Below are 121,123 nucleotides of genomic sequence, written 5' to 3' on the forward strand. Positions count from 1 at the left end.
TAACGTGCTTATTTGTTTAATATTTCAAAAATTTCCTCTCCCTCGTGCAATACGAGTGGAGTATGGACATCCCTCTTCTGTAAGGGATTATTTGTCTGGGCATGTACTTCACAGAATTCAATGTAATAATATAAGTCTCAATCATGTATTTCTAATTGTAAATATCAGTGTAATATATCTGCTATAATAGCAGTTGTAAATATCTGTATAATGCAGTAATATGATGATTAATCAGTATTCAAAAAAAAAAAAAAAATCGGTCCCAAATGGAGGATGGCGTTGCAGGGAAATGGGTCCGATAAAAATGTAAAGATACCGTTTTCAGAAGATCTTCTGGGTACGTCATTACACACTGCAAATTTTTTTAAAGAAAATGATAAATGAATGATAAGAGACAAATTGAGCGTAAGATAATCCAATCACAATCCAGGCCACAATAAATTTTGGAGGGTAAGTGGGTCCACTGCAGCCCTTGTGGTGGATCAACGGTCCACATCGTTAGTAAGGACCCCCATGTATGTACACTCCGCACATGCAATGCTATGTCCCGAATCATGATCAGCTTGTGGTTCCCATACTCTTGAAGGGTGTAGATGGACCCAAACTTTAAATACGAATCGGACGGTGAGTATGAATCAAGTGGTGAGTAGTGATTGGCTGATAGTATACTACCAAGAGTAGTCGTTACGGAGGAGTTAGTTATAATCGCGCCAATTTGTACGCGCTAGAACCTCCGGTTTAAGTGATCAAGGGCCAGTATGGAATTTTAACTCATTCAAAGAGTCGGTGGTAGTGGTACGTGACAATCATTGCGAATCCAAGGTTACGGAAAGTGCAACGAAAGGACGAAATTATCCTTGCGGAGGAAAACAATTCGAGACTGCTTGTCAATTAAATTCATTATTCTAATCTAAAAAAATGTTTCAAAAGAAAATCTAAAGTAGAACGGACAAAATTTATATTAAATTACATTCGAACAGGAGAGCTTTTCTTTCTTTCTTTGATGTTTCATTGTTCCTTTTTTTCTTTTGATGAGGAGAGCTTGTTTGTTTATTGTCTAAAGTTTAGATTTAATTTTCCAAAAAAAAGATTTTGAGAATTTACTTTATCTATTATTTGTAATTTATGTTTAGTTATTAAATATTTACCAACAAATAGAGAAAATAAACTTTTAAACTTCTATTTAAATATGAAATTGTTTGAATGAAAACTTAATATTGTCTTTCAAAAATATCCCTATTAAACATGCTTATTTTTCATATAATATAATCTTAACCATTTTTTGGTCAAAGTAGCATTTTTTTATTATTATTATTATTATTATTTAAGGACATATGACTGATCTTAAACATTCTTATGGAACATTTTACGGTGCTCAACATTGGTCAATGGGTCATAATTAAAAAGTTAGGTCATAAGTTTCGATTATGGACCACAGATACTAAAAGGGTTATTTTGTCATGCAATGATTAGCTGGGAAACACTAAAGAATTGCATGGAATGCTAACCAAGATCTCATTTAGGAAACACTTCCCGACTCGATTAATTTATTGCTATAGTCAATGAGATTGATGGAGTATTTAGAGACCCCATTTGAAATTTGTTTTCTGAAAATAATATGTCGTTGCCATCACTCTCAGATGTTGTCGTACGAGTAGGTGATGTTTTGTTTTCTCTTAAGTTTTTCACATAAGAACAAAAAACTTATGGCAAATCTTGTAGGGGATTGTTACTTTTCCCCCTACAAAAATCAACATATACTATTTATCTTTCTGTTTTTGTTATAATGGTCAAAAATCCCTTGATAGTATAAGTTTATAATATTATCCTTATTTTTAACTACTGTTTGATTTACATTTATTATAAATTAAATAAATTACATGAATAAAAACTAAATAAAAAATTAAGCATTAAAAATAAGAAATATATGTTTTGATATGAGAAAAAAATTAATAATAAATTTTTTTTCTTGTAATTATTTATTTTGTGAACATTTTCTAATAATAAATATTTTGTAATATTTTGAAATTAAATGTAAAAAGATAGGCAAAATATTTTATTATCGATCTTATAATAAATTTTTATTTGTCATTCAAGTTTTCTTATAATAATTTTTTTATCATTTTATAATAATTTTCTTATATATTTATTAAAAGAAAATTTTCACAAATTAAATAAGTACAAGAAAAAAATTTATTATTAATTTTTTTGCTCATATCAAAACATATATTTCTTGTTTTTAATGCTTAATTTTTTATTTAGTTTCTATTCATGTGATTTATTTAATTTATAATAAATATAAATAAAAGAGTAGTTGAAAATAAAGGTAATATTGTAAACTTATGCTATCATGAGAGTTTTTAGCCATTATAAAAACAGCAGGAAAAAAAATAATATATGTTGATTATTGTAAGGGGGAAATTGGCAATCTCCCAATCTTGTATTAGTGCGTAAACAATTCTTATACCCTTCTCATTAAGGCACATGCAAAACGACTTGTTGAGTTGTCGTCTTGCTTTCTCTCTTCGTCACCATTGAAACTCGGAAATGTGTTGGCCGAAAGCAACAAAATGGCTCAAACTTTATCACGTCACTAAAGACATAAGAAATGGGCCCAGTGGCTTTTGTAGAATCGAGACTGCCTAAAGTTAAGCCCAAGTTAAAGTTCGAGCCAGTTCCATTTCATCTGAAGGCCCAAAAAGTAGTCGAAGGCAACAGCCCTTAAAGAAATGGAACTAGCTCCCGTTTTAAATTTCCCAGAAAAGAAAGAACGGGTACCCTTAAGAGAATTTTGAAACTTGAATGGGAGTCGACCATTATTATGGTTATAAGATAAAATAAAGCTACTTCGTTCGAGTCTCTTTCCTTGCATACGTAGGAGGAAAAAAAAAATTCAAATATTTAAATGGCTTGAAATGAGCTCTCTCATTTGAGGTCAATCCCGAAAAATGGGGACAATAAAATTAAAATGGTAGTAATTTGACTTCATTGGTGCAAGTTTTTGGGTAGTTGAAAGGCAAAAAGCAAACCACATCTTCTCTCAATCCTTCTCTTTGCACTTCCACTTGCACGTTGACATTCACTATATTAAATGGAGAAAAACAGACCCTTCAACTCCTTGACAGTAGTATTTATGTCTATATATCAAGTCATGTGTTGCTGGAAAGGATAAGCTCCGCCATCCTGCAACCAAATGCATGGACTTAATTAGGGTCCCAAATAATTTAGCCTAACTTTCAAGGACGACAATGCATCAAATTTTCATTTGTTTTTAGAAAATTTTCTTCTTTAATCCATGCTTATTAGTCAAGACTGGACTGCAGAGTACTTGCCTTTTAATTTTAGCACATTAATTACGAGAAAGAGCACATAGGCCCCATTTGTTTTTTTAGGTTCAATAATTGTATTTTTTAAGTTACAACACCAAAAATTATTATTTAAAAATCATATTTACTATCCACTATTTTAATTTTTTAAATTATATTACCTCAATAGTTAATACCAACCATGAGTGACCTTAGCTTCCAAGGCAATAATCATGATGGGAAGTATGAAATTTAAAATAAAAAAAAAAAACAAAAAAAAACGATACTCTTTGATCGTAGAATTGACAGGCGAATATAACATTATTCTATCTTTCAACGATTCCTCTACTCACAATGTATACCGTTTTCCAACAATTGCATGTTCCTGATTAGTTCGGAATAAAGTGATATATAGAGATAGCTTGAGCACGCATCCAGGGGTTAGAATTAGTTATGCTCACTTGCCTTTTTCTTAAAACTTATAATATAATTTGATTTGATTGTTTGAAAACTTTCAAGTGCAGATGTAAAAGTTTCGGATATGAGTTGCACAAGTGAGGGCGTCGTCTAAAAATAGAAAAAAAATTTTGTTAAACATTATATGGATATATATACACACATTAATAAGTGATTATTTGCCACTTGCTTGAGTCTTGAAGGTCCACTTGAAGATTTTGAGATTGATGAACTACAGCTAGCTGGTTTCTCAGTAAATCACATGCAGCTATAATAAAACCCACTTGTGCCCCGATGCCTGAAATATCTTCTCATCGAACAGCACAACTTAAAAAAGACTTTGATGATAGTAAATCTATTGTTAATCGTAACCTTTTGATGATTAGATAATGACTGCACAATATATGAACGGACAGAGACTGCAATTTTGCAAGCAAAAAGCTTTAGAAACTAGGACATCGATTGCTTGCAAGCAAAGAATCTTGACTGTTAAAATTAGATCCAATTCAACATTTTTACCGACAGTATGAATTAGAATTGTAAAGAAAATCCGTATGTTTAATCCGTAAAAGATTGATACGTCATATTTATGGTCAATAAGTTGCCACTTTTCTATGCAAGATTTGCCCACGTGTGTATGCCACTTGTATAACTTTAATTTATGACCATTTTTAAGTGATGATTTTCAGAAGCATTACAGTTAAAGAAGGGCATAAATCCTGTTAAAAGTTTCAAAGTAATGCAAAGTTTAGCTTACGATAAGAAATGAAATGAAACCATTGTCACTGTGGCCACTAATTAAGCATTAATGATGCAAAAAAAAAAGAAACAAGAGAGTCTGAGAAAAAAGCTCCCTCTAAAAAGAAAGTCTTTGATTTTTAATTGAACCGAGAAATCACGAGACACCCCTGAAATGTCTGCTTTGAATTCATCTTTCTACTGCCAAACGACCTAATCTCTTCTTGATCCGATTAGGAAAAAGCCGTGAAAATATTACAACTCTTTTCTTTTCTGTGCTTTTTTTTCCCCCTCCTTTTGGAAGTGTTTTCATTTCAATCTAAATCTTGTAACCATGAATCTGAATAATCTTTATTTCGTATCTTGCATCCTTTTGTTTTAACGAAAAATCCTCTGTTTTGAGTTAAATAGGCTTTTGGAATATGGAAAGCTTGCAAAAGCTATCTGGGGTTGCTTGGATTCTGTCATTGTTTTAAAACATTCATGAAAACTTATTTGTTTTCTCCATATTTTTATAGGCCTAATGTTTTTGAATCAGTTCATGCACTTTCTAAAATCAATTCACACATTCAGAAGGAAAACTCCTTGTGACTGTTTGTTTTGATAGTTATAAATAAACATTTAACATAAGGGCTAATTAATACAATGGCTACCTCATGTTTCAATGCATTTCGGCTTCGAAAATCGAAGAGCAAAAGGGTATCAGTGCCTTCGTCATCAAAATCCCAGTTAAATTCTGATATGGAGAACTTGGAGAAGAAAAGATTTGATAGCCTGGAGTCTTGGTCAATGATTTTGGACTCAGAAAATGTGGAGACTTGGGAAGTATCAAAGGAAGATCAAGAGGAATGGACGGCTGATCTTTCTCAGTTGTTTATCGGTAACAAGTTTGCTTCTGGGGCTCATAGTAGAATTTATCGAGGGATTTATAAGCAAAGAGCTGTTGCTGTGAAAATGGTGAGGATCCCAAATCAAATAGAGGAGACTAGAGCCAAGCTAGAGCAGCAGTTTAAGTCTGAAGTTGCCTTGCTTTCACGACTTTTTCATCCCAATATAGTTCAGGTAAGATTTTGTAATTTTGTAAATTGTACTGCTACTTAATTAGCACAAAATTTTAGAAAAAGACAAAAGCTTTTTTTTTTTTTTTAATTCATACTTGCTTCTGCTATAACATTTATTTTCTCTATTTTTATTAACAATTGTGACAGTTGTTAAATATATAGTGGGCTTTTTCATTTTGTCATATTTGGTTCGATTTGATATGCCAGAGAGAGAGTAACCTTGTGACGCTAAATCCTAGTAAAATTTCAGGAATTTTCCTATATCTCATGTATCTTTGAGCAATCTAGTGATTGTCTTTGTCCGGTTTTATGTTCCGCCTGTTGAATGCCATGTAGACAAGAAATTGAACCAAAATTTAACCCTATTTTAGGGAATATAACTTAGCTAATGAGAGATATTTCTTGGCCAAGATTAGTGAACCGTCTTCATTACAGTTTATTGCAGCTTGTAAAAAGCCCCCAGTGTATTGTATCATCACTGAATACATGTCGCAAGGGACTCTGAGGATGTATCTCAACAAAAAAGAGCCATACTCGCTTTCGACGGAAACGGTTTTGAGGTTAGCTCTAGACATTTCCCGAGGAATGGAGTATCTTCATTCACAAGGAGTGATCCACAGAGACCTCAAGTCAAATAATTTGCTTCTAAACGATGATATGCGAGTTAAGGTGGCAGATTTTGGCACATCTTGCCTTGAAACACAGTGCCGCGAGACCAAAGGCAACATGGGAACTTATCGCTGGATGGCACCCGAAATGATTAAAGAGAAACCCTACACCCGAAAAGTTGATGTTTATAGCTTCGGAATTGTCCTGTGGGAGCTCACTACAGCTTTGCTTCCTTTCCAAGGCATGACCCCAGTGCAGGCTGCATTTGCCGTAGCTGAGAAGGTATCGTATTAGCGTTGGCATATTTTACCCAAAAGCTCGGACATTAATTTGGCTTTTCTAATACATGCAATTTTTTGTGGAACAGAATGAGCGGCCTCCGCTGCCGGCTAGCTGTCAGCCAGCTCTAGCACATCTAATAAGGCGTTGCTGGGCGGCAAATCCATCAAAGCGTCCAGATTTCAGTGACATTGTTTCAGCACTAGAGAAATACGACGAGTGTGCGAAAGAAGGGCTTCCTCTTACTTCACATTCAGGACTTGTGAGCCGCAATCTGATTCTTGAACGCTTGAAAGGCTGTGTCTCTATGGGCTCCTCTGTACCTGTACATGCCTGACTACACTGTTACAAAAGGTATTGCCATTGTGGCCGCACTAGTAAATATTATATCAGTTCATAATAATCCGTACATATTTTTTAGTTAAAATATTTATCTAATGTAATTGTATTTGTGTGGAAATATCTAAGGTCAGTTGCTGGCATATCAATGTGATGACATTGGATTATTGATTTGGATTTGGGCACTGAAGCCACCATTACCATTCGATGTATTCCTATTGCAAAAGTAACCAATTTTTATTGTTTGATTTTCAGTAAAGCAACAATGAAACACAAATGGTTCAGTTAAATTATATGTGTACGTTATTTGCATAGTTTCTTAGATCATCTATGCAGGAGATGTCGAATTGTGGATCCAATACCCTCTGGTTCTGAGCCGGTACGCTTTCTGACCGTCTTCAATGTACACAAGAGTTGTATCTTCAATCCCTTGCTTAATGATCATCTCTAACACTTTTGTATGCATTTAATTTACTGTTTTTTTTTTTTTTTTTTTGTCCAAATTTTTTTATACCATTCCATTGAGATCTTTGGAGATTAGCTGACTTTAATTGCATCATATGGAGTCGTTTTTCATAGACGATTTCAAATTTTCAACCCTATAGGTGAAAGGAAAAAAAGAGGAATCTTCACCTAATACAACCATTAGTCAACTTTAATTATTGGTCATTATATATGCTTGTCACCGAAAATTTATGTCAAGCTCAAATAATGCCGTGCCTATTAAAGTTACGATCACATCAAATGAGTTTATTCAATGAGTTTTCTATCTGCAACTTCACAATTAGTGATTCTATTACACAAAAAACATTATAGTAAAAGTTGCAGGACGCTTGAGTCGTTGATGTGATCTGGTAAATATATTGGTTTATAGAGTTGCCCTTTCCAGAATTTAGTTTTATATAATGAGGAGGAGTTCAAAGATTCAGAAACTTAGGTTGAATTTGAGAAAGGTCAAAGTAGGGTTGGTAAAAAAATTCAAGTCCGATCTGAATACGCACATTAAAAAATGTTGAGTCGGATGCTAAAAAATCAGATTTGTGCGGATCCGAATCCAGATGTAATTACATACGAAAAATTGAACATCTAGATCCGCGTTATTTTTTAATTAAATTATTTCTTAGATTAAAATTAAATTAAAAAATAAGTTAAATGAAAAGAAAAATCAAACATATGTGAATTTGTGGTGGTGTTTTTTATTTGTGGTTGTTTTAAATGGAATTTATGTGGATTTGTATTGTTTTTATTTGTGTATTTGTGGTGGTGTTAGACTTGAATTTATGTTATTCTTGATGTTTGATTTATGTTGTGGTATTTTTATTTGTGAATTTATAGTATTGTTGTAAGTTATCTAGATATTGATTTGTTGATTGATGAATTATGATTGGTGTTTACTTGATTTTATTAGGTAAATTTATTGAATTTTAAATTATATTTGAATTTAATATTATTCAGATTCAGGTATTCAAAAAAATTTACTCATAATCTGTACAGTGCATCTAAATTCGTATATTTTTTTACAAATTCAAGCAGATCGGAATCTCAAAACATCTCTAAGCTGAATAGAATAACAAAGTTTTCGCGTAGCGCTTTTGTCTTTATGTTGAGGAACTTATCAAAATTGAAATATATTGATTCCCACCGCACAAAATAGTCAAACGTATTTCATTTTTGGTGTCTATTATTTGCGAATTCAAATTTCAAAGTTTTAATGCTTCGTAGGCGTAGCCCAAAATTCCCAGGCCCACATTGCGCGTTTTAGAATATGAATTAGCAAAACCAATTTCAGTTTAGATTTACAAAAAAAAAAAAAAAAAAAAAATTATATTGATGAATTATGACTGGTGTCCTCTCAATTTTATTATTTCATAATTAATGTGATAGGTTCATAAAACATTTTTAACGAGTGATACGTTACAATCTAATTTCGGACGCTAGATCAGAATATATATATATATTATAGAAGTCTTTTTTCTCAACGTAGATGTTGGGGTAAAGGCAAAATGCAAAATGAATCGGATTGGGTTTAGAAAAGAGCGAACTCATCTTGACTCCAGCTGATGATCTAAGATCAAATCGGGAAACGCGTTTAATCTTTACAGAAAATGAGATAATGATAATGAACTCTCAATTGAAATGCTTAGCAAGTACAAGAAGGGGGCAATTGTGGCAGCAGCCAGCAGAGTCACCGAGACCTGAGCCAATTGTCTGATTTGTCTCCTTTTTCTGTATTCATTGTCCACCAAAAAGTAGGGGAGAATTCGCTTTTCTTTTCTTTTTTTTTAATAATAATAATAATAATAATAATAATAATAATAATAATATAATGTATTTGGGGTGTGGGAGTAACTTACATTTAATTTAGAAGTTATATAACAAAAAAATTTAAGACGTACATTTAATAAAACAACGCATAAATTATTAAATATAATTCATGAATTAATGTAGGCTACGTAACTTAGCATCACCCAAATATTATGTTAAAAAAAAGGGGGTGAGAATAGATAAAGACATGATGGCATGGGGGAGATGGGGGGGTTGCAAAATTTCATAAAAGAAATATAAAATTAAAAGATATCCTGCTCCTTTTTGGACTCAAATCACTTAAACACCCTTTCTTCCACTTTGATCAACTAATTTTTATTATTAAAATCGACTGTTCCCATCAACTTTCCTTGCATGACAAAACCCAACGCCACCTGACTTACCACTCTGCCATTATTATTAATATAAAATGCAACAAATCCTAGATTAAAGAAGACAAAAGACTACACTAACTCTCGTTAAAATAAATAAATAAATAAATAAATGATACAAGCAACTAAGCAAGCATGCATGGAAAGAATTCTTTGGATTTATTGATAAAATTTCGGAGGGGGTAGTATAGTCAAATCGGATGAACTTATGGAGAAATTATGGAGAGCATAAATGCCTTGCTTGGGGAATAACGAAAAGAAGTTTGGATGGGAGTGGCGAGTGGGGACATCTTTATGGACCCTTTGCTCTAATCGAAGGCCCTTGCTTTTGCCGACCTCGTTTTTTGCGACACCTATTATTCCTCCGACCATGACCAAAATACCCTCCGAGTCCAGCCTCAGAATTAGTTCTAGCCCACTGACAAACGACGTCGTAATAAAACCACACAAGTCTTTTCCTTTCTTAGAGGAATGCGTTTTTTTATTGGTTATAAATATATTGAATCACGAATCTCAACCACACATTTTTTTTTTAACTTTTTAACTGATTAAGCATTATAATATTATATTATATAAAGATATATAAAATTATTATAACAACAGATCATTACACTAATATTTACATAATCAGATATATATATATATAAAACTTATATTATTATATTTTTTAATCTATGAAGTACGTACCCAATTAAATACCCAATTAAATACCCTTTACGAAAGAAAAATATCTCTACTCCACTCGCATTTTATAAGAAAAAAAACATTATAAATAATATCTATTTAATTATATTTAATTAAGAGAGATTGAGTCCGTAAAAACTCAAACCATTACTATTATAATCATAGTTAACTTTGAAAATAATAGTTCATCGCTGGACTACAAGCCCAAATGGCCTCAACCACACACTTAAAATCACATACATCAAATAACAAATAACAAATAATAAAAAAAATTATTATAATTTTAATCATATATTTATAAAAAATGTTATTTCTTAAAGCGATTTCAAAATAAATGATTTTTTTTTTAACACATGCCTTCCCTGCCCCATTAAGAAGATAGATATAATTATAATTATAGTTGCATGAGATAGAAAAATAACGGAAAAACAGTTTTCAGTTTCTTTCTTTCTTTCTTTCTTTCGTTCTTTCTTTATCTGGGTTAGTGGGGTTTCCATTTTATATTGTTTCCAAAAATCATACCATTGCCTAAAAAAGCACCAATTTTTAAGTTTTAACATTTTTGAACTCATCTGGTAAACTAGCCCTAATCACAGTGGGGGGGCTATTCAGAAAAGATTCTACTTTGAAAAGCCAAAACGCAAAATCATAGAGAGAAACTAGCATCAATAATTGAGTTGATTTTACATAAAAAAAAAAAAACAAAAATATCTTGTATGAATAATAAGTATGAAGGCTAATATAAAATTTGGATTAAAAAAAAAAACCATATGAAGGTAGCTAGAAAGAAATATTGACGGATGTTTTTGTTGATCCAGAACCAGTAAATTATACTATAACTGATGCTTCAAAATTAAACTACCCATGTTTACATAGTAAAAGGGTAATACTAATATACAAAAAGCAAAGACGAAGAAGAAGAAGAAGAAAAACAAAATTAAAACTAAGTCCACCTGTTTAATTAATCAATTATTCTTAAAATGAAGAAGATTATATCATGAACTCCAAACACCCCAAAATCTTTCTCCGATGAAACTAACAAAGCTCCTCACTGAACCTTTCTCTTCTTCTTCTTCTCCTTTATTATTACAATCCTCATGATCATTACCATCTCTGTTTTCTCCAAAAGACTCTGACTCAGCTGCCAACAACTGCTGATCCTGCAACTGGTGATCATTTTTCTTATGATCAGTTCCAGAACCTCTCTTTTTCTTATCTTTCTTGCTGTTCTTGACTTTCCTGTTATTGTGCGACATCTCATGATCTTCAAAAGCATCGATGATTTCATGTATCAGTTGCCTGTTTGGTGAAGCATCCCACTTGACCCAGTAACTCATATAACACCTAAAACAATCACAAGTAAACAGAGGAGGATGATCATTGTTATTGTTACCAGCAGTACTGCTTCTGCTTTTAGCAAGTGAAACGCCGCCGCTCTTTTGCTGGTTGCTTTTGCGTTGACCCTGGAAGCTGCTGCTGCCGCCGCCGCTGCTGTTGTTGTTAGAGCAGGAGATGAGATAAGCTAAGACTTCTCTGTCTTCCGATGACAGAGCTGCTGTGAGGGTGAGGATGGCGGCTGGAAGAAAGGACAGGTGGTCTGATATGATTGGTGGCGATGGATGAACCGTGCCTTTGCGGTACAGCTTCTTCATAGTTGATGCTTGGAATTCAGATGCTTATTCCTTTCTCTTTTGAGACTTGGGACAGACAAGCTTATCTTATCAAACTCTGAGAGAGAGAGAAACAAGAGACTGGGCGGCTTGGAGTTTGGACTTTTGAAAGGGTGATGAGCTTTTATTAATTTTATTCTTCTGATTACTAATTATCACACAACTCCCTGTGATTTCTAAAATCGAAAATATTCACTCGGTCCATGTTCTGTGTCTGTGCGTGCGCATATGTATCTTGTTTCAAAGTTGTTCTAACCCACAAATTTATATATACACTTGTATCATCATTATACTCAAGCCTTCTCATTTATTAAATATAATACTTCTCTTAAACCATTTATCTTTTCTCTAATATAGTTTAGTGAAAAAGATATTTTTTTTCTTTTAATATTACATTACAAATCTATTCTATTTGTAATTTATAAAACTACTAACATATTTAAATGTAGAACGGACTGAATCCATTTTTAAATATTAAGAATAAAATTAACTCTACATTAATAGGCCAATAATTTAATCATCAAAATTTTATTTATTTAATTACTAGAATAAAATAAATAGGATATCTAGATTTTTCAATGGTTTCTGATATACATGAGCTTAAGAAAAGTGGTAAACATGTGGAGCTATTTGTTTTTTTTTTTTCATATAAATTATAGGGATGAGCATGAGAATTTTTGTATTGTTGGGGTCAGTGACATAGATTCAGGGAACGATGAGGGTGCTAAAGTGAGTCCTTACAGATGATACACAGACACTCAATAATAGTAGTGAGTGAATTGTATTCGCGGGTTTGTTGTTTATGCAGTTTGCAGGGTTGGTGGGAGTGCAGTGATGTGATTGGACCTACTACCATGATTTGTCTCTGTCTCTCTCTCTTAAAAGGAGTCCCGTCCTTTATACGTCAAAGTTTCAATTAGGGTTTGGTGAGACTGGTCATTGGTCAGCCTCTGGCAGCTGAGCTTGGGCTTATCTTTGACTCATTAAGGAGTTTTCACTCTGTTTGTAGTTTGTATCGTTTAGGATTAAGCCATCTGGCCACTATAAATAAGAATCAACAACCTGAGACTTACTAATGTACACAGTGCATGATATTGATGAATTGTGTCACTTTCTTTGATTTAGTCCCTGCTTGCTGATTCCTGCTTCCGACGTAAATGTACCAAGTGAAATTAACTAATGGCAAGGTGGTTGCAAAGCAAAGAAAACTGGGCTGAATTTCATATTAGTCTGAAATAATCCCTCAAATAAGGAAGGACAAAACTCAGTTGATTCAACAACAGAAAATAGAGCAATTGAAGTTCATATTATAACACCAGAATATGGATAATATCTGAGCACGTTTTGTTTATCCCATTCAGTATCACCAATCAATGATCAACTGATCACCTCCAAGTAGCTGAAAGAATGATCAGGCATAATTTCAACAATACTCAAAACAGCTAGGAAGAACTACAGCTCATACGAGTCTTGATCCATGATTCAAGGTTCCGGAGCTCCTCATTACTTATAGAGTGGCCAAGACCAGGATAAGCCTGCCAAATTGTAGATATAACTGTTCACAGAAGTCTAGCATTAAATCAAGAGAGAATTTGAGATTATGCTGTATCTATTACCTTAAACTCACAGCTTATGCCAGCTTGCTCAAGGAAAGGTGGACCTGCTTGTCCAGCTTCAAACAATACTGTTCTGTCAGCCATTCCATGAGACCACAAAATCGGTGTCTGCAATAGATTTCAGATCTTAACCCATTAAACCATGAAAAAGCATGGCATCACATAAGTACAACTGAGGATACCGAGTAAAGTCCAGTGAAAAACACATGTCTGCTACTTCAAAATGATAACAAAACTGTTACTGGATAGCATTGGTGTCATTAAAAGAAGCACCTTTTTTGCATCTGATGTAAATTGATCAATCAGAGAAGCATTAAAAGGAACCCATCCACTAAAAATTGCGCCTCCTCCAAGTTTTCTTGGGTATAACAGAACACTGGCCAAAGTTAAGGCACCTACAGAAGATATTCTTCATATAAGAGGCAATCAAAATAGCAAACCAGCAATTCCTTTTTTCTGCATGTGTGAAAGAAAGACCTCCTTGACTAAATCCACAGACGAAAACATTATTAGGATCTATCCCAGCAGCTACTTCCTTGTCTATCATTGCATGCACATTTCGAACTGCTTTCAGCAAACTAGATTCATCTTTCGGAGAACTCTGATACAAATAAGCAACACAAAACTCAAACAAATTTAATAATGATTCATCTTGTCACCATCAATACTTTTCAACAAAAATCTAGGAAAAGCACAACGGAAACATTTCAATATTAGAAGACATGGATTATCGAATAAAATAGAGGCTCTTCATATAACTTCCAACAGAAAGAGCTGAAACGACTTACAGCAGTCACAGGAATCTCATGAATGTCAAACCATGAAGGCATCACAGCACCATCTACAAAAGAGAAGTAAATTAGTAGTTCAAGGCATTGCATGGAGAGAAAAGGCTAAACATCTTTGTCAGGATAACAATATGACTAAACATTAACTTAACATAGTTGAAGTGAAAGGTCTTGAACTTTACACAATGAAGGTCAGTGTAATGCAAATTAGTAATATAAGTACAAAGTATTATTTGTCTTAGGTGTAAGGAGCAACAAATGATACTGCAAAGGATACAATAAACAACAACAACAACGTCAAAGGTGATAAAGACACCAGGATAGGCAAAGTAATAGAGTTACAGCTTAACGCTTACTATGAAAAGTTGTTGAGTTTGCCAATTGCCACCAACAAATGTAAAAATTTATAGATTAAAAAAAGTATGTGACCTTGGCATAAAAATCACGTGATTGGAATTCTATCATGATTAAGACTGAGTAAGATGCTAACCATCAACAGACACAAAATTTGAGAGGTCCATATAGCTCAAATTGTCTACATTAACAACAAAAACTGCATCATAAAGAAAAGATTGCACACCTCCAAAAACCAAACCTAAAAAACTAGGATAATTGTGCCATTAAGTAATCTGATCTACAAATTCAACATACTAAGTAATTTTCGGATCAAAAAGCCATAGGTGTTAAACATATTATTTTGCATCAAGGAACGAAAACAACACTTTTACTGCTCTTTCCACTTCACTTATGACTTGACCACTTGCAATTTCTCAAATCACCAAAAGAAAAATAACTAAAACAAACCAAAACCCATGTGAAAAAAATCCACAATGGTAGAAATTGAAATATATAAATAAGTACTTACAGTTACAAGTAACAGGGTTGTTAGGAGCAGAAGGGAAGGACCATTTGGTGAGTTTAAACTCAGGAGAAGTGAAGAGAGTTTTGATGGGTTCATTGGCTGGACCGGAGTCACCCAAGCCATGGAGCCACAATATAAAGTTTCGAGCCATGGGATTTTGTTCGTGTGAATACGATGAACTCGGCCAGAAAAATAGAATGAATATAATGGTGCCGCTCAAAATCACCGTAAATAGAACGATCGGTTTCGTCAATAACATCGATTCATCCCTGCATTTCTGGTCTTGTTTCTTTTATTCTTACAAGACTCGAGATACGCCCTCTTTATATGAATTCTTGGTCAGATGTTTTCTTGTTCGGTTGTTCCTGCAGGCCCACAGCGGCCCAATTAGTTCTTCTACAAATTGGACACGATTGGGGCTTCAGTTTCGTCAATAACATTCCCCATTTATTTATTACATTTTCTATTGTTATTATTTTACCTTCATATCAGATTTTCAGGGGCGTAACTAGGGATGGTAATTGTACCCGTAAACCCACAAATTCGTCCAAACCCACCCGCCAAAATCCACCCGTTGCGGGTAATTTTACCCGTTACGGGCGGGTTTAGTATTATAAATTAAAACCCGCACATGGATGCGGGTGGGTTTAGTATTAACCTTATATCCGGTGGATACCCGCATGGATATCCACCAAACCCGTAATATTTTTTTTCAAATATTTTTAATTTAATTTAAATATAAAAATGTATAAAGAAAATAATGTCATTAATCAAATTACCGAATAGACAAAGGCTCAAAGTTGTGTATGTGTGTATGTGGCTCATCTCTTATTCTAAAGTCATAACCTAAAGAAAACTAAAGGCATTTCCCTTCGAATTAGTATTTAAAAATATTAATCTTAATTATTATTATAGGCATTGTGTTGGATGTGTGCTTATGGTGGTGAATGAAATGAATATCTTCTCTTGGATCTTGTTTTAAATGATAATATGAAATGTAATTATTATTTGTAGATACTAATTTGTGTTTTTTAAATAGATTTGTGTAATTTATACTTAAATTTGAGAATTTGTATTGAATTGATGTGGAAATTTTAATTTTTTATTGACATTATTTAAATATAAAATTGAGTATGTTATATGGAATTTGAGGTTATTATTATACATTTATATATTAATATATTGGTGATTTTAAATACGGAAAGCCGTAAAAAATCCGTCGGATACCATTGCAGGTTTGGTAATTATTAAAACCCGCTGCGGGTGGGTTTTTAAAAAAAAATTAAAACCCGCTGCAGGTTGCGGGTGGGTTTGGTAATTTAAATTTTGTGCGGATTTGGGTTTGGTAATGGCAAACCCGCTGCGGGTGGTGCCCATTGCCATCCCTAGGTGTAACTGCTACCTAGGGACATATGCTACACCGGCCTAAATTAAAAATTAAAAATTAAAAATCTAAACATGAAAATTTCTGCTAGACAGTAAGGTTGGGATTATTTGTACTCTAAATTTATTCTTAACATTCCATTATTCTACACGTTCATTTAATAAATTTTAAAGAATAATTGTTACTCTTTACGCTCTTTCGAATGTCAAAATTATCCATAATTAAGATCATTCCATTAACTTAAATTATTTGCTTTCTATTTTTTCCTCAAAATTCTAATTTTTCTATTTTACAATTAATTATAGGGTAAAAACTTATTTAGTCCCTATATTATGATGTTAGTGCCCATTTAGTCCTTATATTTTTTAAAACACCTCAAAACATCCCTAACTTATAGTTCCTATAAAGAAAATTAATGTGATGATGTTAGCTACGGTCTTTTGCAAGGATGCAAATATCTCATTCTATTTGTATGTTAATGTCCTTATTAGTAAATTTAACTAGGGTTATTTTACTAATATAAATTTAGGTGAGGCTATTTAAAGTTTTAAACCCATCAATTTCCTTACTACACTCTTTTTTATTAAGAATTTTAGTATCTAAATAATTTTTGAAAAATTACTTAATTAACATTTTCTTCCCTTTCTATTCTCAATTTCACAAATTAAATTCTTATCAATTCATTAGAATATATTATTTTAGTTACAAACAATTAGTATCACTAACTAAGATTAACAAAACCTATCTAAAAATGAGTATCAATAAATTTTTATCAACCATGAAAGTTAATGAATATCAAGAAATTAATTTTTACCAAACACATAAGTTAATGAATATCAAGAAAAAAAATTTATAAATAAAAAGAATGAAATATAGATTATGGTAAAATAAGAAAGACAAAAAAAAAAAGAATTAAAAAGAAAGTGAAATTGAGTGTTTAATTTATAGAACGTGAGAGTTGAGAGAATACGTAATGGTAAATTAGAAACAAAAAGAGATTAGTGAATAGTAATTTTAAAAATTTTAATTTTTAATAATGAAATTATTTTTTAAAATGGGTGTAAAAAAAAATTTGATGAGTTCAAATAATCCCACACTAAATTTTTTTATGAAAATTAGGGTGTCCAAAGTATAAATTCGAGTGCAAATAACCCACCCAAATAATAATAATAATAATAATAATAATAATAATAATAATAACAATAAAGGAAAATCTCGAATGTCAAATGGTCCAAAGTTATTTTTTTAATTGAATTTTTTAAAATACCTTGAATAGTACGATAAAACTACAAATTCAGCCCATCATGGATGCAAAAAAGCATTATCATCAAATGTACGGCTTCAAACAAACAATTCAGCAAATGAAAATGACCATCACTTAGCCAAATTCCTACACGGGTTCATCTTTATTGCAGTCGCAGACTTACACAGGTTCATCTTCATTGCAGTTGCAGCCTCTTGGCTGTGATTATTATCTTTCAGAAACTAACAATGGAAAATCCATTGATTATGGCTCCACAGCTGGAGGGCTATCCTTGGCCATTCAAAGGTTCAACTTGTCAGGCTATGCGAAAGAACCCTACCAGAGAAGCTGCCAGATTTTGCAGGAATACATGAACTACACTGAGAGTAGCGACAACCCATACAGAATCATCTCAAACTGGCTATCAACAATCAACTATATTTTTACTTTCTCTGTTTATCCTCTAAATGAAATATTTCGGGACCGACTTCAACACCAAAATTGAATTTAGCAGAATAGAGGAAACTTCATTCATCTGTAATGCAAAGTTGCAAACTACCCAAAAAAGAAGACTGCAATTTCCCAAAGCATCAATGGCCTAGTAGCAAGAATCTCTACACTAGCAAATAAGTCGTCTCGGGAATGAAAGAAAACATAAGCTTCACACTGCATTTCTTGAGCAACTTACAAATAAAAACAACATGATTCAGTAATAATGAACAGAAAAATTCTGTGCCATCTGCCAACTCAATTATATAGTAAATTTCATGCAAAGGAAAAGAGAACAGTCTTCATATCCTCCTTGATAAAAAAACTTAAAAGCTGAAGTCCATATTGTTCTCTCACACTCCTACAGAAAGGATGATTAACATTATACTCCATAGCATGTGACAATAACCCTGGTAGCAACTAGGACTGATATACACACAATCCACCTGCGAAAGTTATCACATGCAGCTGATAGCAGCTTCAACAGGTATCATTGCATTCATCAATGGTCTGCTTCATCGCATCCAACTGTGAAAGAACATATTCCAGTTTCTTGCAACAGATCTCATTCAATATTCTCGTACTATAATCACACTTCTCAAATGGGCGGTACTCACATGCACTCTTAATCTCATCCCGCAATGTCACTTGGATATCCTAAAGAAAACACCAGAACCCCAAATTCTTACTTGAAAATTCAATTTCCACAAGCCAAACATAACCCAACAATCTTCATATTTCTTATTCATTAAATTTTATGGAAAACATGAAAATTTCTCCAGTTTTGAAGCAAAAGTCATTGTCTACTATTTGACAAAACTGACATCAAGCATCTCAAGAATATTAATTTAATTCTGAATTTGTTCAAAAAAGTAATCCAAATTTGAAACCAATCTAAATTTAGGGCAGAAAAGGAACGGACCTTAATCAATTGCATGAACTCGCGGCAATGGTTGTTAATGATTTCTTTTCTGGGACCCATTGGGTTCGCCAGCTCATCCATCACTCCTCCTGCTAGCTCTAAAACCCTAACCACTCTCTGCACCAAATCGAAGACATTTTTCCATTTAAAAAAAAAAAGACTAATTTTTAGTTCATATTTTTGTTCCATATTAACACCGTTACCTTTTCGACATTTTGAAGCCGTTGAAGTGAAGTGGTTTGGCTCTGCGAATCCATGAAACTGCAGTTTGCTTCGAAGATTCACTGTTTAATTTTTCAGCATAACAAACAAAACAATATTGTACAAACTCTACAAAGTAACAAAGAGGTCGTTGCCTCTTTAAACGACAACGCTTCAGTAACAAACAAAGAAGGAATACTGTTGTAATCATTTTGCTGCCACGGTGCGTACAGGACTCCAATTAAATCCCAGGTGGCATGAGGTGTTTCGTTGCTGGCTTTTGCGTGGACCAGAGACAGGGCAGCCGATTTTTGATTTTATATTTTACGGAAATTGTTAATCGTGTGACTTAGAATTATCCTTTAAAAAAAAAATTCTTTAAATATCCTGTTATTAAAAATATTATAATATTTTAAAATTATATTATTCATACATCTTAAATTTATAATTTACATTAACTTTCATTAGGAGGTGATGATATTATTAGGATAATTTAGATATTTAACATACTAGATAAAAAATAAAAGAAAAATTATTAATCGTCTATTTTAAGTTTACTATGTTTTCAAAAATATTAAAAAAATTTAAATGTTTTTAATTTTTACCTCTAAATTTGTAATTTGTATCAACTATCTATCAAAACATTAACTATAGTTTATAATTATTGACGTCACAAGGTAATTTAGATATTAATGTTCTAAATACAAAATGAAATAATAGTTTAATTAAAAATAATTTAAAATAACCTAAATCCTAATTCATAAACATTATCAATCCAATCTTTAAATTTGATTATGAAATTGAAAAAGCTAAATTTTATTTTGTTAGTTATGGTGCAAAGTCGAAAATGTCATTGAATTTAATGGTAAAATAGCCATTTTAATTAAATTTTGTTAAATATTCTCACAGTGTTAATATTTTGATGTCCGGTTGATACAAATTATAAACTTAGGATAGAAATCAAATAAATTTAAACTTTTATAGTATTTTTATTAACAAGATAAACTTATGCTATATGCTAATATGACTGATAATTTCTTTATTAGTGGGGCTATTTACACTTTAAAAATTATTATGAATACTCTATTACTTTGTAGACTTTTCTATTAGTTTTAAAAAATTAATTTCTACTTTACGCACTCTTTAAAATGTCAAAAAAAATTCTCACTTAAACATTTTAAGTTAATTATTTTTGTTTACTCTACACACTCAAAAAATACTCCAAACATTTTTTTTTTAAGGAAAGTTTAATTATTTAGTTAGATAATCAATTATTACGTTACTATTATATAAAAAAAAATCAATTTACTTGCTTTAACCACTGTATATGAATTAATCAATTTAAACAAAAAATGGCTCGCTCTGGTGATTTCAAATCTACCAAAGTTAATCACCATATATATCTACTTGTTGGCTATGGCCTGAGCATCAAGTTCAGTTTCAATTAGTTTCACCAGAAAAGTTATTATCAACTATCAATACCAGTAGTTGGAAACACCGAACAAAATTTAAAGGAATTGATCAAATAATGATCTGGAGATACGTCAAGTTTCGATCTTCATGAGGGTACGTGAACTTTGTCTCTAACCTCTATCATTTTTTCCTTCAATTATTGCCATTTTGTAAATATTTGTTGGAGGTGTTGGGAAGAAGAAGTATAATGTTTAAAGTTAAAAGAATTTAATATTGATTGAGCGTGTTAAATAGGTGTTCAAAATTATATTTATTCATAATCAATTGTCTTTGATAATAATTTATATAATAAGTATTTTTATAATTTTTAATAAAAATATAAATGTTTAAAATAACTTATAGAGAATAAATAGTCTCATCCCTTTTTATGTCCTTTTAAGACTAAATTGAATTTCAATAAAAAAAGGTCATTTTATTATAATTTTATTAATTTTTAATAAATTAACTAATTGAATTTCAAGCGACAATTTAGGGGATAAACGGTTCATATTATAAATTTAGGGTAAATAAATAAAATAACTTAAAAATATTCTATCATTTTTTATAATAGAATAATTTTTTTTTTTTGGTTTAAACCACCCGATTTCCGACGACCGCATTGAACCCAACTAATTTAGATTTAGGTGTAATAAGGCTCTTTACCCTTACAAATGGTGTGTTTATAACAGAACAATTTAAGTACACGTGACCGATAATTTCCCTATTTTTCACTTTTAGGCCAAAAACTTACACAAACAAACACGTGAAGAGTCGCATTCGCACGCATTGAGAGAGACAGAGACAGCTGAATCTATGGCAGCGTCAAAGCTTCAAGCTCTGTGGAACCACCCTGCCGGTCCCAAAACCAGTGAGTTGACTCCCCCCCATCTTTTTTGCTACTCTAACCAAACCGTTGATTTTTTTTTATAATTTTTTTATTTATGTAGTCGTAAAAATATGCTCTTATTATCTCTTTATTTAGTTGTTCAAAGATTGAATATTCGCATCCATGTTTTGATGCCTACACATTTTATTTTTTTAACAGTTCAAAGTTGTTTCCTTTGAACTTAGTTTAGTGGAAATATTTGAAAAGCAGTTATGGCTGATTTTGAATTCACAACCTTTTTAAAGATAAATTTTTGAGTGGGTTTTTGTAATAGCCAATCAAATGTTCAAAACCTTTTGATGATACATTGAGATAATTGTGAATTGGATCTACATTGTGTGTGCTATGATAGATATACAGAAGGGAAGGGTTAGTTGATATGGACTGATCAGTACAGAAATGGTTTATCATTTTTTTTGCAAACTATGATCTGTCAGACACTGTCGTAATTAAGGTTATGTTCATGTTATCATTTGTCAATTCTTTGTGTATTGACTGCTTTCATAAGTTAACAACAGCTGCATCGTTGCAGTTCACTTTTGGGCTCCTACTTTTAAATGGGGCATCAGCATAGCAAATATTGCTGACTTCTCTAAACCACCAGAAAATCTTTCCTATCCCCAGCAAGTAGGTATGTTTATCTTGGACTGCTGTGCCTTTTTCTTGTTCCTTTATGTTTTATATATGGGGACAAGTCGTCTTTGTAACTTCTTTTTTAGCATTTTCCTGTTCTGCACTGATGACCGATTTGTAGTGTTCTTATACCTCTTGTCACCCTTTGCATTTGTTTCCAGCGGTTACATGCACTGGACTGATCTGGTCACGCTACAGCACTGTAATCACTCCGGTATGTTTGATTTGTATGTAAGATCACAATTCACAAGCTCTTGAAGGATGAAAATAACACAGAAACAGAAACTAAGATTTCACTAATTTCACATTTTAGTTCCCATTTTCCTTTTGCTAGAATCTAGATCCCCTTTGGTAAGAATTTCTTTGTTTCACGATTCTGCTCACATGACAATTCTGGGACAGAAGTTTGGGTTCATTTAATCCTTGGTTATCTTTCATTACTAATTGCAGAAAAACTGGAACCTTTTTGCCGTAAACCTTGCAATGGCAGGAACAGGGCTCTACCAGCTTTCACGCAAGCTACAGTATGTAAAATTAAGTTTATGCTACCAATGATAGATATTAGGACATTATACTTCCCGTCTCTTGTTATCAGAAAGAACAAGGCTCTACCAGGGTATTCTTGTTCCGACTGTTTCCCTAATAAGTGCTTGATTTCAGATTAGCTGGCAAACCCAGCCTCCTTTTCTTTTCTTCCTTTTTTGTAACTTTGAGTGGGCACTAAACATATTATAAAACGGTGGAAGACAATGAGAATCAAATGAAATGAGCTATATATTGACTTTTGAGTACTAAAAAATTCCCTAGATTTTCTTGCTGTATTCTTTATGCAATGTTCTTTGTTTTGCATGATTGTCCTTGCCACATCATCGTGACCTTGGAAAAAATAATTTCTTTCTCATTTTCAGGCATGATTATTTTTCTGAGGCACAAGCAGTTGTTGCACAAGAATGATGACGAAAACTTTCTTAATTCCTTGTACTCTATGGTGATTGAACCACCGGTGACTTTACCCTACTCTCCATTGCATTGCCGCTTCCCTTGCAATTGATTCAATTTCAAAGCACAACATTGTTGCTTGCCTTCCTTAAGGCTTCAAGTTGCGTTGTTAAGGTTTTTTAACCCTCAACCCAATGCTGATTGTTGTTGTGACTTGTAAAGCTATGTGAAAATATTAGGCAACAATTCTGGTCCAACAAAATGGCGATACCTTGCAACTTCATTTTCTTTTTTATCCATTAATAATGCTCAACCATTGCACTTGGTGGGTGTTCCAGCATGTTCGTGCTAACTACCGTTTAATTCATAAAAATACGCAGGATTTGTGTCTTAAGTGTTTGTTCAGAAAGGTTGATTTAATCAGTCAAGTAAAGCTGTTTGTATAGAAAGAAATAAGAATATCGTCCAATGATTCTGCAATAACAAACTACATTTGGTTTAAGGAATGTATCAAATTGTATGTTCCGCAATAAGTCAAATGATGTCCCAAGATTACATAGAAAAGAGGAAAAAAAGAGAAAGAGGAGGGGGGAAGGGAAACCAATGGTGCAATAAAAAATAGATTGTTACTACACACAATCAATAAAATTTGCAATCAGCTCCACATGGGAGCATCAAATAAATGACAGGGAATACAAACACAACTCATTCCAACTACCTTCTCCTAAGATACCCGCAGTAAAATTTGATCTCTTTATCAGACAAACCAGAGGGGCCTTCTCTTCTTCCTTTCTCTGCAATTTAATTCTTTCTGGCCAACTTCCCATCTCAGGTCTGATCAGTTCTAGAGTCAGAGTCGCCATCATGTGCCTTCAAACCTAAACGCAAATCCAAAGTGCTCTCATTTAAATCCTGCCGTACTATCTGTTCATCATCCTGAGACAGAATTGATGTCCAAGGCATATTAGATGCAAGCTTTACAGTTTCTAGAATGCTTTACAGTAGCTATCAGAAGGCACATCAAGTAATATGAGACTGATGGTGGCCAGAAGTAGACAACAAAGAACTCCAGGTGAACAATACACAGTTGTTGTTCTGTACTACAAATTGCAGACTTTACTGTTTTTAAAATCAGTATAAACACAGGGAACACCATCTAAGGGGGGAAGAAAAAAAAAAGGGAAAGTCAGTCTGCTGACAACGCATAGCTCACTCCAATTTTTAAAATGAAATCAAAGCAAATGCCCTTAAGCATCATTCCATACAAGCCTTCAGTATAAATCAGTCCGCATGAATGGCATTTTATCACAAAAACTATTCAGGCACTCCAACAAGCACCGAACAAGAGTAATCATGAAAATGATAGGCAGCATTCACCTGATTTTCTTCCATAGGTACATCATTAATGTCAGGCTTTCCATCAAAACCATCATTCCTGGGAACTGGCTCAGCTGCACTTGGATCAGTATTAGTAGGTTTAGCATCATTTTCAGCATTTTCTGCTGCCTCATTTTCCGCAGCTCTTTTTTGTTCCTCTAGCACGGCAATCTTCATTATCAAATAGCCAAGATTATCATCATTGACAAAGCAACAAAGCAAGGCAACAACCACAAAAAATAAATAGAAAATAACAGATGCCTTCATAGCACCTTTTTTGCAGGAGAAATTAGCTTATACAAAACCAACTTCTTTCGCCAGACAATATTTCCATGTTCAAATGTCACAATCATATAATCCAACCAGGATATAGAAATAACAAAAACAAGACAAAAGTGTCCATTTCTAACAGCTTATAACATACTCTGGGTGCCCTCAACATGAGCATTATATTCCCACAATATCCTGGTTTTAAAATTACATCGTATCAGCTGAGACAGACATCAATGTGGGTGGACTGGTTGACAATCATATGAGATGAAAATATCCTACAGTAAGAACAAAAATGGCAGTCCTTAGCTGGAGAATGATTTTCCCCAAACAAAGCAGAACTGCCAGATAAGATAATGAAAGAAAGGTATCATGTATCCAGTATAATTGATGTAACACATGATTTTGATTCATCAATGTTAGATTCCTAATGTACAAACAATTGCACTATTGACTTCAACACGTAAGCCAACCACTATCGCAGAAAATCAAACAGAAGTAACTGATGTACAAAGGTATTAAGAAGCAGCCGAGTGATAATAAAGCTCAATAAATCAAAAGAAAATGACATGGATCTAAAAATGTCTAGGTCATATATCAACTCCCAGTCCATTAATTCAACCAAAAAGCATAGAGTTCAAGTTGATACCTTATGTGTCAGACCAAAAACATCTTATTATCAAACACGACATAACATAGTCAGAAAGTGACTGCCTATAGTCAACCAAAAGCAAGAAAAGCAATAAATTGTTATTAGCAATTCAACACTGGTCTAACTTGAAAGCTAAATAACTTAATATTGAAGCCAATGTAGTCTCAAACAAAGAACCTATCCTGTTCACAACATGAATCCAATGTAATCTCTAAACCAATAACACAAAAGCCAATTACTCAGATTGAAAGTTCTCCGCATTTCGTTTGAAAACCACATAAACCATTTCCTTCTCTTCTTTTTTCTCCTCAAACCCACAATAAACTCCCTCTTCTCTCAATCTAAACTATCTAATAAACACTAAATCATAGTTAAAAATTAATAATCAAAAGCCAATATCACAAATCAAGCAATTAAGAACATCACCAACAACAAACCCATCAACCAATTTAACCTCCCAAAACCTAACGAACAAATTCACATAATCAAAAAACATCCCACACAAAAAAAAGAACAAAAATTTAGCATTTTGAAATACCGGAATGTATTTGAATTTCCGCCGAGGGGGCTCATCCGGCGCCGTATCATCCTTAACAGAATCCTTCCCGCCACCGTTAATGATGTTACCGTTGTTGTTACCGCCGTTATCTCGCTGAGAAAGTGGGGCCCACTTGTACAACAACAAATGCGAGCCATTATTTCCATTAGTACTAGAAGCGTTACCGTTGCTGCTGCTATTGAGATTTTGATGAGCGTGATTGTTGTTACCGCTGCTGTTGTTAGACGGAGAAACGTGGATCCATCGTTTCTTCCACTTTCTGACCGGTCCGCTGAACACCGTGGCTGGACCGTACCGGGTCGATGACCGGCCGAGTCGGGCCCCGACTCCCTCCATTATTTGATTCTTTTAATTTTGATGGCGTATCGGGCTGAGTTGAGAGTCGTGTGACTCGGTTGACAATTAGGAACTTTAGAGAGAGTGAGAGACAGGTGTGCCTATTATCTTCTGCGGTTTCTTAGTTTGGGTAGATTTGAATAGTGGGCCAATCAGGACCGTTCAAATTGTGGTCCGGTTTCTAAAGCGCAATGATTGGAACTTTTGGGATTGGGATGGTTGACAATTTAGTTTTGAGTTGCTAAAATTCACCGCCATACCTACGCGATGTTTTATATCATCAATTCTTTGGTTCAGTAATAAAAATTACAAATGAGCAAGATTTGATAATTTTGACGACGCATTTTATCGAATCCTTTTTTTTTTTTTTTTCAATATTACATTATAAGTTTGAAAATCTTTTGTAAGGGAGTACAGAGACCTACACTGCGAGTCGAAGAATGCTTAAATTACTAGAATTATGTACAAATTCATACGCCAGATTTAAATATTGGATTTTTGCTCTATACATCGATAAAAATATCCAATGCTCTTAACAAAAATAATATTTTTTTTTAAAGAGTACCTTACAATTTAGGCACTGTCAAATAAGGATATTTATTTAGTTTTTATATTTTAATTTAAATATTTGTTTAGTAATTATATTTTAAAAGTATTTTAAAACACTCTTATTGTTAAATATATTATATTCTTACCCTTACTTCTTTTATTTTTATAATAATAATTTTGCAACAATACTTCTTGGGGATGTTAATGAAAAGAAAAAAATTAATTTATTAAATCAGCCTTCAAAGTAAAATAAAAATTAGTGTAAATCTTTTGTGTTATTATTTTACCTCTACGATTAATTTTATAAATTTATTTGTTTATAAATAATTATTACTAAAATTATTATAAGGGTATTAAACATTATCTGAAGCTGGCTGGTACTAATTAATTTATAAAATAATAAATAGCAAGGTTGTTGTAAGGGAACAGAAAATACTAATTCTTTTATAATGATATTTGTTAGTTAATTTACTAATAAATAATTATTGGTTAGTTTGCTAATTAACTTTTTCAATAGATAAATAAATTAATATCATGAGTATTGTAGCAAGAGTTTTTTTTTTTTTTTTAAATCAAAGAAAAAAATAAGGGTAAGAAGAGTGTAACATATTTAAGGGTATTGATATTTTGAGGTATTTTTTAAACGTAAGGAGTAAACAGACACTTAAATTAAAATATAGAATTAAACGAGTATTTACCCATTAAATTGTGGATCGATCTCGAGGGAATGGATTATTTCTAGCCTTTGTAATATTACCAAGACCTGTGGCATCTAAGTGGATCTCAAATAGCGAGAACCCAAGATAAGTAGTTTTTGTCAAAAACTTTTAAGGCATTAAATTCAAATTTTATGAGGTGGGACATTATCACAAAAAATAAACAGGGAAAAATTATATTAGTATAAGAAATATAAATATAATAAGGGAATATAATATTTCTTGTAACAAAGCGATCGTGTGCTGATAACATGTTGTAAGTAGAGTGATTTTAGGAAGTATTAGAGGATAAGTAATTAACTAAATGGAAGGGGGAGTACGTAAGGCATGAAAGCTATGCCTTCGTCTCGATTTTATTCGATTGTAAATTTTTGATAAATAATAGCATACAAAGTGTATAAGCAGTCTGGCGTGTTTATGATATCATGCTGTCTCCACTTTTGATGTGAGAAGCACATGAGCGGTGTGTGCACGGCTACAAGGCTTATGCGCGTTTTTTCAAGATTTTCCAAAATCAGCTTTGATCAGCATATGCTTCTCATTTGTGTGATTTGAGTGTTTTGTCTTGTGGTGGAAATCCACCAAGTTCGCAACATTTATCTGTTTATTAAATTCTCTTCGTCCTTACATGTAATTTTGTTTAAAGATAAATTAGTAATAAAAAAGGTTATTGAATGAAAATAATTTATTTTAATGAATTTTTTGGAAATAATAATCTAAATTGAACTGAACCGATTTCTTTATATATATATATATATATATTAATTTTTAGTTCTTTCTCATATAAACCCATGGATTTTCTTAATTTTAAAAAACGAACCAAAGACGGTTCGGTTTTTTCCGGTACAACAGTTTTTACTTTTTACCCACTCCTAACCATAGCAAACGCCGCTGTTTGTCACTAATTTTCCCATCGCCACTCCTTTCAATGGAGGCTAACAGCTTCCTCTCTGGCTCCACAATTCCATTAATACAAACTCCCAGAAAGTTACCATCTTTATCTTTCGCTCAATCTCATTCTCACCTGTCGGCCTCTTTCCGAGCCCATAAGTTGTTGGTTCCACAAAGCTTACGGTCTTCTAGAAGACTAGAGTGTGTAAATTTCGCGGAAAAAGTAAAAAATAATGGTGACAAATATGAGAAAGATTTTGATTCCGGGATTAAGAAGAAAAATCTGGCGGTATTCGTGTCCGGCGGTGGCTCAAATTTCCGGTCCATTCACGCCGCCTGCCTTGCTGGTTCTGTTTATGGAGACGTCGTCGTTTTGGTCACTAATAAACCCGGTAAATTACGTTTAAATTGTCCTCACACGTTTTCGTTTTAGGTGCTTAGCCTCTCCTTTGTATTTTGAATTTGTAATTATGGACTTCATTATGAGATAATTCTGCTTTGTTTATTTAATACGAGTTCCCACGTTTACAGATTGTGTTTGTCTTCTGACTCTGATAAAAAGAGTGGCTTCCATCCATTCAATGTGTGTGTGCTTGCTGAGCAGCAATGCTATAAATATTTAAACTTGCTTGAGAAGCATAATAGATTGTTAAAATTAACTCATCGGTGCCCTTTCTATCTTTTTCTTCTAAGTTAAAATTAGCTCCTCTTTCCCAAAAAGGAAAAGAAAAAAAAGGTTGAAATTTGCATTATTATTAATTTATACTATGTTCCTCTGTGTAACAGATTGTGGAGGTGCAGAGTATGCGAGAGATAACAGCATCCCGGTTATTTTGTTCCCCAAAACTAAAGATGAGCCTAATGGTTTATCTCCAAATGATTTTGTAGCTGCTCTTAGGTTAGACTCTTTTCATTTAGCCACTGTATATTTTCATATTTATTGTGAATCTCCTAGAACGACTGTTGCTATAAAATCTATTGCTTACATGGTAGTCATAAACTAAAAAGTCATAATGCATTGCAGAAAAAATTGGATATGATGGATTAATTTTCAGCTTCCTAATCATTGAGTTTCTGTAGCAGTAGAGTGTTACTCACAATAAAGTTCTTGTGTATTTTCTGATAATCTTCAGGTACCTGAGAATAGATAACACTTATTTGCATTTGCTGTTTTATGTTAATCAGCGAAGTCAATGTTGACTTCATTCTTCTAGCTGGATACCTGAAACTAATACCTATGGAATTGATTAGAGCTTATCCAAGATCCATTGTAAATATCCATCCATCACTGCTTCCAGCCTTTGGAGGCAAAGGCTATTATGGTATGAAGGTGCATAAAGCAGTGATTGCTTCTGGAGCTAGGTACTTTGCAGCGTTTGCTGTCACTTTATTTCCCTTATTTGTCTTCTTAAACTATGTGCTATGGCTCTCATCCTCTTCATATTTGTTTACTATATTAAATACGGAGAAAGTTTCTCATCTTTTTTTTTTTTCTTTTCTCTTTGTGTTTGGTCAGATACTCTGGTCCAACTATTCATTTTGTTGATGAACATTATGACACGGGACGAATTCTTGCCCAAAGAGTTGTCCCTGTGCTCTGGAATGACACAGCAGAGGATCTGGCTGCAAGAGTTCTTCTGGAGGTAGTGTGATTTATCATTTACTTTTGAAAAGATGCTTGTTTGGGAATCACTGAATGATCAACCTCTATTTGCAATGAAATTGAGTATTTGCCATCATTATAAATGCCCTTAATAGTAAATTTGATATTTAGGAGGCATCTGCTATCATTCCAATGATGAAACCAAGTTCCTGTTGTTAAGGGAACAACTTATGTATGATGAAAATATGGACTTGTTACTTACTGTTGCATCTTGCAATTCAAAATTGGCTTTGGCTTTTCTCCTCTTGAGTGTAGGAACATCGATTATATGTGGATGTTGCATCAGCTTTATGTGAGGAGCGAGTGGTTTGGAGGGAAGATGGCGTCCCTGTCATTCGGAGCAAAGAGAATCCAGATGAGTTCAGCTAGTAGCAGAAAGTACCAGCTTCTTTTTGCCCTCTTCTGTAGGTTTTGAGGCCACTGACTGATAATCTTTTACCAAATTTTAATAGTCTACTCTCATGCTTTACATTTTCAAAGTTACGAGCTTCACCATATAACACTTTGTTACCTCATACTAGATTTTCCAGTTCTTTTGCAGGTCTTAATTTATAGAGAAGTCTGGCGTGCATGCCAATAGTTTTTTTTTCCCCCCTTCTTTTTGGTGGTGTGTGTGATATACTTGGAGGCTTGTTTTCAATTTGTTTCTCAGCTGAGAATATGATGATAGATTTCTGGGCATTTTGCTCATTCATATTCTTGGAGTTTGTATTTATTTATTTATTTATTATTTACTTTTTCCACATATTTGCCTGCTGACTTAAAAAGTGGTGGGCGTTGATAAATAATCTGATTATGTATGGACAATTTTTCTGTACCATTAATCTTTGAATGAGTTGAACAAATTTTTAAAGCTATAGCAACTCATAGGTGCCTGTATCAATGTTAATTTATGGACTCAAGGGAAGCTGATTTGTGTTCATGTTACGCCATGTGTGGATTTGCTACGGGTACTGCTAAATCTTGAATAATTGGGAACAAATGATTTCGCATTGTTGCGGCGATTATCAAATGCTACTAATTACTAGATTTGTCGCATCGTCTAAATAAATTATCATAAAAGTTGAAGCAAGAAAGAGTTGGTATCGGAAACAACTGAACTGTATGAAACAGTCTGTCACGAGATGAGTTTTATTACGAGCAATCGGCATTAATCTCCGGTTACGGGAGATTTGAGCGGCCCGCGACAAGTGGCTTACTTAGCATAGACAAATTTAAAACAAAATGCTGCTGCGGGTGCATGTGCTTTACAGAACACTGCATCACACTGGATCGCATTTAGTTTTTTGTGCGATGTGCGGCTGAGATCTTTCCTCCTGACCCAAACTTGGTCTAGGTCATTATATATTTCGTTATATAAACACCACTTCAGCCGCTGGGTAGGGCTTCGAAATGTTTTTAACTTTGCAAACCTTTTCTTTCTGGTTTCTCGCACAATTAGTGTTAGTGATTGAGCTGGGTTATTGGATATTGAGTCTTGGTATTGTTTTGTTATGCTCATGGATGAGGCTACATGTACCAAGATTAGGGTGTAAATGATAAGATACCCTTGATCTTGAACTGCCAGAGCGGCTGTAGCTAAATTAAATCAAATGGCTGAGAGGTTTACTGGCCGGTGGTTGTGTTTCCAGTCGACTAATCTGCTTACCGAACCTCTTACACTTACTTGATTTATTTTAGAAAATATTGTTATTTTTTCAACAAGGAAATTGTTCAACGAGAAGGGGAGAGAAGAAGGAAATGGCATAGGATTTAGCCTTTTTAAGAGACCCTTCTCTTACATAAAAATATGTCACCTTCCAGGCAATCTGCCTTGATTTCCCAGCAGTGTTGCGTCAAACGGTGTCTATATATATTTTTTTCTGTATTTTCTTCTTACTTTTCCAGTTTTGGTCTTCATTTTTCATTCTTTTCTTTTTTTCATTATTTTTGGCAAATGAAGAATCTGTAACCTTTTTTTTTTTTTTGGGAGGAGACCTTGAAAGAAACTATCTTTATTGTTCTTTTGTGCGTTTTAAAGAAGTGATGGGTTGTTAATAGTTCTTTTGGATGCCATGAAATTCATTACATAGATGTCATTTTTATAATGCATTAATACTGAGTTGAAAAGAGTGAATGAACCTTCTGTTTTTGGACCCTCATTTGCAGAAACTTAATCTAGAGAAGAACTCTATTTATAATCAATAATTGCAGGACCTATTCCATAAGCCTCATTCCTAATTTGAGGCCAGAAAGTTGCATACACAATAGCATTTCATTGAACTATCTAAACAAAACAAGGCTCTTGCGTCCAATTTTGCTTACGCGGATGCCCAATTCTTTGGCTCCAACCCCAACTCCATTCCAGAAACACCTTAACTTACAAGTACAATAACTCGACGAGACAAATATTCGTACAAAAAGAAGCCCACGAATAAACGTTAACGCAGGCATGGATGCATACTAGCCATAGGCCTGGTTGGGGTAATCCAATTCTTGAAGGAGCATTGGCGTCCAGCTAATTCCAAAATCAGAGATTCAATCACTTACCCAATGCTCCTAACGAAATAATTTAAAAACAAAAAACAAAAAATAATTACTTCTAAAACAACCTATGCAATAATTTGATCTATACAAAATTTCCTCCTTGAGCTAATTGCCCATGTCATCGCCACCGTGACTGAATGCAGCAGTTAGCTGCCCAAATTTCAAGCCAGCCTTACTGGCAAAGTTATCTCTGCAGTTATAAGGACTCACTTGCAAGGTTACAAAACCAATTGACCGATTTGATGCAAACCCCCCTTCAAATTTCAATGTACTCGCAACTGCATTGGTCGTACGCTTATAGGGACTAAACCATTTAGCCTGCATGTATCCATTCCTCCTCCATGGCGGCACAGACAGTTCGGCTGACTTAATTGATTCTCTAGCAGCACCACACATTAGCCTCAGAATCTGCTTAAGCGTCCCCGGTTTGCCAACAAATATTGGTGGGAAAAGATTCACTAGAGACATGTAACCATCCGCGGCACGAGCAATTTCAAATTGTGCAGCTAAGTTTACTTCAATAATGTATCGATTTGCACCAAGATTCACGTCTACAAATTCATAATTCCCACATGGGAACTTGGCAGTTTTCTCCCACCGTGACTTGCAGAGACCTGATTTACATACATAATTCATGGAATCAGATAAGAGATATATAAACTAAGCAATTAACGTGCCAGAAGCTGCAAGGAATTTTGATTGATTTTAGGGTGTGTTTGTAACTACTATCCATATATGAATCTGTTTTTATTTTTGAATCTATTGTGTGTTAGCGCTGATATCTAATGAAAAAGCACAGTAAGTAGCTAAAGTACCTACCTACCTAGCTACTTTTAATTGACAGCTTGACATCAATTCATTCATACTCCTATTCTACTCCAAATTCCAGTTACGAATTTTTGTCTTTGTAATCTCCTAATTCTTTCAAAAGCTTCTTCAAAAAAGTATAAATTTAAATAACGAACGGAGAACAACAACGATTAAATTGGTAAATAATCATACATATTGTTATCAAACTAAGTCAAAATCCCAAACTGTTTGTTGTAATTTGGTAAAATTAGACATAAAAAAGGAGCATGAGCAAATTTGCATAATTAAATTTCTTTATTGATCAAAAATTCTTTTTTTTTAATATATATATATATATATATTAATTAAAGTTGAATATTTGAAACTAACCAGCATCAAATCCTTTATCACGCAAATGACTCATCAGCCGTCGTTTAAAAGCCGGCGACGATGCATCTCCTAAAACGGTGCATGCAAACTCTGTCTCTTCACGAATCCTTCGCTTATCATCATGATCTTGATCATCACACTGACGTCCGAAAAACAAACCCTGTAACATCTCTTTCTTCTCAGAATCACGCCAATAACTTCCCATTTCCGAGTCATTCCCTTCGTCTTCATCTTCGTCGTCTTTATTATTTTTCTCATCAACAACCACACCATCTTTCTCAATGAAACAATTTACAAGATGGGACAAATCAGTAAAACTCTCCGGCAGCGGCGAGTGTTCGCTGCCGCTGCTCTCGCAAATCCTCGCCTTTGCCACCTCATCAAACGCCGCCGCTACCCTCTTAAACCTCACTGGTATTTTCGCCATTTATTACTGAAAACTAATTAACAATAGCTGGCTGGCTAGAAGAAAGAGATTGGCTCCTGGGGTTTAAATAAAAAGCGACACTCCTCTTGGAAAAGGAAATTCTTGTGTGTCGTTACTATGGTGCCACCGTGTTGATATATATATATAACGTGAGCAACAATTCCAGAAGATGACAACATTCGGTGAAATTGTGGGAAAACACGAACAGTGTTACTGTTTTAATTATGTGTTGCATGTACATAGGTTTGTTACGGTGTGTACCAATGAATCTGCCCCTTTGAATGCATGTATAATGACCGTTTTGACGGCCACATTCAGTGTTCGTTTCGGTTTTTGGCAAGACAAGTAATTAAGTTTTAGTTGGTTTAATCACACGCTTAAAATGTTGGCCGAAAATAAATTATAATGATCTACCAATTAATTGAGTGAATCAAATTACACTGGGGTGAGTCAGCATTGAGTCAATCAAAGCGGGAAGAAAAAAAAAAAAACTATATTAACAGATGAGGTAAGGATTTTATGATCATGCGTAACTTGCCCCAGTTGAGGGTTTCAAAATGGAAAAAATAAGTAATTCCACCTTATTGATTGGAAATAAAAATGAGAGGATTCTGTTGATGCAGCTCGGGGCACAAAATCTTGGGGAAAAAAAAAAACAAGCCTTGGGCACAAACATAAAAGTAGAGAATAATAAAGATAGAATTATCTTTTAAAAATTGAAAAAAAAAAGTTATTTAACTAATACAATTTAGATTCTCACTTGTAAATATTTAGAATAAAATCAAAATTGTTAATATTCGTCCCAAAAAAAAAGAAAGAAGAATCAATTGTTAATGAAATATTTTGATTTCAAATATGGTCCGACAGCATGGATGTGGACATGGTTGATCAGCAAATGATGTGCATGGTCGATGGAGACGGGCTCAATTGTTTTACTGTGTACCTTCGCGTACAATAGATTCTCTCACCGGAGAAATTTTGACCAAGTCTTAAGTTTTACTATGACCTGCTGACTCCATGCACCAAGGCTTTAACGCCATACGCATGATCGAGTGTTCATGTGCAGTCCATGCAGGAAACCACCATTTTCCACGTGGCAGCCACTTCCATGTCAGCTATCCGATTAGGACGTGGAAAATATACGCCGAGATTTGGAATTTGGATTTGTAGAGTTTTTATTATTCGTTTATTGAACCAAATTATTGGTGTTTCAGGACGACCAGGTTCAATGAACTGGTTATTTGTCCAGATACATTGAACCATAACTTCGTCTTGTATAAGCATTGTTTGTGAAAATACTTTAACCCCGGGCTTGGCTTCTTAAACTTTAATTTTCTCACTTAGAAGTCTTTAGTTAGTTTTTCATTCAGTCAGTCTTAATGTCATTATTCATTAACATTCGATTAAATGAATTGAATAAATGAATAATCAATTCTTCGATGTGCTTTTTTAATAGCAAATTCTACGATGGAGCTCCTTCTAATTCCTTAGCATGCATACGCTGGATGTGGCCCTTTTTTAAGCTAATATTCATTCAGAAAAAGCTACCGTCTCAATCATTTTTTCCATGATTAGCAACAAAGAATGTATGTATGTATGTATAAACGACAGCAGCAGCAAATAATGAGAGCACGTTTGAGAGCCCACTTTGTAACTAGTGTGTATTTTTTTTTTTTTTCTCTCTCTTCCGCTTTTTGTGAATTATATTCATCTACTGACGTTGTCTAACTAACATCTTTCAACTTTCATTTTCAAGGTATAAAAGTAAATAATTAAGAAGTTACAAAATAGTCATACGGCTATAATTTTTAAATAATAATTTTAATAAAATTAATAAAAATATAATAAAATTTTCATCATACAAATAGAAAATCAAATCAATTTATTTTTTAAAATACAGCAACTAGTGTTTATTATACACTCTACCACTGTTATTTTTAAATTATAACTATTCAACTTCAATATCAAACATGGTTATAACTACTTGATACTAATTGATGATTAAAAGTGTAATCTCCTCGATTACAAAATAAGAGTGGCGATTTTCAGATTCAATTTGACATCAGAAAGGAATATGTTCAGTTCCGGCAAAGTGGCCGCTGGCCGCTCCTACTAATACAAACAACAGGTCGTTAAAATTGAGATCCCAAAAGGCCGAAACTAAATTTTATTCCACAGAGAGAGAGAGAGAGAGAGAGTGGGTGTTCGTAGAAATGGAGGGCCGTGAAGTGCATTCAGATAACTGTTGTGAGTTGTGAGGAGTTGCCCCCTGGGTTAGCCCATATTCAACTTGTTATAAATAAAATCAAGACCCAATAAGATCTGAAATGGGCCGTCCAAGCCCAGTTGTGACATTTTGTCACCTTAAGCGGGACAACTTTTTGTTACTTTTGTTCGTTCACATGAGTTGGAGTTAATCGTGGGTTATGACCAACAAAATGTCAAAACTGCCCTTCATTGATGCGGTGTTGCGGTTGCGCCCCAAAGAGGAAGACAGAAGGTCAAAATAAACAAAAGCCAAGTGGTGTTTGTCTTTCTCGTTGCTCGATTGCCCAAAAGAGACTTCGTTTCTTTTAAAGATTAGAGAGACACCGTAAGAGAGATTAAATTCAAGCCAAAGCAAGTAACAATGATATCTCTTCCATCGTACAAGGTTCGGTTTTGGAATTTTATTAGTTACCAACTTATTATTATCTACGTTTATGTTTCGTAGGACTCTAGTTTTTTTTTTCTTTTTTTAATTTGTTATTATTGTAATGTTTTGCTTGTCCCATCATTAAATTTACAATTTTGTACGCAGGTTTTGTAAATCAAGGGCAATGGTTCAATTCAGAGTCGATCTTTCAGTTATTTAACGGATTTTATACTCTAGATGGGATTTTATTATTGTCTGTTGTGATGGGCATCCTCGTTTTGTTTTTATCTTTGATTTGCTGAGTTTTGCTGTTTTTGATTAATTTCTTTGTAGCTATTTGGTAATCTGTGGGAATCGATTTTTGATTTCTGAAAGTACCATACAAAGTTATTGAATGTCTTACATTCCTTGTGTAATTTTTATGTCAAGTAAAAATTGATAATGCCTTACATCTAGATGCTAGCAAATTTATAAATGTAAAGCGATGGGTCACTTATGAGGTTATTTGATGGTTTGATAAATGAACTTAAAGTTTATAGTTGGTCTTCAGTAATTTTATTTACCTTGTTTTGTGTTGAGAACTTTTGTGATTGGCGCCCAATGGATTAGTGGCTTTTTTGCAAATGTAGTTGTTAATTATAACTTTCGGGGATTATATTGCTTGCAACTGTAAAGTACTGCCTGAATTTGTTTTTGCTTTAATAAGGTTATTGACCATACATATATTATAATTAAAGATATTTTTTGGCTGATATTTTTGTGTGTTCTTGCAGGCACATTGTTTTCTTTAACCTCTAAGACATCCTAGCTTGAGAGATTCGGTTTGATATACTTACGTTTTTTTTCATACATATTGGAGAATGGCTGATGGAATATCAAGTTTTTGGGGTCCTGTCACATCTACCATTGAGTGCTGTGAGAAGAATTATGCCTACTCCTCATACATTGCAGAATTTTATAACACCTTATCGAATATCCCAACCATTCTTTTGGCACTCATTGGTCTTATAAATGCCTTGAGACAACGTTTTGAGAAGAGATTTAGTGTTCTTCATATATCTAATATGATACTTGCCATGGGAAGCATGTTGTACCACGCCACATTGCAGCGTGTGTAAGTATCACTAATCTTTCATTCTTCATTTCTGAATGGTTGTGCGTGTTGTTTCTTTCATGTAGTAGCTGTCTTGCGTAACAAAAACAATGCCATGTTGATAGAAGTACCTTAATGAGTTTGCGATTAAAGAATTTGAAATCTGAGACATTTGCTAACCTCAGGATATGTACTGTTTTAAGTTTCAACGGTACAGAACCGTGCATTAGGCATGCAAGCCTGTGTAGAGTAGTTATACTGTAAGTCCCTATAGCACACACAGATACATGCATATGGCACAAAACACTTTACTGATCTTTCCTGCCTCTTGATAGTATCTGGCAGAATGTCCATAAAATCGAAGTCAATTTTGTCTCGTGTCTTTGATTTAGATGATTATCCATCATTGAGATCTACACCTAAATGCTGTTTTTGGACTGCGTTTCCAGGCAACAACAGAGTGATGAAACCCCTATGGTATGGGAGATGCTTTTATATATGTATATCCTGTACTCGCCAGATTGGCACTACCGCAGTACGATGCCCACTTTCCTCTTTCTCTATGGTGCTGTGTTTGCAGTTGTCCATTCAGTGGTACATTTTGGCATTGGCTTTAAGTTGCATTATGTGATCCTTTGCCTCCTCTGCATTCCTCGTATGTACAAGTATTACATTCACACCCAAGATGCTGCTGCTAAACTGCTCGCAAAAATGTATGTAGCCTCCATTTTCCTTGGTAGTTTGTGCTGGTTGGGGGATCGCCTCTTCTGTGAAGAGGTATCTGGTTGGCCTGTAAACCCTCAGGGTCACGCCTTATGGCATGTTTTCATGGGATTCAATTCTTATTTTGCAAACACATTCTTGATGTTTTGCCGTGCCCAGCAACGAGGATGGGCTCCAAGAGTGGTCTATCTAATGGGGATTTTGCCGTATGTGAAGATTGAGAAACCGAAATCCCAGTGATAGAAGTGAGAATGAATCGTTGAGAGTATACTTTTTGTTGTTATTGAAGGTACCCGAAACTTTTTGGCCGGCAAGAAAATTGAGGATATGAATTTATTTCATTCTGAAAGTAGGACTTGTACCATATTGGTTAATTTTTTAGTTGGACTACCAGATTAGATTCAATATATCTGGACAGTAGGTTGTTTTTTCGGTTATAGAAGAGTACAATGCTCGATGGATTTGCTTATTAAACTCACGGGAATTGTAAGTGTTGATTTCGCTAGATTTATGTTATTATTGTTTGGATGACCTGAAACCTTCATCGCACGTGTGCGTATTCCAATGTCGATTTGAAATCTGTGAAATTTGTGGTAGCCGCTTCGTTAACATGTCCGTGAAATTTATACACTGGTTTGGTAATTTCAATGTCTAATGAAGCAACTGATTAACTAAACTTTCCACTCCTTTTTTCAACCCTTGGAATCATTTACCCCAAAAGACCTAGAAACGTTAGATTACAATGGTAACACGAGGCTTGCCTCAAGACAGCTTGACATCATGATGTCACTCCCTTTCATATTATTTGATCATTAATTAACCCATACGATTCCTAAATATACCCAGAAATTTCGGGAATCAAATTAAAAGCAACGAAAGCTTAGCGCTCTTGTTATAAATCATGTAATTCTGCCCAACAAAACGGGCAAATAATAGACGCACGAAAGGTGACAAGCGGTACAACAATTTTCTGGCAGTTTATGCGTATTAATTGACTAAAATACACTATACAGTGTGCAAACTAAAACTTCCTCCACCTAAATATTTTCTAATAAAAAAAATGGGAAAACACAACATATACAGGATCTTCTTTTAGCATTGATCTATGATTGTCCAAATAGCCTTTCCTGCAAGATTTCACCAAGCTTCATGTATAGAGCTTTCTGCTCCTCGTATGTAAGAGCCGTCAGTATCTACATCGAGAAACAATCGAATATATTCTTTACTTCTGAACTGAAATTCAAATACACAACAATAGGCACAATCACAAATGCGAAATATGAAAATTTACCTGCTCCAATATCATTTCAACCCTGAAGCTTTGAGGAACAATAAAGGACTGATGATAGATGTATGCAAATACGGCCATCACCATCTACATTAAAAGAGCGTGTTAAAAGGAGCAGTAGACATATAAAGCTGCAATTCTCCACAGAATTAGATACCAGGACCAAAGAACATGAAAATCTTGAGGTGGTTCACTAAACTGTACATGAACATGCATTCCAGTTTTGTATAATAAATGTTTTTAAAAAGATGCTTTATGTAATAAATTAAACATGGTAAAGCAGTATACGTCAATAACAGTTGATCAAGTGTTCATGAAAGCAGCAGCTGGAAGACACAATTCCAAAACCACAATGATATCAACATCAAAAAGACTACATGAGTGCAAAATGACAGTTTTGCCTTTCAATGGTTCCATGAGTGCTCAGTTACACTTTTTACACAGGAAAATAAGAACTAAATCTGCTGATTTCCACACTATGCACAACTGATTCCACAAGAGAATAGGACATAACCATGCTGAATCACCAAACAATGACAGTATCAGTTAACGCCTACATTGTTGACATAAAAACCAAAATATGTGTTTCACATAATACTATGATATACAATTGGGACCATGTGACAGCATGCAATCCAATAATCAGAAAAAAAAAAAGAAATCTGAAAAAATACTTCCACTTCTAATTTTGCATATTCTTTTTCCCCAATAGATATCAAAAAGTCAGAAAGCTGATATCTCAAACCTAAATGTAAAAACTCTTCAAAAGGCAAATGAACTATCATCTCAAACACTTCAAATTCACACATTTTACCTGGCAATCCATTCTATCAGTGATCCCACCATGTCCAGGAATACTATCACCAAAATCCTGAAAGAAAAAGACATTAAAACAGAAAAGATAGTAAAATATACCATTATCTACAAAGAAGGTATATAATATAAATATCTCGATTACTTCAGAATATTATTGAGACTGCACCTTGATTTTGAAAGCTCGTTTAAAACCACTAGCAAAAAAGCCTCCAAAAGGTGCTATTATTGATGCAAATAAACCAAGGCAAAGGGCATGCCACTGAACAGGAAGAATAGTGATTTCTTTCCAAGGAAGCTGCACAAGGAAACAATTAATGACGCATTATTATTCTAACACATAATAATCTAATGTAGATTCAAGAGTGAGAACTCAATTTGATGCAGGCATGAACTTTATTTGCTGAACAGCTGATCAAGTATAAGGTATGTAACCCACATGGGATATAAGTTCAGATCTAACTAGTATCAGCTTACTCACCCATCCAGGTAAAGGAAAAGACTCCGGCTTAAACAACGGACCTGGATCACAGTGAAGCCAACCAGTTGCTAAATCCTGCGTGTGAAAAGCCTCATCAAATGTAGCCATAAATTTCTTCAAAAAGTTAACTGATGTGCCTCTTCAAACATCAGTTGACAATTCAACCAAATGTCTTACCTTTCGTGGACATGTTAGCCACTGAAAACGACCCATGATATTTGCAAGCTGCAAAGGAAGTTCACGTAGAATAGAGATATATGAACTATATGTCAAACAGGTGAACAGTACAAAACTTTTATAAATTTTCTTAAAAGGCAAAATAGGTTTTTTCTAAAACAGAAAGCAGTTATGCATCAAAGTATGCAACATAAAGTTTTAAGTGTGAATCAGTACATTACATGGTGATGAGATGAATTAAGGTAGTAAGTCAAATGCTCGGGCATATAAAAAATTACCTAGGATGCACCCTACACTTGAAGAATAAGGAAGTTTTCCCAGCGTAGAAGATGGTAGAAAGATCCTCTTGACATTACTTAATAAGTTTCAATCCATTTTAAGTTAACTGACATTAGGAAGTGGCATGCAACTGACAATATGACAACACATTCCAGAAATTAAATTCCTGTACGCTGCTGCAGACTTGGACAAAAGTTAAAGTGGGAAAATGCAAACCGGTGGCACATAAGATTATCAGAAAAAGTCGCAGAAATATTACAATTGACTGTTACCAGAGATGGTGCCACAATCAAAATTCTCACAGCCAACTTAATCACTTGGTGATATCTCGCAGAAAAAAAGACTTCCTCTAATATACTCTGGTTCAAATAAATATAAAAGAATGAAATATCATATCGTCAGTACAAGTAGGGAAACACCATGCTCACCACAAATGCAGATGTGATAGTAGCAACAGATGCGCCGATGAAACCCTCCCATGTTTTCTTTGGAGACAACTTGATCAACGGGGTTCTTCCAAAGAAGAAACCAAATATATAAGCAGCAATGTCATTGATAACAATCAGCGAAGCTGGAAGAAGAAACCTGCAATGATATTTCTCCATTGGTCAACAAAAAGAAACAGCATAGAACTCAGAAGCTAGAAAATCAAGTCACACTAAGAATCTAATATAGAGAGAAGTCTACAGTGCATGACACCAATCAGAGAACAAACACTAGTATGAAGCAGCAAATACATAGCTAATGTTCCTTAGATGCATCTTGCAGAACTATTCATGTATTTGAACATTAATCCCCTAACATCAGTCAAGTATATTTCATCCCAAAAATCATGATTAAACCACAATTGAATATCAAACATCAGGATGCACAAGTCCCCCTATATGTAGATTCAATTTTTCCGGAAGAGAAAGAGAAGCTTTCCAGTAAAAGGGTCATAAAATAAGAAAATAAGGGAGGCTGCACTTATTAAACCAATGATGCAGTTGAGTTACCAGAAAATTCCTTCAAAAATGCTGGCAACAGTGAAGGAAGACTGTGCAAACACCACAATCAGAATCATGTGCGTCCAAGCATACTGGCTAAATTGATACTTGTACATCTTCTTCTTTAATGTTAGAATGAACCAAACAAAACCTAAATAAGAGAAAGCATTCATATCAGAAACCATGCATCATAAGAAAAAAAAAAATTTCAAGTAAATACACTATGTATAGGAATAAGACAACCCTTCTGCTTATTGATCATAATTTTTGAGGTGAACATAAAAGCATGCACCATACGAATAAAAACTATTTTTCAATGAAATTTGGAGGGGGAAAGGTGCTCATCATTTAAATTACTCAAACCATGTGCTAAAGGATAAAAGTACTGCTGTTACCAACCTGAAATATATAAGAAATAACAAATAACCATATGATACTTGATAAGGCTGCTCACAAACTGATATAAAAATTTGTCTGAAGTTACGGTATTGACAAGCCGTTGACTGAGAATGCGGCCATATACAAATAGCATTGCAGTGAAGAAGAAATGCCTAAGCACAGAAATTAAAAATGAGTATATCAAAATGGAACATGTTAATATCTTGTAGCTATTCTTTCCCAGGAAAAACAAATTAAAATTGGTAAATGAGCATTAATCCAGAATTCTTACCAATTTAACATCCTGAATCCAGGGAGATCCCTTTCCTCATGCGCTTTCCTCAATAGGTTGAACAACTCTCTTGCCATAAAGATTTGGATTACAACCACCATTGCAGTAATATAGAGATGACCCATGTAGACAATTAATACGAAACCCGCAATCATCCAAACAGTTGAGTAAGCACGTACCAGAAAGGACTTATACTTGTTCCGGTCGTGAACAAGCAAATGGCTTCCATTTGCTTTGGTAGCATCTGGAATAGCCTGACAACCCAGTTGGAAAATATTTATATATATGTAGTTAACAAAATCAAACTAAAAATCAAAAAATTGGTCGGCCTTTTCATATGGAATAAATTTTGAGGCAAATTTCATAGTGATTGACAATAGATTAAAATTACTCAAAAAAAAATTATACCAAAACAATAAACAAACCTCATTTGAACGCCTTCGATGCCGAAGTCGAGGTGTTGTTGGGGCACTAGTATTATTCTCACTTTGCATGTCTCTTCAATTAACTTTTACTTAATTGGTAAAAGAGACCACATCTAGGTGGAGCAGAAAAATCAGTACCTAGCACATCATACCACAGGGCATTAATGTTCTATGTGGCATCTCATAAAATATTTGAGAACAATAAACAAAATATAACCAAAACAAATGGATAACTAAATATTCATAATCATTCTCGACATTATTCCCAAAAAAAAAAAAAAAAAATTCTGAGGGCGAGGAAAGCCAAGTCGCCATGATGATTACTTGTCAAAGCTAAGAACGAAATCCAGCATTAGGGTGGGAATTTCCCTCCTCGATATACTTAAAATTTGAAAATGTGAGGGGAAATTAAAAGGCAAGGTCCTCGTCCAGCCACATATCCTCTTGAACCACCAAAGTTCAAGCTTACCAACTATTCAGTATTCACCCAAAAACTGAACCCCATTTTTCAGCAAAAGAAACACTAATGACTAAACAGGTTACTACTGATTAGACCACACAAAATCTCATAAGCTACTCTGCTTGTAATCAGATTCAAAGCTCTAATGACACTGAAGTCCTGACAAATTTTTCATAAGTAATTGCCAGCTTAAGTTTAGCAGCTTTAGATACACTTTACAGACATCAAAACGAGCAAAACTAAATCGAAATACAACGAAAAAAAAAACACATAAAAATAAAAATAAGAAGAAAAAGAAAAGAACTTTCTACATCATAATTAAAAAGTAAATCATAAAACACTCCAAAATTCAAACCCAAACAGAATCCAAACAACGCTCACACTCGAATCTCAATCAGAGCAGACCTTATCGAAAGATCGATAATGTAAATGAAAATGATAAATAAACAGTTAATACATAAAATGAATGAAAACGGAAGAAAGAAAGTAGTCGAAGAGGAAGATTGAAACCTGTGTGCTTTTAGTTTCGGTGGTAGTGAGAGAGAAACCCAAGGCCCGAATAAATAAAGCAGGCGCCGATAGTTGAGAGTCGAGAGAGAATAATAACAATAATAATAAAGAGAGGATGATGAGGAAGCCGAGCAAAGCGAGTGTTTCGTTTCGTTACTGATTTTGTGGACTACAAGAAGTTAAAAGATTTGGGTAATCATCAAATTGATCCCTTATTTTGTCAATGTGACAAACAGGTCCACATTTTTCTTGCCAAATTTCTATTTTTATCAGTCGCTCACTTAAAAAAAAAAAAAAAAAGTAACTCTCTATCTACTTTCAAGAAATTTCTATCAACATAACTATAAAATAAGCATATATTAAAATCTATCAAATAATATATTTTTTGTATTTCAACCTTAATCTCAAATGGATTTTAGTATTTATCTCATTATTATGTAAGAATAATGATATGTTTATAAAGTGGAGATACAAAGTTTGTATCTCAAAATAATGTGGCACATGACGTGTAATTTATTTATTGATAGTATAAAATTATCTTATTAATTAATGATGATCTAAAAAATAAAATATTACCAAACAAATGCCAATCATTGATTGGTGCGATGTCATTTGAGAAACAAATTTTACATTCCAAATATTTTATTATTTTTTGAGAAAAAAATAATCTCCATATAATTTCAACCTCTCATTTTAATTTTTCAAATGAAAATTTGTTTTATTGTGGACGAAGTTAGAATGAAAATGTCGAATTTCATATAAGTGGCCGAAAATTTTAGACAACATTTATTTATATTTTTAAAGAATAATATATTGACTGAAAAGTGACTGAAAAATTTAGACAACAATTTATTTATTTACTTTTAAGTATGTGGACTGATTTGTTAATTTTGTTGAGAAAACAATAGGTTTGAGGAAAAGTTATTCTGTTTTGTTGCCTAGCGAGAGAAGTACTACTCGTCAATTTCACGCTTCATTTCTTCTCTTTTAGATTATTATTATTATTATTATTTAAGCCGTGGAGTAGTACCACGTGGAGCAAACATAAAGTCTTTCCCGTTTTAAAGAATTGTGCGTATTAACTTTTTGGCCCCTGGCTTTTCTGTAAATATCACTGAAATCCCATTGCCAGTTTTTGCATTTTTCACATATTTTGTCTCTTCCCTTCGTCTCGTTTCGTTCCCCAGACCTGGAGATAAGAGTTTTGTATTTTCCACTCTTACGATTTCTATTTTTAATTAAACTCAATCGCGTTATTAATATAAGAAATATACTATAAAAATTGGAAGTGTCAAATTTATGACATAAATACGGATTGATTATTATTAATGAAATTTCTAAAACTTTTCGAAAGGGTGATTCTTTGAAAGAAGCCAGAAGGGAGGTTTCGTGCTTGAATCTCTTCAGATGATATTTTTCCTTCCACAAATATTGTTTTGAGTTTTGGTGCTACTGCTGGCAAACTCGTGTTAAATAATTGGCACACAATTAGAGAAGAATTATTGATCAAATCTTATCAGAATCCAAATTCCAAATATTGATTTAGCGTGAAAATGACGCACACGAAAGGTGTCGTGTATTATAATAATAAATATTCTTTGCTGGGTATTGGGGATTAGATGCTTCACTTTCTTTTTGGGCGGCTAAAATATTATCTAGCATCTTTTAAGGGCCAGTTTAGAATTATGGAGGTTAATGAATTAAATTATTTCTACAAATAAAATAAGTTGTTGATAAAAATAATAATAGTAGGGAACGCAGATTTAATAAATTCTATTACAAAAGTGTTGTTTATTATATAATATGGTTTATGAAAAATAAGATACAATTGTCTTTTTATTAAAATATTAAGATAATAATAAAAACTTTTAAAAAGTATGATGGAATATTTAATAAACTAATGATAAAAAAACAAATTCTTTCTTACTTTTTAAAATTACTGATAAAATAAAGAAACTTATGAAATAAGTAACTTTTAAAAACTTATCAAACATTATTCTAGGCAAAACTTTTAAAATTAGCTGTTTATAACGTTTGAACCTTAGTTTTCAATCGGAATCTAACTTTTGATTATATTTGGTCTGGTTGAATTTGAACATCGTACCAATTTGGCAATTTATCTTAAATTTTGAAATCTAATTGCAGATTTGATGTTAATATTAATAAATTAAGCCAAAAAAGGCTAATATTTCTTTTTGAATTTTGTGCTTTAATATTTTATTTAATGGCATTGTTAAAGTGGTAGGAGCAGACAGAAAAGGAATTTATTTTACAAACCAGTAATTGATAGATTGGTTAATTTATTATTATGAATTATGATTGAGGAGGTAGTGGGTAATCGCGGGATCTAAAGAAGATGTCAGAAAAATTTGTGCGCACATCACCTGCATGGGAGACCTGAAGTTTCCAATCAATAAATATGTGTGAATTCTGATCTATCTGTATTTTGGGAGTTAAAAGTGAAAGAATTTGACGTTATTCTAATAAATAATTATATACGTGAAAATAAAAGATAATGATGAATAATTAAAAGTAATAATAAAAATTTTTAATTATAATTTCAAATTTTACATATATTATTCATTCATTAAAGGATTGATAATACTCTGTTAGATTTAAGTAAATTAATTATATTATTTTATCAGTTAATTGAATATGAAACTATTTGAGATAACAAATTTGAGATGTCACAAGAATAATTGAAAATGCATTCGAAGAATTATTAGAGCTAAATTCAACACTCAACGAACATTGAGTGATATTTTTCGGTTTCTTTTTCTGGCAATAAAAGATAGCTCGATTTGCAAGAGGGTTTCTTTAATTGCTTGAATATAACTAGCATTAAACGCAATAATGCATGGTTCGCTCGATTCATGCGATCGACCAAACTAATCAATATACAAGTTTTTGCTGAAATAAAATGAAAGCTCAAAGCAAAGTAAATAAATGAATTTGCAAAATGATCATATATATATATATATATATATATATATATATATATATATATATATATATATATATATATATATATCTGGGAATAATTTAATTGAAAAGGAGTTGCAGAGAAGAAATAGAGCTGTTTTGTGTTTTTTTACCGTTATCAAAAAGATTGTGCTACTTTCAGCACACTTAATTTGAAGATACCAAACCCCACTTTCTCTTCTTCCTCTTCGTTTTCAAGGATTTTGCTACACCCTGAGAACAATAGTCAAAGCATGTCTAATTATCTAAATATTGTCATTCATACTTCGAATTCGATTCTAAATTCAATGAATGAATGAAGGATAAAAATATTCTTAAACCACTATGACGTGATTAGAGTTCCTAAAACGTTGTTCTATTGTGTAATCAAATCGCAATTAATTTGTATTTTTTCTTATCGATAAGTTAATTGGAGATGGTTTTAGATTTATATTGAATTCCCAACTATTGCACTTTGCATGACTTTCTCATTCCCAATTTTTTTTTTTTTTTTGTAGTCAGTCTATTGACCAAATGAACATAGTGAGCAAATATTGTGGGTTTAAATATCCACACTCTTTATAAATCATTTTGACTTGTCAAAATACTTTCTATAATTCTAAAATTTGTCCCAGCATTACTTTTGAGACTTATGAGTTTCTTCCTTCACAAATTTACTACCACTATTTATAATGATATATTCTAAATAGCCTGAAATATTATTACAATACATACAAAAACGCCGCCGTTGTGCATGTTATAGTGTGATGAGATACATGTCAAAATTTCATTGACCGGACATCTTTATAGGCCCCCATAGCCCTAATAATAATTTCCTATGGTCACATATAATAATTGAATGGTCCTTAAATTGTCTCGATAATTCCCCAATAATCACTTTTATATTAATATGCTTTTGTCCTTTTAGGAAATTATTGAAAAGGATAAATAACTTTTAAGTTTCTGGCTGCATAATTTCTATTCTCTTAGATTTAAAACAAATCAATGGTTGAGAAATGGCTTATGTTATAAATAGTAAAAAGTCAATTAAACAAATGCATGGATGCCACTTCGGCCTTGGCCGAAGTGGTGGGCTGCTGCCCTCACAATGCTTGTGAGGGCAGCGGTTTTAACTCCCACAAAAGTATTGTGGGGGTTAAATGTTCTTTATACTTTCAAAAAAATCATTCTCTCTTGCGAAATACGAGTGGAGTATGGACACCCCTCTCCTGTGAGGGGTTATTTGTTTGGGCATGTACTTCATAGAATTCAATGTCATAATATAAGTCCTAATTATGTATATCTGATTGTAAATATCAGTATAATATCTCTGCTACAATAGCAGTTGTTGTAAATATCTGTGTAATGCAGTAATCTGATGATTAATCAGTATTCAAAACAAATGCATGGATGATATGGCGAAACAAATAGATGAATTTTCATTAATATTTGAGGGTAACTTTTTTTTTCCTCCTCTATTTTGGCTTGTAGCAGCAGTCAAAGCAAATGGGTATGATCTATTTATCAACTGACTAGTTAAATGAACAAGCTTTTCGGTAACAATTTAATTCTCTCTAGTGGTTGGTTTGTATTTTGCTCATGGCAATAACACTTGCTGAAATTTTGATTTGCTATTTATTTTCTTTGATCCAGTCAATTATAGAAGTTTATACGCTAAATTTTATAGTTATTCTCTTAGATGGTCACAAACATAAACTTTAAAGTTATTCTTTAAACTTTAATGTCTATAGTAAATTATTGAAATAAAATTAAAATAAAAAACCGTTAAAAAGAAAGAAGAGAAAGAATAATATCGAGGTTAATATGTAAAATTTTAAAGTTCTTTATGCAGTGGAGTGATGAAAAACGATTAAAATTATAATAGGTGTAAAGTAGGGATTAGAGATGATGGCACATTCACATAATGTACACAAATGGTGGGCCCCGCTCCAATTTTGGCATACTCAATAGAAAAGATTTCGAAGGAGTTAGAGCTTTTGAACATCATTCTAATTTCTGAAGTCTTTACAACACCATTTTCGAGTTTTTATTTTCTGAAATCCATGCAGTTTAACGTATAAAATATAGATTAAAATTAACCCAACTTCTCATCAAATTTCATCCTTAACGAATATATATTTTTAATTTTTAATTCCAAAATTCTTCCAAATCCTGAAATCTTATATTATTTAATTCCCATTACATAGTTTAAATCCTTATAATTCTAAATTTTTAAACTCTTTTCAAAAACTAAATTATATTTCAATTAAGTCTAAAATGTAGATATAAATTATGAAATGGAATTGGTCTAAAAATTTTGTCAAAAGAATATAACATATATAAGTGTTTAATTGAATTCTCATTCAAAATAAGAAATGAATTAATTTATTTTTTATTATTTACATAATTTCAATTTAAAAAAAAAAAAAAGATGTTATGAGAAATTTTGAAGCCTTGCTCTTTTCGAAGAACCAACATCTCTGTCCCTTCAAATGTATTTTTTTTCTTTTCGTTCTGGTTATATAATAGGATTTGAATCTAACTTTAAGTTGATATGTGTTTAATTCTTTGTAGTCTCTTATTACACATTCATGTATAATAATAAATGGTTAAAATTTTAATTAATTTTATATTATTATTCAATAAATACTAATTGTATCTTTCAAGAATTAATAAAAAAGTTACCCCACTAAATCTAAATCCTACATAATAATGCGATGCCGGACACAGTGACCGTATTTCATTGATTTAACAAGGAATTATTAAAAAAAAAAAAAAAGAGTGGGTGTAGCCAAACCCCACTCACCTAACATTCTTCTATCTTTGAGTAAGTTTGGAAAAGGAAATTGCTTGGAAATTTAAAAGACTTGGTCACTTTAGTATAGTTCGCACTAAAGCAAATGACTGTAAAAAAAAAAAAAAAAAGCTGGCCTATTTCTTTCATTCAATCTTCAGGCCTCCCTTTTTATTGTTGTAACAGAATATAATGGTTGGAGTGAGAATGGTGAAGGCTTTGGTTATGATTATGGCAGTGGCACTGAGCCTTGGCCTTGGTGGGCAATGGGCTGCAGCCCAAGTGCATCACGTTGTCGGAGGAGACCGTGGATGGGACTCGTCTTCCGACGTGGCTTCTTGGTCCGCCGGCAGAGTCTTCAGGGCTGGTGACAAAATCTGTTAAGTTCTCTCTTTGCTATGCTTGGAAGTTTCTACTTCTTTTATCAGAAACTAATTTAACAGGTAGAATTTGTAAGCGGTATTTATTATTTTCTTTCATTTCCTTTTTTTGCAACCGAATGGAGAATAAATTTGAAATACAAAACAATATTTTTATTATAATTTATTTTTCTTTGATATTGGAGGATCCTATTCCTAGCTTTCTTAGTGAGCATACGACTGTCAATTTTTCTTCAAGCAACTACGACAATGACTTGTGATTAGTGGGTTTTAACATAAAAATTCTAATTCCCTTCTGTTTATGACTTTATTCTGATTTTCTTGGTTCCCCTCCAATTAAATAAACGTGACGTGACTCATGGAGTCATGGTTTCAACTTTCAATGGTATTTTTGTTTTTAATTTTTTTTTTAATAGAAAATAAATGGGATTTTTTTTTAATTTCACTTTCGCATGATATTCGTGGGATGCTGTGTTGTGGGTGTCTGGGGCCAGTGCTCGCCTACTCCCCGGCGCAGGAAAGCATTGCTGAGCTCCAAAGCAAAGAAGAATATGAATCGTGCAACGTAAGCAATCCCATTAGAATGTATACGGATGGCTTAGATGTCATCCCACTTGACGGGGAAGGGATTCACTATTTCGTTAGCAGCAAATATGACAACTGCAAGAACGGGTTGAAGCTGCACGTGAACGTCTTGCCTCAGCCTCATCAAAGTTCCGAGGTCGCAAAAGTCACCACAGCCAAGAGATCTGCAATGCCCTTTGCTGTTCCGCCCACAACTCCCTCTGATTCAACCCGCTTTCGGTCTAGTTTTATTTTATTTTTCGTTCGGCTTGGGCTTTTCTATATGGATTTATAGCGGGGAATAATGTTATTGTATTAGTATATAACAAGTAACCATGGATTAAATGCAAAACTATGAAACCGTCGACTTTGATTGTTATTGGAATATCTATCATATTTCTAATGTTCTCTTAAGTCTCTTCTATCTGACTCGAGTGACAAGAAAGGAATTACAGAAATTACATTGTGTTCATTGTCCAATTGAGAGGGCCATATAAACGACTAGGCGAAAAATATAGAACAGATCAAAGGTTTCAAACACACTTTATTGTGCATAGATCAAATGACAGTTCACACAAAGCACAGTTTCAAGTTGTTCATCAATCATCATTATCCCGTCAGCAGTGGTGTCTTACAGACTTACACTACCTCACTTCTCTGCCTTTTCTAGACAAGAAGACAGGAATCACCCACCATCAGTCATTTTAGCACCTAATATTTCGTCTAATCATCATTTCTCTCTCAACACAACATAATTGCTTGGTCCATTGGTCTTCTGTATCTTTGAAATTCTCTTCAGAATATCAGCGAAAGCCGTCCGATCCTGCATCAATAAAAGTTTTAGTGATAAAAAAGCAACGTCTAGTATTCCCATCCATGCTGGCATTTCATAACTCTTCCCAAACATCGACAAGGTAGAGCATGAGAGTGAACCAAAGCCCTTAATAAATATGAAAAATATCAATACAGTTAAACAATGATGAAAATCAATACAGTTAAACAAGGACATACCTCGGTCGATCTAAGTCTCGGTTTAAACTTAGCAACAAGATCCTGTGTGGTGACAGGTGCCTGCTGCAATAATACAGCCCTAATTTCTTCTGCGGTGACAGGACCAGAAGCTGATGTTGACCCTGTTCTTGATGATGATGCACCTTTTGCAGGTGCACTGCTTTTCGAAGCTGACACATTTTCATCCCTGGCAGAAGATTTTGTTTCCTGATCCCCAAACAATTACAAAATTGCAATTGAAAAAAAAAAATTAATTAAGTGTCATCCTAAGTGAAACAAATGAAGCAAGAAGACTGAAAGTAGCAACGTACATTTTCTGTTTTGACCTTCTTCAAAGGCGCACCACTAGGTGCTCTTGCATCATCTCCATTAGATTTTCTCTTCCCCTTTGCTGATTTAGAAGTAGATGGAGTTGCGCGGCCAGATCCAGAAGGTGCTGGTTTGGCAGGACTGTTGTCAGCAGGTTCCTCCTTCTTAGGCGTATCCTTATGCTTTGGAGCCAATATGGGAGAAAAACCTACTTCATCCTCCATCTGAACAATCCAAACAAAAGTTCCATCATACAAACGAAAGTTCGGCATATCTTTACCATAAAAACCTCATTAAAATATTAACAGTGCACAGCAAAATGAACTACAAACATTTATGCAGTTGATACAACATCCTTCATAGCTGTTCTAAAATGTTCAATGCATCTACTAAGACCTGGCATCCTTATCAAAAAAGCTTACATCATCGTCTTCGTCGTCATCGTCCTCTGCATCCGATTCATTCAGCCCATTAGCTCGCCCAAGCAGCTTTTTCAATTCTTTTCCAGATTTGCTCAGTCCTCCCTCCTCCTCTTCATCCTCATCCTCTTCATCCTGGAAGAAGGATAATTAGTGATGCTTTCGGTGATATACACCCATTGTGAAGTTATATACGACAAATTACTCAAGTTAGGGCCCTGAGAATTCTACTAACTTAAGCACAAAAGCAGATTAACAGTTAATCCACATCTAATTCCATAAGCTTTGAATCTAGTTACCACAAGTGGACTTAAATCCAGACAGAGCATTGTGAATTGACAATCGCAAATAGACCATTGATGACCAAAAATTTGTATGCTGCAACAGTAAGTACATGCTCACACCTGCTTAATTTCTGGAGGAGCAGGAACTTCAGGAGCTAAATCTTCCCGTTCCTCAGGATCATTACCAACAGCCTCATCATCATCAGTGAAAATCTCCTCATGCTCCCAATCATCACCTAAACCAATAAACATCTTGTACTGAATCAAGGATGAAAAAATCCCAGCAATTCTTCCAGAACAGAAAATATAACTTGTTTCAGACGATACACATGTATGAATGTTGGACTATAGGGAGGCGGTACAGTTTATTCGCTGTAGGTTTTGCAAAAGGAAAATGGCAACATTACTCATCTCACTAAGTAAATACAACGAAGAAACACAATCCTCAAGTTTGGAGTCTTATTCGTTGTATTAATTAGGTTAATACAAAAACACAGAACAAACGCTCACCTTTCTCAACATCATCCTCGTCCAAATCAAGATCACCACCCCTGGGGCCTTCTTCATCATCATCCTCACCTCTTTTGTTGAGTCCAAGTCTATTCTTCCTTTTTGCTTCCTCATCCTCATCTTCCTCTCCCCTATCAGACACATTACCTTCATCCTCATCACCACTTTTTTTACTACGTCCCCTCCCACCAGTCCCAGCACTTTCCTTGTCATCTGGCTTTTCCACTTCACCAAATGCAGCAGCTCCATTGTTTGCAGCTTTCATCATCCATCTTTCATATCCATCTGCAGTCTTCCTCCGGTTCTTCATCTTCTCTTCTGCTTCCTCCAACGTGAGTTGCTTATATTGCGCAACTTTGTTAAAGTTATACCTGTAACATGTCACACTCATTATAACCACAAATGAGATTACATCAAAAGACACCAAGTATCTCCCAGAAGTAGGATAGGACTTGCATACCAAGAACCAGCTGGAATAGCAACAAATTCCTTAGAATGCATCACTAACAGGTAATAAGTCGCTGATTGAGAGCCTTCAAGATGACCCTGGTACTGAGCCTGGCCTGTTTCATCCTCCAACATCCAAGGCTTATTCTTGTACTTCTCCTGCATAATGCATAAAAACGCTGATAAGACTACACTTGCCGACAGCCAAATTATGTTTTACGCAGTTGAAGCAAAAAGTTCAGAGGGGAGGTGAAAAAATTGTTTTAGACATGACAGAAGCAGTATCAGTTCTCATTCACCATATAAGAAACCTCTTTAGTGCACAAAAAAAGGGTTGCCAACCAATGATATATATTTATAAAGTTTACAAAAAGTATTTCATATTTAAATTTCAGAATAATATGAGCTCCAGACAACTGGATAAGCAACAATCACATGTATTTGAAAGAAAATAACGGCAGTAAAAGATACATCAACATCTTCAACTTCTTCTAATGTATGAGTGGACATTAATTATAAGTTCATTTTCAACCTTCTAGCCATAATTCTATAACAATTATCAGAAAAGTGGTAATACCCGCAAAGTATCAGTAACTTGCCGTCCTTGTAATCCATCTTTATGAAGAGTCCATTTGTTCTCGGCATTTTTCTTCTTTGAGAAACTTGGTAATCCACTCACAAATCTCCCAATGAAGTAGTTCTTGTCGCTGCTATTACTTGGCCGTACATTGTATTCCTAACAATCAAAACAACCCAGAATTTAAAAATATAGTAACAATAAAGGTACAAATAAATCAACTTCCAAATAATTTGGAAAAAGAAAAACTATGCTTAAAAATCAAAACATAATATAACAAAATCCATAAACCTATTATTTCCACAGAATAACAAAAAATCTAGATTAATGATCATGAATATGTTCATAATTAGAACCTACTATAATATAAACCAAAAGGATTCGATAGAACAAAACGAACTCGAATCAAGCGAGTGACGATTGCTCCACAATCGAAGCATTTGGCTTTGTTCTCGGCCATGGTTTTGCCACATGTCAAGCACAGAGTCATGTGCTTGCAGTTGCTTCCGTACAAATCCGCCTGCGATCCACATCCGCTACACTGCGGCTTCAACAGCAGATCAAAAGACATCTCTTTCCCTTGAAAACGACACACAATTTTAGGGTTTCAATCAGACATGGTAAGATAATTAGTTTATTTGCAGTTTTTATTAATAATTTGAACGGATTTTTGTTTACGTTTGATTAAGCTTCCTTGACTGACCACTTGATAATTGACGACGATTCAAGGATTACGAATCGCTTCGTTTCGGTTCCCAAAGTAACATGTTCTTCTGTTTTTTGGATGTCATTATTGTTTTAATTTTTAAATAATATTGGGCACCGACCTTTTCCTTTTTTTTTTTTATGTTCTCTCTCTAAATGGTAAGCCTTTTACACTTGTCAATATTTCTCATAAAATTCTTTTTCATAAAATTCTTTTTAATTAAAATAATTTATTTTAAATAAAAACAAAATATATATATTAACTTTTTTGAAAGCTCGTGTATGTCTACAAAAATTAATATATTAATTCCTCAGAAGTAATGATAAATGTGTCAATAGTTTAATAACAAAATAGTTTGAGGTATTTTTAAAAAATAAGAATTTAATGGGTACTGATCTCAAAATTAGAGGTGTTCAGAATCCAATCTGATCCGCTCAATCCGTCTAATCCATAGAAATTTGATTCGTGAATTGGTGGATTAGATTGTATTGGATTGAAAATTTGATAATTCACAATCGGTAGATTTTGGATCTACTTCTGTAAATCCGTAAAAATTAAAAAATAAAACTTGTAAATACAACATTAATACTTACTAGTAAATAATAAGTTAAAATATAATTATATTAATATTATATTATATCTTATCCGATAATAATATAAAATATAAAATAATTAAATAAACAAATATAACTTTTTAAATAGTTAATTTTCATATTTTGAAACTTTAAATGTATTTTCTAACTTTATTTAAACAATTAATTTATTTAAATCTTATTTAATTTTAAATTTGATTGGCAATAAAATTATTTTTATATTAAATTTTTTATTTAGTTAGTTCGTGGATTTGACAGAATTAAAAATTTTCAGTTCGCAAACCAATCCGCAAAATGGTGGATTGTATATGGATTGGGTCAAATCCGCATCTGATCCACAGATGTACGGATTGGATTTGGATTGAATTTCACCAATCCATGGATTGAATTAGATTGAAAATTTATAAATTACAAAATCATAGATCAGATATGTATTAAGATCCAATTCATAAAATCCGATCCGTGAACACCCTTACTCAAAATATAGGTACGAAATTAGCTTTAACTCAATTTTGATAATAAAAGATACGTTTGCAATAATGAAGATTATTAAAAGATAAGGTGTGTCACACCATATCAGGCAATTTAGGTGTGTTTGATATTGTTTTTACATCTCGTTTTTAAATATCATTCTTTTAGCTTGTTTTTATTGTCCTCTTACAATAATATTTATTTTTTAGAACTTAATAAAAAGAAAAAAAAAACTAAATTACCAAATTAATCCCAAAAAAAAAATTAAAACAAAAAGTATAATATTAATTTTTGTAAAAGTTCATATTTGTCCAAAAAAATTAGTATTGTAAAAAAAATTAAATTATCAATTTAACTCCAAAAAAATAAAATAAAAACACACACACACACACACGCATATATATATATATATATATATATATATATATATATATATATATATATATATATATATATATATATATTTCTTGTATAATTGTTTTTATACAAATTGATGTGGCATGATTGAATTGGTTGGATTAAATATCTCTTGGTCCACAAGATTTTTTTATTTTATATTTGTATTCAACCAATGAGTTAGTATCAAATTGGCAAATCAATTTGTATAAAATAAGCTTATACAAGAGTTTATGGTTGTACAATGTAGCACAATATTGTACAATATTATTATAATAAAATGCTAATGTAATGTAGTATAATATAATACATATGAATTCAATAATGTAATTTAGTGAGTATTGATATTTGAATTGAATAATCTGACACAATAATTACAAAATAATTGTAAAATGATATACTATTATTAATTATTTTTCAATATAACAGTATAGCACCACATGATCTTATAATTATTCTTATCACTGTTATGTAATCTTGTCAGGACTCTTCATCATTTTCCAAAAGAGATTTCTTCCATTCAATTCATCGTCATCCTTATCATGTATAAATTCACTAAATTGTTATTGTTGTTTGATTCAAGTTCATGCTAATATCGTTCTAATGGTTTGATCGATTAGTTTTCAATCATTTTTTATTAGACCCTTGAGAGTTGAGTTTGATTGAATCCTATATAAATAAGTGCTAAAGAATAAAATTCGGTTTTATCCACCTACTTGAATATTAAAAAAAAAAAATTAAAACCTTAATGATAGTACAGTTTTTTTTAAAAAAAGAAAAATAAAAATAAGTTCTCACGCCAAACGTGCATACAAAATATACCGCTATACTTCAGATTTCGAAAAAATTGTGATTTGCACTCCTGCTGCCTTGATTCAAGGTCACACACCCAATGCATTACAAAATTTACAAAATTCACGGCTGAAAAAAATATTATTAGTTACAGGATTAGGTTATGGTGCAACTGTGACATCGTGTCACAGTTGCATCTAACCGTTAAATACAGTTAGAGTGGTGAAATTTATTGACATCCAACGATTAGATGCAACTGTAACACTGTGTTACAGTTGCACCTAAAGTTCTCCCTTAGTTACATTATATTTTTGTCACCGTGTCCGTGCTGTCAAGCTCGTCCCCCCCCCCCCCCCCCCTTTTTTTTTTCTGTCCTGTTTCCGTTGTTACATCAAAATTAATTACAATTTTTTTTTTCAATTACTAATTGCAACTTACAAGCATTTTTTTTTCTTATCAAGCTGTCACGCTCTTATTATCCTGAATCATATTATGTTACATGACATATAATAAACGATAAATTTTAAATTATCATTTAAAATAAAAAAAATTAACATGTAAAATAATTAAATTATTTAAATGACAATCCATAAATTTACTGTATATTACATATCAAAATTATAATAAAATGAAAAAAAATATTTGTTTAATTTTTATATTTTGAGTTAAGTGTTTGTTTAGTTCTTATATTTTAAAAAATATCTCAAGACACTTCTATTGGTAAATATGTTATATTCTTATCTTATATTTTATTTCCATTTACAATAATATTCTTACAATGAAATTGTTGGGGATATTAATAGAAAAATAATTTATCAAATTTATCTTAAAAAATATAATAAAAAAATTCACACAAACTCTTACATTATTATTTTACTCTTAGATTAATTCGATAAATTAATTTTTATAAATAATTATTTTGTGAGATTGTTCTAAAAATATTATTTATAAATAATTATTAGTAAGATTATTATACAACCACAAGAAAATTACTAGTAATTTGACTGATGTTAATTTATTTATAAATAATTATTAATAAGATTATTATACAAGCACAAAAAATAATATTTATTTCACACAAATATCTATTAATTAATTTACTAGTAAATAATTATTGATTAATTTATTGATCAACTTTTTATAAATAAATAAATTAATGTCAAATATATTGTATGAAAAAAAAATAAGGATAAACATATAACATATATATATATATATATAAGAAAATATAGTGAATAAACATACTCTTAATTAAAAAAAAAAAGAGTAATTAAACGAATATTTGCCCTACCTTTCCCCCTCAGATTTTACGAAGAAAGTAAAGCGAACAGATTTCGTTTGACTGATTGCTGGCCATCGACTTCTTGTTGAACCAAACTTAGGCCCCGTTTGTTACAATTTATTAAATAAAATTTATAACAATAAAATTTCTCAATAGAGTTTTTAAATAAAAAGTTATTGAGTATTTAATTATTAATAAAAAAAATATTTTTAAATTATTAAATTATATGATATTTTTTTATTATATATTTTAAAAAAAATTCTCTAACCTTTATTATCAAAAATTTAAATTTTAAATTTTTATTAATAGAGATAAATTAACTTATTTAAACTAAAAAAATTTCATTAAAAAAATAACTAAATAACATAAAACTTTTTAAAAAATATTTATACAATTAAATAAACACTTATGACTCTTAAATAAATCGTACCAAACATGCACTTAATCAAAATCTCTTCTAATATTTTTAGCAGAGTCCGAACTCCGAAGCTCACGCTCCACACTCGCTAACATTTACCGGAGCTCTGAACGGCATCATTTTGTGACAGCCATGGCTTTGCAGTCTTTCATCGAAGTTGAACCTGACTCTCATTTTCCTATCCAGAACCTCCCTTACGGAGTGTTCAAACCTGAACCGGCCTCAGTGGCTCGACCCGGAGTCGCAATCGGGGAATACGTTTTGGACCTCTCTGAAATTTCCAAAGCCGGTCTCTTCAACGGCCCGATCCTCAAGGACTCTGATTGCTTTCTCCAGGTTCTTCTTAACACATTTTTGCTGATTACCAAAAAGTGAAAATAAGGCAAAGAACGTTGTCGTTCGTAGTACTTGAGTTTGAATTTTCCGTTTAAAGTAAGTTTAGTGTTTTTATAGATGATCGGCTGCCAGGATTTTTTGAGAATCAACCACTTATCCTCTTTTTTGCTACTGAGAAACCGCCAGTTAAATAAAGTAAATGGATGATTAACTTATGGATTGATTATTGTTTAAATGTTTAGTTTATATCAATTTTTTTCCGGATTATTAGTTGATGATTGATACTTATGCTGTTGAAGTATGAAAATGTATTTTATATTCTCATTTATTGCATGGATTTTTTTTCTTTTTTTGTTTTCACTCTTTTCAATCATATATGATGACTAGTCAGTTTGAATGGATAGTTTGTATGTGAAGTATTACTTATTTGTTAATTGTTATGGGTATTAGTTTGTATAAGATCGATCCTTGCTCATAAAAGCAGAAGATAAGTGCAGTTTGTGTCTGTGTTTCTCAGTTAAGTAATTGCTTGTTATGTGATGCAATGATTTCGTGGCAGCCTAATCTGAACAAGTTCTTGTCTTTGGGGAGGCCTGCGTGGAAGGAAGCTCGTGATATGCTTCAAAAGCTATTGTCATGTATGTTCTCTTTTCAATATACAGCGATACATTAAGTAATAAATGGAGGATTTAAACTGATATGCATTTCTAATGGCTGGAAAATCATATTCCTTTGGAAATGAGTGAAAATTTTGATATTGAGATGAATAATAAAAGTGATGGCAATTTTGTTTTTCTTATGATGCAGCTAATGAAGCAACTTTACGTGACAATGCAAATTTAAGGCAGAAATCACTTGTCCCAATGGTTATAAATTCTTCTGGTTGTTCCTGGATATGTAATTTTTATGAGGATGGTTGTTTCTTTTTGATGTTGAATATATGTTTGAATCATTAGGGTAAAGTAGAAATGCTTCTTCCTATGGAAATTGGGGACTATACAGACTTCTTTTCATCCATGCATCATGCGAAGAACTGTGGGACCATATTTCGTGGACCAGCGAACGCAGTTCCAGCAAATTGGTATGTCATTTTAAAATCTACGAGCAAACAAGGTATTGTTTCAGTGCTGACTTTGGTTTATTACAGCATATTTCATTTGCAAGTTTACAGAGTTGTACCTTATTTCAGGTTTCATCTTCCCATTGCATATCATGGACGAGCATCATCTGTTGTCATATCTGGAACAGACATTGTCCGGCCAAGGTTGGAGAAATAATTTTCATTAATTTCTTTATGTCTATTCTGTTTATATATTTTCTTTGTTGCAAACAACAGCTGGTCTTATTAAAAATAAATAAAAACATAAATAAAATAAGAAGCAAACAACGGCTGGTATAATATCATGGATGGCTTCAATTTGAAGCACTATAAGCACTCACGAACTACCTAATTATTTGTGATAGTAACAGCAGCTCCCTTGACTGTGCACATAGTGACATATCTTGGTATTGTCGTTTAGATGAATGTATCAAGTGTCTATCTTTGGGCCCGCAAGCCCATGGAACTTTTCTATCACTTCCATTAGCTGAACCACTTGCTGCTTAGAGATCAGCGCAATAGTTAAAAATAATGAGATATCACTTTGAAATAATATTTAGATATTTATCTATATATGGACAACTGTACGTGTTTGGTTTTGTAGAGTTCAAAGCTTTCTGTTGCATTGGTGTTTGTGTCTCTCCAAGCCAGTTGACATGCTACTTAGGTTCCCTGCTGGATCTGGTGCTTCATGGCATGTTATTCATCTAATTTTGTTGCTTTGGATCTTAATTTCATCTTTTCACGACTGATTCTGCTGCTGAGCCAGTATCAAAGCTATAATAACTTTGGACTTCACAAACTTACATTTTTTCTTTTGCTCTTCTAGAGGTCAATTTGCTCCATCTGGAAACTCTCCACCACCTTTTGGGCCTTCACAGAAGCTAGACTTTGAGCTAGAAATGGTTAGTCTTTTCTGTCGTACAAGTTGATGATTGATTGTCTTTTGCTATTCACTGCTAATGCAATTTTGATATGGACTTCTAGAACTCATGATTAAAATCTGTATCCCGTTTGTGTTCTTGATTCTGGTTATGCTAGTGATTTCATCAGATCGTGACTAAACACATGATTAATTGTTATTTTATACGAGTTCTGGCAGGCAGCTGTTGTTGGTCCTGGAAATGAATTGGGGAAGCCTATTGATGTTAATGAAGCAGCAGATCATATATTTGGAGTTATGTTGATGAATGACTGGAGTGGTATTATAACTCTTTCTTGCTTCACTTTTATGTTCCTGGCTTAATTGAACTTTAGTACTCTTATTGATAAGAAGTTGATTTTACAGCTAGAGACATACAGGCATGGGAATATGTCCCTCTTGGGCCTTTTCTTGGAAAGAGTTTTGGTAAGAATAAGATTCTATTGCCACATTTCTTGGTTCCATTGGAAATAGTCAGGATTATTTGATAATAAATCCATTCACTGATATTGCACTATCACTCTGCTTTTATTAGAATCTTCTAGCCTGCAGCTTACAAAGAGTTTTTTTTAACTAATCTTTAGGCACTACATTATCCCCTTGGATTGTGACACTTGATGCTCTTGAACCATTTGCCTGTGATTCTCCCAAACAGGTAGCTTACTGACACATTTGTTTGAAAACATTAATGATGATTTTTGGCATGTTAACATGTGATAAGATGCACATTGCAAATTGCAGGATCCCCAGCCATTGCCTTATCTTGCTGAAAAGATATCCAAAAACTATGATATTTCATTAGAGGTAGTATCTCACACCTTCCTTAAATAGTTTTCTCTCTCTCTTTTCTTTTTTTTCCTTGGCAATCTTTTTTTCTGATGAAAATACCTCCTTGCTGGAAGGTTCAAATCAAACCTGCTGGAAAAGAAGATTCATGTGTGGTCACAAGGAGCAATTTTAAGTACTTGTAAGCTTTAATTTGACATGCTTGCAACATTTCAAAGAAACTTTAAACACGATTTCTCTTGCCTTTATGACATCAATAAGCCTGTTGGCCCAATAAATTCGGTCTTCCTTTGCCTAAAGCTGATATATTATATTCCATCTATCCTAGAGTAATGTGACATCTCCTTTTTATAGAAATTTACTTTCCTTGGATGCATCTTTCGTTCCTCTGATAGTGAATTCATCATGTACTGATTGGGGTCAGCTAAAGGAAACTTCTAAAGTTGCGTAGGTCCTTTTTTTGTGTGCAATATGCATTAGTTTTTTTCCTAACCCCAATGACAGGTATTGGACATTGACTCAGCAGCTTGCACACCATACAATCAATGGTTGCAACCTAAGGTCTGGAGATCTGCTTGGAACTGGCACCATCAGTGGACCTGTATGGTTTCATTTACTGCATGAATTAGGATCATTCATTAGAGTTTGAAAGTACCTATACCGCTTCCTTGAACTTTGGCTAACTCTTATATTTCACAACAGGAGCCAGAATCTCTTGGATGCTTGCTGGAGTTAACATGGAATGGACAAAAGCCGCTTTCACTAGATGGGTTTACTCGTAAATTCCTGGAAGATGGAGATGAAGTGACATTTACTGGTTTTTGCAAGGTATTACAATCATACAATTGCACTCATCCATCCAATTTCCAAAAGTAAATTGAAGTTATCTTCTACCATCATACTCTACAAAATCCTGTTTTGTCTGTTAAGCATGTTTTTTATAATCTTGTTTCAACGTGTTTTATATGCATAATGTCAAAGTTGAGCTTCATTTTGTTTTAGTAATGTATCCCATAGCCAATAAAATAATTGAGAAAGATGAGAATCTAAAAGATAATCTTGTAGTTTGTACTGCTTGCATATGGTTTTGGTATTTGATTTCATCTGGTTGGGCATGTGTTATCCTAGATAGCCAGAGTGCTAGGCTTAATTATCTCGGATCATAATCTCAGGGTGGCAATTGCATGTCAATCGTTTTTTGGCATTATATCTAATTTACATGCCTATTGTGAAACGGCTATCCATCTAGTTAGGTTACGTAATCCAATTCTAAGCGATCTAATGATCGTCAGTAATGAGGTATGGGCGCTGTCACTTCCCATTGTCGTGCTCTTCTATGGGAAAAATAACAAAGTTGTATTTGAAATAGCTTGCATATGTTATCCAACCATGCAATTTATAAATTTAGATTTCAGGTATTAATATGTTCAAATTTTATAGCAGTTGATTCCTTCTCAATCATCACAAAACGATCACTTAATTTAACTCTTTTTGTTTTCTCTTTGGGTAGGGAAACGGTTACACTGTTGGATTTGGAACGTGTTCAGGAAAAATAGTCCCATCAACCCCTTAGTGAAGCAACCACCCTTGGTGATCAAAGCGAGTGTCTGCCCATCTGATGAAATCAATTAGAGTGGTTGTGTTTACATTGAATCCGCATCTGGTCAGGTCCATGTGTAATAGATCTAATTGAATTTGTAGCTAACAAGACCGCGAAATGAAGACCTGAAGATGGGACGATTGAAAAAAGTGCATGTGATGAGAGTATTGAACTAAATGAAGTGAAAATCTTCTTTTCTTTTCAGTTTATAATTTTTTATTTGGATCTCAATTCTTGGACGCCATATATTTCATTTGAATGTTTGAATCAATTGAAGATTAGTAGCAACCAGTAATTTAATAACAATACCAGCAAACTTCTTTTATTGTAATTTATATAGATAAGATAGTATTTGGCATGTGCATAAAGTGGATGTTGTTCGGTTCACTCGTCAAAAGGCAACGGACATGGGTCCCACGGTGTTCCGGGACGGTGCTCGTCGAACGCGCCACCAAATCAAGTGCATTATGGGTTATTTTTACATACCTTCCTTGAGGTTTTACCTAATATCAGTTTAATAGAAAGTATCTCTGTATTTTTACAATCCTCCCCTGCAGTTAGTATAAAGTTATGTATATCATCAGTATGAAAATATGTTTGATTGAGTGGAATCATTTGAACCCACATATAATTCTCGCACAGAAAAAATCATACTTTTTTGTTCTTCAATGAACCAGCTCATAACTTTCCCAGACGATAACTCATACTTGCTACTGCTTGAAGCCACAACAGAGTTCTATGTTTCTCCTCCAATTTGATTTACCCGCTCTCCATCATCAACCTCATAACTCTTCCCCTTTTTGGCCAAATTCTTCGATAGTTTGCCCTTTTTGTAACAATTTGTACCAAATTGATCATTGAAATTATGGATTCCTTCCTTAAAACTGCCAAAAAAGAAAAAAAATTAGTCCAAAACCACCCAAAAGAAACAAAAAAGAAGAAGCAAATTCAATAACAAAGAAGGAACTAAATTGAACTGATCATATATACCTGATAAATATATGAGCTAATTCCAAGAACAAGAACCCAGCACTGGGAAACAAAAACCCTGAAAGAATCCGCAAAACGAAACATATTTTCATACAGAAATTTGTTGGTACCCATCAACTCAATCAAACCTATTTATGATTAACAGATGCAGATCTTTGTGAAAACTTTGACCGGCAAGACCATCACTCTCGAGGTGGAGAGCTTCGACACGATCGACAATGTCGAGGCTAAGATTCAGGACAAGGAAGGGATTCCACCAGACCAGCAGCGGCTGATCTTCGCCGGAAAGCAGCTTGAGGACGGGCGCACCTTGGTGGATTACAACATCCAGAAGGAGTCGACTCTCCACCTCGTCCTCCGTCTCCGCGGCGGCACGCAGATTTACGGGGGTGGATGGATGACTTTTGACAGGTAGGATGTGGTTTTGTTGGTGAGGTAGTACAGGGGATTTGAGTTTTTGTTGGATGAAAGAAGACTGTCAGCCTTGAAAGGGTATTTTCGTCCTCTTGTTAGTCCATTAACGGTCAACTGACGAAAATACTAACTACAGGGGAGGAATGTAAAAATATGAAGATATTTTCTATTAAACTGATATTAGGTGAAACCTCAGGGGAGGTATGTAAAAATAACACAGTGCATTATGCGTATTAAGCGCCAAAGATGATTCAAGAAACGTAACAGGATCACTCAGTCCCCACACACTAAACAGAAAGGGTAGAAAGCCCAGCCCCAGCTTGAAAAGAAAGTTAAGGAGGAAACCAACTTTCATTTTCATCAGCCATAAGTAACGATGCAATTCACACACCGAACCGTCGCGATGACATCATCTCGCAGCAAATTCGGCATGTTCTCTGCATCATCAACCACCACAGTCACCTACACTTATCATAATGACCACTCTGCCCCTCAACGCACCACTGAAATACCAACCCCCATCACCGACCATCACCCTCAGCAGCTCCAAATCCAATCACAAGCCGCCACCAAAATCCAATCCGCCTACAAATCCCACCGGATCCGCACTCTCTACAGAAAAATCTCATCCGTCAACTCTGAAGCCAATCACTTGCAACGTGTAATCCAAAGGCAGGAAACAGTGGATTGTATCAGGAGTGATGAGCGTGAGAAGCTGAGAATGAACGAGGCCTTGATGGGTTTGCTTCTAAGGCTAGACTCAGTGCCGGGTATTGATCCGTCGATTAGAGAGGCCAGGAGAATGGTGAGCCGTAGGATCGTGAGTTTGCAGGAGATTCTTGATGGGATTTGTGGATCAAACTTTGATGATGATTTTGGGGAGTGGGGTCGATATGGTTATTGGAAAGATTTGGATAAGGTGGTGGAACAAATGGAGGAAGAAGTGTGTAGAGAGAGAGGCGGTGATGAGATGGAGAGATTTTGTGCTCAGCACCTGGGGTTTCGTTGCTTGCAGAGGTTTCTTCGTGACTAAAAATGTAAAAACAGAAATTTTGTGTTAGTGAATTACTGATGCGTACACCCACCGGCACCTACCTACGGCTTAATTAATGCTGGGGAAAAGCAGGTTTGTTTTTCTTCTACCATCCATGACAGACATAGGGGCCAAATTTGGCAAAATAATTAGTAAGTGTTTGCTGGAATAGGTGCTTTTAAAAGCCTGCCTAATGTACTATAGTGAGTGAGATTATCGATTTCGAGAAGTTGCAATCCGAGCCTCAATTCAGATGAGATCAAATAAATAGATTCTTGTAAAATAGTGATTAAAAACGGTGCAGCTTGCCAATGGCCTTATCGAGAGCTGTAAAATTACTTTTTTAAGTCCTTAAATAGATAGCGTCTTTGCGTTGCTCCTCCCTAAACTTCGGCTTAAGCCAAAAGCTATTAAGCTCGATACACAAAATGAAACCATGATAGTTGTTAATTTACACATCTGAAGAAACAGACTGGTAGAATAGAATAACATAGTGAGTTTATGGAAACTTAAATCATCTAGGCATACAACTGCATTTGCACCTGGCCATGCACTTTTTGCAATCGGAAAGCGTTGGCTTCCCACCGTCGCAGTCACACTTATGAATACACTTAGCCCTTGCCGTGCCGCCCCACAAGCACCGAGCCATGCAGTGCAAAAGCGGCACGCATGATGGGCAACCATACTTCATCTGGTCCGCAATGCAGTCTTTACATCCACTGGCATCCGGTGACGGGCCACACGCCAGCGTCGGGGAAATCATCAACCACAGCAGCAGTAGCATCACTGACACAATACCTTGTGTTTGTTTATGCAACTTCTTCTCCATTTGCTTCAGATCAAATATTGAGTCTTGCCAACAAAACCTCCTCGTCTGAGTAATTTATAGACCTTGTGATAATTTGTTATCACCACCCGATGGAGATGCAACGTTCATTCTGTTTTGAGGAGTTGAATGTTCCATTAATTGTCTCATTTATTGTTTCACTAAATAAATCTCTACCATTTGTCTCGGTTTGCTAAAAATTTTATCTCATCATCGTAGATCTGTATTCCTACTGCCGGTGTGAATGTGTTAACCTTGGTTGTCCTGCTTTGAGGCCAGCGGCCACCAACTCATTAATTGAAATTTGAAAACCAATATAATTTATTAGCTTTTGTCCTTTGCCCGGTTGATTTCACAAAACAAAACAAACATTTCCTCTTTAGAGTCATCTCTGAATCTGAACGCCTAGAAGTTCTGATTGAGTTGAGCTGGAAGCAAAGTACAAGTTATTTTCATGGGAAAAGAAAAATCAAGAGTTTTTTCAAACTGAGGTGTTATAATTTCTAATAGATTAGACTATCTTAATTCGAAATTAAGAGTAACATTAATAATATATCTTTATACACCATTAGATTATAAAAGATCAATAATTCAAAATTTGTGTCAAAATTTAATTGTAAACTTAAATTAAAACGACCTTGTCATTTGTTAATGCTCAACTTGTCTCTGCAAGTATGGGGAGATGAATTCCCATCACTTGGTGGGACTTCTAAGTTTAGTTACCGTCTAACAATTACAAGTGGGTTCTATAAATCTAGTTAAAATACACGTACTGAACTCTTAAGACTACATTCGGTAAACTCTTCAAATAAGTTTTTACAAATTGAATTTTTACAACATTTTTTTTTAGTTGATTGATATGAGAGATATATTAATAATTGTGAAATTATTTTAATAAATAATTTTTTTTTTGTATTATTTAACTTAATGAAAAAATTCAGTCCAATACAAGTTATGTGAGCGGAATTCGAACCTAAAATCTCTTATTTTTTCAACACAAGAGATTTTACCATCTTAATTAAATGACACTCACTGTAAATCTTTTATTTTTTTTTCATAGGTAAACCTTTTAAAGTTATTATAAAATTAATGAAATAAATAAATCTTTTAAAATTATTATGAAATGAATAAAATAAAATAGTGAAATAAAAAATATATATTTTAGATAATTTAACTATTTAAAAAGATTATTTTACCAGTAGAGTAAAATAAAAAACACAAAAAATTTAAAAAAACATTGAAGCTAAACAAATACTTTCTACGATTAAATGAATCCATAACAAACATGCATTCAATCTGATTTTAAGTACTTAAAAATACTCTAGTGGTTTCTAAAATTGGTACCCCCAAGGCCAAGAGCAAGAGAGTACGGGGCCCCCAGTTGCCGGCCGCTTGGGCAGACCATAAGGGGGTGCACCTCGAGGAGGACCGGCAACTTGGGACATTAGCCTGCAATGTATCCTTTACCTGGGGTATAATGTTTTTCTCCATCACATCTCTGAAAAGGCAAATCTAGAACAAGCATCAGTAGGGATGGCATTCTTGTGCTAATTTTATCATTGATCACTTTCCCTATCTGTACTTTCTTCAGCTCTCTTTCTGCACTTTTAGGCGTCTCCTTCACAATTTCCAGTTCCCGACATCAAACACACTACTTATGTTTTTCTTCGAATTTCTAGCATTAATTAGATGATGAAAACAAGCGAGAACATTATGACAAACCAAAAACAAACCCGAAAGCACTCATATACCTAGTAGTGTATTTCTTCGAATTTCTAGCATCTTCATGCAGCATGACATGAATGCAAGTGGGCTGATCCCTAGATGGAAGAAATTCATGAAGGCCTCACATACTTCAAAAAACCATGACCTCAATATGATTATACCGTTGAACAAGTGGAGATTACAGTGGAAGAAATTCCGTAGTGCAGTAACTCTCATTAGGGATCGGATTGTGACATTCACAAAATCAATCTTCTTGACGTTAATCAGACCCGCCTGAAGATTTTCCACGATAAGAGTGTGATTAGCACGAGACAGTGACCAAAATTAGTGTCTAACTGCATGCCAGAGAGGCTGATGAAATCGATATATTTGCAGCAGTATCAATGTAAAAGCAAGAACAAATATGGGTCCATTAATTTCAGGGGTATGAGTCGAAAACTTGACCATAGTTTCTTTCTGTCAAGCTGTTCTACGTGCTCCTTGGCAGACCTGCAGGGGTATGAGTCGAAAACTTGACATGAAACCCGATACTCAGGTACATGATGAAGGCACGATGTTAATATTGTAGTGTAAGTAGAACTTTTTCAACTGATTACGCCGAATCTCGGAAAAAAGTTAATCGATCCGGAGCACAAGGATATGATGTAGAGTCCAAAGCACATAATTAAAACACCGTGGAGTTGCAAACAAAGGCAATGACATGGGATAATTACAACATGATATGCCAAACATCATCAAAAAACTTTCTCTGATCGAAGAACTATGTGGTGTGGGCATGGTTTCCTGCTTCCAAAGCTATAAGATTTCTGTCCTCTTACTTGGTAATACGTGCCACAAACCAAACACGCATACACATTCAAGTTAATTTGAAAGAGAAAGAGAAACTGAGCACAGCTTCTCAAAATCAAAATCCAAAACCTGCAATGTAGACATTCCAGGATTGCTGACCCAATAGATAGTACGGCGTGCATTCTCAAACATTTGAAAAAAAAATCAACATGCACTCGCACAGTACATGCGTATTTTCTTAAACAAAGAATGCAACATAACCTAAAATAAACATGTACTCCCAAATTACGTACAATCCCTCTGCACTTCAACTAGCCTGCTTCACTTCCCTCGACCATGTCCATCAGCCAAGTCATCCTCATCTTCATGTCTTCATCATCGTCATCGTCACCCACCCCCAACACCAAAATTAGAGACGCAGTTTTTTATTTAATAACGATTTAATTTTAATTTTAATTTCTTTTTTACGTGCTGAAGAGCTCTTCCTTCTTGTCCGTTCTCCAATAAGAATGGGCAAACTGGAACCAAAAGTTTTGGATTGTTAAATTAATTTGGGCTGAAAATAACCATTCTGATCCACATCCGGAGTCCGGATCGTATTTCATTTACCCGCATTCAGAAAAAAATTTGGAAATTATTTTAATCAAAACATGGTTCATTGCATAGGGAAAAGACCGTGTTACATATAATGTAACCTATAGTAAATGCATTAGTTGTCACTCACGATAAATTAATTATTTCACATGCTTTAAATTTTGGGTGACAATTCAAGGATTACTGTAAATTAAATATGGTGTAACGTAGTATAACCCTCGTTCATTGGCATTGGAAAATAATTAATACTGTAATTCGACGATTAGTGACGGAGGAAGTATACGGGATAAAATGAAGAATAATGATTGAGATTTTAATAGTTGAGTCTCAACTTGAGTTTTAACGATTATGTGTCATTCATTTATTGGATAATGAATATTATAACTGCTATTAAAAATTCTCAATTTAGTTTTGATTTATGTATTTTATTAGGATTTTTCTTGATTAACACTTTCTATTGGAGTCGTTTTGTCATTTTAGTTGAATTAAAATTGAATATTATTGGGATATTTGAATAGGATTACAATTTAATAACCTACTATAAAAAAAATAAAGTTATTTTAGAGACTTAGATTCATCAATAATATTTTAAATTATTCCATTTTGTTTCCATTTAAATGGGATTTGATTAAAAACAAGTAGTTAGAAAACTACGTTTTCTTGCTTTAGTTTTTGTTTAAAATAAAACCGTTGACAAGAATATTACTGTATAATAAGGGTTCAGAAAGTGTTTAAGCTTGTTTCTTAATTAGAGATATAACAATTAACATGCTTAATTCATCCACAAAAGCAGCATCTTGAGAATTACGTTTTACATCAATATAAAAGCGGTTGGTTATTTTTAAGTCTGTTTTATAAAGATTCAAGATACAAAATGAAACCACAGCCAAAGAATACAAGAAACTAAGAAACAAACTCCATCATTCAGAAAAAGAAAAGTTGAAAAGAGACAGGCTTTGGCTAATATTAAAGGTAGTAGAGGTTGCAGCGAGCGGAGTAAACGGGAAACAACTTGGAACATTCTAACACTGCACTGCTTTTCAGGTTCCAACTTTTCTCAATTTTATTAACAAACCTCAAACGACAAAATTTAAAGCTTCACACAACACCAATTTGATGATGCCTTCACCAACAATCAATATGAATATGCTGAAAAGCAAAAGAATACACAAAGTGACTTGTGTCTGTGTGCTCAAACAGCCAAGTTCAACCTTCATTGGTTGAGACCTACCAAATGAATAACTCGCTCCATTTTATTTTATTTTATTTTTTACTTTTTTCAAATCCCCTCTTCCTTGTGTAGATGCTGAACATCTCAGACAGGACTAAAATAAATAAGAAAATAGAAATGAAATGTGTTAACAGCTAAAGCAGATTTCAACTTGAAAACAAATTGACTTTTGGGGGCCAGGAAACGAAACATGCTGGATGATGATTCACACTTCAGTCTGCAGCCACTCTTTACCGATGTCAAATGTATAGTTGATCTCCAAGTAGCACTTGTTGTCATCATCAACAAACTGAAAACAGAGAAAACAGACAATGGAGGAAATCATTTGGAGCAAAATTTCAAATACAGAATGTTTAAGACAGTAAAAGCACGTACAAGGTTGTAAATCCAGACATCATGCAGTCCTCAAATTTTATTGTAATTTATGATTTATGAATTATGATAAACATGATATGAGGCCTGACAAGTAATTGAGTGGATCCATTCATGGAAAAATAGTTCATGCAGATAAGGAGGGAGAGAACACATCATCACTCAATGTTCAAAAGCGAGCATTCTAGGGCCCGGCATAATTTGGTAACATAATTAATAATGACAGATAAAAAGAGTTATTCCAATAATTTGTTTCCTTTTTCCATACCTGAGAAAGCAACAGGTCATTTACAAGCCCAAATGAGTGGTGAAGCAAATGCAAAACAGAAAGCTTTTAGCAAATGGAAATTTTCTGTGCCTTGTTAGGCAGCAAATGATGTAGTAAAAGCTCCAGAAAAGATGGTATGCCTCAATGAAATTCTAAGTGGTGAATATTGTGGATGAAAGCACAATGGGTCAACCTACTACATAATTCTTTAAATTATATGTCTGGGTCTCAAAATAATTAATATAGTTACAGGGAAACAAAGGCTACAAAATGCAGAACAGGCTGAACTTACCTTACTTTTAGCTGAATAAGAACCTCTAGCGAAAAAGCCAGATGGAGTGGCATCTTCAGGCAGCTCCTGAGTATAAGGTTCTGCCTGAGGACTGAAGGTTCCAAGCATCATCTTTGTGCTGTCCACTGTTAAAGGGACTCATGTGTGTTATAAAGATGGAAGGCCTAATTCTTTCTCAAACTTGTGAGAGGATAAGCACAGAGAGATTACCTTTGAGACCAGTTTTCCAAACCGTATTAGTGTATTTGAGGCCGGACACAATATTGTTCCTCACCTGAAAACTGAACTGCAGGCTGTAACGGCTCCCTTCTTTTAAGGTAAACCACGAACCCTTTGGCCTTCCATTCTCTGGAACTGAAAGAACAATATCAGGTCTGCTGGGGGTTTTGATTGCGAGGCTCAGGATCTTCACCTCTGGTTCTAGAGATTCTACATGATACCACAATGATGGGTAGAAAAAAAATGTGAGAGACACAGATGAAATTTATCCCATTAACAAGCATATGAATATTGGTTATCAGATGAAAGAACTCAAATAATTCTCATCTCTAGTTGACAAAAACAAGAAGGACCCCTCGAATATAAACCACCAAACAGGAGATAAATTTTAATAAAAACTGACTTTTGCCATCTCAGAGTATCTGATGTATCAAATAACAAAAACCATAAAGAAAACGCAGCAAAATCTAAATGTTTTTTGCCCCAGAAACATAAATCAAAATGAAACATTTTGATGGTGTTGAGGTAAATAAAGATACAAAAAGATTAAAATTGTTGTTCTGTCCTCAGTACCTCAGAATCCAACCAAAGAACATGAGAAGAAAATCTACAAAATTCACAACTTTTACCTCCAACAGATTCAAAATCCACACTTCCAAGAAGCTGTTCCTTCCATCTCCTCAGGCTTTCATCATCCTGAATCCTCAAAACAACCACAAAAAGAAAGAAAAACGATTTCAGATGAATAGAAGAAAAAGAAAGCAAGCAAAAAACACAGCGAAGCAGGAGAAGAAACAAACCTTATCCTTCTCAAATTGTTCTTTAAGAGTGTACTGAGGACCCAACTCGATCTTTCTGTCTTCATCGTCTTCTTCATCCTCAGTTACAGAAATCGAATTCTCACTCATCTGTCTAGACATACCTCCACTTTGTTCATCAACGTTCTCTTCATTTGGTGGTGTTTTTGGCATTGTCTCCCCTGAAACTTCACTCTTGTTGCTTTTGTCTTTGTCATCCAAACCCATATTTTTGGAACTTGAATCAACACCTACCGCTAAAGACATCAACAGTCCATTAACAGTAGCCAAAAACACCAAGAAACAATTACACTCACTCAACTAGATCACTCAAGAAAATGACCAAAAGCTAAAGTACAACAAGACAAAGAAGCCGAAACCCACCGGCAAGAATCTCTCTTAAAGGGTATCTATAAAACTAAGAGAGGAAAAGAAAAAGAAAAAGAAAAAGAATTATATAAAACGGGTAAAGAAAGAGCAAAAGTAAGACGACCCAGAAAAGGATAATTCTTCAAACAGGCAAAGACACCAAGAAAAAGAGAAAAAAAGAAAAGAGTGAGATGGGTTCGTTAAGGAAAGTTACAAAGAGAGAAAGAAACGGTCATGTGGTGATCCGAAATTCTGAATCAACAACAACATTGAAAAATAATAAAAGAGACACAAGTGGAGAGATCGTGAAGGTCACTCCCTCATGCACTAGCTTCCACGAAGACCATGATTCGAGGAGGGCTCATTTTTGTGCGTACAAGTTACAACCAAATTCGATATACCACTATTAGTTTATTTTTCAAACACAATAGCATAGAAGAGAATGATTCACAGGGGGTTACACAGAGAGAGAGGCTAGCCCAGGATTGAGTCGATGAAAGATGTCTTTGTACTCTTTCTTATGATTGGATATTGGAAATAAAAGATTTGCTTTTTTTTTTTTTTTTTTTTTCCCCTTCTTGGCTGACATGTTATTATGGGACCTGTCTATGGTACAGATTCTGTAACAAACATCTCCCGTCAACCCACCATCCGATCTTCTATTGTTTAGTTTCTCACTCCACATCCAACCACATCCAACGGCTGATGCTGCAGTCTGTAGCTTACAGATTCTGTAAGCTAGTCAAGCCCGTTATTATGTATAGCGTAACATCAACTGAGTAACTGACTAACCTTGTACTTTCCCTGCTTTAGTTGTAAACTCTTCTTTCTCACGAGAAGGAAAGTGAGGGTTTCATTAAATATCAAATATGTGAATACATTTTTCACTTCAGCCAGAAAAGGATCCGTCCATACAACATTTTTGTTACTCCTTAAAATTATCTTAGCTGAGCATTACATGATCTACAGGTGTATTAAAAATTAATATTTTGAAACTCTTTTCTTTGATTTTAAATTTTTGAAAGGATAAATTTTATATTATACTATCGTGAATTAATTATCTTTTATTTTAAAAAAATTTAAATTATCTTCATTTATTTTTAAAAGAAAGTTAAAAAAATGGATGGAAAATGTCTTCTTAACAAAAAAAAATGTAAATTAATGTTTTTTTTTAAAAAAAAAGTAATTTAAAGATAATCAATTTATGGAGGAGTAATCTAAAATTAATCCTTTCTAAAATCACCCGAACAGTCTCTATTTGGAAAACTCTGATATGCAGTAACGCAATCATTTTTTTTTATCGTGGGATGCTTAATTGTATATATAGATATTTTGTGTGATTATGATTGTAGTTGAACGACAATGCAGCATAGAGAGGAGAGCTCATGAGGTTGTCATAATTGACGGGATGGAGCCATTGAGGGAGGTAAATGAAAAGGACCCGCTAGAATGATTAAGTTTAATTAATTATGATTCATGATACATGACACAAATTAAATTAAAAATGGTTTCCCAGACTTTTTTATGCGTTAACAAATTAATAATGGTTCCGCAAACCATAGAATCTCTCCCCAATTTTGTTTTCTTTTCTTTAGCTCCATTATTTTTACGAAGAACTTTGAAATTAACAGCTTGGAAATGAAGAAAAGGAAAATGTCAAGCCAAACATAAGAGAAGCTGTTAATTCACTCAGCAGTAGCTTACAATACCCCATTTTAGGCGTGAGATGACTTTGAACCAACACTATTAGGTGCAACTAAATGAGAAATGTCTGCATTTTCTTCTCTTTTTAACTTTCTTGATCAAGGAGTTTAGTTGTGTCAAATTTATTTATCTCTACCCCCCAGATAATGAATCCTAATAATGGTTGCCATCTCAGATCATTGTTTCTTAACTCGTTGCAACAACCCCAATCCAATCCCAATTAACAGGTCCTTCACACGCCAGAGATAATTATTGTCCAATATCCAGACAGGGAGAGCAAATTATGGTTACTTAACCACTGAAAAATTTTTAATCTCCTCAAAATTGAAGGGAAAAACAAATAAGTCACAAAAGGGTTCCAGCCTGTTGCATGAGTTCCCGTTACAAATTAAGCAGAGGAGTAAACATCAACAGGCTGGTAGGGGGCTAAGTCTAGACATTAAACATTAGAAAGACAGCTATGATGATGGTGAAACATGCACATAACTAGCATGGCCCTCCATTCTATGTTCAAACAACATGCAGCTATCGATAGAGGCTCACTGGTGACTAGAACTGCAAAATCAACTCTGGCAAACATTATGGGCTACACGGCCAACAAAGGCGTATAAATTAATGGAGTCTTTATGTCATTTACCAACTTCTGTATAATTTGATAAAAAGGCTGGTAATAGTACAAGCAGATTTCTTCAAACAAGCAGTACTATGAAAATTAACATACCAATGTATGTGTTAGCAAGCAGTAGATTTCTAGCCAAGCTTACAGTGTAAGGTAAAAGTGCAACTGCTTGTGGAAGGCAGTTAAAAGAATAGAACTTCTTAGCAAAAAAACAGTCTATCACCTTTGTTATCTTCACCAAAGTTTTCTTCAACTTGTGCATGAAACACTTCTATTTAGAGGATATGCCATAGAAGAAATAATGAGGAAAGTCTCAAAAGTACATCATCAGCCATTAGTACCATGTTACCCCCCTCAATTTTGAAACAATGCAAGAGTAAGATAAGTTCAAGCTTAGTATATGTAAAGAGAGAAAAACACTTCATATTCATGTTCTATCCATGGACATCGACTTGATTAGAAGTAAGAAAATTCTGAACTCCAAATTCACGTGAGTGAACTAGTCAAGGGTTAGGATCTCAAAAATAATATGAGCCCAATTATCATACAAAAGCAATGCCAACAACAGCAATCAGAAACAGATTCTACTCCTTGGCCTTTCTTTTTCTACCCCTGCTCATTAAGTTCACAAAACATAGTATCAAGTGTTTTGCCTAGAACCAAATGGATCAAGACCTGAAACCAAAAAATCAATCACTTCCCCATTTTCTCAAAACTCTCTCTTTAGCTGAAAGAAGGCTGTAGACTTCGTTCTTTGGACCACTTGGAGATGCCTTTTGCAGGAACCTTGATGTTATGAGAGTGAACGCATTTCTCATCCCTCGCAGAGCATACAACAGTGGGTTGAAAAAAACAGCTAGCATCACTTCACCTTTTGCAACAATAAGATACTGTAATGCAAAAAATAAACTTGTAAGAGAGTGATGACAGACTCTAATCATACACAACACACTTTTAAGAAAACTGCTTACCATGATAATAATACCTAGAACGGCAAGACTTGTTTGCTGTGTTTCTTGCCAAAAATGGTCACCGTTGGACCAACCAAACCGTCCTCCCCATCCAAACCAGCCTCCACCCCCAGCATCACCGCCACCACCAGCCTCCTCTCTTCTCTTAATCTCTTTGTCCCACTTTTCAAATTCATTTTTCTTTCCGCCAAGAGCACTCTCTAATGCCTTCCTTGCTTGTTCCTGCAACAATGAATATGGATACGGTACATCTACTGTGGAGAAAATACACCTTTAAACTATATGAAAAAGAAATTTATATTTTCAAATTCTGAAATTCATGGGAATCAGACTTCGAGAAGTTGTATGCCCAAATGGATTCAATTGGAGTTAAATTCCATCATGCCCCTACGAGATTTATGGGCTTCAAGCATACTGAACAGGTAAGTAAAATACAAAAAAGTGTCTTCTCTTTTGGTTTAATAGCCAAAACATCCTTCAAATATTACTCATTGAAAATGGATAAATTAAAATAACTCAAAAAGAACCTATAAAGCCACCCATCTGTATAGCCTACATTTGCAATGCCTCCTATCAAACATGTTATTTGAATAGTACTCTGATATAAGGTTTAAAGCTTGGAGCCATGGGACAGTAAATGTGGATCTCTCATATCAAACTTATTATAAGGCATAGCAGTCTGATGTCCAGTCTAAAAACTGACAGCACAAGATGGCAAAGCATATAATCCTCCATAAAAATTTCAGAATGATCAAATAATTTCTAGGAACCTACACTTGATTTGAATGTCTCCTACCAAGCAATGGTTCCCAAAAAAAAAAACTTGGTTCTCCCTCTCCAGATTTTTGAAATTTTAAAGTTTTTACAATTGAATTTATGAGTCCAAAATACAGAAACTGCTCAGGGCTCAGCTGCTCAGGCTACATACTATTTGTTGACCATAAGTACAATTCTAGGCATTGCCTGATTTGATTGTCTAGTTATAGGACAAAAATACTGTCCTAAACTATTCAAATACTACCATTAAGCACTACACTAACGCAACTAATATTCAAGGCCCAAAGGAGGTCCAAAATTTACTAAGATGCCTGCCTAATTTTAGTCTTTTGCCAATTTGACCAAGTAAAATATTCCCAAAACTCAGCAGGGCAAAATGGTTCGCCGCTCTTAACCAGAAGAATAACTGAAATCTCATTATCCAAAACCCCAATCCAGAACATAATCATCCCAAAATCATCTTTTTACATTAACCCAATAAAATTTCCTAGCAACAATCAGCTCAGCTCAGCTGGAAGGAGAACTTGTGTTTTTAATCAATCGCAACAACATTTTCAGTGAAGCAACTAATTGCAGCAGAAAATCACTGATACCAATAATTTTTATTAACCCCGTCAACCCCACCCCAAAAAAAAGAAAAAAAAGAAGAAGAGAAATATGGGTACCTCTCTGCGATTGTCAGAGAAAAGACAAGAAAACTTGGCATTGCACTTGAGCTTTAGCAGCAGAGAAGTCCAGCTTTGAGTTTGGCTCCCCATTAGGGCGTTCGAGAAGTGTAAACGATGAGATTGAGGTCGAGTCGAGTACGAGGAATTGAGAGGGTTTGTGTTGACAACCTGACGATGATGAGACTGGGACATGGTTATTCCTTCGTTGCCTTGTACCCTCTCCTTATCTTAACAACTGTCAGGAAAGTTTTATATAACAAACCAATTTAGTTCATGATATCAATAAAAATTGGGAATGATATCAACATTTAAATACATATCAAAGGTACAAAGCCTAACAAAGGGCTGTAAAATAATGGTACAAAATTATTAATGAGCAAGTGTTTTGTTTTAATATTTGTATTAAATATAAACAACTATAGACCCCTGCGGCTGATGGTCTTTGGTTTCATGGATCTGGGTCGGTGCAATGCAGCCCAACACATAAAGCATCGGGCCGATGGGTTGATGGATATTGGGGAAGTCCAAATAAATGCTGCACGGACGAGCAAGAGGTTATCGGCCGTTGAATAATGGGCCCCTCAGATGGGCAGTCGCCAACAACGTTCTACAGTTGTTGACCCACCCCACTAGTTCTCATCCAACGGTTCAAAGTCAAAATCAAGGTACCCTTTTTTGTTGACTATTATACCCCGGTTTTTCCTTTTTATCTACTCTTCTTCTTTTTTTCTCTTTTTCTCTTTTTCCTTCTCCTAACATGCAAAATTACACAAAACGAAGATCCAGCGACAGCCTAGCATCGTAATTTACTCTCAACAACTTTACTTCAAGTTGCTAACTAAAGACGAGACGGTTTCATTTCAGTTTATTTCTTTATCTCTTTCTGGATGGTAAACTTTATCCTTCCCATCCCTATCCGCTCCTTTAACCCCATTAATTTACACTTTTACCCTACTCATCTCTCACCAATCTCAAAATCAGCTCACCTATTGTAAGGATACCATTGTCATCCCACTAAAGCTAACCGGAAAGGAAACCGGGTTCAATCGAATGCAATTGGTATAATAATTTTAAAGTCCCCAAACTCTAAATAAACTATAACTGAGGAAACATAATGTAATTTTTTCATATAGGTCCCTCCAATCAGATTCCTTTTCAGGAGTTTTCTTTTTTATTATTATCAATTCCTTTCAAAAGTTAATTAATAAAATCTACGATTTAATAATAAACTAGAACTAAGGAAACACAATGTAATTTTTTCGTATAGGTCCCTCCAATTAGATTTCTATCAAGAGTTGATTAATAAATCTATGATTTAATAAAATACACATAGAACCATCAAAATTATTAGTTAAATATACATATTTTCATACTTTATGTGAGAAATTTGAGTCTTATTTTATATTTCTTTTTTTTTAAAATTATTTATAGCATAAATACGCTCTTTATGTCTTAAAGCATCACTAAGAAATTCTTCAAATATTTGAATAATTTTTTTGAAGTAATTTTGTTTTATCATTATTTTATTTGTCATATAAGCAAGTAAATAGATATTTGAAGCATAAAAGTAAATAAAACCTTTAGAGATATTCTGCGTATGTAAATATGTTTATCATAAATTAAAAATATAAGTTGAACCACAATAAAATTTTAAAAAATATTTTGTTTACTTAGCTATAATAACAATATCCTGAATTAATCCATTAGAGCATAAAATATAGATATTATTGTGAAATTATTAATTTATTGCAATAGAATCTTTATGATTGCGATCTCCACCCTTTTTTGGTAATCTTGCTGAAAATTGAGGGACTTGAATGATATTATCCTGCATCCGATTATACCCAAGGGGTAAAATTGTCCTTGAGATCAAAATTTAAAATACACAAAAGTGAGGGATATTTAGGACATTTAAAGAAACATAAAGAGAGAGAAAGAGAGAAAAAGAAAGACAGAGAGTAGCAGAGGGGTGAGAGAGAAAGTGAGAGAGAAGAGAAACGTTAGTGTATTTGTTGGTTTGTAATTGTGTGTTAGTTTTTTCAGTTAATTTTTTTTTTAATTTTTTTTTCATATGTTAGTAGGAGTGAACAAAAGCAAAAGCACTATTCACTGACAATGGTATCGGACCAGGAGATAGCTAAAGGTGTCGAGACCCTGCTCCGACAATCCGACCGGAACGCTAGCACTTCGTTAAACGGTGTCGTAAAGCAGCTGGAGGCAAAGCTTGGGCTAGATTTGTCTCACAAGGCCGGTTTCATCCGAGACCAGATCAGCCTTCTCCTCCGCTCGCACCCTACGCCTCAACAAGTTGCAACAAACACCCAACCGCAACCGCAGCCGCAACCGCAACAACTTCCTCCAAAAGACCATTTTACCCTCCAACATCATCCGCAATTTTCTCTACCGCCACAACAATTTCCTCCCCATTTTGCCCTCCACCACCCTCACCCCCATCTTCCTCAGTTTCCTCAAGAACTCAACTTCAGCCAGCCCCAACCGTCGCAGGCTGCGGCTCCTCCTCCTCAGCCGCATTCGAACGTCAGTAAAGCTGAGGCCTTCCCTCAAATTTCGGCTGAAGTAGCTAAAGAAAAGTATGAGTTTTTTCTTTTTTTGTCATTTTCAAAATTTTTGGTTACTGAGATTTCCGTGTTTAAGGATTTTCGTCGTGTCAATTTTGTGTTTAGTAGTAATTTATAGTGTTTAAGGATTTTCGTTGTGTCAATTTTGTGTTTAGTAGTAATTTATAGTTACCGTTATTTCTATTTATTTATTTGTTTTCAGAAATTAGGGTTCTATAGAAATTTCAAGTGAAGAAAATCAATTTTTTTTTTCTTCTGATAGGAAAGAAAAATCATTCGCTAAGCAGGAATTTTTGGGAAAGTTATGGTAGTCTTAATACTGAATGTGTCACGTCATCAGAGCGCACAATTACTTATTATTGTTATTATTATTATTTTTTTTTTTGGGTTGCAGTGATTAAGGTATTTTAACTTAATTAAGACTGGGGTCTGGGAAAAGAAGAAATTTTGGGGGTTTCATTTCTTTGAACGTCGTTGTTAGAAATTTTCACGTGATTGTCTCTTTCACTTTCACTGTTGTTTTGAATCCCTTGATGAGGAAAAGTTGTACCCATCATATACTGTATGCTATGCTGAAGCTCTTGTTTTTGTTCATATTTTGTGTACTTTTTATGTATTCTTTGTTTATATCTGTACTTAGTGGTGCAGTAGATTCTATGCTTCTTCACTCTGCTTGACCGTTGAATCTACTGCTCTGCAAATGCTTTGTCATATTGCAGTTAGAGTGTATGAGCTTGACAAACGGTCTGATGCATTTATGTGTGTTATTTATTGCAGTCCTCCTGTTGGAGCCAAAAGAAGAGGCGGCCCTGGGGGTTTGAACAAAGTTTGTGGTGTTTCACCTGAACTTCAGGCTGTCGTTGGTCAACCAGCTATGCCAAGGACTGAGGTTGTCATTCCTAGATCAATTAATATGATTACAACACTCAGTTATGTTGTTGATGTTCTGAAATACATTTATATCTCTAGATTTCTGAAGCCTCTTTGTTGTTTGATTCAGATTGTGAAGCAGTTATGGGCATACATAAGGAAGAACAACCTCCAAGATCCAAGTAACAAGAGAAAGATAATTTGTGATGATGCCCTGCGTGTGGTTTTTGAGACAGACTGCACCGACATGTTCAAGATGAACAAGCTACTAGCTAAACATATTATTCCACTTGAACCTACAAGTATGTAATGTAGTATAAAGTGACTAATTTTCTTTTATAACTATTTGTATTAAGTCATTTCCTCATTGTAAATATCCACAGAGGAATCTTCTAAACGATTCAAGCCAGATGCCGAGTCCACAACCGAAGGTATGGAATCTGGTCCATCTTCTGTAATCATATCTGAAGCACTGGCCAAGTTTTTGGGCACTGGAGGAAGGGAGATGCTTCAAGCAGAAGCAACAAAACGTGTCTGGGAGTACATAAAAGTTAACCATTTGGAGGTGGGTTGCTGGTGCACTAGCTTATTTTAATTTTTTTATTTGAATTTATTTATTTATATAATTTAGGCAGCTGAAATTCATTTGTCTAAACTCTGGTGTGTATCTGTGTGTTCATTTCTTTCTCTAATTTGTTTGTCTGTTCTGTTTCCTTCAACAAATCTCATTTTTCCACTTGTCCCTTGAAACTTGGAGCTAGCTGGCTCTTTCACGCAAACTTAATGTTTAATGCTGGATTATTAGTCATGATTGTAGGTTGTATAACTCTGTTTAATGTATATCATGGTAGTTTGTTTTGTTTGTTTCTTCTTTTTCCTCTTCTCCAATTTTGCAGTCTTCAATTGTCAGTATTTTAGTAGATTAGCCATTTGAAACAATTCCAGATCAAGTGAGAAAAGGTCTTTGGCATTAACTTTGTGTGGTGTTGATTGTGCTAGCAGGATCCTCTAAACTCCATGGTAATATTATGTGATGCAAAGCTTCGCGAGCTTCTTGGATGCGAAAGCATCTCTGCATTGGGGATACAGGAGATGCTTGCACGCAATCACTTTTTAAGGCAGTCGTGATGTCTGAGTGTTGACTGGTTAGTATAAACTTCTTAAATATTTACTTTTACATGCTTACATACCACTTAATGCATATGTATCTGTTATATCAAGCATCTGTGGGCTTGTGAGATACAAAAAAAGGTCAAACCTGGGTCTTAGCTGAAATTGCATTCCTTAATGTTGTTTGATTATCCATTTCTGAGGTCATATTGAACACATTTTCTGATGTGAATTGAACTACAAACTGTTCTTCCATCAGTATGCATTCGAGCCTCCTGTCTTGTCTGTTTGTCTATTTAATTCACTTGTGGTCTGATGTTTACTTGAAAAATGATATGATAACTCCATTCTATTTTTGCAGGTACAGGGGACCTTGTGATGTGATCACTTCTGATGGTAGAACCAATAGTGAAGACCTTGTTCTTTTTTGTTTTATGTGCATTGACACGGCTAGATAACCGATGCTGTAACTACTTGTCTATTTGTGGATTAGAACAAGAATGTACACCATGGGCCAGTGGCAAGGATATGTTGTAGTTATGTCATTACCCTAGGTTTAGTTTTCGATGCTAATTTTACTGTTGTTTTCTCTTTTCCAAGCTAACTGCTGAAGGTAGACTGAATGAAAATGGAATGATAAATCCCTGCTATGTTTAGGAGCAATTTCAAGCGTACTGACGCTTGGTTGAGACTCTTGATTATAAATCCCGGTACTTTGTTCACTGAGTGAGACAGGTTCATTTGGTAAATATCATTGATCAGTGCCTTAGAACTGTCAGAGGCTAAAATATCATTCCATTTGGTAAATATCGACTTGTCTTGTGAGGAGGGATTGATTTTGATTAAAATTGCTGAAGATGTTTGGTGAGTAGGTTGCGCGGTCTTTTTCCTAATCTCGATCAAACTAGAAAGTTTCTTCAGTTGCAAGTAATGATGTAAATGACTTCTATTATTTGTCTGCTTTAACAGTTTCATTTCCACGAGTTGCTTTTTTTTTTTTTAATTAATTGTGAGCTGGTCGAGAGAGTACATTTTGTAAGTAGGGACCCGGATAGCAGCCTACCTAGTTGTTTGAATAATTAATGATAAATTAAGTCAAATTCTTAATAGAATCCAGGCTTTGAAAACAATAAAACCACAGTCATGAAAAATAAAACGAACAATGATGTATATAGAGTCTTTTTTGTAATTCTCTTTGAGCTCAGCTTGTCCACAATGGCCATCGCGTATCCCATAATCTTCTGGCCAAATGACGAGCAAAGAAAGGAAAAGGTACTGTCAATTTCAAAACAAGAAGCTATACATACATACATACATATGACATTACACAAACTAAAACTTGTGCAAAAGCTTCAAATAGCTGACCAGTCTAAAGGGTCCGATATGGAGGAGTGGTTCCATGAACATCTCCACATTCCTGAATATCAACAATTAATTATAAAGCATATTTTTAGTAAATGCCTTCTGAAAAGAGATACAGGTAATTATTAACGATTAAGAGGTATGCGTGCTCACTTTATGAACACCTTTCCTTGGTAGACTTGGCAAATGTGGAAACTGAAGCCCTTTCCCAATGGCACATGTTTCTTGTTCCATTCTGCAGATAAATAAATACATTTACAGAGAGAAATATTAGTAATTAATTATTACCTTATAGTTTCCGAATAATATGGGTACTAAAAGCAAACCTAGTCTCCATGAAACGCCGACGTTCATTCCATCATGCAGAGTTGGTTTCACTACAAACTCGATATTATTTCCCAAGCTTCTGATAAGATAAGTGAAAAAATCCAGCACTTGCTGCAAATTACGTTTGTCATCACGTACATTTTTAGCGGTCTCAATTAATTAATTTTCCCCGGAATCTTGTTAATTAAGCATACAGTACCTTTTTCCCTTGGAGGGGTTGGAGGAATGAGAAGAAATTGCAGACACATCGGCATTCGTCACCAATTATATCCGATAACTCACGTAAACTTTGGCTTTTGATTGCAGAGTAAAGCTTCAGAACTGTTTCTAAAGCTGCTCGGTGATCATCCTCTCCTGATCCTGATGATGAGTTCTTGGCATCAAATGGCACGAAAGACAAGCCTCTGTGCCTTGAGGGTGAGGGAGAGCTTGTTGGAAATTGAATCAGAGGGTTAAGTAAATGTGGCGCAGAAGAATTGTTTAAAACATAAGTAGCTTTTGGAATTTTCTTTTTAACAGTTATTTTGTTCTTCAAATTCGTCTTTGATTGAGAGCCGAGAAAAAGGTAATTTATGGTGGAAGGGGAAGAGATTAAACTCATTTGCTAGATTGAAATATATAAATTAAGAATGAAAAATGAGCAGTTCAAACTCATCAATCAGAACTCAAACATATGTTTCATTTACTAAAATAAATCAATGAAAAGAAGCGAGGAGGCAACTGCCATGCAAGAAAAGAATATTATTATTATTATTATTATTATTATTATTATTATTATTATTATTATTATTATTTTATAATTAATGAAGCGCAGTTACGTGCATATGATACGATATAAGGCCGTGAATTAAACTGCAGGTTAAGGATCTTTCTTGATAAGTTACAAAACCTATCTTGCATAATTGCATTGCATACATGCGACACACGATGGTATATAATATAATATTAGGATGGGTAGCTTGTTTCATTTACGAGAAATATCGATTACGGGCTCCGTATTAGATGGTCCGGCTGCGTTGTAACTCCTCTATTCTAGAGTATGGTTGATAACCGTACGATTATAAAAATAAGTATTAAATCTACATTTATTGATATGGTCTGACGGTCATCATCAGTGTTCTGCGGTGGAGCAACTCCCACTGCCATGTTAGATAGAAACCTGGCAACAAATCTTTCAAACCTAATCATGCCACATCTTATGGATTTTCTCACTTAATATAACAATAATTGATCAAATTTTAATATATAGATAAATGTTATGAGACATGTCTCTCCACCCCTTGATTTAAGTAAGGGAAATTACCTGACAACCACATCAAGAATATTGAAAATATACGTAGTTACCATAAGTTTTTGATAATATTTCAAAAGTATCTCAAATTTTAGATTTATATCAACCAATGACCTTTCTGTTAACTATTGTTAATGAATCTAAAATAAGACTCGTTTGCCCCTAAATTCATTTTACGAAGGTAAAACAATACTATGGGAGCCCCGATAGGTCAAATAGTTTTTTATTTTAAATTATATAGTGGTGGCTAATGGAGTTAACGAAAAAATGACTAGTTGATATAAAATTAAAATGTGATAAGATTCTTAGATATTATCAAAACCTCACGGTGGCTACTTGTACTTTACAAAAGCTTTTTCCTACATCAACATATGAGGAGATAATTTACGGTATCGACATGCCACTTGAACTAACTTCAAATTTGATACATGTTACCAGCACAAGAAGCACTAAACACCCATTAAGAGCACTAATTAGGGGAGCATAGTATTTTGTGATAAGAACTTTCGTGAATAATCTGAACACATTTGCATTGTATTCTTTTTCAGTTGACCAAGTTTTGATCCCATTGATTTTATTGGTAAAGAATTTAAAGAAGACAGTTTTGAAACACGTTTAGCACCATTTTATGATTTGTAGAATTGTATTTCTTTTACCTAAGGGTTTGCTTCCCATAGTTTTTTTTTTTTCAAAGAAAGGTCAAGTACAATTATCATCAAGTGGTGGATAACTAAGAGAAAATGTTATAAGATATCTCTATCTATTTCTTAATGTAAGTAATATGTGTTTCACACTAATGACTTTAGGGAGTGAATTACAAAAGCATATATTTGACTTTTGTGTGTGTATCACATCTCTTAAAACATTTATGTGTTGTGCATTACACCACTCAATTTACAAGGTGTTATGCTCACAACACCATAAGATTCAAAGAATATATTGCTAACGTATGACCAATTGATTGCTTCATTGCCTATAAATATCCATCATCATTTGTAATCACATTTAATTCACAAATCAATTGATAAATGAAATAAAGAGCACTTTGAATACTTCCCAATTAATTTCACAATGTAGATACACAAAAATGAACAAGCAAAAGCCCATGTCATTGGGCCCAAAAATAAAATCATGCAATGCAAAAATGTGAGCCGGTTGAAAATGCTTTCCTCCTATTATTAAGGACAAACAATCATATTTACAGGATCCTTGAATTCATATGATAGCCATGCATGCAAAAAAAATTAGAGTGATGATACAGCCACAAACGTATAAATTTATTTTATATAAATTGATGTGGTATTAATTTATTGGTTGAATGAAAATATAAAATAATATAAATAAATCATGTGAGTCAAGAGATATTTAATTCAACCAATTAATTAATACCACATTAGTTTGTACAAAATAAATTTATACAAGAGTTTGTGACTATATCATTACTCAAAAAATTAAGATATTATGTTACAATTACATGCTATTAATACAATGTAAAAACATATTTCGTGCTGTATGCTTTATATCATATCACTTGTCAGTAAAAGTGTTTTACGAATAGTACAATGGACCTAAGCCACTTCTCTGGGTTCATTCCAAGGGGGTGTAAAAGGTAAGAGAAAAGATCTAAGTTAATTATCTAAAAAATTCATTAGAAACTAGATCTACTTGGAGGATGTGTGGGCTCATATATGATTTATTGGGTAATATTACTAAAAAATGATTTGGGTCTTCATTTTAATATTTAATATAAGCAGGGGCTCATTTAATAATTCTAAGACTATACATGTCATTTAAATGTGATTATTGTTTTATCGTTATTTATCAAGAAAATAAACCTTAGATAAAATTAGATTAAAACCACAATTTATCCTAGAGCCCCAATTAATCAAAAAAAAAAAAAAACCACAATTTATCCTCGTCATCTTCACCCCATGCACTAAAGTTGAATAACATTAGAAGGGTGACATATTAGTAGTTAATTGGGTAATTATTTATTTCGTGCATTATTAAAAATATATATAAACCTAATCGCACATTAAAAGATAATTACTATCACTTGAGTTGTAATGCTTCAGCTTTTCACGCCATATTGATCACATTTGATAAGCATATCAATTGATGGATGTTCAACTTAAAGAAAGTCCAAGAATAAACAAGATATCATTTCTTTTTTTATTTGAAATCTAAATAAATTTGAATTTTACTTAACTCTAAATGGGTCTAAATACATATGTCAAAATAATATGTTTATATTTTAATTTTTGACGTTTGAGTATAAGCGGTAAGTTGTTTGGCTTTATAAACTCAAAATATCTTAAATATAATATTTTTACATTATGACCTTGAAAGTGTTATCTGTAATTAAAATTTAAATAGATATATATATATTTATAGTATTTTATATTACAATAGCTTTCATATGTTATAAATATTTATAAGGTAAGCATTTGATATATTATTTATGAAAAAGTAATTTTGATAACATTATTTTTTACAATTTAACATTATATTTATACATAAAAAAAGTTGTTATCTAATAATAAAAGAATTTTTTAAGAGTAAGACTATTAACACCCTATAACTTTCTTTTCAAACCCCTTTCTTTCAAAACCTACTTTAATTTCCAAAATATCCTTTTTCCATTTTTTCAGTTTTTATAATTCAAAAAGAAAAAAATCAGTTTCTTCCAAACAACTCTAATTATAAATATTATTTTTATAAATTTTTGAATGATTAAATCATACATGTTTTACTCAAAAAAAAAAAAAAATACATGTATGAATTAAGTAGAATTAAAGTGGACTCAAATAGCTATAATTTTTTTTAAATTAAAAATAAGTTTACAAAACTTATAATTAGAAAGTTTAGAAAGTTTTGTAAATTAAAGTGGACTCAAATAGCTGTTATTTATTTTTTAAATTAAAAATAAGTTTTGTAAATTTCTCAAGAAAAAGTTGTTTGTGAGGAAACAAAAATTGTAAAAGACTTTGGTGTAGTTGTATGGGTGTAAAGAATTGAAAAGAGAAATATAATGTAGTTTTGAGAAATTTACAAAACTTATTTTTAATTTTAAAAAAAATAAATAATAGCTATTTGAGTCCACTTTAATTACATTAAAGTGAACTATTGGCACCACCCCTCTATAATCCTTATAAAACCCATTTCTTATTGCAATTACATTAAAGGACAAAATAAATCTAATTATACCATTATTTTTTTTCTTTTAATTATTTACACCCATACAACTACACCAAAATCTTTTACAATTTTTGTTTCCTCACAAACAACCTTTTCTTGAGAAATTTACAAAACTTATTTTTAATTTAAAAATAAATAATAGCTATATGAGTCCACTTTAGTTTACAAAACTTTCTAAACTTTCTAATTATAAGTTTTGTAAACTTATTTTAATTTAAAAATTTTTCTAAATTTATTTTTAATTTAAAAAAATAAATAACAGCTATTTGAGTCCACTTTAATTCTACTTAATTCATGCATGTATTTGATTTCTTTTGAGTAAAATTTATATGATTTAATAATTCAAAAATGTATAAAAATAATATTTATAATTAGAGTTGTTTGGAAGAAATTAAATTATTATTTTTAATTAAAAAACTGAAAAAATGGAAAAGGAAATTAAAATAAGTTGTGATAGAAAAGAGGTTTGAAAAGAAGGCTATTAGTCTCACTCTTTGTTTAATGTACATTATGATAACAAATTATGACTACAAGAACAACCCCTTTGACTTTGACTGTCCTTCCATCCGACTATAGGACAGATTTTAATAGAGGCAAACACATAATCGACCAGACAAAACGGTGCGTTTCTTATATATTTATGTGTTAAGTAAAAGACAAAACACTCTCCTTCCGAACTCCCTTCACCCCAAATCAAAAACCACATAAACAAAAACGAAAAAAATCGAAATCGAGCACCCACAGGCACAGGCACAGGTACAGAGCATCAATGGCGGAAGATCTGGTGCTTGACACGGCGATCAGAGACTGGGTGCTGATACCGCTGTCAGTTGTGATGGTGCTTATTGGAATTCTCCGTTACTTCGTCTCTAAGCTTATGCGCTCCTCTCAAGTGCCCGATCCTAAAATCGTTAAAGAAGGGCAAGCATTAATCAAATCAAATCAAATCAATAGCTTTATAATCTGTTATCTATAGATATATGTCTTCTTTGGAAAACATTAATATATATATATATTTTGTGTGTTTGAACAGACAAGTGATTGTTAGGGCGCGGAATTTGCGTGCTGGCGCTAATTTTATCTCTCCAAAGTCTTTTCGCGCTCGCAGAGTTTATTTCTGTAACGAGGTTTGCTTTCTCTTCGATTTTATGTTCTGTTACTGTTAGTCGTTGGAAAGTTTTTAAATTTTTTATGCCGATTCTTAGAATTACTGTAGTTTCAGGGTAAATTTCGGACACATTCCCCGTACTCTTAGGTAAAATTTTGAAATTCATCAAACCTTTTCTGAATTTCTAACTTCTAGGTGGTGAACTTTTGTTGCAATAACTAAAGCACCCACAGCCTTTCTATGAACAATTAACATATAATCTTCCTTACAGCCTGATGAGGCATGAAAATTAATGAAGTCAAAATTTTGAAGCCAATTTAATTCAATGACACAAGAGGCAATGATGTACTAGTGCTACATCAGTTTGCATATGGAGTTCTAATGTGTAGTATTACTTCTATATTTAGGTCTTACTGGAAAGAAGATTCAGACTTTTCCCGTGATTTAAGTTATATATTTATGCACACACACACACACACACATACATACACGTACGTATTTACATATGTTTGTTTGTATTGTGCTTTTCTTGTGTGGTGGTAGGAAAATGGATTGTTGCATGTGCCAAAGGGTCAGGCACAAAATGCGCAAGCGCAAATGTTTTCCGATCCTAACATGGCAATGGACATGATGAAGAAAAATCTTTCAATGATCATACCCCAGGTAATGCAAACTGAAGAGTTACTGCTGTTCTTTTTGTGATGTTTCTTGGATAGGATAACTGACAATTTCTTTTATGTTTTCTCCCTGCTGGACAGACCCTTACTTTTGCTTGGGTCAACTTTTTCTTCTCTGGGTTTGTTGCAGGTTTGTTCTTAACTTTGGTTTACTTTGTTTTGTTTCAACTGTTGAGAAGGGCTATTTGATAATATTAGTCTTTGCTGTTTAGTATTTTTGTTTCTTTCTGATGTTTCTCAATTTTTTTTTCCAGACTATATTGATCTTACTATTTTGTAAATGGCTTTTTTTGTTTGTAATATATATCTGATGCATGCTTATACTACCTTCACAGCCAAGATACCATTCCCACTGACTCAGAGGTTCAGGTCAATGTTACAAAATGGGATTGACTTGAGCACTGTTGATGTAAGCTATGTCAGTAGTCGTTCATGGTAATTTTCCAATGTTATTAATGAGAAGCTTCCTTACCATGCCTTTTGTTGCTCTGCTTTTTAATCTTTGGCAGCTGTTTGACTTTTTGTCTCCTATCATTGACATCTCCTTTATGTTTGTTTAAGGTACTTCCTCAATTTGTTTGGACTGAGGGGTTTATTTAGCCTCATTCTGGGGGAAGAAAATGGTTAGTATTGGAAGCACCATGAGTTTGATTAATTTGTCCAGTTCAGCAGTGCTTTTAGTTACTTTTGAAATAATGACCTTAATCCATGACGCTTTAAATGCAGCTACTGATGATACTCAGCGTATGATGCAAATGAGTGGGTTTGGCTTTGACCCAAGCAAGGTATAATTATAAGTGGCTCCTTGTTCATTTTCTAATGCTTAATGAGGCTTTCTCTTCCATCTCTCTCTCTCTCTCTCTTTTAATTTTTGCTCGTCTTTAACGTTTGCCCTTCAGTGTCATATTAAATATGCTTCGGTAGGTTCAACCTATTCAACTATTAGATGTAGCCATTTCTCAGCCCTGCTCATCTTTTTGAAAAAATGGATAGCTTTTCTTAGCAACTTCAGAAAGTTTTCCATCCTTTGGGGTTTTGGTATACACCTTCATTTGAAGTAGATTTAGTACTGAGACTTTTGCTCATATCTATAGTATATGTTCCTCCTGAAAGCCAGTTGGATTATTTTTGGCAAATTAATTTGGGAAAGCCGTGAATGCAGCATTCTTTTCAGAGGGATATCAATCATGAGGTGATTAGGCATAGATCTGCTTGTTTGTAAATGGATAAACTTGAATGTCTTACATATAAAGATAGGAATTCTGAACTTACATAGGGAAGACATAAGGATAGGAATTCTGAACTTCAGAACCTATTTTACAGTTTGAAACTTATTACATGGGATCATCTGCAAGTTGTCTCTTGAAATATCTCCTGAAATTGATTTTTTTTTTTTTTTCAAATTTTTCCTAGAGCTTGGGTGCTGAGAAAGACAGTCTGGACATAATTCAGCATGAATGGGCCTTACCAAAATTTGAGCAGCGTGCTGAAACAGTATTGAAAGATCTTGTCGGTTGAACAATGGTGATCTGTTGTTATTTGTTGAATTATAGCATCGGGAATGGTTCCTTGGTGATTTTCATCCATTTGGTGGACATCTGGGAACGGCTTTGAAGCCAGCATGACTTTAAATCTTCTATAAACCACTGTTTTAATTCCCAGTTTTATCTTGTAAGTTAAGCATCATTATTTGAGAAATTTTTGGTTTTACTAACTAAACATGCGTTGTAGAGTTGGTGGAGTAATTTATGGTTTAAATATCATCATTCATCGGCCAGTTGTATGCGGTTAATTATCACCATCTGAAAGCCTGTGCTGCTTCGATGGTGAATTTTCTTAAAATATAAAGTAGTTACTCTTTTCTTTTTAACTCTGGCCACACCATTAAAAATCCGTTTAAAGATTCAAAGCATTAAAGATTCAATCTACCTCTAATGGTGGGCGAATTAAGTTTGAAATTCATCAAGCCTCAATTGACATTTCATACTGAAGACCCCACTCCATTACTATTACTAATAGCAGCTTGGGGTTTGATTGATTGCCAATGCTTAAATTCAAGCTGAAAAAGAAAGGTAATAACAAAACAAAAGCTAGTTGCCACAACTGATAAATTAAATAAATCAATCAAAAGGGAGGCCCCCTCCTCGGCGATTCAAGCAAAGCCACGATGTTGTGTTGTTGCTAATCATAGCAGACATTGATCGAAACTTCACGAATGGTGGCAATTAAGCCTATTATTCCAATGGTTGATTTGTTCTAGAATCTAGATGGTGGAGGATACTATACACTCGTTAGTTAAATAAAATAAAATGTAACCGTGATCATGACAAGTGATTTACAAGATAGCAAGTAATTGGTGGTGGATTGTCAAGGAGCACGCAAGCGAGGGACCGAAACATCTTCCCTTCGGGTAATTAAGAATGCGTGTGTCCCGCGAGATTGACAATTGATGGGTCCACCTCGTCAAAGCGTAAAGTGATTCATTCAGGTGATGCCCGTGCCGTGGCCCTCCTCGTTTACAAAATGAACTTTAGAGAGAAAGATGACTGTAACACCCATGGTGGCAATGTCGCACGGACCCATGACTATCAATATTCAATGCCTAAAAGAAGATTTAAAAAAAATAATAAGGGAAGCCATATAATTAAGAGAACTAAGGTTTTTGTTTGTCCACGGTGTCAAGGAATACACGCGTCACATGCCCATTTGCGGAGATTGACAGCTCGACCAACCAAATTCATCAACATACTTTTGGTGGGGCCTTCGTGCCGCACCGCCCTGCTTTCCCTTAAACCTTTTTCACTTTACAGAGAGAGAGTCAGTGTAGGAATGAGTTTGCTAAAGAAGCAAAGACGTTGAAGCCTTTTCAAATTGTTGATGAGCATGGCAATAGAATATCATAATGTAATAGGACAAGAGAAGAATGTTGCCTTTTTTCAATTTTAAAACAAATAAAGATTTGATTAATAATAACGCTCCACAGACACTTTTTTTTTTGTTTTTGTTTTTTGTTTTCATGAAGAAACATATTATTTGATGAAAACTTTAATCAATACAGTCCTGTGTATTAATTTTAATCAAGTTTTCAAATAAATGACTAAAATTCAAGAAAATAGTAAACACGCATATCGAGACGTAATTATTTAATACGTCCAAAATTTGAAGTTAATCTGGGTATCACAACAAAATATTGTTACTTACAATTTTAACTTTGCTGTGATAGTGGGTGGCCAACACCATTCTCGGATATGTAATTAGATCAAAACGTGACATTGTTTGTCCTAAACATTCTCATAAAGATGCCAATTCATTATGATATATTGGATTACTATTATTTGGTACACAAAATTTATTATAATATATACTTTGGAGGAGAGAGGCGGTGGCTTGTAGTGACGACATAATCAGAGCGATAACTGCGATCGGGCGTGGCAGATCGGACGGCTGCAAGTGGGTCCAATGTCACGAGAATCCTAGCTGGAAAGCATCTGAGTGGGGCCAACAAAAGCTTCATCTTTACTTTAGAAAGGCAGGCACAAAATGTGGATGGACTGACTGAATCAAGGGAGAAAAAGAATGCCACGTTGTTACCTTTTCATGTGTGGGGGACCCGATGATTGCTATTTGGATGGTGATGATCGCAGTTTGGTACATCTGGGTCCCACTTGCCACCGGCCTAGAACCGTTGTTGGCTTTTGTTTGCCTCACTCACTTTCATTCATTACCTATCAAATATCAAATGTTTAAAATGAAAAAGTGAAAGGTTTTTTTTTTTTTAAAAAAAAAAACCTTAAAATTCGCAAACGATTTGACGACGACAGTAAAAGTCGTAGTTCTTTCAATTTCAAAAAAATTTTCAACTTGTATTTATGGTTTGTTAAAACTTGAATTATTTTTTGATGTCATAAAAAAAAAAAAAGTACATTATGCATTATTAACTAGGGGTGGGCAAAAAAACCGTAGTCTTAAAAAAACCGAACCGAACCGACGGTTTTTTCTAATTTGGTACGATTTTTTTTTTTTAAAAAAACCGAACGGTACAATTTATAAAAAAACCGAAATGTCGGTTCGGTATTCGGTTCATTTAACTGAACCGAAAAACCGAACCGAAAAACCAAATTATTTTTAAATTTTATTAAATTAAATATGTGTTAATTTTTAACTGATTGTGTAAGATAGCTAACATAAACTTGCATACACACAATCAGAGTATATATATATGTTAGTGTTACAATTTCGTAAATTTTTATTTCCCAAAATAAACCCTAAAATCAAATATAAAAAAATTTCGTAAATTTCGTAAATTTCAATTTCTTGAAGAATTTTTTAGGCTAATGCAATCTTAAGAACAACAGCAAGTAGCTGAGAAGTAAATGATAGTTGATTGATGTTGCTTACCAGTAAGTTTTTTTTATTTTTTTTAAACTAGCATCTTATTATATAGATTGTTTATTTAATTATTTATTAATAGTTAGTAAGATATTATTGATAAAATGTGTTTTGAATACTTTGTATTTATTGTTAATATTTGTAATGAAATTAGGATGAACTTGTTGAAAAAAATTATTACATTTATGAAGCCCAATGGGCTAAAAATTTAAAAATTCAAAATAGGCCCAGAACCGAAAAAACCGAACCGAACCGAACCGAACCGAAAAGAACCGTTTGAGTTCGGTTCTTTTTGAGTTTGGTTCTTATTCGGTTCTTTTTATAAAATAACCGATTTAAATCGGTTCTACTTAATTTCGAACCGAACCGAACCGAACCGAACCGTGCCCACCCCTATTATTAACTTGCATTTGTTCGATTATAATACTTTTTTACATTCAATAATTTAATTTGTAGGCTTTATTTATAGTTTTTTTTTTTTATCATAAATCAAAGATAGTCAAAATATATGCCCTCCTACGTGGGGTTTTTTTTTTTTTTTCCCCAAGAAATCTGTTCTTATTTATTATGTGTATATGAGATGACTCTTTAAAAAAAAAACAAAAGAGTTAATAATCGAAGCCCCTTATATTATTATCTCTTAAACAACTGAAAAGGATTTTAGAATAAAGATAATTAAGGTGACAATGAGATCAACTAGTTTAGTTAGTATTTAGTAGAAAATCTTTTAACGAGTTAAACGAGAAATTTGGGGTGGGATCCCACTCACGCACACAGCTGGGACATGGATCGGTTTCTTTGAGGTTAAATAATAATAATAAAGAAGATGTATGCCAATAATATTGTATTAAATCAAATTAATTGAGGGCCATTTGTTCCGTAAGAAGATTAACCTTCAAGGATTTTTAATTAATATCAAGCAAAGGTGATTTGCACAAGCACATGGCAGGCAAATCAAATAGAAATAGAAGAACATGAACGCATGATGATGAGTCGTCTTACGTGCCTTACTACAGAGAACACAGGGGAAACCACTCAAAAAGAAAGATATGATGGTGATATGAGAAATGGCCTCCACCGTATACCATCTCAGGTTTTATTATTATTATTATTATTATTATTATTATTATTATTATTATTATTATTATTATTATTATTTATATAATACATGCAGTGCTATAATTAATGTAATTTATAATCTTATCTTTTACCATAATAATAATAATAATTTAGTTAAAAGAGAGAGAGAGAGAGAGAGAGAGAGAAGATACAATTACAACTAGACAATGCCAATGTAGACCTATGTGTCACGGACACAGAGAGTCTCAAATTGACAGGATTCTTCATTCATTCTATGCATCCAGTTGTCTATATATAGCTCCGTCTTTGATTATGATCTCCTCACTACTACACTCACAAGCTTAGCGCATTCAATAATTCATTCATTCTTTCTTTGAATATTTTCCCGTGTTCCATCAATTTCTTTGCTTCGCAGATGGCCAGTGTTGAGGTGATTATAAAGGAGAATTAATGAAGTGATCAGCTGATCATCTGCATGCTCATAGTCTTTGTTCTTAAATTCCATTTTTGTCTTGATCGATTCGCTGGCGATCGTATATTGTTCTTAAATTCCATTTTTGTCTTGATCGATTCGCTGGCGATCGTATATTGTTCATCTTTAAATGCAACTTAATTTGGATATAGCCTAGCTTTAATGATAGATATATCTTTTAATGTCCCTCGCCCTGTGCTCGATCAAAATGCCTTCGTATATAGCATTAATGACCGAACTAGCTAATTAAGTATTTATTTGATCATAATCTTTTTTTTTTTCTTTTTTTTGTGCGTGTGTATGAGTGTGCGTGAGTGTATATGTGTATGTATATATATATATATATATATATATATAAAAGATCAAAGAACTCAGCATGAAGTTATCTTTATGTTTGTGTTTTGGAGCATATATAAACAAATTCAGTGGGGCTTGCAGGTTCAATCGGCTGCGGCAACATTGGTAGAGAATGAGACACAAGAGGTGACCAACAAGAGTAGTAACGAGACAACCCCGGAAGAGGCGCCAGTGGCAGCTGCCACCGAAGCTGAGACCGCAACCAAAGAACCAAAGGAAGAAGCAACGGCCCCAGATGAGGGTCCAGCTGCTGAGGAACCAGCCGCTGAGACCCCAGTTGAAGTTGAAACCAAGCAAGTTGTAGAAGAAGCTAAGGTTGATGAGGCAGCTAATGCTGCAGTGGAAGAGAAAGCAGAACAAGTAGTGAAACCCGACCAAGAGCCTGTTACCGTTGAGGAAACCAAAGAAGAGGCCCCTAAGGCTGAGGCTGAGGCTGAGGCTGAGGCAGCTCCGGTCCAGGAAGAGAAACCAGCTGAAGAGGAGAAGCCAGCTAAAGCACCTGAAGAAGCAGCTTCCACAGGAGTTCCAGTCGGCAAGACTGACTGAGGAATAGAGCCCTATCAAAAGTCGGCCAAGTTTTATTTACTTTTTACATAATTTTTTGTTCTAAGTCAGTCTTGTTATTATTACTATTATTAAGTTTTTAATTAAGGGTTGTGATCTGAGGTTTGAATATGGAGCATAGGATTATGCCAAGCGATTCGATCCACACACAATACATCAACGCACCCTGTACGTACGCGGCTTGCTACTATCCAATTCATGCTGAAGAGGTGCATGATTGATGGATTATTGAGGAATGCTTTCCGCTTACGTCACGTCGGGGTTGCAGTTGTGGGTTCCAAAGAGGGTCGTTTCGCTGCTTAAGAGTTTGATGGATGGTGTGATGAGAGTCAAGTCATTACATGTGTGAATTTAATTATCTCTAGGATTTGAGTAATAATAATAATAATAATAATAATAATAATAATAATATTTGAATAATTTTCATCTTTCTTTGTTTTTATTTTTGAATATGCTGCTGTTAACATGAGCTATGATCAACCTTTTATTTTCCTTTTCCTTCTTTCTCAAGGTGATGATCTTATGAGTATTCTCTTTCTACAAATCATTCCTCGTAAATTCATATCTATGTTCGCGAGGTTAGTGATGCTAAATTTATATCAATTCTCGGTTCCTTAAATCACAATCGACGCATCGACGAATCTCTCTGTATAAAATATTATTCCGAAAAAAGTACTGATAAAAAGAATTTCGATAAACAAACAAACACAAAAAAACATTAACAAGATTTTGAATCATCATCGAACATTGAGGAAAATGAAGATAAAACATTGAGTTAAAAGAGTAATGCAATGTAACATAATCATAGCATAATTCAATGAACAATATAACAATGAATGCTAGAATGCGAGAGGAAGAGAGACTCTGGAGCAGAAACTTCTGTATGGATTTTGATGTCATTGCATTCAGTCGGCGTACTTACATGACACAAAAACTGAAAGCTATTACTTACTAGTAAGTTTATGGAAGAAGATAAATTTTCTTCCTCCTTGCCTTGCCTTGCCTTGCCTTGCCTTGCCTTGCCTGGCCTGCTTGCTACTACAACCTTTATTTATAAGCTAAGCTATACCTCTTTCTATATATATATTTTATAAACAGTTGACAAAAAGGGCAATGACACCATAAACTTCACGACACAAAGACAATTAACTAGACGACCTTCTTAACATAGTCTTGATCATAAAATGGAAGACGGTATTCTATAACTCTGTACAAACTGAATACAAATTTATGTGCAGTCAGAAACGCTCATAACGCCAGGGCAGACAAAGTATCTCACCAAGTTCCGAAGCTGCAGCCCACATGTTCTTGTGTGATGATGCGAAGCCGATCCCCCATGATGGCCATGGATGGATAAGACGGAAAACACAACCGGTAAAAGCAGGTGTGCGATGTAGGAAGGCGATCAGCGGGTTCCACGGTCTTGTAAATGTGAAGCCGAGAAGCCAAACCAGCAAAGCCCTCGACTGGAAGATGCTTTACTGAGGTCCAAAAGAAAAGCAGGATCTTTCTCTGCTCTGCTGGCATTTCTCCAACAATCTGAACATATTTTAAACCAGAAAAGATCATACTTTCATAACATATTAATAACAATCACTGTTTCTCAATTTGCTGAAAATTCAAAGATCAAATACAGCAAAGATGGGTAATATTTTTTGGCTTTTCTTCTTTTTCCTTTCTTGTCATTCAAGTCATGATGACACAAGAAGGGAAAAATGCTTGGTGGATTGTCACTATAGCCATCCTTGAATTCTCATTTTTCATTGTGACTAGTTGATCAGAATAATCAACTGAGCTTTCTGTGTAGTACAGCTCAATCCTCAATACATGTCAATCACACTAATGGATTGGCAATCCTCTAGTGTGCATGCCAATGCACCTACCCACCTCTACAAGGGAAAGAGGCAAACAACCGATACTGCAGGATGTTCCTTGACCCAAAATGTCACATCTATACTTTTTAAGCATCTTAAATTAAAGTAAATTAATTTCACACTCGCAAACACAATGAAGATGAAGCTAATGTGATAGAATCGATGTCAAGTCTATTATCCTAGTGCTTGTAGCCCACATCAATATAATTTTATGTGTAAATGCCTCTATGATGTACATGGTAAAATGACAAATCCGCAAATGAAGTCTAGAATTTCTCTGACACCCGTTTAGAAGGTACAAAATTATTAGAATTTAGAAGGTATAACCAGCAACCCAGATCTGTAACATGCAGAAGAAGATTCCATTTACCACTCAGCCTATGCACATAATAGGGGAGAAAGGTAAACAATAAAAATTTCAAGAATTAACTTCAGAAGAGGGCAAAAAAAACTGATAGTAGCGATTTATACGGACAAAGAAGATTCAACTAACTTGCAGTATATGGTACACAATCTACATCGCAAAATGCTTTTTGCAGGTGTATATATATATATATATATATATATATATATATGATGGGAAATTGAGCAAGGAAGGGGGTGAATAGGTGAAGAAAGCACAAAAGAATTAGTAATTTATGGAGAAAGCAATAGAACAAGTACATACCTTCCAAAACCAGATTATCTGAGCATCGTTTTCTTTGTAGCCATTGTATTCAGTATGTGCCTTCCAATCTTCAACACATATGGCTTGCTCACTTCCAAACAGCATTCGATCAAGATCTTCAAGCTCTAAACTCAGGAAAAACTGCTTCTGGAGCCTTGGGTTACAAAGAATGTCAGCAAAACCTTTCGCAAATCGAGATGTCTGCTCAGAGATAGAAGTCACAAATCGATGCCGGATAAGAAGACTAACATAGTCCTCCCTGTTCTTGCTATTCACAGCCATACTTCTGCCACCCGGGCAAAGCTCCACAGTTTTTCTGGATCCTAACTCCTCCACTTCTCTAACAAATGTCAGTCCCAAGCCATCTGAATCAATGAACTCAGCATCCATCTCCAAGATCTGCTTGCAGCTACTATACAAGCTTGGATCTGCATCCCTGATATCTTCCAGTGAAATATACTTTCCAGCCAATTGCAAGTAAAACACACGATCAAAGACCACACCGACTTGCACTCTATGCATCAAAGCTAAAGCGATAACCCGACCAGAGAAGCAGAAATAGTCAAGGTGCAAGGGATGTACCTTAGATGCTGAACATACAAGAAAATGCATGAGCAACAAATCTAGTTGAGGGTGGGGGGAAAAAATTCCTTCAGTCACATGATGTAAGCCATATATACATTATGCAAACATTCAATAAAATAAAAATTAGACCAAAAAATGTTAATTATGAAATTCGTAATGGCACTAGCTGTCCATGAAAAGGTAAGTGTGTTCAGAGAAAATGCTGGTGCTGGAAAATAACAAAAAATAGCACTTGACAAAGGATTTACACCTTTTATTTCACTCTTATTTGTTGCTAGCACATTAGTTTTTTTGAGCAAATCACAGTCATTAAAATGAAATACAAGGTTAAGCAATTCATGGTACAAAGAAATTAAAACGATTAAAATATGCTAAAGAGAAGCAAATAAAGTCTACTTCAGAGTTTCCCCATTTTCTATTCTTGAATTATCCATTCCAATATCATTTGCTAATCTTACACACTTCCTTGGAACCAGACCTTCCCCAGATCATCAAAGGAAAAATGTACGATAGCTTTCTTTGCTGAGTATACTTCTTAATCGGAGGACTTTTGTACAACGGGTTTCTTATCTCAAGCGCATACTTCTTAATCAGAAGATTAAAGCTCAAGCTAGTCCAAGATGTGCTATGATAAGCATCAAACTCTTTTAGTTCACCAAGAGATCACAACGTTAAGGTTCCTATGCATGATTCCCAGCCCATAGCAGAAAGCAGTACGCTTGCAAATTTAGTATCAAGGCTCTTAACAATTTTAAATGAGAGAAGAAGAAGAAGAGAGAGAGATAGGTCCTGTAGAAGGCTCCAGATACCCTTTTATAGTTTACCGTGCTAGAGCATTCAGATTTGACAATATAATTAACTGGACATTATACTTCCTCCCATTTCCTAGCTTCTATGGATTACTACAACTATAGCACCAGCAAAGAGTTGGTAAAAAATAAAGACCAAAATTTTTTTAACAAATCAAGACAACAGAGTTTTCACCAGTGTCATCACAAACATCCTCGTCGAAGCCTTCTCATTTTCCTATCATATCTCTAACCAAATAAGGGATACTAATATCAGTAGTAATTCCGCCTCACGAGTCAACAATTTACATCAAACACATTGGATTGAATTTTTACTACAAAAACCCTTCAAGACACCAATATATGACTTTCTACACCCTTACTAAAACATGACTACCACCCATCACCAAGTGAAATAAGTAAAAAGTACTGCATCATCGGCCATAAACATTTTCTTTTACATGCACATGTACAGAGATGTTAATCTATAGCCATGCCAACTATAGAGAACCAATTTAGTAATAATTCTGATTTCTTCAATTGACTGTATACACAAAACATGTTGGATTGACTTAATATAACACTACCAGCCTCGAGGTTTGATCTAATGAGACGTACCCTCTGTTAACAACACATTCTAAAGTTTCTAGTAGCTGATACAGAGATTCAAATTTACCCTCACTCTTCAAAACCCTGATCACCCTTCCCTCCTCACCTCTATTCTAATCTGTGCTGCACCCATAATTTTTGTTCACCATCCATCTTTACCACAACATCTATAATCAGAATCTACATTAATCGTAACAATTAGTTCGGTCAAGCCTATTAATCACAACAGCGATTACCCACCGTGCCCCTTCCACCATTACCCACTGTCAGATCTCCATTAACAAGCCCCCCTTCCACCACCTTCGCCCTTCTGAGCTCCGCCCAACTTATTTTACTCCCAAAAAGAAGATAAAGAAGAAGAAGAAGAAAACAGAAAAATACCAATATTTTTTACTCTTATCCTCTCTAATCTTGTAACCCACAGCACGATTAATACTTAATTAAAATTGGTGGCCATGGTTAACTTAGTTGATATGAAGAGAGAGATAACTAGTTATGAACATGATCAAAGAGTTCCATGATTTAAGGTCCAATTAAGATAATGGGGGCAATGAGGTTGCTTCGGTGATGCGGTGACATGTCATTCTAAATGATGAGATATTTATCAAAACCTTAGAAAGGAAAAGAAAAAGAATTCTGCACACGGATAAAGGTTGAAAAAGTCTATTAGCGGCCACGTGGCAGCACAGAGCTGTTAAAAAATAATAATAACAATAACAATAATATTTCAGAGGGGTTTTTAATTATGATGTCATCAGTTTCTGCTGCCTCACAAATGGCCAATTAACAGTAAGGGGCAACTTATAAGCCTCTTAAAAAAAGGGCAATTTCTAGAACATAGGGCACTATGAGTAACTAGGATGAAGTATCAGCCAAAGGGTTATATATGTAAAATCACAGCAGGAGCGCTGTGCAAAACTACCCAACATATGCACGCATACTGACCCAAACCATCCTACCTAGTATATCAACATGTCTTCAACCATGTCATTTATTATGTTGTCGTATATATTAGAGTTTAAAACTATTTGCCAAATAAATAATAGTCCAGATTCAATGTGCATATAATATTCAAATATCCATACACGTTGCAATGCAGAATAGGGTAACTATAAGTCCGGAAAAGGGCAAACAGACAACATTAATGGAACCCAGTTAAAAAATGCATGCATCAAAAGCCAGCGGAAACTTACCATGATTAGGATAGAACCTTCTACGGTCATTAGGGCATGGCACAAAAAGAGCGTTTTGTGGATTAAATAAAGCTTGGCATACCAAGAAAAACCATTCCCTTAAAACACCTGGACCAGTAGCTTCTTCATTTTTGAATTCCATAAATAAACCACCACGCAGTGCCTCTGGCTCCGCACGTGCTATGTACTCAAATGATTCTGCCAACAACTGAGACCTATCAATAAGCATCTCATGCAGCTCCTCATAGTCTTCCTTTACATCGGGAAACATCATCATGACCAGATACTTCCTGGAATCAAAAGTAGTCACGTCCTTATGCTCAAGAAGCCACCTATTATCATCACTTCTCCTTGCATATCTAAGAATCAGATCACCCAATGGCGATTTTCTATTCCTCAGAAGTTTCCAGAACTCTTCTTCAGCGCCCTGAAAGAGTTTAGATGTGGCATGTAATTCTCTCAAAATCGTCAGATACTGCGACCATCCAGAATAATTAATTTCACCTTCCCCATTTGCTCTCGCAATCACGCGTTCCTGCACTCTAACGAGGCATTTATCCATTTTTATCAACAAATCACAGAACATTCCATAAATAGAATCCAGCTGATCCCCATGCAACCGATCATGTTCCTGCTGCGGCAAAGGAATTGTAATCGGAATGGAAAACCCCACTTGACCCAAAATCGCCCTGCGGAGAGGGTGCAAGAACGCGGTAAAATCACGAACATCGCTGACCAATGGCCCCACGCTCAGCACCATCTCCATACTGGAATTCAAATCCCTAGATATCCTAGCAGCCAACTCACGAACAAAAGGAAATATCTCCCGTATCACATCCAAACCCCTAATCTCATCATATTTGGAGCCTCCTGGCAAAATGCCAGAGCCACCATAATTCTCCAGCAAGGAACCCAAAGTACTCCGGCAAGCTAAATATAAAGTGTCCTCGGGGGTAAACTTCCTAAGCAGTTTACAAAACTCTAAGACGATGGGGGCGGACTGAGCATGCAAGTGCTTAGGTAAAGCGTTTTTAGTGGAGTTCAAAAAATGTCTAATTGAACTATCAGCGCAATCTTTGTTACCATGGAGAGGAGAAATGTAGAGCATTACCAAAGCAGCGGGAGCGGATGATGACATGAGAATTTGGATGTGATCAAGTGCAGATTCAGATTCAACTTCATCTTTAGGAGTCATGGTAAAAAACTCAGTCATTCTAGATTTGATGTGTTTTAAAGAATGAGGTAGCGTTTCACCTTTGCATAAGCGGCAAATAAGGGAAACCATGTCGTCAATGACTTGCCAGGCTTGAGGATGTCCCGTGCTTCGCATGCGGCCAACCAGTTGCAGGCCGGCGTCGTTTTGGATGCAACACTCAGCTAAGGACTGTTCCCACTGTAACTGCTTCCCCCGGTAAATTAACCGTTGCTCGATCAACGGTATCCCCGTCATCGCTTGGATTCTTTCATGGATTGATTTGACGGTGTCGTTCGAGTCGGCTTGGATGACCATCGTCTTCCCCTCAGACATCATGCGTATAAAAAACTGGAGCCTTGGCCGAGGAGGAGGAGGAGCAGCGGCAGCGGCAGGAGGAGTAATTTCTGAGAGTACGGCGTCGTTTTTTGTCATCAAGTCTGACGACTGGTGGTGGTGGACGGCGTCAGGTTCGTCTTTCCGCATTCTTACAGAAACAAGGTCGGATGTTTCTGCGCCGTCGTCATCGTCGCCGTCTAAGTTAGGGGCAAAATCGTCCAACTTACGTTTCGGACGCGAGTGAACGGAGAAGTGAGAGTGATCAAACGATTCAACAGGAGACATTGAAGAGTGGGGCCCCCGCCGCTTACGGTGGGGGTAAGAGCATGTGATCGTTAAATGCCGCGGCAGCAGCTGAAGGAGAAGATAACTATTAAATTGAAAACTCCAAAAATAGAAATTAGAAAAACAAGAACCCTAGCAGCTAATAAGTAGTAAAGCAGTTTTCATTTTTATTTTTTCTTTTTTTTGGCTCGGTCAGTGAGTCTGTATCAGTCTTTGTTTATATAGTAAATTTGAGGGAAAAAAAAAGGAAAAAGAAAATAGATGGTATTATGATTTGTTTGTTCTTGATGAACACGAAGAGCGATTGCGAGTGAAATTGATGAGAATTTTTAGCTGTGAGACTTACACATACCCCTTCACAACACCACAGCCGTCACCACCGAACACTGGCATCTTACGCTATTATAATTATTTTATTCCAATTTTTATAACTAAATTAAACCCAAAAAAAATAAAAAAATAAAAAGTTTACAGCCCTCAGCCCTGCTTCTGTGTGTGCGCGCTCACATCACATGAGATTCTCGTGACACTCCCACGCCATGCATTTTAACCACGTGTTTGAAATCGCTTTTATGGGGAAAAGATTTTATGGGAGATTCCTTCTTTATTAGCCGGATCATCAATCGATTTCAATTAAACAAACATTCTAAACCTGCTCCTTAAGTTTTCTTAATTAAAGGATGAGCGCTTAACTTCTATTGATTTTATTATTTTAGAATAAATTACTACCTTTTTTTTGAATGAATTTTATATTTTTAAGGCTATAAGTCTAGTGTGACTCTTAATTTATTTTTATTTTTTCTCTCTACATGCAAACGGAAAAAAAGGGCAAAAAAAAAAAAAACTGTAATCTGTTACGGTTTTGAAGTAAAATATAATATGTTCATAGTTGAAATGTTCAAACCATGAGGAAACTAATGTCAATATCTTTCATCTTCTATGGAGTACTTTATCATATGGTCTCGGAATGAGTCCTAAAGGAGTTTATATTTGTAAATTCTTTTTATTTTTTGTAGCAATCGAATTATTTTGGATGTTATCCGATAGTGTGAAAAGGGTTATCGTGTGACATGAGATCGACAGCTTTGCAAGTCAACTCACAACTCACAAACAATTGGCCAATTTCGATTTGGAAACTTACTATTCTAGTTCCCAAATTGAGTCATGATGATGGCTATATATTAATACGATCATCGATCGATGTTGATAAAATCTTGATTGATGATTTCGGCCCCGTAATTTATACAGCTGAGTCAGTCAACTGACAATGAATGAAATTGTCGATGGATGATTGACGACCCCTATATTATATGCATTGCTTTTAATTTTTATGTATGGGAAAATCCAAATCCAACCACGCTCGTGACGCGTGCCGCGTGCGAATATTTCGGTTCATTTTCCGTAAATATCCGCCGACTTTTGTACATATACATAGTAGTAATTAATAAAGGTGGGAGAAAATTACGATTAAAACTTTTAATCGGTTGTTTACACCACGGATCGATTAGATTAATTAATTGGATTTTTCAGATATGCCATTTATATTAATGCTTGCTTATCCGTTCAGTTGGTTTTCGGTGAGTGACTATCCTTCATTGACATTCCATTCCATTCCATGCAAGTACTCAAAACAAACAAACAAAACTGTCAATTTTTGGATAGAGGAGACAAATGGGCCGGTATGTGATTAGCTCGGCCCTTATCTGGGGCCCTAGGAACTTAGGCCCGCAACCTAAGAATTTAAAACACAAGGAGAAGATGAAGCAGAAGATGGCGGCTTTTCATTTCAGTTGTGATTTTCTGAGAGTGGTATTTAAGCAGCACTACAGTGAATCATTGATGGCGAAATTAGAGCGGCGTCACTCACGAAGATATAACGGTATATAAAGCCAATATATATATATATATATATATGTATCATCATCGTTATTTGTGCTTTGTTTATTATTATCAACAGAAACAAACAACTGTAAAAATTTAATTCAAAAACTTAAATTTACTAGCAATATTACTTACTAAGTAGCAACGACGGGAGAATATTATTACGGTGAAACCAAGCTTTCAACAAAGGTGGTAACAGAAAACCATCTTGGGGCTCTTTGGATTTTGAAATCCGTAGCAATCTCATTCTCAAAATCATACAAAATCAACTCACCATCCCCCTTCTCAATGAGTAGAAAATTCTTGCCATTGCCATTACTCAAATTCATCATCTCACAGACAGGCTTCAAGTGCACAAAAGCATAATTATCAAAATTAATCAAAGCTCGACGTCCGATCACAAACATCCTCGTCCAAGACTCCCTCGCACCAAAATCCTTCATCGTCCAAATCTCAACTCTATCCTCTCTCCACATATGAAACATGGCAAATTCTCCGCGAAACACACCCACTTCAATCTGACACTTGTCATGAGAATCCTTGTATTCCGGGCGGTGAATCTCCTTGAACTCTTCTCTGTTCATGTCAAAAGCAACAACGAGAACAGTCATCCCTCTTCCGAGCCCTCGCGACGCTTTCCATATAAGACATTCATTGAAGCACACCGCAGCTCGAGAGCTGATATGATATGGGATGCCTCCATTAATCTTCTTCCATTTATCGCTAGCCAGGGAATAAACCCTAGCTTCGCATTCATAGGAGTCGATGTCAACAAAAGGCTTGTCATAAAGGTATATGGATCTTATCACCTTGTAGTCATCATCTGCTTGATGGTAACCAAACCCCAATGAAGTGAAACATGTAGTTTCGATTGTGGGAACATCAAATTCTGGCACTGGGAGCTTTTTGTACTTTTTTGTTGAGGGATTGAAAAGAAATATATCTTCATTGCAGCTTTGATCGGAGATGCAAAGCAGGCCATTGCAAGAACCTGAAATCTCAACTTTTTCGAGAGACAAGGCGAAGGGAACTTGGAGTTTTCGAGCTCTGATTAATTTTTTATCATTGATTATCTCGACACCAAAAAGCTTGAATTCATTCTTCAGGATGAGTTTTGGGTCGGACTGATGAATTGCTCTGTTGACATGTTTCTTAATGAATATTTTATTGTGAACAAGTGCATACATGGATTTTGACACACATTTGAATCGAATAAGAGACTTGACGGGGAGTCTAGTGAAGATATCGGTGATTATATCGGTAGGTAAATTAGCTGAGACATGAGGGAAAGTTGAAAGATTGGCGGTTATAGCACTCGACAGGCTACCCATTTCGGTGTTTCTTTAATTTTGCTGCAAGCCATTTCTCATCGGAAACTATATACATATATACAGGCAATTAGAGTTTTGGGCTGTACAATACTAATGAGAAATGTACAGGTGGCTTTTGGTGTATATTTAATTGAAAATCTGGGATATATGCAGTGAAATGAAGAGTATCTAGGAAGATTTGGTTACCGTGAATCCAAGATTTAATGTCATTAATGCGGGTAGTGACAGTAATCCACTAGAAAGCAATGATTGGGAGTCCCTCCTTTCCACTCTCTTTTAAGTTTTACCATTTTAACAATCTTTTTTTGTTTACGTAGTCAGTTTTACAAATCTTGATTTTAATGATAACCAATAATGTGGTAAGGATAATATAGAAAAATCACTTTTGAAACTCATTAGTTATTGAAAATAAAAAAATCATTCAATTGAGATCAAGCGCAAAGAACTTACAGACATATTCATCAAATGTGAAAAATATTAGCTTAAATAATGTTTCATTTTTATAATCCTCGAAAAGTTAGTTTGTTGGATTTATTCATGGTCATGCATTTGAAAGCTCAAACTTATTATGATCATGACATTCAAATTAATATTTAATCATGGTCATACTTCCTCCGATTTCCTAGCTTCTATGGATTACTACAACTAGAGCACCAGCAAAGACTTGGTAAAAAATAAAGACCATAATTTTTTTAACAAATCAAGACAACAGAGTTTTCACCAGTGTCATCACAAACATCCTCGTCGAAGCCTTCTCATTTTCCTATCATATCTCTAACCAAATAAGGGATACTAATATCAGTAGTAATTCTGCCTCACGAGTCAACAATTTACATCAAACAAATTGGATTGAATTTTTATTACAAAAACCCTTCAAGACACCAATATATGACTTTCTACACCCTTACTAAAACATGACTACCACCCATCACCAAGTGAAATAAGTAAAAAGTACTGCATCATCGGCCATAAACATTTTCTTTTACATGCACATGTACAGAGATGTTAATCTGTAGCCATGCCAACTATAGAGAACCAATTTAGTAATAATTCTGATTTCTTCAATTGACTATATACACAAAACATGTTGGATTGACTTAATATAACACTACTAGCCTCGAGGTTTGATCTAATGAGACGTACCCTCTGTTAACAACACATTCTAAAGTTTCTAGTAGCTGATACAGAGATTCAAATTTACCCTCACTCTTCAAAACCCAGATCACCCTTCCCTCCTCACCTCTATTCTAATCTGTGCTGCCCCCATAATTTTTGTTCACCATCCATCTTTACCACAACATCTATAATCAGAGTCTACATTAATCGTAACAATTAGTTCGGTCAAGCCTATTAATCACAACAGCGATTACCCACCGTGCCCCTTCCACCATTACCCACTGTCAGATCTCCATTAACAAGCCCCCCTTCCACCACCTTCGCCCTTCTTCCCTACCCCCAACTTATTTCACTCCCAAAAAAGAAGATAAAGAAGAAGAAGAAGAAAATAGAAAAATACCAATATTTTTTACTCTTATCCTCTCTAATCTTGTAACCCACAGCACGATTAATACTTAATTAAAATTGGTGGCCATGGCTAACTTAGTTGATGCTGATTGATATGAAGAGAGAGATAACTAGTTATGAACATGATCAAAGAGTTCCATGATTTAAGGTCCAATTAAGATAATGGGGGCAATGAGGTTGCTTCGGTGATGCGGTGACATGTCATTCTAAATGATGAGATATTTATCAAAACCTTAGAAAGGAAAAGAAAAAGAATTCTGCACACAGATAAAGGTTGAAAAATTCTATTAGCGGCCACGTGGCAGCACAGAGCTGTTAAAAAATAATAATAACAATAACAATAATATTTCAGAGGGGTATTTGATTATGATGTCATCAGTTTCTGCTGCCTCACAAATGGCCAATTAACAGTAAGGGGCAACTTATAAGCCTCTTAAAAAAAGGGCAACTTATAAGAATCTTAAAGTCAGAGTTAAGTGCAATTTCTAGTACATAGGGCACTATGAGTAACTAGGATGAAATATCAGCCAAAGAGCTATATATGTAAAATCACAGCAGGAGCGCTGTGTAAAACTACCCAACATATGCACGCATACTGACCCAAACCATCCTACCTAGTATATCAACATGTCTTCAACCATGTCATTTATTATGTTGTCGTATCTATTAGAGTTTAAAACTATTTGCCAAATAAATAATAGTCCAGATTCAATGTGCATATAATATTCAAATATCCATACACGTTACAATGCAGAATAGGGTAACTATAAGTCTGGAAAAGGGCAAACAGACAACATTAATGGAACCCAGTTAAAAAATGCATGCATCAAAAGCCAGCGGAAACTTACCATGATTAGGATAGAACCTTCTACGGTCATTAGGGCATGGCACAAAAAGAGCATTTTGTGGATTAAATAAAGCTTGGCATACCAAGAAAAACCATTCCCTTAAAACACCGGGACCAGTAGCTTCCTCATTTTTGAATTCCATAAATAAACCACCACGCAGTGCCTCTGGTTCCGCACGTGCTATTTACTCAAATGATTCTGCCAACAACTGAGACCTATCAATAAGCATCTCATGCAGCTCCTCATAGTCTTCCTTTACATCGGGAAACATCATCATGACCAGATACTTCCTGGAATCAAAAGTAGTCACGCCCTTATGCTCAAGAAGCCACCTATTATCATCACTTCTCCTTGCATATCTAAGAATCAGATCACCCAATGGCGATATTCTATTCCTCAGAAGTTTCCAGAACTCTTCTTCAGCGCCCTGAAAGAGTTTAGATGTGGCATGTAATTCTCTCAAAATCGTCAGATACTGCGACCATCCAGAATAATTAATTTCACCTTCCCCATTTGCTCTCGCAATCACGCGTTCCTGCACTCTAACGAGGCATTTACCCATTTTTATCAACAAATCACAGAACATTCCATAAATAGAATCCAGCTGATCCCCATGCAACCGATCATGTTCCTGCTGCGGCAAAGGCATTGTAATCGGAATGGAAAACCCCACTTGACCCAAAATCGCCCTGCGCAGAGGGTGCAAGAACGCGGTAAAATCACGAACATCGCTGACCAATGGCCCCGCGCTCAGCACCATCTCCATACTGGAATTCAAATCCCTAGATATCCTAGCAGCCAACTCACGAACAAAAGGAAATATCTCCCGTATCACATCCAAACCCCTAATCTCATCATATTTGGAGCCTCCTGGCAAAATGCCAGAGCCACCGTAATTCTCCAGCAAGGAACCCAAAGTACTCCGGCAAGCTAAATATAAAGTGTCCTCGGGGGTAAACTTCCTAAGCAGTTTACAAAACTCTAAGACGATGGGGGCGGACTGAGCATGCAAGTGCTTAGGTAAAGCGTTTTTAGTGGAGTTCAAAAAATGTCTAATTGAACTATCAGCGCAATCTTTGTTACCATGGAGAGGAGAAATGTAGAGCATTACCAAAGCAGCGGGAGCGGATGATGACATGAGAATTTGGATGTGATCAAGTGCAGATTCAGATTCAACTTCATCTTTAGGAGTCATGGTAAAAAACTCAGTCATTCTAGATTTGATGTGTTTTAAAGAATGAGGTAGCGTTTCACCTTTGCATAAGCGGCAAATAAGTGAAACCATGTCGTCAATGACTTGCCAGGCTTGAGGATGTCCCGTGCTTCGCATGCGGCCAACCAGTTGCAGGCCGGCGTCGTTTTGGATGCAACACTCAGCTAAGGACTGTTCCCACTGTAACTGCTTCCCCCGGTAAATTAACCGTTGCTCGATCAACGGTATCCCCGTCATCGCTTGGATTCTTTCATGGATTGACTTGACGGTGTCGTTCGAGTCGGCTTGGATTACCATCGTCTTCCCCTCAGACATCATGCGCATAAAAAACTGGAGTCTTGGCCGAGGAGGAGGAGGAGGAGCAGCGGCAGCGGCAGCGGCAGGAGGAGTAATATCTGAGAGCACGGCGTCGTTTTTTGTCATCAAGTCTGACGAATGCTGGTGGTGGACGGCGTCAGGTTCGTCTTTCCGCATTCTTACAGAAACAATGACGGATGCTTCTGCGCCGTCGTCGTCGTCGTCGTCGTCGCCGTCTAAGTTAGGGGCAAAATCGTCCAACTCACACTTCGGACGCGAGTGAACGGAGAGGTAAGAGTGATCAAACGATTCAAGTGGAGGCACTGAAGAGTGGGGCCCCCGCAGCTTACGGTGGGGGTAAGAGCATGTGATCGTTAAATGCCGCGGCAGCAGCTGAAGGAGAAGATAACTATTAAATTGAAAACTCCAAAAAAAAAGAAATTAGAAAAACAAGAACCCTAGCAGCTAATAAGCAGTAAAGCAGTTTTCATTTTTTTTTCGGCTCAGTCAGTGAGTCTGTGTCAGTCTTTGTTTATATAGTAAATTTCAGGAAAAAAAAAAATAGAGGTATTGTATTATGATTTGTTTGTTCTTGATGAACACGAAGAGTGATTGCGAGTGAAAAAGAAGATAAAGGTGGTTCTTGATGAACACGAAAAGTGATTGCGAGCGAAATTGATGAGAATTTTTAGCTGCGAGACTCACACATACACCCACCCTCACAACACAACAGCCGTCGCCACCGAACACTGGCATCTTACGCTATTATTATAATTATTTTATTCCAATTTTTATAACCAAATGAAACAAAAAAAAGTTTACAGCCCGCAGCCCTGCTTCTGTGTGCGCGTTCACATCACATGAGATTTGCTATAAGCCTCCTATAATTATGTTAATTTTTTATCCGGAGCTAATTTATATAAGAAATCAGTAATATGTATTCTAAATTTAGAGTAGCAAAATTGCTACAACTTAAAAGTACCATAATAGTTTTTTTCTGACAGGACAATTTAAAGATGGAAAATGAGATTCTTACAACAGTTAGTACTACAGTTAGCACAAAACGGTGCGCTTTGTGCTAACTATAAAAAATGTTATTGTGGTTTGCACGCGCGCACACAACTCCCACACTCTCCCTGATTCTTGGCCTCTCTTTCCCACAGCAAACGAGAAAAACTCACACGACAGTCACACCAAAACGCAGCCGTTTCTCACGCATCCTCACTCTGCTCTTTGCTCTCTCTGTCAACTTTCTCCCTCTCTCTCGCCTTGGGTGTCTTCACACCTGCTTGTTGGATTTGTCTCTCTGTCTCTACCCATCGATTGCATCCATCACGGCTTCATCTTGTCGATTGCAGTTGCAGCCTGACCAAAAGGAAAATGAATATTTGGGCCAATCCCACATGGAAAATGAATATTTGGGCCAGTTCCACATGAGCTGAAGACGAAATCTTAGTTTAGTGTCCTTGCTTTTGCAGAGCATTCTGCCTGATTTTCATGATGGATTTTGATCTCTAAGCTTTTGGTTCTTATTATTGTGTTGATTGATACACACAAAATTTCACAATATTTACTACTAAATCATTTGGTTTCTTGAGGCAAATAAAAGCAATCATCTTCACTCTTGAAAACAAAGCTTTTCCTTATATTTTCTTTGTTACAGTATGATTCTTGACCTATTGCTCTGTGCAATTATCTTATCAACCACCATTGCAATTAGTAATAGCTTTAGGTTATTGATGGAATGTTTACGAACCCTTAATCTTCTTTGAGCAAAGTAATGCCTGAGCTACAATAAAGTACAGATGAAAGTATGACCATTAATATTTTTATATAAAAAAGTGTTCATCTCAGCCAAAATCACAATAACAAAAAAAATAACTCCAGGAGACGAGTATGGCATTACAGAAGAAGGATCGGAAGAACAAATCTGTAATTCTTTGTTCCTGAAAGTCTTTAATATTTATTTTATTAGGTTTTTCCCAAGTAGAGATTACATCACTAAAGAACTCCACTGAACAATTTCCAAGTTTGGCTTTTAAGATTTCTGCTTATAAAACTTATGAAAAAAAAAAATCACGCAGATTGGCACTTGTCTGGTAGGATTTGGGGGGTAGAGAGAGAGTCAAGCCACAAGTCAATTTCTAAGAGAGACTAGAGAGGAAGGTGTCGTAAAGGAGTGAGACGCATTCGACGAGGAAGAGAGAGAGCCAACACGATGACTCTACAAAGGCAGCTATGGAGAGACCCACGGCGGCTGTGGATTTTGGGGAAGAGAGAGTGAAGTCACAAGTCAATGAAGAAAGAGAGAGAGAGAGACCCGACGGTGAGAATGGAGCGTGGTGAGGGAGAATCAGCTGGTGGTGAGATTTGTGGTGCTGTGAGTGAGGTGAGACTTGGAATGTGGGCTTACAGAGCGTGTGTTGTGGGAGATGCGTGTGTGTCGTGTGGGATGCTCACCACCGTGAGAATTTAGAATGAGCACAAAACGCACCGTTTTGTGCTAACTGTGGTGCTAACTGTTATAAGAATATCGGTACTGTTTAAAGATATGGGAGTGATAATTTTTTTTTTTTTAATTCGTTTAGTAACAGTACTCTACAGTTTCCAAACTATTTCTGTTTGTGTTTCTATAATATATAGATTCACTTTACATTAAATGCCTGTTAAAAGTGAAAACACTTTTAATCTTATATGGACTTTAATTTTAATAAAGTGATCATTTGTAAAAACTAGGTTGCTTGGGAATCGCGAACAAGATTTACTTTAAAAGAAAGAATTTATGAAAAAAAATACTTGATTTTGAAAGAATATATACAATGTCATATCATCCGCCAAATTTTAGCCTTTTAATTGTTCCAATAATATTGTTGTAAGGGAAAAAAAAAATGTTCTAACATTCATCATTTCATTTTTTCTTTTTTTGAAACTGTAACTTCATTGACTAAAACTGTTGCGTATATTTATCCTCATATACATAAGCATAGATCTCACTTGAAGTTTCCTCTATCCAATCCTTCTCGATAGAATTACATAGAGCCAATCTAGCTAGATGATGTGCAGGCTCATTGCAAGAAATGGAGCAAAAATCACTTTAAATGAGCTTTTAGAAGAAGACAGGACTTCTTAAACTTTATAAATTAACCACCCACTTCACACCTGCTTGCTATTTTGTTACTAATGAGATTTAACTATATTGAGAAAATCTAACTCAATTATAGCTGGAGCCAGCCCAATGTCCTTCACAAATCGAACTCCTTTTTGCACAACAGCAGCTTCCGCAAACTCTGCATCTTCAGAAAAAATCTCCTTGCAAAGAGAAACTGCTACAACTTGACCCTAAGAATTGCAGATTAATACTCCAATGCCAGCATAATCATCCTTAAAACTGGCATTGGCATCAACATTCACTTTATGCCATGATTGAGGAGGATTTTGCCAGCACAGGCTTGGATTAGTAGGCTTAGTACTCCCGCTAGTTTTACTTTGCAGAGTGCCCACTCCAAACGACAACTTCTTGAGGCTCACTGACAGTATTACTATGAAACATATTATTCCTGGCGAGCCGAATTGAGCAACACAAAATCACCCATTCCTCGAACTAATCTTTTGTTAAAATAGATGCTATATAAATGGGCAAGTTGGAAAACTCCATTGGCATTGTAATCTTTATGCTAGAATAAAACATACATCATTTCATTGAAATAAAAGGTCGTTTTCCAACTCTTGACAGAATTTTACTTTACTTTCCGATCATTTTAAAAATTGTTACCCAGATTCTGACAGAATCAACTTCTGTCTTTTGATGTGTCTTCACTCAAAATGGACCCATGCTTTGTAGAAATAATCATCCCTCGATCAAAACTCTCCGGACATTTTTGGTTTGGTTTTTTGGTCTGCTGCTTGTGCTTGCCTGTTTCCCTTATGAAGGTGGGGAAAAAAAATATGCAGAGTTTAGTCTAGTGACGCGCTGGACTTCCTTGTTAATTTTCCATGATGGTGATCCTGTGATACGAGTGTGATTTGTTTTTGGTGGGCGCAGATATTTGGAAAAGTAGGCAACCAGATAATGTTCAGCTAATTTGAGATTAAATTTTACTGCCGATTTAGGGTCACGAGTCTATGCCAGCAGTTTTTTTCACGGGTCTATGCCTGCAGTTTTTTTCGGATCTACTCGTCCAATAGGCAATGGCTTGACTTGAAACTTTTGAAACAAAAAGAACCCAGGCCGATTCCCTGGGGCTCGGATCTGAGCCTATCCGTACGGATAGACAGGAGAGGACGGGAAGGTCTACTTCGGGACACTGTCTATTTTTATTATTTAAAAAAATTTAGGCAGCTTCATGAGTTGAGACTTCCAAATGCGGGATTTTCGAAGTCCACATCTGCTAGATATTGGAAATTTGGATTTCTCTTAGGAGAAATTGCCAAGTTCTGACCTTGTTCCTTTCCTTTTTTTTTTTTTTTTTTCCTCAACCTTTTCCGTTGATAAGGATATTGGAACCTTCCTGTAGTAACTAAAAGAAAGAAAATCATCGTCACATCATATTCTGTTACATGAGGCCTTAACATTATTTACATGATATCCTTTTTTTTATCACAGCAACATGTAAATATATCCCTTACTTTTAGTACCATTACCAGCCCAATGATACTGATATGATTCTGCTCCAGCATCCAGCATCCTTGAATAAAGAAATATTAACCAAAATTTCAGTTTCATTTCGCTTCTAAAACGAAAATGAGGCCGAAAAGATAAACAAAACAACATAATGTTCTTGATATCTACCTGGATATCAATCAATCAATCAAAAGCCAGATTTTATTTTGGAATAATTGCTGCAAATTTGAGTCACACAGAAAGCATCTTCATGGTATGTTTCACCAAGCAGTCAATCTATATGCTTTTGCGAACAACGCTCACATTATTTCTCAAAGCATTTCAATTTAAGAATCACTGACAAACTGATTTCAAGTTAGCTCCTCAAAAACCAATCGAATGCTGAACTCAGAATCATGGAAGAGAAACTATCTTTAAAACTATTCTATTCTAATTCACATAAACTGGTGAACAACAAATCCATCCTGCATGGAATAAATTTGTTTGAGCCATTCATGTAAGTGGTACAACCTTCCAAAGTCATTATATATATTGTCTGTTCTTGCAATACTTATACAAGTCAAAGTTTCACTTTAGACAAATTTAAAATAAAAACAGAGTTAGGCCCTGTAAAAGCAAAGAAAACCCAGTGCAGTTCTTCTAACACAAGTATGATATGCGTTAAAAACATTCTTCTATACCATTTCCATTGAACTTTGTGTTATTGCCATATGCTTGACACACATGTCATCCTGAAAAAGTTTTAATAGCAACAACCAGATAAATTGTTTCAGTGATATAAAAAGAAGGAATAAGCAGCAGTTGTTCAATCAGAACACTTTCTAATTTGATATGCCAACATTTAGGCATAGAACACCTCTTAGATTCAGGTAAATTGAGAAACACCCCTTGCACATTAATAAGAATGCATCAAATTAAAGATTATGACACAGTTTATGAACTGACCTCCCTTCTCACTTTGTTCGTATTCTGCGTCTTTGGTTAATTGATCATAAAACCAGTTTAAATCCTTTTGACAGGAAATCATCCCTGCGGGGGACACAGAAGAGAGAATGTCAAACAAGATAAATAATCAATAAGCCAGTAGTCCCCCACTCAAAATAAAATTTATATAAACTAAAGCTCTGCATAACCAGAGAAATTAAGGAAACCGATACTTAAAATTAAGAAAATAGCTTGAACAGAAGAGTGACAGTGAATATGTTTTATTACCTCTTCTTCCTACATTGTGTCTTCTTTTCCTTTTGCTCCTGCAGCTTCTTCAGAATAATTCCATGACTACCATTATCAAGGGGAATAAGGCTTTCTACACATATGCAAGCCACAAACGAATCTGGACCACCATCTATCTTCACAGTCTTCAGTTTTTTCCTTTTCCAATCATACCATACAAGCTTCTCGCCATTCACTTCCAAGAGAACTTTATCACCACCATCCTCATTTGAACAAATTAAAGGTCGCAAAAACCTAAAAGAACTTATAGATCTACACCGATCAATTGAAAACATCTTACTCCAGGATTCCTTCAACCCATATTCTTTCATCATCCACACATCGACTTTCACTAAATCATAATTGCACATCAAACACATATGTCCTTCCAGCGCACCCACGTCCAACACAAAATCTTTCTCACGAGCGCCATAATTGGGCTGTGGCAATAGACGAAACTCTTCAAGACCAAGATCAAAAGCCACAATCAAATTACCAATTCCAAACTCTGGCCTACGAGGAGACACCCAATGTACAACCCCATTGACATACACACCATAGCCTCTTCTATGCAAAAGATGGAAGTAAAATTGAAACATAAAGCGAAGATAGTTGGGCAATTTCTTAACCCTCGTCCAAGATCTATTTTTTAAACTAAAAACCTTGACTTCATACTCGACGAAGCAACCAAGATTATCGTCTTCATCTTTCTTAAACTGAACCATCCTCACAACTTTATAATCATCACTAACAAGATCATGACCAAAACCATAAAAGACGAAACCGCGAATACAAGATTTGTCGGGCAAATCAATATATTCAACGGGTAACTTAAACAGCTGTCTAGTAGCGGGATTAAACAGAGCGATATCTTGATCAGAATTAGATAAAGCAAGCAAGCCGTTGCATGAACCAAAAACTTCAGTACCAGTCCAAATGCTTTCTGGGTAGTGGTTAAAAGGGATAGCTTTATCGAGTGAATCAAGCTCAACGGAATAAAGATGCAAACCTTTGAGAATCAAACGGAGGTGGGATTTGGTTGCAATTGAGTTGTTCAATTGAAGCTTGATGAAATCTGGATCGTCGATTATTGAACATAGCGGTCTTGATAGACAGCGGTAGCGCAACAGAGTTTTCACCGGTAATTGATACAGAGTACCGGTAACAACATCTAGGGGTACTTTGGACATCTTTGAAAATTAGGGTTTGGTGAAATGAAAGTAAATTGAGGGAAATCACGCGGAAATGCGTAGAAAGAAGAAAAGGTAAAGGGGGAACGAAGGCGACGAGGAAGAAGCGGAGAGGAGAGAGAGAGAGAGGGTGTAATTATTTTATACTTAAATTATCACACGGGCGACAGGTGGAGATGGCGAGTGTGTGAAGTGTGTGTGATAAGGTACTAGTGGTTAGCATCCTAAAATGGATGCGAGAGTACATATGATATGGGGGTCCGGCGGGCCTTATTTTTTGAAAGTCTTGAGATCTGCCTGAACACTTTTTATTTGTTTGTTGAAGAATGAAGACACACCTTTTGATTTTCTGCTCTTTTGAGGGATTGATTCTTGTTTTGTTTGATAAGAAACCCCGAATCAGATTTGGTATTAACCTGCGATCAAACGATAATCTTTTGCTTTAATTAAATTAGTGCATATTCATGTTAATAACCTTCTGACTCCGTAGATGCTCCACGAATTTAAGAATCTTGTACATGTAACGCAATTTCTATTAGAAATACTGATAATAATAATAATAATGGTAATTTTTCAGGGACCTTCCTTGAGTTTTGATGTATTTATACTTAGATTGTGAGTTTGTCCGTATTATTACATAGCTCCCCTGCCGTTGGTAATTTCATCCATCGACCATTGATGGACTGATGAAATGTCCAGAATACACCCAATGCCAAAAATGCTATAAATATCTACAATTTATTACCCAATATTTGGCGCCAAACATCACATGAGTGTAACAGAAAGACTAAAACAATTTACATTGCTTAATAATAATAACAAAAAAAAAAGATTAACA

General features: G+C 34.6%; 24 protein-coding genes and 1 non-coding gene across 37 annotated transcripts; 11 read left to right on the forward strand and 14 right to left on the reverse strand.

Annotated features, from left to right (window-relative positions):
• The first annotated feature begins 4,514 nt into the window (after window positions 1-4,514).
• On the forward strand, window positions 4,515-7,337 carry LOC102608181 (serine/threonine/tyrosine-protein kinase HT1). 3 transcript variants are annotated; one of them, XM_006467292.4, is made up of 4 exons: window positions 4,515-5,561; window positions 5,996-6,451; window positions 6,537-6,802; window positions 6,922-7,337. In XM_006467292.4, the coding sequence occupies exons 1-3, from the start codon at window positions 5,145-5,147 to the stop codon at window positions 6,783-6,785; spliced, it is 1,122 nt and encodes a 373-aa protein (XP_006467355.1). In that variant the 5' UTR covers window positions 4,515-5,144; the 3' UTR covers window positions 6,786-6,802; window positions 6,922-7,337. The 3 variants fall into 3 exon arrangements, with proteins under 3 accessions (XP_006467355.1, XP_006467353.1, XP_052290240.1); XM_006467290.4 differs by having other exon boundaries at window positions 6,917-7,335; XM_052434280.1 differs by having other exon boundaries at window positions 6,537-7,337.
• A 3,611-nt stretch (window positions 7,338-10,948) lies between these two features.
• On the reverse strand, window positions 10,949-12,001 carry LOC102607887 (uncharacterized). The gene has a single exon (XM_006467289.4). It carries the CDS (start codon window positions 11,817-11,819, stop codon window positions 11,163-11,165), a length of 657 nt encoding a protein of 218 aa, XP_006467352.2. The 5' UTR covers window positions 11,820-12,001; the 3' UTR covers window positions 10,949-11,162.
• A 1,123-nt stretch (window positions 12,002-13,124) lies between these two features.
• LOC102607592 (probable carboxylesterase SOBER1-like) lies at window positions 13,125-15,406 on the reverse strand. The gene is made up of 6 exons (XM_006467288.4): window positions 15,107-15,406; window positions 14,242-14,294; window positions 13,931-14,054; window positions 13,727-13,848; window positions 13,454-13,561; window positions 13,125-13,372 (listed from the first exon to the last, which is right to left on the reverse strand). The coding sequence occupies exons 1-6, from the start codon at window positions 15,360-15,362 to the stop codon at window positions 13,280-13,282; spliced, it is 756 nt and encodes a 251-aa protein (XP_006467351.1). The 5' UTR covers window positions 15,363-15,406; the 3' UTR covers window positions 13,125-13,279.
• Window positions 15,407-18,373: 2,967 nt separating this feature from the next.
• LOC102607294 (mediator of RNA polymerase II transcription subunit 11) lies at window positions 18,374-19,512 on the reverse strand. Its single transcript, XM_006467287.4, has 3 exons — window positions 19,345-19,512; window positions 19,142-19,258; window positions 18,374-18,876 (listed from the first exon to the last, which is right to left on the reverse strand). Exons 1-3 carry the CDS (start codon window positions 19,396-19,398, stop codon window positions 18,700-18,702), a joined length of 348 nt encoding a protein of 115 aa, XP_006467350.1. The 5' UTR covers window positions 19,399-19,512; the 3' UTR covers window positions 18,374-18,699.
• A 1,258-nt stretch (window positions 19,513-20,770) lies between these two features.
• On the forward strand, window positions 20,771-23,514 carry LOC102606998 (mitochondrial pyruvate carrier 4). 2 transcript variants are annotated; one of them, XM_052435424.1, is made up of 6 exons: window positions 20,771-20,908; window positions 21,533-21,662; window positions 22,189-22,311; window positions 22,475-22,527; window positions 22,764-22,837; window positions 23,222-23,514. In XM_052435424.1, exons 1-6 carry the CDS (start codon window positions 20,903-20,905, stop codon window positions 23,265-23,267), a joined length of 432 nt encoding a protein of 143 aa, XP_052291384.1. In that variant the 5' UTR covers window positions 20,771-20,902; the 3' UTR covers window positions 23,268-23,514. The 2 variants fall into 2 exon arrangements, with proteins under 2 accessions (XP_052291384.1, XP_052291385.1); XM_052435425.1 differs by having other exon boundaries at window positions 20,785-20,908; window positions 22,213-22,311.
• A 210-nt stretch (window positions 23,515-23,724) lies between these two features.
• LOC102606699 (uncharacterized) lies at window positions 23,725-26,531 on the reverse strand. Its single transcript, XM_006467286.4, has 3 exons — window positions 26,090-26,531; window positions 24,630-24,800; window positions 23,725-24,188 (listed from the first exon to the last, which is right to left on the reverse strand). The coding sequence occupies exons 1-3, from the start codon at window positions 26,444-26,446 to the stop codon at window positions 24,081-24,083; spliced, it is 636 nt and encodes a 211-aa protein (XP_006467349.2). The 5' UTR covers window positions 26,447-26,531; the 3' UTR covers window positions 23,725-24,080.
• Window positions 26,532-28,505: 1,974 nt separating this feature from the next.
• On the forward strand, window positions 28,506-32,268 carry LOC102631099 (phosphoribosylglycinamide formyltransferase, chloroplastic). Of its 2 annotated transcripts, XM_006467285.4 has the most exons (6): window positions 28,506-28,994; window positions 29,389-29,500; window positions 29,788-29,964; window positions 30,119-30,245; window positions 30,521-30,669; window positions 30,796-32,268. In XM_006467285.4, exons 1-5 carry the CDS (start codon window positions 28,640-28,642, stop codon window positions 30,632-30,634), a joined length of 885 nt encoding a protein of 294 aa, XP_006467348.2. In that variant the 5' UTR covers window positions 28,506-28,639; the 3' UTR covers window positions 30,635-30,669; window positions 30,796-32,268. The 2 variants fall into 2 exon arrangements, with proteins under 2 accessions (XP_006467348.2, XP_006467347.2); XM_006467284.4 differs by having other exon boundaries at window positions 30,521-32,268.
• LOC112497374 (small nucleolar RNA snoR109) lies at window positions 31,835-31,929 on the forward strand. Its single transcript, XR_003064172.2, has one exon. It is a non-coding gene; the product is annotated as a small nucleolar RNA snoR109 (small nucleolar RNA).
• Window positions 32,269-32,559: 291 nt separating the features above from the next.
• Window positions 32,560-34,509, reverse strand: LOC102630800 (uncharacterized). Its single transcript, XM_006467283.4, has 2 exons — window positions 33,971-34,509; window positions 32,560-33,405 (listed from the first exon to the last, which is right to left on the reverse strand). Exons 1-2 carry the CDS (start codon window positions 34,395-34,397, stop codon window positions 32,897-32,899), a joined length of 936 nt encoding a protein of 311 aa, XP_006467346.2. The 5' UTR covers window positions 34,398-34,509; the 3' UTR covers window positions 32,560-32,896.
• A 2,363-nt stretch (window positions 34,510-36,872) lies between these two features.
• LOC102630287 (alkaline ceramidase) lies at window positions 36,873-39,379 on the forward strand. 2 transcript variants are annotated; one of them, XM_006467282.4, is made up of 4 exons: window positions 36,873-37,050; window positions 37,198-37,243; window positions 37,806-38,146; window positions 38,575-39,379. In XM_006467282.4, exons 3-4 carry the CDS (start codon window positions 37,893-37,895, stop codon window positions 39,086-39,088), a joined length of 768 nt encoding a protein of 255 aa, XP_006467345.1. In that variant the 5' UTR covers window positions 36,873-37,050; window positions 37,198-37,243; window positions 37,806-37,892; the 3' UTR covers window positions 39,089-39,379. The 2 variants fall into 2 exon arrangements, with proteins under 2 accessions (XP_006467345.1, XP_006467344.1); XM_006467281.4 differs by lacking the exon at window positions 37,198-37,243.
• Window positions 39,380-39,711: 332 nt separating this feature from the next.
• On the reverse strand, window positions 39,712-45,105 carry LOC102629990 (phosphatidate cytidylyltransferase 1). Its single transcript, XM_006467280.4, has 12 exons — window positions 44,938-45,105; window positions 43,968-44,105; window positions 43,543-43,796; window positions 43,272-43,423; window positions 42,882-43,023; window positions 42,315-42,471; window positions 41,608-41,655; window positions 41,431-41,505; window positions 41,119-41,247; window positions 40,951-41,007; window positions 40,140-40,223; window positions 39,712-40,041 (listed from the first exon to the last, which is right to left on the reverse strand). Exons 2-12 carry the CDS (start codon window positions 44,034-44,036, stop codon window positions 39,952-39,954), a joined length of 1,257 nt encoding a protein of 418 aa, XP_006467343.1. The 5' UTR covers window positions 44,037-44,105; window positions 44,938-45,105; the 3' UTR covers window positions 39,712-39,951.
• Window positions 45,106-50,692: 5,587 nt separating this feature from the next.
• Window positions 50,693-52,044, forward strand: LOC102629717 (basic blue protein). The gene is made up of 2 exons (XM_006467279.4): window positions 50,693-51,071; window positions 51,567-52,044. The coding sequence occupies exons 1-2, from the start codon at window positions 50,885-50,887 to the stop codon at window positions 51,929-51,931; spliced, it is 552 nt and encodes a 183-aa protein (XP_006467342.1). The 5' UTR covers window positions 50,693-50,884; the 3' UTR covers window positions 51,932-52,044.
• A 118-nt stretch (window positions 52,045-52,162) lies between these two features.
• LOC102629224 (transcription initiation factor IIF subunit alpha) lies at window positions 52,163-56,042 on the reverse strand. 2 transcript variants are annotated; one of them, XM_052435147.1, is made up of 10 exons: window positions 55,897-56,042; window positions 55,594-55,772; window positions 55,194-55,352; window positions 54,630-54,775; window positions 54,170-54,540; window positions 53,780-53,895; window positions 53,379-53,510; window positions 52,959-53,180; window positions 52,648-52,854; window positions 52,163-52,459 (listed from the first exon to the last, which is right to left on the reverse strand). In XM_052435147.1, exons 2-10 carry the CDS (start codon window positions 55,762-55,764, stop codon window positions 52,367-52,369), a joined length of 1,617 nt encoding a protein of 538 aa, XP_052291107.1. In that variant the 5' UTR covers window positions 55,765-55,772; window positions 55,897-56,042; the 3' UTR covers window positions 52,163-52,366. The 2 variants fall into 2 exon arrangements, with proteins under 2 accessions (XP_052291107.1, XP_006467340.1); XM_006467277.4 differs by having other exon boundaries at window positions 55,872-56,038.
• A 3,824-nt stretch (window positions 56,043-59,866) lies between these two features.
• LOC102628778 (fumarylacetoacetase) lies at window positions 59,867-64,865 on the forward strand. 2 transcript variants are annotated; one of them, XM_006467276.4, is made up of 14 exons: window positions 59,870-60,187; window positions 60,747-60,825; window positions 60,995-61,053; window positions 61,144-61,268; window positions 61,377-61,451; window positions 62,116-62,191; window positions 62,389-62,488; window positions 62,575-62,634; window positions 62,793-62,863; window positions 62,950-63,012; window positions 63,111-63,175; window positions 63,499-63,595; window positions 63,697-63,822; window positions 64,505-64,865. In XM_006467276.4, exons 1-14 carry the CDS (start codon window positions 59,984-59,986, stop codon window positions 64,565-64,567), a joined length of 1,263 nt encoding a protein of 420 aa, XP_006467339.2. In that variant the 5' UTR covers window positions 59,870-59,983; the 3' UTR covers window positions 64,568-64,865. The 2 variants fall into 2 exon arrangements, with proteins under 2 accessions (XP_052290622.1, XP_006467339.2); XM_052434662.1 differs by lacking the exons at window positions 63,697-63,822; window positions 64,505-64,865 and having other exon boundaries at window positions 59,867-60,187; window positions 63,349-63,580.
• A 1,403-nt stretch (window positions 64,866-66,268) lies between these two features.
• LOC102628478 (BAG family molecular chaperone regulator 5, mitochondrial) lies at window positions 66,269-67,260 on the forward strand. The gene has a single exon (XM_025094805.2). The coding sequence runs from the start codon at window positions 66,375-66,377 to the stop codon at window positions 67,029-67,031; it is 657 nt and encodes a 218-aa protein (XP_024950573.2). The 5' UTR covers window positions 66,269-66,374; the 3' UTR covers window positions 67,032-67,260.
• Window positions 67,261-67,355: 95 nt separating this feature from the next.
• LOC102628186 (hypothetical protein) lies at window positions 67,356-68,074 on the reverse strand. Its single transcript, XM_006467273.4, has one exon. The coding sequence runs from the start codon at window positions 67,858-67,860 to the stop codon at window positions 67,546-67,548; it is 315 nt and encodes a 104-aa protein (XP_006467336.1). The 5' UTR covers window positions 67,861-68,074; the 3' UTR covers window positions 67,356-67,545.
• Window positions 68,075-72,002: 3,928 nt separating this feature from the next.
• On the reverse strand, window positions 72,003-75,043 carry LOC102627893 (rho GDP-dissociation inhibitor 1). Its single transcript, XM_006467272.4, has 5 exons — window positions 74,148-75,043; window positions 73,977-74,043; window positions 73,339-73,557; window positions 73,129-73,253; window positions 72,003-72,485 (listed from the first exon to the last, which is right to left on the reverse strand). Exons 1-5 carry the CDS (start codon window positions 74,409-74,411, stop codon window positions 72,402-72,404), a joined length of 759 nt encoding a protein of 252 aa, XP_006467335.2. The 5' UTR covers window positions 74,412-75,043; the 3' UTR covers window positions 72,003-72,401.
• Window positions 75,044-77,235: 2,192 nt separating this feature from the next.
• LOC102627600 (uncharacterized) lies at window positions 77,236-79,616 on the reverse strand. The gene is made up of 3 exons (XM_006467271.4): window positions 79,250-79,616; window positions 77,808-78,029; window positions 77,236-77,726 (listed from the first exon to the last, which is right to left on the reverse strand). Exons 1-3 carry the CDS (start codon window positions 79,442-79,444, stop codon window positions 77,526-77,528), a joined length of 618 nt encoding a protein of 205 aa, XP_006467334.2. The 5' UTR covers window positions 79,445-79,616; the 3' UTR covers window positions 77,236-77,525.
• Window positions 79,617-81,185: 1,569 nt separating this feature from the next.
• LOC102627106 (alpha/beta-gliadin A-III) lies at window positions 81,186-84,533 on the forward strand. The gene is made up of 6 exons (XM_006467269.3): window positions 81,186-81,843; window positions 82,609-82,720; window positions 82,832-83,003; window positions 83,085-83,266; window positions 83,704-83,846; window positions 84,173-84,533. The coding sequence occupies exons 1-5, from the start codon at window positions 81,368-81,370 to the stop codon at window positions 83,827-83,829; spliced, it is 1,068 nt and encodes a 355-aa protein (XP_006467332.1). The 5' UTR covers window positions 81,186-81,367; the 3' UTR covers window positions 83,830-83,846; window positions 84,173-84,533.
• Window positions 84,534-84,799: 266 nt separating this feature from the next.
• Window positions 84,800-86,119, reverse strand: LOC102612221 (uncharacterized). The gene is made up of 4 exons (XM_006468122.3): window positions 85,700-86,119; window positions 85,500-85,611; window positions 85,327-85,408; window positions 84,800-85,228 (listed from the first exon to the last, which is right to left on the reverse strand). The coding sequence occupies exons 1-4, from the start codon at window positions 86,099-86,101 to the stop codon at window positions 85,144-85,146; spliced, it is 681 nt and encodes a 226-aa protein (XP_006468185.2). The 5' UTR covers window positions 86,102-86,119; the 3' UTR covers window positions 84,800-85,143.
• Window positions 86,120-90,638: 4,519 nt separating this feature from the next.
• LOC102626840 (uncharacterized) lies at window positions 90,639-93,551 on the forward strand. Its single transcript, XM_006467268.4, has 8 exons — window positions 90,639-90,910; window positions 91,023-91,116; window positions 91,641-91,760; window positions 91,856-91,904; window positions 92,110-92,209; window positions 92,336-92,397; window positions 92,501-92,559; window positions 93,188-93,551. The coding sequence occupies exons 1-8, from the start codon at window positions 90,759-90,761 to the stop codon at window positions 93,290-93,292; spliced, it is 741 nt and encodes a 246-aa protein (XP_006467331.1). The 5' UTR covers window positions 90,639-90,758; the 3' UTR covers window positions 93,293-93,551.
• A 3,954-nt stretch (window positions 93,552-97,505) lies between these two features.
• Window positions 97,506-99,056, forward strand: LOC102626542 (major latex allergen Hev b 5-like). Its single transcript, XM_006467267.4, has 2 exons — window positions 97,506-97,673; window positions 98,154-99,056. The coding sequence occupies exons 1-2, from the start codon at window positions 97,659-97,661 to the stop codon at window positions 98,616-98,618; spliced, it is 480 nt and encodes a 159-aa protein (XP_006467330.2). The 5' UTR covers window positions 97,506-97,658; the 3' UTR covers window positions 98,619-99,056.
• Window positions 99,057-99,501: 445 nt separating this feature from the next.
• LOC102626250 (E3 ubiquitin-protein ligase UPL5) lies at window positions 99,502-114,128 on the reverse strand. Of its 5 annotated transcripts, none has more exons than XM_052435014.1 (5): window positions 113,968-114,128; window positions 112,085-113,655; window positions 104,353-104,684; window positions 101,178-101,767; window positions 99,502-100,175 (listed from the first exon to the last, which is right to left on the reverse strand). In XM_052435014.1, the coding sequence occupies exons 1-5, from the start codon at window positions 114,016-114,018 to the stop codon at window positions 99,912-99,914; spliced, it is 2,808 nt and encodes a 935-aa protein (XP_052290974.1). In that variant the 5' UTR covers window positions 114,019-114,128; the 3' UTR covers window positions 99,502-99,911. The 5 variants fall into 5 exon arrangements, with proteins under 5 accessions (XP_052290974.1, XP_052290975.1, XP_052290976.1 ...); XM_052435015.1 differs by having other exon boundaries at window positions 113,980-114,084; XM_052435016.1 differs by having other exon boundaries at window positions 112,085-114,027.
• On the reverse strand, window positions 108,093-111,893 carry LOC102611923 (F-box protein CPR1-like). The gene is made up of 2 exons (XM_006468121.4): window positions 111,753-111,893; window positions 108,093-110,154 (listed from the first exon to the last, which is right to left on the reverse strand). Exon 2 carries the CDS (start codon window positions 109,378-109,380, stop codon window positions 108,211-108,213), a length of 1,170 nt encoding a protein of 389 aa, XP_006468184.1. The 5' UTR covers window positions 109,381-110,154; window positions 111,753-111,893; the 3' UTR covers window positions 108,093-108,210.
• Window positions 114,129-117,757: 3,629 nt separating the features above from the next.
• Window positions 117,758-120,690, reverse strand: LOC102625852 (F-box protein CPR1). 2 transcript variants are annotated; one of them, XM_006467265.4, is made up of 3 exons: window positions 119,096-120,690; window positions 118,829-118,912; window positions 117,758-117,947 (listed from the first exon to the last, which is right to left on the reverse strand). In XM_006467265.4, exons 1-2 carry the CDS (start codon window positions 120,283-120,285, stop codon window positions 118,873-118,875), a joined length of 1,230 nt encoding a protein of 409 aa, XP_006467328.2. In that variant the 5' UTR covers window positions 120,286-120,690; the 3' UTR covers window positions 117,758-117,947; window positions 118,829-118,872. The 2 variants fall into 2 exon arrangements, with proteins under 2 accessions (XP_006467328.2, XP_052291070.1); XM_052435110.1 differs by lacking the exon at window positions 117,758-117,947 and adding an exon at window positions 118,381-118,614.
• Window positions 120,691-121,123: the final 433 nt, after the last annotated feature.

Source organism: Citrus sinensis, chromosome 2 (genome assembly GCF_022201045.2).
Source record: "Citrus sinensis cultivar Valencia sweet orange chromosome 2, DVS_A1.0, whole genome shotgun sequence".
Lineage (NCBI taxonomy): Eukaryota > Viridiplantae > Streptophyta > Magnoliopsida > Sapindales > Rutaceae > Citrus > Citrus sinensis.

What these genes read in the sequence shown, in the direction of transcription:
- LOC102608181 (XM_052434280.1), top strand. Translation starts at nt 5,145, where the DNA reads ATGGCTACCTCATGTTTCAATGCATTTCGGCTTCGAAAATCGAAGAGC. An exon ending in TTCATCCCAATATAGTTCAG is followed by an intron (nt 5,562 to 5,995) that starts GTAAGATTTTGT and finishes TCTTCATTACAG; the next exon opens with TTTATTGCAGCTTGTAAAAA. An exon ending in CATTTGCCGTAGCTGAGAAG is followed by an intron (nt 6,452 to 6,536) that starts GTATCGTATTAG and finishes TTTGTGGAACAG; the next exon opens with AATGAGCGGCCTCCGCTGCC.
- LOC102607887 (XM_006467289.4), bottom strand. Translation starts at nt 11,819, where the DNA reads ATGAAGAAGCTGTACCGCAAAGGCACGGTTCATCCATCGCCACCAATC.
- LOC102607592 (XM_006467288.4), bottom strand. Translation starts at nt 15,362, where the DNA reads ATGTTATTGACGAAACCGATCGTTCTATTTACGGTGATTTTGAGCGGC. An exon ending in CAACCCTGTTACTTGTAACT is followed by an intron (nt 14,295 to 15,106) that starts GTAAGTACTTAT and finishes TCTCTTTTGTAG; the next exon opens with ATGGTGCTGTGATGCCTTCA. An exon ending in TTACATCAGATGCAAAAAAG is followed by an intron (nt 13,562 to 13,726) that starts GTGCTTCTTTTA and finishes AATCTATTGCAG; the next exon opens with ACACCGATTTTGTGGTCTCA.
- LOC102607294 (XM_006467287.4), bottom strand. Translation starts at nt 19,398, where the DNA reads ATGGATTCGCAGAGCCAAACCACTTCACTTCAACGGCTTCAAAATGTC. An exon ending in GGCTTCAAAATGTCGAAAAG is followed by an intron (nt 19,259 to 19,344) that starts GTAACGGTGTTA and finishes GATTTGGTGCAG; the next exon opens with AGAGTGGTTAGGGTTTTAGA. An exon ending in AGTTCATGCAATTGATTAAG is followed by an intron (nt 18,877 to 19,141) that starts GTCCGTTCCTTT and finishes TGTTTTCTTTAG; the next exon opens with GATATCCAAGTGACATTGCG.
- LOC102606998 (XM_052435424.1), top strand. An exon ending in ACAGCACTGTAATCACTCCG is followed by an intron (nt 22,528 to 22,763) that starts GTATGTTTGATT and finishes TACTAATTGCAG; the next exon opens with AAAAACTGGAACCTTTTTGC. An exon ending in CAGCTTTCACGCAAGCTACA is followed by an intron (nt 22,838 to 23,221) that starts GTATGTAAAATT and finishes TCTCATTTTCAG; the next exon opens with GCATGATTATTTTTCTGAGG.
- LOC102606699 (XM_006467286.4), bottom strand. Translation starts at nt 26,446, where the DNA reads ATGGAGGGAGTCGGGGCCCGACTCGGCCGGTCATCGACCCGGTACGGT. An exon ending in GGAAATTCAAATACATTCCG is followed by an intron (nt 24,801 to 26,089) that starts GTATTTCAAAAT and finishes TTGATAATGAAG; the next exon opens with ATTGCCGTGCTAGAGGAACA. An exon ending in TACCTATGGAAGAAAATCAG is followed by an intron (nt 24,189 to 24,629) that starts GTGAATGCTGCC and finishes ATTCTGTCTCAG; the next exon opens with GATGATGAACAGATAGTACG.
- LOC102631099 (XM_006467284.4), top strand. Translation starts at nt 28,640, where the DNA reads ATGGAGGCTAACAGCTTCCTCTCTGGCTCCACAATTCCATTAATACAA. An exon ending in GATTTTGTAGCTGCTCTTAG is followed by an intron (nt 29,501 to 29,787) that starts GTTAGACTCTTT and finishes TATGTTAATCAG; the next exon opens with CGAAGTCAATGTTGACTTCA. An exon ending in GTGATTGCTTCTGGAGCTAG is followed by an intron (nt 29,965 to 30,118) that starts GTACTTTGCAGC and finishes GTGTTTGGTCAG; the next exon opens with ATACTCTGGTCCAACTATTC.
- LOC102630800 (XM_006467283.4), bottom strand. Translation starts at nt 34,397, where the DNA reads ATGGCGAAAATACCAGTGAGGTTTAAGAGGGTAGCGGCGGCGTTTGAT. An exon ending in TGATAAAGGATTTGATGCTG is followed by an intron (nt 33,406 to 33,970) that starts GTTAGTTTCAAA and finishes TATGTAAATCAG; the next exon opens with GTCTCTGCAAGTCACGGTGG.
- LOC102630287 (XM_006467282.4), top strand. Translation starts at nt 37,893, where the DNA reads ATGGCTGATGGAATATCAAGTTTTTGGGGTCCTGTCACATCTACCATT. An exon ending in CACGCCACATTGCAGCGTGT is followed by an intron (nt 38,147 to 38,574) that starts GTAAGTATCACT and finishes CTGCGTTTCCAG; the next exon opens with GCAACAACAGAGTGATGAAA.
- LOC102629990 (XM_006467280.4), bottom strand. Translation starts at nt 44,036, where the DNA reads ATGCAAAGTGAGAATAATACTAGTGCCCCAACAACACCTCGACTTCGG. An exon ending in TTATTTCTTATATATTTCAG is followed by an intron (nt 43,024 to 43,271) that starts GTTGGTAACAGC and finishes TCTCTTATTTAG; the next exon opens with GTTTTGTTTGGTTCATTCTA. An exon ending in CTATCACATCTGCATTTGTG is followed by an intron (nt 41,656 to 42,314) that starts GTGAGCATGGTG and finishes CTTCCTTTGCAG; the next exon opens with CTTGCAAATATCATGGGTCG.
- LOC102629717 (XM_006467279.4), top strand. Translation starts at nt 50,885, where the DNA reads ATGGTTGGAGTGAGAATGGTGAAGGCTTTGGTTATGATTATGGCAGTG. An exon ending in CAGGGCTGGTGACAAAATCT is followed by an intron (nt 51,072 to 51,566) that starts GTTAAGTTCTCT and finishes GTCTGGGGCCAG; the next exon opens with TGCTCGCCTACTCCCCGGCG.
- LOC102629224 (XM_052435147.1), bottom strand. Translation starts at nt 55,764, where the DNA reads ATGTCTTTTGATCTGCTGTTGAAGCCGCAGTGTAGCGGATGTGGATCG. An exon ending in CGAGGATGATGTTGAGAAAG is followed by an intron (nt 53,896 to 54,169) that starts GTGAGCGTTTGT and finishes TTATTGGTTTAG; the next exon opens with GTGATGATTGGGAGCATGAG. An exon ending in AGAAGGTCAAAACAGAAAAT is followed by an intron (nt 52,855 to 52,958) that starts GTACGTTGCTAC and finishes TTTGGGGATCAG; the next exon opens with GAAACAAAATCTTCTGCCAG.
- LOC102628778 (XM_006467276.4), top strand. Translation starts at nt 59,984, where the DNA reads ATGGCTTTGCAGTCTTTCATCGAAGTTGAACCTGACTCTCATTTTCCT. An exon ending in ACTCTGATTGCTTTCTCCAG is followed by an intron (nt 60,188 to 60,746) that starts GTTCTTCTTAAC and finishes ATTTCGTGGCAG; the next exon opens with CCTAATCTGAACAAGTTCTT. An exon ending in TAGACTTTGAGCTAGAAATG is followed by an intron (nt 62,192 to 62,388) that starts GTTAGTCTTTTC and finishes GAGTTCTGGCAG; the next exon opens with GCAGCTGTTGTTGGTCCTGG.
- LOC102628478 (XM_025094805.2), top strand. Translation starts at nt 66,375, where the DNA reads ATGCAATTCACACACCGAACCGTCGCGATGACATCATCTCGCAGCAAA.
- LOC102628186 (XM_006467273.4), bottom strand. Translation starts at nt 67,860, where the DNA reads ATGGAGAAGAAGTTGCATAAACAAACACAAGGTATTGTGTCAGTGATG.
- LOC102627893 (XM_006467272.4), bottom strand. Translation starts at nt 74,411, where the DNA reads ATGTCTTTAGCGGTAGGTGTTGATTCAAGTTCCAAAAATATGGGTTTG. An exon ending in AACAATTTGAGAAGGATAAG is followed by an intron (nt 74,044 to 74,147) that starts GTTTGTTTCTTC and finishes TTGAGGATTCAG; the next exon opens with GATGATGAAAGCCTGAGGAG. An exon ending in TTGGAAAACTGGTCTCAAAG is followed by an intron (nt 73,254 to 73,338) that starts GTAATCTCTCTG and finishes TCCCTTTAACAG; the next exon opens with TGGACAGCACAAAGATGATG.
- LOC102627600 (XM_006467271.4), bottom strand. Translation starts at nt 79,444, where the DNA reads ATGTCCCAGTCTCATCATCGTCAGGTTGTCAACACAAACCCTCTCAAT. An exon ending in TCTCTGACAATCGCAGAGAG is followed by an intron (nt 78,030 to 79,249) that starts GTACCCATATTT and finishes TCATTGTTGCAG; the next exon opens with GAACAAGCAAGGAAGGCATT. An exon ending in TTCTAGGTATTATTATCATG is followed by an intron (nt 77,727 to 77,807) that starts GTAAGCAGTTTT and finishes TTTGCATTACAG; the next exon opens with TATCTTATTGTTGCAAAAGG.
- LOC102627106 (XM_006467269.3), top strand. Translation starts at nt 81,368, where the DNA reads ATGGTATCGGACCAGGAGATAGCTAAAGGTGTCGAGACCCTGCTCCGA. An exon ending in TATTCCACTTGAACCTACAA is followed by an intron (nt 83,004 to 83,084) that starts GTATGTAATGTA and finishes AAATATCCACAG; the next exon opens with AGGAATCTTCTAAACGATTC. An exon ending in TAAAAGTTAACCATTTGGAG is followed by an intron (nt 83,267 to 83,703) that starts GTGGGTTGCTGG and finishes TTGTGCTAGCAG; the next exon opens with GATCCTCTAAACTCCATGGT.
- LOC102612221 (XM_006468122.3), bottom strand. Translation starts at nt 86,101, where the DNA reads ATGAGTTTAATCTCTTCCCCTTCCACCATAAATTACCTTTTTCTCGGC. An exon ending in CGGCGTTTCATGGAGACTAG is followed by an intron (nt 85,409 to 85,499) that starts GTTTGCTTTTAG and finishes ATTTATCTGCAG; the next exon opens with AATGGAACAAGAAACATGTG. An exon ending in CAAGGAAAGGTGTTCATAAA is followed by an intron (nt 85,229 to 85,326) that starts GTGAGCACGCAT and finishes GTTGATATTCAG; the next exon opens with GAATGTGGAGATGTTCATGG.
- LOC102626840 (XM_006467268.4), top strand. Translation starts at nt 90,759, where the DNA reads ATGGCGGAAGATCTGGTGCTTGACACGGCGATCAGAGACTGGGTGCTG. An exon ending in GAGTTTATTTCTGTAACGAG is followed by an intron (nt 91,117 to 91,640) that starts GTTTGCTTTCTC and finishes GTGTGGTGGTAG; the next exon opens with GAAAATGGATTGTTGCATGT. An exon ending in CATTCTGGGGGAAGAAAATG is followed by an intron (nt 92,398 to 92,500) that starts GTTAGTATTGGA and finishes CTTTAAATGCAG; the next exon opens with CTACTGATGATACTCAGCGT.
- LOC102611923 (XM_006468121.4), bottom strand. Translation starts at nt 109,380, where the DNA reads ATGGGTAGCCTGTCGAGTGCTATAACCGCCAATCTTTCAACTTTCCCT.
- LOC102626250 (XM_052435014.1), bottom strand. Translation starts at nt 114,018, where the DNA reads ATGCCAGTGTTCGGTGGCGACGGCTGTTGTGTTGTGAGGGTGGGTGTA. An exon ending in AGGAGAAGTGATGATAATAG is followed by an intron (nt 104,685 to 112,084) that starts GTGGCTTCTTGA and finishes TGATGATAATAG; the next exon opens with GTGGCTTCTTGAGCATAAGG. An exon ending in AAGGTTCTATCCTAATCATG is followed by an intron (nt 101,768 to 104,352) that starts GTAAGTTTCCGC and finishes TTGTATGTTCAG; the next exon opens with CATCTAAGGTACATCCCTTG.
- LOC102625852 (XM_006467265.4), bottom strand. Translation starts at nt 120,285, where the DNA reads ATGTCCAAAGTACCCCTAGATGTTGTTACCGGTACTCTGTATCAATTA. An exon ending in ACACAATGTAGGAAGAAGAG is followed by an intron (nt 118,913 to 119,095) that starts GTAATAAAACAT and finishes TGTCCCCCGCAG; the next exon opens with GGATGATTTCCTGTCAAAAG.